General features: G+C 38.2%; 2 protein-coding genes across 2 annotated transcripts; one reads left to right on the forward strand and one right to left on the reverse strand.

Moving 5' to 3' along the window:
* Positions 1-69145: 69145 nt before the first annotated feature.
* On the reverse strand, positions 69146-106459 carry LOC131273514 (constitutive coactivator of peroxisome proliferator-activated receptor gamma-like). The gene is given in 9 exon segments (XM_058276872.1): positions 69146-69250; positions 75118-75290; positions 84484-84561; positions 85717-85720; positions 87140-87159; positions 99400-99580; positions 101139-101821; positions 102132-103278; positions 106445-106459. Coding segments are annotated over 9 exon segments (2406 nt in total).
* A 14690-nt stretch (positions 106460-121149) lies between these two features.
* Positions 121150-122088, forward strand: LOC131273515 (olfactory receptor 14C36-like). Its single transcript, XM_058276873.1, has one exon. The coding sequence runs from the start codon at positions 121150-121152 to the stop codon at positions 122086-122088; it is 939 nt and encodes a 312-aa protein (XP_058132856.1).
* Positions 122089-144179: the final 22091 nt, after the last annotated feature.

A 144179-nucleotide genomic window follows, 5' to 3' on the forward strand; every position in this document is an offset into this window, starting at 1 on the left:
AACATATCATTTGTGGAGAACATGATTCACAATTGATTCATATGATTCACATGATTAAATTCCTAAGTTACCATTTTTCTAGATCCTTGACCAACTTGCTATATTCTGTTTTTAAATTAATAAGCCATCCTAGTATGTGTGAAGCAGTATCTGAAGTGGCTTTGATTTGCATTTCAATTTATGACTAGTAATTTTGAAGAAGTTTTCATATGCCATTTGATTATTGGTCATTTGTATATCTTCTTTGAAGAAATTGTTTTCAAGATCTTTGCCCATTTTGCAAAAGGATTGTTTTTCTTTTCATTGAGTTTTGCTATTTCTTTGTATATTCTGGCTGTTAAACTCTTATCAGATATAGGTTTTGTAAATATTTTGTTCCATTCTGTAGATGCTTTTAACTGTCTTGATAATGTCTTTTGCTCTTGCAAAAGTTTTTAATTTTGAAGAGGTCCACTTTATCCGTGATTTTCTTTTGTTGTTTGTGCTTTTTCTGTCATATCTAAGTAAGTACTTCCACATCCATGGTCATGAAGAGTTCACTTTAAGTTTTGGCATCACTCTTTTTGATCCAGGGAAATAAAAACTTGTAGTGCCCCACACAGCCTAGTATCACCCACAGAATGGGTGCTCAATATATGCTAAATGATGGAAAATAGACTCGTGGTTATAACATTAAAAGATTAAAAAGGTTGATAAGTAATGCTTATTGTACAGATTTAACAAAAAGTAAACCACTTCACAAATGGAAAAACTCTATTCAACCTCCAGAAATGTCAAACATGTTTAAATGAAAATAATTTGAATTTGAAATTAGATATATTCAGATCAATCTTCTTATTTTTCAGAAAGGTATTTTAAAATCTTAACTTTCTAAAAAGTGTTGTATACTCTGTTAAAAATTGTTTTCAAGAAAATCCAGCAAGATGGCGACAGAATAAGGTGCTCCTAGAGTCAGATCCTGCTACAGGGCAGTTAGTAAATACCCAGAGAGCTCTGAAGCTGGCTGAAGAACCTGCTTGGGGGTTCCAGGAGGCCAGAAGAGCATACTGCAACATCCTTAGGGGAATAGAAGGAGGAGACTGCCCGTCTACAAGAAAACTCATAAGTAGAGTGCTCCACACCAAGGAGGCCAGTGCCCATCCTCCACTGGAGGCACAAGCCACCACAGGAGCTGTTCTGCGGCTGGAAATGAAAGCTCCACTTTCCCAAAACAGGAGAGGAAGAGATGGTTGGGCACCAATTTCAGCTATGATGAGGAAACTCAGTGGGCAAGACTATAATCCTGAAAACAGCTAAAGTTTGAGCCTGTCCAGGTCAGAAAGTGGCCAGGAGCTACCATCTTAACTCCACACCTGGCATGAGGGGAAGCAGGGAGGACTGAGGATCCAGTGCTGGGGGGGACTGGCTCCTTCCCATCCAGATCATATTGCAGGTCTAGCCTAGGCCCCAGTGCTACCTCCAGCAGGGAGGAAGATGTGGGGACCTGTGCCAGCCTCTCTGGGAAATTACCTGCCAAGCCACGGAACCTGGTGATCATCCTACTCTGGCGGCATGAGTCGCCACAGGAGCTGCTCTGTGATGGGAACTGGAAGCTCCATTTCCCAGGAACAGGGGAGGAGGAGATGGTTGGCTGCTGCTTTCAGCTATGGATTGGGATGCTTGGCTGGCTAAGAGATAACCCTGGGAACAGCTGAGGTGAGAACCAGTCCAAGTCAGAAAGAAGCCAGTAGCCACCATTCTGACTCTGCCCCCAGCCTGAGAGGAAGCTGGGTGGACTGAAACTCTCAGTGTTGGCAGGAACCATTTTCTTTCATGCAGATCAGCCTGCAGCCCTAGCCTAGGCTTCAGCCCTGCCTCTGGTATGGAGGAGGCTGGGGAGCCCTGCACCAGCCTATACAGGTAACTGCAGGTAACTTTGGCTGGCATATACTGAAAATCAGAAGTCTACCAGGGCAACTGCAGTCATCTTAGGACCCACACTGCATAGATTGCTGCCCACACTTCCAGCTCCATCCCTGCGCCAGGCAGAGGAGAAAGGGATGTGAAGTCTCTCAGGGCAACTACAGTCTAGGTCTGCATGTGGATTATTCCACACAGTTGTGACTCTGTCCCTACCCCTTGCAAAGGAGAAAGTTGGAAGAAGCTTCATTGGTCCCTCATGCAATGAGGGCAGCTTGAGCCTCCACAGCTTACAGCACCAACTACATGCTTGGCTCCTACTGCACAACCAACAAAGGAGAAACTATAGGAAGCCCTAAACTAAAGAGAAAAACTGCACCCAGAATACTCTAGTAAGCCAGATATGAAGGCACCAACAAAAAATTACAATCCACACCAAGAAACAAGAAGCTATGGCCCAGTTAAAGGAACAAGATAAGCCTCCAGATGAAATAAAGGAGTTGAGACAACTAATTATAGATGTTCAAACAAATCTCCTTAATAAATTCAATGAGATGGCTAAAGTGATTAAGGATATTAAGAAGACATTGGATGAGCACAAAGAACAACTTGAACACATACATAGAAAAATAGCAGATCTTATGGGAATGAAATTTTAAAAAAACATTGGAATCATATAATAGCAGATTTGAGGAGGCAGAAGAAAGGATTGGTGAGCTTGAAGAAATGGCCTCTGAAAGGGAACATACAAAAGAACAGATGAAGAAAAGAATAGAAACATTGAACAAGGTCTCAGAGGAATAAATGACAGCAGAAGGCATGCAAACATACGTGTCATGGGTGTCCCAGAAGGAGAAAAGAAGAGAAAAGGGGCAGAAGGAATATTTAAAGAAATAATGGTAGAAAATTTCCCAACCCTATTGAAAGACTTAAATAGCCCTGTACAAGAAGATCAACGTTCTCCCATCCAAAAAAATCCAAATAGACCAACTCCAAGACACATACTCATCAGAATGTCAAATGCCAAAGACAAAAAGAGAATTTTGAGAGCAGTACGAGAAAAGCAATGCATAGCATATAAAGGATACCCAACAAGATTAAGTGCTGACTTCTCACCAGAAACTGTGGAGGCAAGAAGACAGTGATCTGATATATTTAAAATACTACAAGAGAAAAACTTGCAGCCAAGAATCTTATATCCAGCAAGACTGACTTTCAAAAATGAGGGTAATATTAGAATATTCACAGATAAACAGAAACTGAGAGAATTTCTCAGGAAGAGACCAGAATTTCACGAAATACTAAAGGGTGTGTTAGAGCCTGAAAAAAAAAAAAAAAAAAAAAGACAGGAGAGAGAAGCCTGGAAGAGAGTCTAGAAATGAAGATTATACCAATAAAAGTAACTAAAAGTGTCAAAAGAGTGGTGAAAATAAAATATGACAGACAAAACTCAAATAGGAATAAACTTAACCAATGATGTAAAGCACTTTTATTCAGAAAACTGCAACCCAATGTTAAAACAAATTAAAAAAAGCCCTAAATAACTGGAAGAACATTCCATGCCCATGGATTGGAAGACTAAATATCATTAATATGTCAATTTTACTCAAATTGATATACAGATTTAGTGCAATCCTGATAAAAAAAATTCCACCAGCATTAAAGAAAAAATTGAAAACATGATCATTAAATTTATTTGGAAGGGTAAGGAGTCCTGAATAGCCAGAAACATCATAAAAAGGAAAAATGAACCCTCATCTCCAGACTTTAAATCATAATACCTACCTATAGTGGTAAAAACATCATGGTTCTGGCCTAAAGACAGACACAATAGACCAATGTAACCAAATTTATGATTCAGAAACAGACCCTCACAGGTATGGTCAAGTGATTTTTGACTAGCCTGTCAAGGTCACACAGCATGGGCAGAACAATCCATTCAACAAATGGTGCTGAAAGAATTGGATATCCATAGCTGAAAAAAGGAAAGAGGACCCCTATCTCACACCTTATCCAAATACTAACTCAAAATATATCAAAAAACTAAAAATAAAAGCAAGAACCATAAAACTTCTAAAAGAAATTATTGGAAAATATCTTCAAGACTTGGTAGGTGGTGGATTCTTAAAGGAGATAAGAGAAGGAGTGAGTGGACTACTGATGGTTAATGTATGTAGAAGTTTTAATTAGTTTTACTCTAAGAGTGTGGAAACATATAGAGTGGATGGTAACACACAATGAGTAACAGCTAGTTTATAAATGGGGATGTGACTGAAAATGGTAGTCTAGTTATATAAATGCCAATTAACAGAATGGTTGAGAATAATCTAGGAACTGGATAACACAGTAAATCAAGAGGTGGGTGAGAATTGTGGTTGATAGTACAGATGCAAGAGTGTCCTTTGTTAGCTAGAACAACTGTATATCACTAGTGCAGTGTGTTGGGAATGTGGAGAAACATGGAAAAAATACAGCTGGAGTGATCTATGGACTGTGGTTAGTAGTAATAGTATAATATTCTTGCATCAATGCAAAAGATGTACTGTGTTGATACCGAGGCAGTATGGAAAATGTGAGCCAAATGTATGCTATGGACATGGCAATAATGAGATGATATTATTTTATCTGTACCAAATGACACACAACATTGTGGTGTGTTGATAGAGGGGTGTTGTTTGGAAATTCTTAAATGTGCATGATTGTTTTATAAGTTTACAACTTCTGTCACAAAAAAATATATTTAAAAAATAAAAATAGGGTGGGTTGGGGGAAAACCACACCAAATGTAAGATAAGAACTATGATTAGTAGTAAGCTTTTGACAGTGTTCTTTCATAGTTTGTAACAAATGTCTCTGACAATGCAAGGTGTTGGTGGAGGGTTGATGCATGGGACTCCCGTATGTTATGCATGTTTGTTTTATAAGTTCACAGCTTTTACTATACATTTAATTGTTTATGTATGTTCATATATAAATCATATAAAGATAATAATAATAGATTGACCAGGGGGAAATACTTTGTTTAGTAATAATATTTTGACAATGCTCTTTAATTATTAGTTAAAAAGGCTTAACAACAATGCAAGTTATTGGTGGTAGGGTGAGATGTTTTATATGTTTGATGTTATATGTTTGTTTTGTAAGTTCACAACTATTATATATTTATTGTTTATGTACAAAAAGCAATCCATTCAATATCTAGGAAATTTATGTATGCATTTACTCTTTGACCCTCAAATTCTATTTTCAGGAATCTTCCCAAGGACATAACATCAAAAATACAAAAAAGACATATGTAAAATGCCATTCATTGCAGAATTATTTGAAATAGCAAAATATTTGAAAGTATCTAAATGTTAATGAATAGGGGTCTTAGTGAATAAACTACAGTACAGCCACACAATGAAGTATCATGTAGTATGCAGCTGCAAAAAAGAAATGCCATATTTCTATATACTACTATAGAAAATCTCCAAGATATACTCTTAAGTCAAAAAAGCAAGATGAAAAAAATTATATATAGCCTAAAAGAGAATATAGATAGGTAAAGGGATAGATAGATACATATATTCATACATAAATAGGAAATGAATACATCAAAGAAGAGGGAGAAATAATAGTGGAGGGTACTGGGAGAGAAGCAAGACCTCTTTGAATGCATCCTATTCTGTAGATATGATTTAGAACTAAGTAAGTATTTTACAAAACAATGAAATTAAATTAAAATTAAACACACTCCTTTAATTAGAAAGTAAAATTAAACTAAATTTGCATCTAGTAAGTGGTATAACCACATAGAGAGGAACTATTCCATGTGACCATAAAACATTAATTTGACTGCCTTGTATGATATAATTTAAGGACAAAAACAACTGTCAAAACAAAAACAAAACCTTCATATCTTTTTAAAATCATATTGTTGTCACTAGGGTTGATAGTTTGAATTACTATTCTGAAACTGTTGTATGAGAATTATGGAATAAAGTAATGGAGTAATGAAAAACATTGTTTACACAATCAAGTTCTTGGAGATCGAGATGGTGTGATAGGGAAAGGCAAGTTGTGCTCTTCCTCCAGAAACTGTGGGAATGTTGGCAGGCTTGTCAGGCATAAGGGAAGCTGGGATGCCTCAGGGGTAATGGGAGAGGGTGGCTGGAGACAGGGGCAGAGCTGGGCACCAGGGAAGATGAGAACCCCTAGCTGTCCCCAAGGAAGAGGAGAGCAGACTAGCCAGCCCAGGGGGAGAGAAAAACTTCCCCACCTATGTAGGTGAGAGGGGGACCTCCCAGGCAGCTCTGGGGAGACAGCAGCCCTGCACCTGGCTCTGGAGGAGAGAACTGCTGAGGAGCTATCCCACAGGTGGGCCAGTGCCCGGCTGCTTAGGGTAAGGGGGTGTGGGGTAGCCTTGGGGATACAGCAGGAACATAGCCAGAGCTTATTCCTGTTTTTTCTCTATTTCCTTTTCTTTTCTCTTAAACTGGGTACTGGCAGAGAGAGAAGCTGTGAGGTGATTGATTGGTAGGTACAAGCAGCCTGAGAGAGTAGGCTAGTGGATCACTGATGGCTTGTGAGAGAGGCCTGTTTTTTATTTTCTTTTTTCTTTTTCGTTGTCTCATTCTCTTTGCTCAGATACCTGTGAGAGGGGGCCCTGTGGGGTGATAGGCCAATTGATCAGCACACAGTCTGAGAGAAATATTCTAGCAGGTCCTGGTGGTGTAACAGGGATGCACAGTTTTTGTTAAATTGTTTTGTTTTTTTTCTCCTTTTCCTTACTTTGTTACCTTCTTCCCCCATTTTTCTTCAATTCTTTCTTCTCATCCTTTTTTCTTGTCTTTTAATTTTTATTTGTTCTTTCATTTCATTTTCTATTCATTTTTTTTAACTTTTTTCTTTTTCTTTCTTTTAAATTTCTTCCCCCCTCACCCCTTTTTTTCTTTCTTTCTGCTTTTCCACTTTTGTCATTTTTCCCTTCTCATTAATCTGGTCTTTTGTTTTATTTTATTTTTTCCTCTTTTTCCAGCTTTTAAAATTTTTATTCCTTTTATACTATTTTCTCTCTTATTAAATAATTTTTCCACCTTTTTTTGTTCTGTTTCCTTCCTTCTTTTGTTTCTATTCCTTATTTCTCTTATTTGTTGTTTCCTTATTTGTGAACCCATATTTATCCATTTGAACACAGGTGACTATTAAGATATAGAATAAGTGGAACCAAGTGTTAAAGAGGAATCTTAACACAAAAACAAACATAAATAAAACCCAAGACTAGAAAGAGAAACTAATCAACTGAATAAGCCCATTAGGATAAACAGATGCCTAGACACCAGTAAAAAATTACAAGCCATACTAATAGGTAGTCATGGAGAAGGGGGAGATGGACATCATGGAAGAAATAAAGAATGCCCAAACAAATATTCTTTGTCAAATCAAAGAAATGAAGAAAGAGATAAAAGATATCAAGGAAACATTAGGTGAAACTACAGAAGAAATGGCAAACATTCATAAAGAATATAGGAGATCTTACAGTGATAAAGGACACAAAGCAAGACATAAAAAATTCACTGAAAGCATATTACAGCAGATTTGAACAGTCAGAGGAAAAAACAGTTATGTCAAAAATAGGACATTCAAATTGCACAGAAAGTAGCACAGATAGACCAAAAAAAAAAAAAAAAAAGGGGGGGGGGAATCAGCAGAGTTTCAGGGAATTGAATGATAACACAAAATGCACAAACATATACAAAATGGATATTCCAGAAGAAAAGAAGGGTAAAGTGACAGAAGTAGTATTTGAGGAAATGATGGCTTAAAGGTTCCAACTCATATGAGGAACATGGATATATATGTCCAGGAACTGCAGATTACTCCAAGCAAGATAAATCCTAGCAGATCTATCCTGAAAGACATGCTTATCAGATTGTTAAATGCTTAGGACAAAAACAGAATCTTGAAATCAGTAAGAGAATGAGATTCATCACATATAAGGGAAGCTTGATAGGATTAAATGCTGAGACCAGAAGGCAGTGATATGACATAGTTAAAATGTTGAAAAACAAAAACAAAAACAAAACCCAAAGAGCCAGCCAAGAACCCTGTATGCAGCAAAACTGTCATTTAAAAATGAAGAAGAATTAAAAATATTCACAGATAAATGGAAATCGAGAGATTTTTGTCACTAAGACTCCTACCCATCAAGAAAAATTAAAGGAAGTTCTCCAAGTTGAAAAGGGAAAGAAAAGGAGAGTGGGAGTTATATCATTGGATAGAGACCCATATAATGAGAGTGACGGTATACCCACATCCTGGGGAGGACTGATGTTCTCAAATAGAGGAAATTGTATCTCCTGAGAGAAATGGTGGCTCCCAGTGCATTAGGGCAGTTGAGCACGTCAAGCCCTCAACACCATTGCAAGTATCTCTGAACATGGCCCTTCAAGCAATGAAGACTGACTGTCACTGTGGGCCCTAAGGGGAGGGGGAGAGAGGTATTGAATAGATGGAACCAATGTAACTGTGTGGGCAATGGAAGTGTTCCACAAGATTATGCAAGGATGGATATAAGACATGTTAAATTACACCAAAAATATATAGGGGCTGATAGGCTAAAATGTAAATCATAATGTAAAACATAAGATAACTAAAAATTTAGAAAATTGTATGGTTTAAAATATAAACCACAATGTAAACCCAAATGTTTGAAAGCTCTTGTCTCAATATCTGTACATCAGTTTGAGTAAATATAGTATGAATATGTAAAAAGATTATTGTTGTGGAAGGGAAGGGTTTTATGTTGGATATGTGGGAGTACTGTATATTGTATATATGAATTACTGTGATCTAAGACTTTTGTAAAGATAGGCTTAATAATTAGGGAAAAAAAGAAAAAGAACATAAACACTGAGGAAAAGATGGAAGTATTTGCCTTGCCAATTTGCATACAGGGCAACACTTATTGCAGTGCTGGAAGGCAAAACATCAAAAAGAAAGCTTTTCCATTTTTAAATTTTTTGATACCCCAATTTATTCTTACCTTAATTTTTCTAAATTAATATGTATTCTATATCTAACCTTTAAACTCATCACTATATTCCATTTTATTATTAATGGAACCTGGCAATATATTGGGCTTCATTTTTGGGGAAGTTTTGGATCACAGAGAGGTTCAACAATGGCAGGGGAGGAATACTGGCATGGGATGTTATTGACAGGGGACATGTGGTTGGCAGGGAGTTCTCCAGGGCATATATCCAGGGTACATAAAAAAGTTAGAATATTTTCATAGTGGTTACAATTAAAAACAACAACTGAGGGAGTGCTGAGTTCCTATCCAGGGGAGCTCTATCACAGTCCCTAAAGGAACAGCAACAATCCCCCAACTGCAATGGCAAAGACCAAAAAAGAAGGAAAGTCCAACAATGAGCCCCCGATACTAATGACTATGCTTGTGAGCCTGTGTTCCTGAAATAAGAATGAGGCCTAGAGCTGTAGGGTGCCTAAGAGTTACCTCCTGAGAGCCTCCATGTTGCTCAAATGTGGCCAGTCTCAAAGCCAAACTCAACATGTAAATGTGTTTCCTTTCCCCCAGCATGGGACATGACTCCCAGGGATGAGCCTCCCTGGCACTAAGGGATTACTACCAAGTACCAGCTGATGATGTAACTAGAAAATGACCTTGAATGCAAGGGTCAACTCGGACCAGCAGAATATCTCAATCTACATATAATACCAGGAGTTAAAAATGCTTTTTGACCTGAATAAAGGGGGAAATGGAAAGGATAAATGAGTTTATATGACTATGAGTCTCCAAAAAGAGCTGGGAGGTTATCAGAAGGGTTGCCTTATGCACACCTTGGCAGAGTCCCAGAGACAGATAAAGTAGATACAACCCCAGGTACTGGTTCTTCTGAGGGTTACAGAGACCCACAGGTTCTACGGTCATGGCAGATGGAGTTCAGTGCCATGTCAGTTGGCCCTACTTTGGAGTTTGTGTTTCTGTGTGATGAAGCTGGACTTAGATGTGATCTTTGTCCACAAGTCTCTCCTGTTACTTTTACCAGAACTGTATTTGTTGCTGGAGTTTAATGTATACCCAGGGGACCTGAATCTCTGGACTGGCCATGTGATAGCCAGGCCCTGAGCCTCAACAGACTTGCAACTCCTACACTCTGGTTTATTGGACTTACCCCACTCAGCTAATATGGAGGTGAAGAAGGTCAACTACCACACCAGGGAGTCAAGAGTGCCTACAACTGAAAGCAGAACGATTGCATCCAGCATCCATGTGGAATTTAGGGCCCCTCTTGATATAGATGTGGAGTGGACACAACCATTCCAAGGTCCACAGGATGGAGGACTAGAGTATAGATTAGAGTGGACTTACTGATATTCTATTCATGAACTATTGTGATTAGTAATCAAAGAAAATGTGGCATTGGTGTGGAGAAAGTGGCCATGGTGACTGCTGGGGGTAGGGAGTGGGAGGAAGAGATGTGATGTGGGGGTGTTTTCAGGACTTGGAGTTGTCCTTGGTGGTGCTGCAGGAACAGTTACCAGACATTGTATGTCTTCCCATGGCCCACTGGGTGGACTGTGGGAGAGTGTGGGCTATGATGTGGACCACTGACTATGAGGTGCAGCAGTGTTCAGAGATGTATTCACCAAATGCAATGAATGTCTCATGATGATGGAGGAGGTTGTTGTTATGAGAGGAGGAGTGGGGTGAGAGGTGTGTGGGGTATATGGGGACCTCATATTTTTTTAATGTAACATTAAAAAAATAAAGACAAAAAATTTGGAAAAGGAAAAAAAATGAAAGGAAGATTATTGTAAGAGTAACTACAAGGATAAAAAGATAAAAAAATAAAATATGACATATATAAGCTAAAAAATGGCTAATATAAGTGCTACCTTTACAATAGTAATATTGAACTTTAATGGATTAAACTCTCCAATCAAAAGACACAAGTTGTCAGAAAGGATAAGGAAATATGACCCATATATACTGTCAACAAGAAACTCAGGGATAAAAAGTGGTTGCAGGTGAAAGGTTGGAAAATCATTGTACATGCAACATTAACCAAAAATGCAGGATTAGCTATAATAATATGAGGTAAAATACTTTAAATGCAGAAATGTTGTAAGAGACAAAGAAGGACAGTATATATTAATAAAACAGTTCATCTACCAAGGAGAAAGAACAATCATACATATTTATGCTTCTAACTAGGGAGCCCCAAATTACATGAGGCAACTACTAGCAGAACTGAGAGAAGAAAGTGACATCTCTACAGTTATAGTGGGGAAATTCAGTATACCTTTATCACCATTAGAACAAACAGTTCAACATAGGTTAAATAAAGAAACAGAGATGTTGAATAATAAAGAAAGAACTAATGAACTTTTACAGAAAATTACAACAACAACAAAAACAGGTGGATATACATTCTTCTTGAGTGCTTGATGGATCTTTCTCCTGGATAAATCACATGCTAGGTCATAGAACAAGTTTATTGATTTTAGTAAGATTGAAATTATACAAGAATTTTCTCTGACCACAACAGAATAAAGCTGGAGGTAAATACAGTACAGAGAACCAGAATAGGCACAAATATATGGAAATTAAACAACAGACTCTTAAACAATCAATGAGTCAAGGAGGAAATTGCCAAAGAAATCAGTAACTATTAATACATAGAATCCAACAAATCTCTTAAAAGGATTAATCACCATGACCAAGAAGGATTTATCCCAGGAATGCATGCTTGTTTTTATAAAGAAAGTCCATCAATATATACACCCTATTCATAGAATGAAGAAAACAAACAAATGAATATCTCATTTGACAAGGAAAAAGCATTTGAGGAAATCCTCAACTCTTTCAAGATAAAGACTCAAGCAAAACTAGTAAAAGAGGAGAAATTACTCAACTTGATTAAGGGCATTTATGAAAAATCCATTGTTAACATAAAGATGAAGTAGATAATGCTTTCCCTCTAAAACAGGACAGGACAAGGAAGCATGTTTTCACCACTATTCTTCAATATTGTACTAGGAGTTCTAGTATGAGAATTTCAGCAAGAAGAATAAATAAAATACATATAAATTTGAAAACATCAAAATTAACTTAAAAATATATATATGTATATATATCCCATATATAAATCATAAAGGTACCACAAAAAAGCTATTCTTTTTAGAAAATATGAGAATACTCATAACTAAAATGATTGAGAAATGATTAGTTCATAACAAATTCTAAATTAAAAGAGGAAATAGGGCCAAAGCAACAAAAGAGGTGAAACAGGGATATGGGGGCAGAAAATGTGTATGCTATTGCAGCTAATTTGGTATCTATTCAAATTAGTAGGTTACAGAGATAAGTTTTGTAATACAAACCCCGTGGTAACCACAAAGAAAGTATTTTAAAAATATACAGAAACATTCCTGAGGGCTAGAGAGACACCCAGGTCCTACAGTCATGGCAGATGGCTCTGGAGTTCAGTGCCTTGTCAGAGGGCCCTACTTTGGAATTCATGCTCCTGAGTGAGATGGAGTTGGATTCAGATGTGACCTCTCTACACATGTCTCTTCTGTCACTTTTACTGAATTTGGGGTTGGTGCTGGGGGTAGGTGTATGCTCAGGAGACTTGAGTGTCTGGACTGTCCATGTACCAACTGGGCCCTGAGTCTCAGCAGAGTTGCAACACCTACTCTCCGGTTCATTGTACTCAGGTCAACTAACAGGAAGGTGAAGTTGGTCAGCCACCACATCAGGGAACCGAGAGTCTACAACTGCAAGCAGGAGAATCACATCCCTCAGCCATGTCTGATCTAAGCCCCCGATTGATTTAGAGGTGGAGTTGACATCACCATCCCAGGGTCCACAGGATGGAGGAATAAAGTATGAATTAGAACTATTGTGACTCTAGCAATGGAAGGAATTATATGTGGAGGCAGTGGCCATGGTAGTTCCTGAGGGCAAGGAGACAGAAGAAGAGTGTGATACAGGGGCATTTTTGGGACTTGGAGTTGTCCTGAATGATATTGCAAGGACAGGTGCAGGACATTATATATCCTGCCATAACCCACTGAATGGACTGGGGGAGAGTGAAAACTGCAATTTAAACTCTAATCCCTGTGGTGTAGCAATGTTCCAAAATGTATTGATCAAATGCAATGAATGTGCCACACTGATGAAAGAGTTGTTGATGTGGGAGGAGTGGGGGGTGTGGGGAGTGGGGTATATGGTAGGCTTTTATATTTTTAATGTAATATTTTGTGTGATCTATGTATCATTTAAAAAAAGACAATAAAAATTTTCATTTTCAAAAAAATTATAGATGGAAGCAAATCAGAATACGTGTCATTTAGATACATCACAAAAGATCAAGTATACAGAAAAGTAGGGAGAAATACAGAAAAAGAGCGACAAATAAAGAACAAAGGATGAAATGGCTTAAGTACTGCCTTTGGGAGTATATATATAGCTGGATTCTACAGCTAGTATTTTATTAAAGATTCTTGCTTCAATATTCATGTGAGAAATTGGACTGTAATTTTCCTGTGTTATCTTTTTTATTGGTTTTTAAATTTTTTTATTTTTAAAGGAACATTAGATTATATAAATGTTACCTCAAAAACGTATGGATTCTCATATATTCTACCCCCTCCACCTCCCACAGTTTCCCCCATTAACAACATATTTCATTTGTGTAGGCCATTCACTACAATTGGCAAACATATATTGAAGCATTGCTATTAAGCAAGGTCTATAGTTTAGATTATGTTTTACATTTTGCACCATGCAATTTTATTGGTTTTGACAAGATGTATAATGGCTTATATCTGTCATTGCAATCTGGTTTGGTATCAGGTTAATTTTTTCCCCCATTCTAACCACTTCAGGGTAATTTCTGGCATCATAGAATGAAGTGTACCCTCTTATTCAATTTTTAAAATATTTTCATAAGAATTGGAAATTCTTTTCCAAATAGTCAGTACACCACATCAGTGAAACCATCTGGTCCTAGACTTTTCCATTTAGGACAACTTTAATCATTGACTTAATCTCTTTAAATGTTTACATGTGTTTAGATTTTCTATTTCTTCTTAGGTTATTTTTATGCATTTAGAAATGTCAGTTTCATCTTGATCATCTCATTGCTTGGCCTTTAATTATTTATAGTATTATTTTATAATGCTCTTTCTTTATGATCAGTAATGATGTCCCCATTTTTATTTCTGAGATTAGTTATTTGTGTCTTCTCTTTTTTCTTCATAAGTCTAGTTTATTTTGTTAATTTTATTGATCTTTTCAAGGAGCCAATATTTGGTTTGATTTCTTTCTTTTTTAAAGATTTATTATTTATTTCCCCTTCCCCACCCCCCACCCCGGCTGTCTGTTCTCTGTTCTATTTGCTGCATTTTTTTTTTGTCCACTTCTGTTGTTGTCAGTAGCACAGGAATCTGTCTCTTTTTGTTGCGTCATCTTGCTGTGTCAGCTCTCTGTGTGTGTGGCACCATTCCTGGGCAGGCTGCAGTTTCTTTCATGCTGGGCGGCTCTCCTTATGGGGCACACTCCTTGTGCATGGGGCTCCCTTCCGCGGGGACACCCTGCGTGGCAGGGCACTCCTTGTGCACATCACCATTGTGCATGGGCCAGCTCCACATGGGTCAAGGAGGCCCGGGGTTTGAACTACGGACCTCCCATGTGGTAGATGGACACCCTAACCACTGGACCAAGTCCACCACCCATATTTGGTTTTATTAATTCAATTACTTTTTTCTCTTTTTTAATCCATTTATGTCCACTTAAATCCTTAGTATTTCCTGCTTTCCAATCACTTTAGTTATTTTTTGGCTCTTCCTTTTCTTTTTCCTCAAAATACAAAATTAGATCTTTAATATCTTTCTTCTTTCCTAATGTAGACTGTTTTTGCTGTTGACATTTTTATCAAAATCAAAATGTGGAAACAACATAAATATTTATCAATCCATTATTTGATAAGAAAAAATGGTATATATATCCACTGGAATATTTTGTGGCCATATAAATGCAGGAAGTAGTGATAAATCCTACAGCACAGATGAACCTTGTAAACAACATGTTGCATGAAATAAGGCAGATGTAAAATATAAATATAAATATTATTCCATTTATATGATATGGTTTCTGCCTCTGTCCTCACAAGACATTCTCCCTTGTGCCTGTTGTGTCTTCTCAAGTTGGAGAGATTCTCACCCTACCAGATATCAAGTCTTATTACTCAGCCTTGAACCAGGGAAAGACAAAAAAATCCATTGAAATTATCAAAAACCCCTGCATGAATTTAAACTTGATATATGACTTAATTTTTATTATCAACAATTAAAATGATGGGCTAATAAATAAATGGTCTTGAGAATATTAACTATTCTTGAAGGGAAAGTAATAATAGTCTTCCTTTACAATATGCACCAACAAAAACTATATAGAGGATTAAAAGCTTATAAACAAAAAGTGTAACTTCAGAATATTGAAAAAGAAAATAGCTATTACTTGAGATTTTCAAGGGAGGAGTGGGGGGGGTAAGGTGGGGGCTATGTGGGAACCTCATATTTTTTAATGTAACTTTTTTGTGATCTATGTATCTTTAAAAAAAGACAATTTAATAAGAAAATAATTGAAATATTTTTAAAAAAACTATAAAAGTACAAAATCATTTGATTTTTTTTTTAACCAGTTAGGTAGATATGACAAATAAATTAAAAAGATAAGCTACAGATTTGGGCTATTTTTTTAATGTAACAGGTAAAAGTTTAATTTCTGAAATATATAAGGTATTTGTAAAAACCAGTTAGTTAAAGAACCCCGTCACTACCATGGGCAAAAAAAATATGAACAGGCAATTACAGAAGTAGAAACTAAAATAACCAACAAAAATTGAAAATGTTCCTAATTTTCACTTGTTATCAGTTAAAAAATAATGTATACCATTGAACTGGCAGAAAAGTTTCAAAGGCTGACAAAACTTTTGATTAAGTGTTGGTGAGGTTGTAGAAGGGCAATTCTCAAACAGCTCTCCATTTAGTCATAAAGTAATCAAGGTTGATGGAGATTCTAGTGTTTTCTAATATGCCCATTTCAATATATGGCACCAAGAGTTACCACAGAGAGAGAAGAGAGTACAGATAACTCACTTATTTTCTATGATAGAGCCAGGAAGTGAGATGTACCACATCTGCTTTCTCCCAATTAGCAGAACTGACCTCACAGTACCAACTGAAAGTGTTTAATTTTGAGGAGGTCCCATTTAACTATTTATTTTATTTTATTTTATTTTATTTATTTTTAAAAAAATATTACATTAAAAAAATATGAAGTCCCCGTTCACCCCCACCACCCCCACCCCACCACTCCCCCCACAGTAACACTCTCCCCCATCATCATGAAACATACATTGCATCTGGTGAGTACATCTCTGGGCATCGCTGCACCCCATGGCCAGTGGTCCACACCATAGCCCACACTCTCCCACGTTCCATCCAGTGGGCCATGGGAGGACATACAGTGTCCAGCAATTGTCCCTGCAGCACCACCCAGGACAACTCCAAGTCCCGAAAATGTCTCCACATCTCATCTCTTCGTCCCATTCCCCGCACCCAGCAGCCACCATGGCCACTTTTTCCACACCAATGCCAATTTTCTCGATTATTAACCACAATAGTTCATGAATAGAATATCATTAAGTCCACTCTAATCCTTACTGTATTCCTCATTCCTATGGACCTTGGCTTGGTTGTGTCCATTCCACATCTATGTCAAGAGGGGGCTTAGATTCCACATGGATACTGGATGCAATCCTCCTGCTTTCAGTTGTAGGCACTCTAGGCTCCATGGTGTGGTGGTTGACCTTCTTCAACTCCATGTTAGCTGAGTGGGGTAAGTCCAATAAACCAGAGTGTAGGAGCAGAAGTCTGTTGAGGCTCAGGGCCTGGCTATCATATTGTCAGTCCAGAGATTCAGATCCCCTAGATATATCTTAAACCCCAGCACCAACTACAATTCCAGTAAAGTAGCATGAAAGGCTTGTGAAAAGAGATCACATCTGAGTCCAGCTCCATCACGCAGAAACACCAACTCCAAAGAAGGACCAACTGACATGGCAGTGAACTCCATCTGCCATGACCATAGAACCTGAGGGTCTCTTTAACCCTCAAAAGATCCAATACCTGGGGTTGTATCTACTTTATCTTTCTCTGGGACTCTGCTCAGGTGTGCATAAGGGCAATCCTTCTGACAACCTCCAGACTCTTTTTTAGAGACTCATAGCCATATAAACTCATTTGTCCTTTCCATTTCCCCCTTACTTTAGGTCAAACAGCATTTTTAACTCCTGTTATTATATGTAGACAGGGATATTTTGCTGGTCCACGTTGAATCTTTAATTCAAGGTCATTTTCTAGTTACGTCATCAGCTGGTACTTGGTAGTGATCCTTCAGTGCCAGGGAAGCTCATCCCGGGTGTCATGTCCCATGCTGGGGGGAAGGCAGTACATTTACATGCTGAGTTTGGCTTTGAGACTGGCCACATTTGAGTAACATGGAGGCTGTCAGGAGGGAACTCCTAGGCACAGTGCTGCTCTAGGCCTTGTTCTTATTTCAGGTGTACAGGCTCACAAGCATAGTCAGGGGCTCACTGTTGGATCCTCATTCCTTTCTGGTCCTTGCTGTTGCACCCGGGGGACTGCTGCTGCTCCCCTAGGGATCACGACAGAGCCCCCACCTGGGCCAGGAACCCAGTACCCGCCCATCTGTTGTTTTTAATTGTTTTCACTATGAGTATATCCAAACATTTCCATGCACCCTGGACTCATGCCCTGTATAACTCCCTGTCAACCATATGTCCCCTGTCAATAACATTCCATACCCATATTCCTCCACTGCCATTGTTGAACTACTCTGTGATCCAATTAACTATTTTTTTGTTGTTGCTCATGCCTTGGCTGTAAGGTCCAAGAAAGCATCACCTACCACAAGATCTTTAAGAAATTTCCTTTCATTTTCTTCTTGTAATTTTATGGTCCTGGATTTTATATTTAGGTCTTTAATCCATTTTGAGTTTATTTTTATATAGGGAGTGTGATTTAATTTATTCCTTGCTGGGTCATTACTTCTTGTTTCTTAATATGGCTTACTTTTTTGCTTATGTCTAGGCATCTGATTATCTCAATGAGTTTATTCTGAAGGTCAGCTTCTCTCTCTTGTCCAGGGTTTAGTTGCTGGTTGGCTTTGTGTTAGTCTTCTTCTCTGGTACTTGATTCAACTTATTCTAAGCCTTTGGAATTACCCTTGTATAACTGTTGAGGTTTATTCACCTCTTTTACATCTTATTCTTTCTCTGTGTATTCAGTTCAATTTTATTATTGCTCTGTTTCTGCATTTGTTTCAACCTCAGGAGAAATTTTCCTTTACTCTCTTCTTTTTGTGGGTATCTTAATCAGTTCTGTTTTTTTTCTCTTTTGCTACTTTAAAAAAATCTCCTCTTTCATTGTCTCTAGATGGTTTTGTGTGGAGGGCAAATTCTGTGAAAAGTCCCCCAGAGAGGACTTTCCCTATCAGTAATTCTCAGCCAAAATAGGGCCAAGACACCGGAAAGAAAGGTACAGAACAGTTCTAATGGGCCCTTGGACAAGGGCAGGAAAGAAGGCCCAAAACACTTTTTTTGGCACACTGAGAATGGATTTTCCAGCATGCTCAGTTGAATGTGCTCTTTGCCAAGTTCTTCCCACAGCTCTAAGAAGGAGTGCCTCTTTACACCTCCTTTGGCTCTGCCCCTTGTCAGTGGTGGGCTTGAAGGTGATGCCATGCCTGTAGCTCCCTCCCCAGGGCAGGCTAAAACAGAGGTTCACAGCTGGGACCCAGAAGTTTAAATTTGCCCACTGAGAACCAGGATCAGTCCTCAGCTGTACCCCACCCCTTCTTGGGGAGGAGTTCTTCCAGATCCCTCTGTCTGCAGCAGTCATCCGGGGACCAGAGCTGAGGCTGCTTGACTTGAGGATGGGGGGCCAGCCATAGTAGAGTGAGTTACTTACAGTTTTTGTTTTACCACAGCTTCTCAGTCTCTTCACCCAGTTCTTTCCTGGATGCTGTAGGGAACACCCCTGGCCTCCAGAGCTCCAGGATAGTTGTTTCATACAGTGTCTGCCTGTGAACTGGCTGTTTTTGGAGGAGATGTGAGTCCTGTAGCTCCCTACTCTACCATCTTCCCCAGAAGTCTGACTTGAGTCTTCACATTTTATTACATAATTTCTTCTTGTGATAAACAGAGGCATGTAACAGAATTATTGCTCTGGAGCTTTTGAAATTTTTGCCCACTGTGGTAGAGGAATTTATTTGCTTCAGGTTTCTGTAAAGAATTATTTAAGTCAATGTTTGTATTTGTTAGAAAATCATCAAGGCAGATATTTGATTAAAGGGATTTTATTTATCCATTTGTAATTATTCTTTGTAATATCTTATCAGAGAAAAACATGGAAATAATAATTTAGCATAGATTACTTTAATTTTTATCATTTTAATGAGGTTTAGATGTGTCTAAAATCAGCTTATGGTTGCAAAAGGAAGCAACTCATCAATATGTTTGGATTTGGCGCAAGTGTTCCTTCCCTGGTATAAGTGGAAGGAGAGTCAGCACCCCCCAGAGACAGTGGAATGATGTGTGTAAGGCAGTTTCTCTGTGGATGATGGGTAAATACGGTCAGAGGTGATAGGGCAGCAGGGGTCATGCCATAGAGTTTCATTTTACATTTGGGAAAATAAACCAATGAATTTCTAGCTTCCCTCATTTCATTTTTTAAAGTTTTAAATTGACATTTTAATTTATTGATAATCTTAACTCTCATTTCAAATAGTAAGGCTGTATAAAGAGAATGACCAGGACCCAGGTCTCCTTCATCCCATTGCACATCATTCCACAGGGTATACTTTGATTTTTTCAGTTTTATGATCTTAATTTACAATTCATTTGAGTGCAATAATGAGGTGTATGGAGGGTGTGGATTTGGAACTAGGATACTCTTCTGAAGTCAACTGTGTACTTGGGTTGCATAGTGAGAAGGGGGAAAATGCATTCAATTTAGTAGAAAAGGCCCAAAGTCCCATTCTGCCCAGGTCATTTTGCAGGAACACCCTGGCTAAGTTGTTACCTCTTAAAGATTATTGCAATCACAAATGAAATGGGTTCTGGTGGTGTTAGATGAATGACCTAACACCCCTCCAGTCAAGTGAATAGGAATTCTTTTGGCATTGGGCAATCTTAAGAACACAGCAAGGCCAAGCTGGAGTGAGAATGCCCTTTCCCCTCCCTCTGTGCTCCTTCCAGTCCTGCTCAGCATTCTGCCCTGAACTTAACACTTTCCTGTCAAGTCTAGAGTGAGTGACTGAAGAACAATTAACCAAGGAGCTCCCTGGCTACATCAGCTGACCTAGGTTCAGGAAGGGGGAATGATGAAATACCGCTTAATTCAGTAAGTATGACAGGTAAAAGCAATTCATTCAAAATTGCAAGTTATATTGTTGCCAGAAAAGTGAGTTCATAGTCCAGTGAGCATGAGAGGCCCATTCCATGATGCTGTTTTTTTCCAAAAAGAGAAAGAATTTATGCAAGGTGCCAAGTATGGAGGCAGGTCTGTCTCCCAAATCTAAAGAGTTTAGGACTTTCATGGATTTACACAAAAGGAGGGGGGGATAGTGTTGCTGGTCAATATTGTTGGGTTATATTAGAGTGCTGGTCAATAGGGAGTGTGTAAGCAACTGCCCCCAGAGCCCCTGAAGAGTGACAAAAGCCTGCTGGGAGCGAGCATTTGGCCATGCATCACAACAGCTGTAAATTGCTCAGTTAACATAAGGTAACAAGTAAATGAGTGGAAATAAGCTAATATGACATTTACAGTTACAGTAAAACTGCTGTTGTCAGCAGCTACAATCTAATAGGAAGTGGAGGCCCTTTGCAAGGACACGAGGGAGGGATCCTAAGAGGTAATGGGCTAACTAGGGGAGGTTTCTTTATCTAGGCATACATATTTGAGTGGAAGGGAATTGTGCCATTTTTATAAATGTAACTACTAATCATTTGTTGATTAATGAAGCAATCAGTGTTTGATTAACCATTAAGGAATTCCACAATATATATGTGTTATAGATTGGTAGATAGATCAGTATATATAAATAGATAGACATAAATAGAGATGTATATATTGATATTGCATGCATTTCTTTTTATATGTCAATAAATAGATATTATATGCCTTCAGTTCTAAATTACTAGCAATTGAAAGAAAATTTTTGATTTACTAAAAGCTTTTCAGTAAAAATACAAATGATATATCTATATGATATTTTTCCCTTTTAAAAACATAAAAATGTGACAATTCAGTTAGTGGAAGATGGGCATAATTTTATCATTCTCTAGACAATTGATTAGTGTAGTTAGGTAGAATTTTATATCTACTGCAAGCAAGCTAACCTGGGGTACATTTGCCCCATAGCTAATTTGGCCAGGGAAGTGTGTGACCTGCTTATACCTTTAGAGAGGTGTTACAAGTACTGGTTGGTTGGTTGGGATGCTTTGAAATCATATCATGAAAACATGCATTTTACTGCTTATTTTATTATTCCATTAAATAATAAAAAGGCAACATAAAAATTTACTTTGTTTAAACATTTTATAACGATATCAATGATGTGTAGCAAGCAATAGCAGACATTATAAAAACACCGGACTACCTAGGACCTTCTTGTATTAAATCCAAACAATTTAAATGCTTTCTAAGATTCTTAATGGTTTTAATAAGTGATAAGACTTATTGGATACATAAAACCAAAGACTGTTCTTCCTACTGAACATTAAAGGTAATTCAAAAAGTAGGATTCAATTCATAACACACAAACATATTCCAATATTGTCTTTGACATTCAAGATAGGCAATATTGACAATATTAAAACAAATATGAAGTATCTTAAGTCCACAGAAATTTAGATAAAATAATTAATTTTTTATAGCTAGTATTGAATTTTATCTCTTATTTTCCCTTTCCTTATAAGTTTCCTGATAGACATGGTAAGAAATAAATATTTTCTTCTCAGTGCAAAAAAATGCATTTTATGAAATTTACTTTCTGATTCCCATATTTGATTTGGTTCAAGACTTCTGAATGAATTCCAGGAAGTTCTAAAACACAAATTTTCAGAGCAGTTTATAAACTGCTCTTTCTTTATTAATTTATGTTTTAAGTGAATCCCCTTATAATTCTGAAATTTTGATTTACAGTTTAGCCTACATTAGTCCCACTGCAAATGAATTAATATCTAGCAAGTGCCTAAGTGATTTTGTCAGTGACTGGGTCATTCATTGTCTGGCTTATCTATGTCACTCAAATTAACAAGGGGTTGTTTTAAGTGCCATTACATATTTAGTATTTATATTGCCTGCCATTCTCACCATAGTACTTACTGATCAATGTCACTGAACATCTTGAGTAACTACGAGGCTGGAAAGAATATTGTTGGACAAAATTTAGAAATATCACTCAGTTGTCTTACTACTTCTTTAAAATGGCCAAACACGTTTGCTTTACTAGCTAGCTCTTCATATAGGTCTCTTGTGATTGCAAAAGGATAGTACCATGGTCTCAAACCCAATCTCTGCATGATTCTTAGAGTCCTGGTCACCAAGTCAGACAATCTAAAAAGCTGGAGGAAGTGAATCTGCAGAGTGAAAGGACTGTACTCTTCCTCAGGATGAAGGGACTCAGGCCAAGAGGAAGTGGTGAGCAGAGAAGGCAATACTGAGAGGGCGAGGGTATCTAGGGTACCTGCTGGTGGGGGTTTAAAATTACCCCTTAGAAATGGAGATAAAAGAGGTGTCAGCTTGCTGAAACTGAGATTCACCTCAAAGCTCCTTTCATTTTTATCCTATGTTAGGTTCTTGGCTGGTTGTGAAGCTGTCCTGTCAAGGCTGTTGACAGTTCCTCAATTTGGATCCTTTTACTCTCTGTCTACACACTATTTCCTATAGTTATCCAAGAAGAATACAATTTCATTTCTAATGTTATTAAACAAAACTTCACATTACAGTACATCCAACCAACTTCTATCACTCTTAAAACATAGAATTCACTCTGAAATAACAAGATTCATCTTCACTCTGTTAAATTTACTTGTCTTCAAATCAGTTAAGCCCATGTTTAACAATATTCAAAGCCAATGTACCCAATTACAGGCACACTTTGCTCGACACCCTAGATATAGGCTCCCCAGGCAAGTTGCCCAGATAAGTGGCTCTAGTCACAAACACTGACTACAGAGTCAACTTCCTTATTCTCTTTTCTCCACTGAGTCATCCTGGGAAGTGGCTCTCCATCATCTGACTGTTCCTTACCATGTTATTTACTCTTTGTTGTCATTAAGTATCTATCATTTTACTCTTCACTAAAGCAAGCCCTTGAGCTTCTGCATCTTTGTATGTGTCATATTGTCTGTCTAGAACTGCATTGTCCCATCTGGCAGCTAGGAGTCACATGAGGGCATTTGAACTGAAATCTTAATCAAAATGGGATAAAACTTAAAACTCAGCTCCTCAGATGCCCTAGCTCCTCAGATGCACAAGTGTTCAACAGCCACATGTGGCTAGTGGCCACCAGACGAGCACAGACACAGACCATTCCCATCATTTTGGAGAGTTCTATTCAACAGCTCTAGTCAGCTCCAACGTATCCTACTCCACTCAGCCCCAGCCTCAGCCCATGAGGCTTTCTTCCACGCAGAGGCACCCTCTCTGCAGGGCGCCCGCAGCACGCTGTACATAGCTCAACTACAGCACTTCTACAGGCTCCGTGAGGGGTGGCAGTGCCTTGTTTGTATTTGCACCCTAGTCCCCACCTCAGTGCACCATGCAGCAACTGCCCAAAAGATGTCAAAGGGGTTAATGCATAGCTGCTCTGAGCATTGTGGGGCGGGGCAGGGGGCGGCAGATCTCTGACTTGGTAGATTCTTCTGGAATGCAATCAACTTCTGTTCTCCCTTTCTATACTTGTTTAAAATAATTTTTAACTAAACCATCCCAAAATGCATAAATTGAAAGTGTGCACTTGGATTTTCACATGAACCAACATCTACATTAAAAAAAGATTATTAGCATCATAGAAGACTCCCTTGTGCCTTCCCTGTCACTATCCTTTCCCAAAAGTAACCACTACCCTAACTTGTAAAACTATAGTTTTGCTTGTTTTTGAACCTTATTTAAAAACGAATCAGACAGTATAAATACTTTTGTCTCTGGCTTCTCCTGGGAAACACGGTTAGATTTATCCATGTTGTTATGTGAACAAGTTCCTTCACTCTCATTGCTATTATTATGTGCCACTGTATGCTGGAACATTGACAGGGATTGCATTGATTCTATTAATCAATCTAGGGAAAATTGACACCTGTAAAATATTGAGTCTTCATACAATCCATGAATATATTTTTTCTCTTCATTTCCTTAGGGCACCTTTAATTTTTTTTCAGGAAGATCTTGTGGTTGTCAATGTAGAGATTTTGCACATTTTTGTTTTTTCCTAAGTACTTTGTATTTTTTTCTTCAATGTTGGTGTAAATGATACCACTTTTTAAAAATGTTTTTTTTTTGTTACTGCTTTATAGAATACAATCGGTTTTTATATATTGACCTGGTATCTAGCAACCTGTCAAATATGCTTATTAATTGTAATTGCTGTCTGTAAATTCTTTTCTGGATTTTCTACATACACATTCATGTCATCTGCCAATAATGATAGTTTTCTTTCTTTCTTTAAAACCTATCTCTTGATTTCTTTCTGGTGATTATACCAGCTAGGACCTCTAATTTAACAGAAGTGGTAAATGAAGGCATACTTCAATCACTATCATTGCAGAGGAAAAACTTTCAATATTTCACCATTAAGTTTTCTTGCTATAAATTTTTGTAGATACTCTTTTTCAGATTAAAGTTCCCTGCTAACCCTAGTTTGTTGAAGGTTTTTAACTTCAACCTTTTACCTCAATTTGTGCTTTTTCTTCTTGCTTAATCTTGTTAGAAGTTTATCAATTTTATTAATTTTTCAATCTTTAGATTTGAACAAATATCAAATCTAAACAAATACTTTTATGCATCTATTGATATATCATTTTTTTTCTCTTTTATGGTGTTAATGAAGTGAATTACACTGGCCTTCGAAAGTTAAATCAACTTTGTACTCCAAAAATAAATCCACTTGGCATCAAGGATTATCAGTTTTATATATTGTTGGATTCAATTTTTAAAAGTTTTGTTCAGGAGTTTTGAATTCATTTTCATGAAACAGAATGGCTTATAATTTCTTGCATTGTTTGTTAGATTTTAGTATCAAGGTTTTGCTGGACTCAAAAAAATCCAGAAGCATTCTTAATTCCTCTCTGGAAGAATTAGTATAATATTGATGTTATTTCTTCCTTAACTGTTTGGAAAACTCATCAGGGAATCCATTTGGTCTGGAGATTATCTTGTGAGAAGATTTTTTCTTCATTTCAGATTCAATGTCTTTAGTAAATACAGAAAAAACTATTCAGATTTCCTATTTCTTCTTGTTTCAGTTACATTAGATTGTGTTTTTCAAAGAAGATGGTCATTTTACCTAAATTTTCCAATTTATTGGTATAATATTGTCTCATAATATTCTCTTATTATTTGTTAGATGTCCATATTCTCTATAATGATGCCCTTTTTATATTTCTTGGGTTAGTAATTTGTGTTTTCTCTTCTTGCTTAATCTTGTTAGAAGTTTATCAATTTTATTAATTTTTTCAAAGAATTACCTTAAAATATTTTTTCTGTAGTTTATACTTGTTTTCTACTACATTAGTTCTTGCTCTTCCTTTCTTTCCTACCTAGTATACTTTCTGGGTTTGATTTGTTCTTTTTTTAATTTATAGAGATGCATATTTAGATCATTGATTTTCAGGTTTTATTCAAATATATTTGTTTAATGCTACAAATTTCCAAGCAGGTTATAGTTTTATCCCACAAATTTTGATATGTAGCAGTTTCACCATCATTCAAACTATTTTATAATGTCTACTCTGATTTCTCTCTTGATCTATAGGTTATTTAGAAGTACACTACCTAATTTTTAAATAATTGGGAATTTTTAATTTTTCTTGTTGTAATTATTGATTTCTAGTTTATCTCTATTGTGGTCAGAAAAAAAGATGAATCAGATTTCAATACTTCAAAACCAAGTAAATATCTAAAATAACTGCAAATTATGCTTATAAAAGAACACATTTTTGCCCTGCTATTTCAGTTATTTTGTATTTCAACTTCAGAATTTCAAGTTACATTTATTTTTTGTGCCTCCTATCACTTTTTATACTGATTATAGCTTTATCATTCCCTCTTCTTCGCAAAGGGATGCTGGCTAGAAGTACTCAGAGTTACATATCCTACTAAGTAAGATATGTACCTTACTTTGTAAGTGAACAAAGATATTTCTGATGGGCTTTTGGAGGTCAAGTCCAAGGCCTTGAGATCTGTGAGGATTTGAGCATATTGTAGTGACTGAAGTCTGAAGTTCCCCTTAGAAATAGGTCTGGTGTTAAAGAATCTTCAAAATTATACTACAACAATTCTTGATATGGCCCCCCCCCAAAAAAAATCAACTGGGGCAGAACTGTTCTTTAAACATATGGGTCATAGTCCTGAGACTTGCATTTGCTTTCCTTATATTAAAATAATCTTTGCTGGAGGAGTCGTAGATTGTGTTAGCTGAGGATAATTCTACAGACAGACATGGGGCACTTTTCAGAAACTCTTATGAGGGTACTAATCATTGGGCATTAAAAATGAAATCTAAACCCAGAAAAATACATTAAACTAGGAAAAAAGGCACAGTATTGAAGGGCTGGATGTGTTAATAATTTCATTTCTCAACATGTAATCATTTCCTTTTTGATTCTAACTTCCTCACTTAACTGTTCTATGCTAAGGGTTTCTCTGCTATCCAAAGGGGGCATCTGGGGATTAGGAAATGCCAGTGGAAACAAGAGCACAAAGAGAGCGTGTTACATGCTAAAGCAAGACTCTTTTTTCTCTTTTTTAGAGGGTCACCCAAACCTCTTGTTTCAAACATATTTACAATCCTTACCAAACAGCCATATTGCCACACACCTCCTCAGGTTCCCACCTAGTAACTGTCCACTCGTTCATTTAACCTTGTCACTATCTCTGCTTCCTCATTCCCCATTCATGTACCAAACCAGCTTCCATTCATCACGCTCTTGGAACTGTTCTCAACAAGGTCAGCACTGACCAAAGTTTCAATTCCAATAAACATTTTTTCAGTATTTTTCTTAAATATTCTTTTGATCATTCCTTTCATTTTGGAATTATTTCCTATTCTGACTATAATCTGTCTTCAAAACTCTGTGACCTCAGACACCCTGTGCTCTTCATAAGCTCTTCTTTCTCTGTTGGTTCTTAAATGATAGTGTGTTCTTGATGTGGGCTATGGGTGGAAGGCTCTTTGTCTCTTCAGAGATAACCTAAGCTGAAGGCTGTGGGTGTGGAACGGTAAGAGGCTGCAGTCCTGCCCTTAGGGACAATGGCAATGGCTCCAGTCCCAGGAAACAGTTTAACAATGCAAGGGCTATAAACTTTAAGTATTTAGGGGAAATGCAAAAACCAAATATGCTAAAAGCTTATCTAGAATATCTGGAGTCCATGCTAAAAGCTTACCTAAGATGTGGAAGATATATATGCTAATTGAAGCCTATTGAGAACTGAAACAAAGGGACCATTTGGCCTTTCCTCTCTGTATAAAAGACGTTTGAAAATCTTGTTCAGGGCTCGTGATTCAAACAGAAAGCTCCCGAGTCTAGCCGGCCGTCAATAAACCATTTTTCCTTCTCAAAATCATTCCTGAGTCCTGGCCTCTCTATACTCAAATAATTGAACTTCTCTCAAATTCTACAACATTTTTGGCGACTCTGGTGGGACAACAAACAAAGGCCAGAGACCGTAGCATTTTGCTGCCCCTTCCAAATCCCCGAGGAAACCGAGAGGACTTGGGTGAACCCCAAATCTGGGTGCCCCTGGATTAAATTTAATCCAGAAAAGATGTGGGCTCCACCAGAATCTTCCTGACAAAAATTGAGGGCAATGGAAGGTCTGAAGAGAAAGATTCTGGGAATGAAAAAGAACTCCAAACATGGAAGAAGGTAAGACTCCCCAGGTGAGCAGAGTCTGGAAGGCCCTAGCTTTAATTGCTAGGAAGGGGAGGCTGATCACCTCCCGAGAGAACCCTAGTAGCCCCAGAAGGTTGGGGGGAAGCCGTTCTCTCTAGGCTTGGGAAAAGGAGAAAAACCGGGGAAAAGCCCTGGTGTTTTGGGTTTGTCTAACTGCATGTTAGAATCTGGTACTGGTCTTATATCCACTAAAGGAGTGGAGTCTCGATTTTAATAGGAAGGGCTATTTATAGGTTCAAGTCCTAATGTCCTGGAAATTGGTCTAGATTAAGGAAAACAAAACTTGGTTACAGGAAAATGGATCGGCTTTTCTGGTGGAGCTTGGTCTGGGTGTAAAGTTTAAACAGTGGAAAAAGTCTAGCTGAAATCTTTTGTTATGGTGCTAATTTGTGAATGAATTCGCTTTATACCAAATGTTAAGTGTTCTGAAGTTTGTGATGGCTGTGGGGGCAGCCATAGTGAAAATATATAAACTTGTGGGTCAGATTAGTGACCTTTGTGCTTCTGACTGTGTCAGCTCAATGCTAGTGTTGGAGTTGTGTCCTTATGTAAAGTAGAATTACAGCCGAGCTGGAGCCCTCCCTTGCCATTGGCAAGGGGGTGAAATGATTCTGGGGCAAAAGCTGAGGAGTCTTAATGTTTGCAGAGTCTAGATGTTCGTGCATGCTCTGCTGTCTTGTCTCTGGTCTGGCCCTTTGCTGGGGCTTGAAGGCCATCTGTGTCTGTGCCATGCACCCAAGTTTGTTGGGGATGTCCCAGTCAGGGTGGCTGGGTCCCCGGGAGAGTTGCCAAATTTGAGTAGGTTCTGTCTGCCCATTTTGGCTGAAAGCTGGAAAGGGGGGAGCGGCTTGCCCCTTTCCAGTGAGTTCACCCTTCTATTCATAAGCCACATTCCTGTTTGTTGTGCACCTGACTGCCTGGAAGGGGGGGAAGTGAAGGGGGTGAAAAGCAGAATCAGAATAAATGCAGTAAAGTTCCCTCCTTAGGGTGTCAAAGCCAAAATACCTTTGCATTCTGCCCAGGTTCTTAGAAGGTGTTGTAGTAACTTTAAGTAAGAGAATGTGTTCTGTGAATGTAAAATTTGTCTTAAAGGTATAAATAATTATAAAGGTTTTACAAACCATTGTTTAAATTAAGGTATTTAAATGGCAAATTGCAGAAAGTCATTATTAAACAAAAAACTGAATTGATAATAATAATAATAAAAGGCAATTTTATAACAAATTTATTTGGCAGCCAGCCTCCCCTGCCAACTTGCTTCCAAAGAAACTGTTTCTGGTATTACATGCTACTAAGTATTTAAAGTGAAGAAAAGTTCATTATTTTAACAAGCTTGTTTAGTATTAATGGCAATTATATGTTGTAAGAAGTTTGTCTGGTAACTTAGTATGTGGGATATATGGAATGTGTTTTTATTGTTAAGGAAACATAAGATGACTTTGTCGTTAAAATCATTTATAAATGCATTTATATTATAAAACAGTGGAAAGGTAATAACTGAAATTATAGCTGGGTGAATTTAGCTTGAAATTATTAAGTATAAACTCTAAACTTTACCTTTCCTTAGTTTATGGTTACTTCAAGGCTAACCTCACCCCTTGCCTTTGCCTATGGTTATTTCATAACAGCTTCTGCCCCTATAGGCCAGAAAAGAGCTGGGACATCACTGTCTCCTGTCCTGGTATTAGTAACCCTTTCTCTCATGAATTCAAGTGTAAACTAAATAAATTGCTGCCTGATGGAATAAGGTTAAATGACCACTGGAATTTTATTATCTCCAAAATCAAAAGAGGAGTGGAGGGGGAGAAGTCTCCTGCCTGGATGGTCAGTGTCCCTAAGAGTGGCAATTCATGAGAGAAACGTCTGTCTCCCTGAGTCTTCAAATAGCCTCAGTAAATACATAAGATTACCCTTGTTGTTTGTCCAAAATTCTGCTAATTTCAAAGTAAAATATAAAGTTCTAAAACAAAATGGTGCTAAAGCATTGAGAACATTTTGGTTATTACAATCCATTAAGTAAGAAGGAAAATTCTTGTGGTAAACTGCATGGTCATAGTGCAAATTAAGGAAAGTTTCAGGAGTCTTTGAAATGTTTGCAGTCACACTTGTTTTGTAAAGATTAGAAGTTTAAAGTAATTCAAGTTATGTTTTTGTCTCAAACTATTTATATCTGCCTATTTGCTCAAATTGTTGAGGTTAAATATGCAGTTATCTAAGTAATATGTATTTCTGGACCCCTAATTAATTAAGCTAAACAGTATATAAAATAATGCAAATTATAAGTAATATCAATGAGTTGTGTTTGTGTCTAACTCTTTGTGTCTGCCCATTTTAAAAAAATGCTCAGTGTATGTCTTCATACATCAGGATAATATCAAATTAACAAATAAAAATTCTTAAAAGAGCTCTATTCAAATTGTTAAAAATTAAATATGCAGTTATATTTGTAAATATTCTTAAAGCCCAAATTAAACTAAGTAGGATGAAAAAGTCATAGAAATCTGATTATAGAAACAATTGGGAAAGGGCCTCCTCTTTGCAAGAGCTTTAAAGGCAAGACTAGGTGTGGCAGATTAAACCTATCTCCTAGGCTAGGGAATTAAGAATCAGTTTGCCCTGTAATTTCCCAGTTTAAACCTTTTGTCAGCCATAAAATAAAAAAAAAAACAAAACAAAAAAAACAAAGATTAGGTTAATTTTCATGTAAGGAAAAAATTGTTGATTGGTGTAACCTGGCGGCCTGCTGCCTAAGTCTCCCACTCCCGGGTTGGACAGCAGTGGAGGAGGCCAGTTTAGGCCAGTCCTATGGGCAGTGGAAGGATGACCAAGAAGGACTAAGTTGATGCCATTTCAGCACTAAATTCTATTCCTTATTTGACAAAGGGGAGCAGGTAAAAACTAAAATGGTTGGAATGTGATAGAGGAAGCAGTTAAATCACAAACTTTTGCGTGGGAAGGTTAGATCTCAGATAAGCTGTAACTTCTAAAGTATCCAATCTATGGAAAAACAGAGGAAGAGCTTGCATGCTAGGTTTAGGGGTATAAATTGTGTCATTTTTCTCTGTTCGGGGCACCTTCTTGCAAGATTGAGAATAAATTCTTCTCCACAATCTGGTGAGCCTTATTTTCTTTCAGAAGATTTCTTTCCAACAAAATAAAGGTAATTAGTGGCTCTATTAACAAATTTCAGTAAGTAAAGGAAAGTCCATAAAAACTATGGAGAGATCTTTCCTGGGTTATGATTTTTAAAAAAATTAAATAATTGTGTAATGTGTTTTAAAACCTGGTAGTCAGTATGCTTTTAAATTACTAATTTTCATAACTTAAACAAAGAAAAGAAGTTTTTAGCTTCCTGTAAGGGAAAAAGAGAACATTCCTTGCATAAACTATTATGGTTTCAATTTTATTTAACTTGAGTGTAATCTCCCATAGTTAATTTATAAACTAAGTTAACATTACATGTATAAAATCTTTACAGTAATGAAAATTGTAAGTTCACATTGGTGAAATTAGGCTAAAGGAAAAAGATTGTAGATATGCTCTCTTAAATAAAGAGAAAATTTCTTTCATTGATAATTGTAATTTAGTAAGTTTATTTAAACATGAGGTGGCTAGTCAATGTGGTTATAGTCAATTATAAAGAGTTTGTAAAACATCTTCCAAACTGAAAATGTTTAAATAGTTCTAGTTGTAGAAGTCATTGTTAACTAAAAAAACTTAGATTGGTATTGGTAGCAGAAATAACTTCATGATAATAAACCTGTCTGAAGGCCACTGCAAAGTACACATTTAAGTAAAAAGTTGTCTTGATTCTATTGGAAATATTCTGTTTTCATTCTAACAATGAAAAATAATATTTTTCCTCTATTACTAAAGTAAAGTACCTACTGTTATCTTCATTGTAAAATTGTGTAAGTAAACAGTCATTTGATATATGTGTTGCGTTAAGTTGTTAAAATGTATATAAAAACAAGGAATAACCTTTAACATTGTCAAACTCTTGTGCATTCAAACCAGGCCTTGAATACATTACAGGTGGCCTCTCCATGTGAGTTATTGGCTAGGCTGGTCACTGACCCCTCAATTAAAATATGTGCTATATCAGTCTCTGGTTCTGCTCCTGAGGTTGATGGAAACTATATTGCAGTTTCAAGCTCCTGCAGCAGCCAATAATGACTCGGTACAGCCAAGTGTATGATGGATATCGCCTCCAGACTGGCACTGTTCCATAGTGCCAGAGAGCACTATGCACCAGGCTAGTAGAATACTGGAAAATCTCTCTAAGATGAAGAATGCTGCAACTTGCTCACTGCGTTGAAGAACATGCTAAGTGGAGCCATGATACCAGGATACTGGTAAGTGAAACTTAAACACAATTGGCATTATGGCCTGCTTTCATGGAGAGATAACATGTAAGGTATTACAAACCTGAAACTCAAAACTAATAATTGCAACTCTGAATCCTTATGCATTAAGTAATACATTAGTTAATATTAAGCGTTGTACTTTTATCCTGTACTAAATATATGCCTAATAATTGTAATGTTATCTTTTCTATTTTGGATCAAGTGCAGAAGTATATTAGACATGTTAAATTCCTGGTAAAATCATTTTCTAAACAGTTAATAACATGTCTATAGAATAAGGTGGCAGTCTCAGCCAGTCTCAGTCAACTTCTATATTCTACCATACTCTGCTGTAGCAAAGGTGAGGCTTGCTTGCTGATATTGAGTCACCTATTGAACAAGTCAAAATTGCTAGAAATTGTACAATTAAAACCAAGGTGTAAAAAAAAAAAACACCTTTATCTGTAGTTCTAATCACTCCACAGGTGAAAACCAAGAGAATTTCCAACTTAGTGTTCTAATCCTGAGTGAAGTCAGTTGCCCAAGGAGTGCCAGTTGACCAGGAGCATCTGACAGAGCGAATGAGTGCCAATCATTGAACAGCTTGGAATGTGTCTTCAGACAAAGCTAAGTGTCTGTTGCAATTTTTCTCTAAAGATAAATAACTTAAAAAAAAAGAAAAAGAATATATATGCTGTTCCCACCAGCTTTTAAGAAGGAGTGCCATCTTTATAGGCACCTAACCTTGTCTACCTCTATAATCCAATGTCCTCTTTTAAAAACAGGTATTCCAAACTTTTAATTAAGTTTGTTTCTTTCAGAGTGAACATCTTCTTAACCATATGAAAACTTCATCCAACTTCGTACAGAATGCCAGATACATCTTCCTCCAGTTAAAATAAATTAATAAGAGTTTTACACCTTATTAGGCAATGACTACAGCCCATGGCCAGCAGGAAGCAGTTACAGAAAAGAGATCGTCTCCCTTCAGCACCCCTTTTAAATTAAAGGTGTAAACTCTTTAAGAGTAAAATAAAAGTAATAGATGGATCTGGAACCTGACTGGAAATCCACGTGAGTGCCAGTGACAGCAGAATAACTGCAGGAGGCCCCTGCCCAAGATTCTGCTGTCCAGAATGAAAAGTTTTAAACTTCTGAAAACAGAAGTTCTAAACTTCTGAAAACTTCTGGATGCTGTACTAAAGACTGATAAATAATCAATCAAAACAACAAACAGCCATCCACCTCATAGCTCCAACAATAATTATGCTAAAGCTTAGCAAGTTAAACTTTGGCAAAAGAGGGGAATGATATGGGCTATGGGTGGAAGGCTCTTTGTCTCTTCAGAGATAACCTAAGGTGTTTGACTTGTGGGTGTGGAATGGTAAGAGGCTGCAGTCCTGCCCTTAGGGACTATGGCAATGGCTCCAGCTCCGGGAAACAGTTTAACAATACAAGGGCTATAAACTTTAAGTATTTAGGGGAAATGCAAAAACAAAATATGCTAAAAGCTTATCTAGACTATCTGGAGTCAATGCTAAAAGCTTACCTAAGATGTGGAAGATATATATGCTAATTGAAGCCTATTGAGAACTGAAACAAAGGGACCATTTGACCTTTCCTCTCTGTATAAATGACGTTTGGAAATCTTGTTCAGGGCTCGGCATTCAAACAGAAAGCTCCCGAGTCAGGCCAGCCGTCAATAAACCATTTTTCCTTCTCAAAATCATTCCTGAGTCCTGGCCTCTCTATACTCAAATAATTGAACTTCTCTCAAATTCTACAACATTCTCAGGATTCCATCCTTGGCTTACTCTCCTTTCCACCATACAGGTGGTATGTCTTCTTCTTGTTTTGACAGGTATATTTGTGCTTACACTTTCCAAATCTGTCCTTTGTGCCAATCTCTCCTCCAAGTTTCCAACTGGTACATCCAACTCTTTGGATATACCTACCTCAAGTGTGGCATTCCCCAGAAGGAATTTACTGTCATTTCCTCTACTTGCTTGTTCACCTACCTCAGACACCCTGATCAGAAAAAATATCCTTCTGCAATCTCTCTCTACTCCACACCATCTTCTTTCACTAACCTTTGCCAATTTAACCCCCTAATTATTTCTTGCCCTCCATTTCTTCAAATCAACCTTCATTCAGCCCCCCTGCCCTAGTTCCCACTTGCCACAGCAACCCTGCATCGCTGCACCACCTTTAAGCTGACCCACTACCAAGCCCTCTGGCCTAAATACATCCCTCTCCTACAGGCACCAGAGTGGTCTCATGTCACGGTGCTGCCCCCGACCCCTCAGTGGCTCCCCACCAGCTGGGATAATCTAAGCTCCTTTATATAATCTATACTGCCCTGTATGCCCTGGACTCATCTCTTCACACTACTAATTTTACAATTTACTCTTCGGGATCACCCCGTGGAGTTTCTTAGCTCAGCTCCTTTGCAAATAGTGTTCCATCTTCTGAAATGCTTCCGCATCTTTCTCCAGGACTTTCCTCTGACTCATTAAGTCTGCCCACCCTTTGAAAGCTCCCATCTAGGAGGTGCCTCCTCCTTAGATTTTCTAAGACACAGATACCCTTCTTGCTCAGGATAAGTGTCAGACCTCTGCCACGTGATCTCATAATCACCTTTTCTATCTACCACTGTATTATCTTCCAGAGGTGACTACGAGTTCTTTGAAGGCCTTATTGCCTTATCTTCTTTATATCCCCAATACAAGTATGGCACATAGTTGGCATTCAAATTTCTAGTGAATGATTCAGTTTGCTGAATAAGTATCAGAACCTCATATATATTCATATTTATTCTCTATCAATTGAGGCTTCTCAGTAAATATATTAATTCCATCTTATAATGCAGTGTTGATTTACAAGGACACAATTACTATACAAGTCTGTCACCGAGTTCTTGCTTAACACAGGCCAAAACTTTTGACTCAGTATAATACCAGAGACCTCTCTCTGTAAGCAAAAGCAGGTAATGATAGTGTTTGACTTAAGTGGCTTGCTGTAAAAACAAATAATACTGATAGTTCAATGTTTTGCCAACAGTAGCCTTCCAGTCCAGAAGGAATGGAATTCACAAAACCTTGAAACCTTGGCTTCCTGAGCCCATTGGCCTATAGGCTGTCTATGCTGTAAACATTCTGAAGTGAGTTCTGATTTGGTATGAGGCTGAAACTGTAGAATTCTCTGCACTGCAACAGTGATGAAAGTGACAGCCTACTTCACATTAGTGCTTGCTCACTCAGGCAGAGTCAGCACGCTACTGCGGAAGGAGTCCCACCTCTTCCTCCACCTAGCCAGCTGACTGTGAGCAAGTCATTTAACTTCTTTGGGTCTTGTGTATTTAACCCATCTGTAAAATGAGGGACTGGATTTGAGTCAATTCAGTTACCAATACTTAATAAGTTCTAACTATCCATCTGACAAGACTTGTGCCAAGTGCTAAGGGATAATTTTCTATCCTCAAGAAACTAAAATATAATGGTAAATAAAGATAGGCCTGAATCTATAATCTACTGATGTCCTCTAAAGTCCCAGCGAATACAAAGTTCTTGGATTGAAATCCCATGTTGTACGAGGATATGGTAAAATTCTTTAGGAAAGGTAAAATGATAACGATGTATCTAGAGGTCATCTGATAATATCCTGGATTAAAAACTAGACCAACAATATCCTTTTCTACATACTTTTATGTTACTAAGTACTGAGGGGAAAGGGAAAGGAAAGATTACTAATTTTTAAACTGGAAAGCTGGCTCTTGAAAAATAACTAAAATTAAATGATAAAGCATGCATTCTTGGCGATTAGAATGTGCTCTGAACTGAGAGCTACTTAATTTTTTAGTGAAAGAAAATCCTTCACAATCCAACAAACATTACACTAAGTGGTTCTGTTACAAAGCAGAACTTGCCAACCCCTCACGATTTAATCAAAGTAAGAGCAGCAATGAAAAGAAAAGCAATCTTATCTAGGGCAAGTAAATGGCTGGAACTGAAGCAGCGACCACACTCAGTTTACCCCTGCCCTTCCTAAAGAAACGGATTCCTTACAGGTCACTTTGAGCTAAAAGTAAAACTGAACTTATCATGCTCCCCTTCCACAATTTATAAATCATTTTATATGACATTTGATTCTACCTCTTGATCTCTCCACCCCAGAGAATTAAACACGTAACAAATCCAAAATAGGTAACAACAACTAATGCAGGAATCTGAGCCTGTCTTAAGGGCCGACCACTTGCGGGATGGGGGGGCAGCACAACTCAACTATGCTCTCTTCAGGGGTAATAAGACTTAGTGACTAAAAATGGAGCTAACATGGATACTTACATGAAATTGTTAACTTAAGAAATTTTTATAAACACCTACCTACTTTCCTAAACAGGATTTTATTTTCCCCACTACTCTAGACATAAGTGAGGACAAAAGCACAGATTTAGCTGAGAGGGAAACTGGCATGCTAAAGACATACATACATGTTAGTGGTGGCACTAGACTCGGAGACACTTGGCTTTAGCAATTTAGCAATTGCCACAAATAATTCCCAGAGATGTATTTTATATTTAGAAGCAACTAGGGTATCTTTTTCTTGTGTGTCTTGAGGTTGGGGAGATAGAATATATTACTTGTAAAGCATCATGGCTACAAAATTTTTATTTCTCAGAGTATGTTTTAGAAGTGATTCTCAGATATGTTTTCCTCACGATTTAATTTTTCTAATTATAATGTAAAGTTTCAGAATATAAATTATACTTTTCCTCTGTTAAGGAATAAGATCATACTAAATGGGTTGCAGAAATGTTAAAAGTAGTGTTGAGAGAATCAGGGGCTTATGAAAAGTTTGGCAACCAAGACTGATTTCTAAATTACTCATCAAACAGAGAACACTAATTTAAGCTAACTGAAGTTATATGGAAAACAGAACATTTTCATAGGCTACAGGAGGAAAATCTGAAGATTTCAGTTATCTTTTCAGCAAGAGAGAACGTCACAGAGCAACTCCTCTCCTTTCCCCTCTAAACTTCTGAAATTTAAGGGAAAACTTGGGAACCCAAGTCAGCATGACAGAGGGGGTCCCCCCCTCCTCACCCAGATCTAAGGTTCAGGATCACCAGTGAGCATCAGGCAATCTGATGTGGCTAAAAGGTATGGCCTTTTGCTTGTCTGGCTCAACAAATACAATCAATAAATAAGAGCAGTCAATATTTTGGAAACAGGATTTAAGGTGCTTTGGAATAAAAGACAAGGTAAAGCTGTGCTCTTCCTGCAGAGTAATGGAGCAGACAGCAAAGAGGTGGCCTAATGGCAGTCTGCTGGAACATGGAAACTAGAAGAACCAGTTCTTAATGTTCCCAATGCCTCACAGTAAATATTTAACAGTAAACAGCTCAACTGTTTGGTGTTTATATGCTAAGGAAGGTTCATTTTCTGAGGTTTATTGGTAGATATGCAAAATGATACTGGCAAGGAAGAAAATGGCTATTCTCCACAAGCCTAAACATCTAAGCCAACCCAAACAAAGCTTCAAATATTGCTTCCCCAGGATAGTTGTCTAACTAGATGGAAATGCAAGCAGAGGAGAACACTATAAACACAAATCACTAATTATTGGTAAACAAAACAATAAAAGTAAGATTTGAGGTTTTTTGGTCTCAAAAGGACTAGTTTGATTCTAGAGGTTCTTCACTACAATTCTTCCTCTGTATAAGAAGTCTGATTAAAAGTTTGGCATAAACCAAATAGCCATAAAGGAAACTTTTTTAAACATTGGTGGTGGGAGGGGCAGGTGTTCTGATGATAGAGAATACTGGAAATAATTAACATTATGTAGGCTGAGGCAGATGTAAAATGAAATAAGGTGTAACTTTTATTTACATCCAAGCTGTTATTCAACCCTTACTAAGCCAGGACTAAAGGAGTCCAAAGTCTTACATGGAACTTTATTAAAAAATGATTCATGAGGGCAGAGACCATTTTACCTTAGGCTAACCATCTGCTTACTTGCACTAAACGACTGAACCATTTGAAATTTCTCAATTGTATTTAATATCTCGCTTATGATTTTTCTTGATCATCTCCACATCATGGTTTTCATACTTTTCGCTCTAAAAAAACTTGTATTTGGTAAAGAGCTTGGCTAGTAAATGACTACCTACATGAGCTCTCCTTCCGACCCTCCCAGAACTCTCACTGACTTCAACTGGGGGAGCTATGTACCGAGACCTAGAAAAATGCCCTGGATTTGAAACAAAATGCCAACATTATTCCACAGCCTAACAGCACTCGCCAACTTTAAACTTCTAAACTTTCCATTTTACTTACTTTACACATCTAAGAACTTGTCCAATGGTTTATCCTTGGGAGGAAATGTGATGTGACAGTTCAGCATCTAGAAGACAGAATTCTGCTTATCCTAAGGTAGAACTTTGTCATAGAACTGTCCAAAGAGAATGGGCTGCCTGGGGGGGGGTGACAAAAGGTGTCAAACATCAAGTGCATGACCACAGACAAGATATTTTAAGCCAGTTCAAAGACTTGAGAAGGGGGATAGAAAATGACCAAACAGGCAGGAGTGTGAAAATGCAGTATGCGTTGAGGAAAGAGGGAGTAAATCTTAGACTTTTGACACAATGTGTGGAGGGGAGAGAGGGGAGCCTTGGGGCAGAGGGCTTTGCAGACCACAGCATCAGGACTCTGGAAGTTACCTGGTGGGCCCTGGAAAACCATTTAATATTTTTAAGCAGAACTATGACACAACAGATTTGTCTGACACTCATTTAAGCCTCTGAAAACACTGTGGAAGCAGAAATGCAGGAAAAATACAATTAGACTTTAAATATAAGGCAAGTCGCTGAGGGCCAGTGATCCCTAACACCTTGCCCAATGCCTTGAACAGAGTGGGTGCTTTAAAAATGTGTGTCATATTTATAAGTAAGTAAATGACTATACTTGAAGGCTGCATGGGGGAACCTACTATTTTCTGGTCTTCTCTTCAAGGGACAATAATTATATGGGGGGTATGGGTTAACAAGGAACTAGCCACCTTGCATTCTGAAGTCTTGTCTTTCTCCTATAATGCAAAGGGGGCAGGGGTGGGTTCTGGCCAGAGAGTAAAGACACCTGGCTCCTAGGAAAGGCAGCAGATGCTGTAACCACAGAACACCAAGGCCTCCATCGAAGCAACACTCAACCCTTAGATTAGTCCTGTCTTCAGCAAGCTAAACAAAACCTCCATTTCTTTTGTACATGTTCTTATCCAATGCTGTTTCTTTTTACTTCACATCTTTAAAGCAGGAATAAAGTGAATCGTGCTCAAATGCCTTCCTAGGATCTGAGTTGACCCTTCCAAAGAACAGATGGGTAGGAGGTGGAAGGGAATAACTGATAAACGAGTGAGTGTTGCTTGGAGTACAACAGGAACTCCTGTACAACAGACTTAGGGTGGGCTGTGGCACCTTATTATCCATCAGTGAAATATGCGTGATATCAAGTGGAAGCAACAGCAAGTTTTCTAAACCTAATGTGCAAAGAAATAAGCTCTCCACCTGGCTAAAGTCAGTGTGTTGTCTCAGGCATCCTAGAACCCGGCAGGTCTAACAATTAGCTCTACCTGGCATCCCCACAAGGTGTAACCTTCTTTATTTGCAACTCATGGTACTGAAAAAGAGGAGGAAGGGTCCCAAGGAGGCAAATGAGGCAGTCTTTCTACTCTCTGAAAACAATAATTTCCAGTCTTAAATAAGTATCAATAAAATTGATTTGTTAAAATAAGAATTCAAAGGCCTTACTACTGCCTAAAAAAATATTTTTTTTTCGAACTGATCCTTGCTACCTAATGTCCAGTGGTAATGGCTCTAAGAGTCTATGGTTTTATTAAATTTACTGGGAAACTAAAGTTCAGACTTGATGACCACAGACAATAACCAGGAAAAACAAATTCTCTTCTACTTTTTTTTTCAGATGGCTTATAGGAAGGGCCCAAGAATGGAGGAAGGAAAAATGAAGTTTAGTATAAAGACAAGAAAATGTAGAAAGATTTTACGAGAAAAGAGGCAATAACTATGAAAGCAGAACATACAAAGTAGATGCACTGTAGAGTGTAGACAGTTTTACCCCAGACAGAGAATATGTGGGGATTGAGGGAGATAATGGAGATAAAGTTATGAAAACACCAATACAAAGGCTGACACCCTTCCACTCCAGGGCCACCTCTAGCTTCTGACAAAGTCGTCTTTGTTATTCTGAGCCAAGCTTACGGAAAGAACTGCCTCACCTGATGTCTACTTCCTCACTTTTCTATTCTTCACCATATAGCATCAAGCAGACTGCTACCGCCAGGGCTGCAAAACTATTCTGGAAAAAGGTGCCAATGAACTTGAGAGCTCCAGAGGCCAAGTGTCAGCCCTCATTGTCTTGATCCCTTGATGGAAAGAATTTTTTTTTGCTTATGGGACACCAGATTCTCTCAGTTCTCTCCCTTCTCTGAGTAATGCTTTTCAGTCTTCCTTTCTTCCTGCTGCTTTCCCACTCTAAGTCCACTGGGCAACATCACCACCTCTCAGGGCGTCAACTACCACCCATATGCTAATGGCTCCAGATCTGGATCTTTATTTCAGACTTCTCTCTAGACGCATATACCATATATTTCTACCTGGACATCCCATATATTCTACAGCTCCAAAAAAGAGCTCATTCAAGTTTCCACCTGTTTCTTCTTTAGACGCTCTCATGTAATGGCCGTGCTACCCTCCTTCCGGGGCTGTCTTAGTTCAAGACCTTATCTCTTACCTGTTCTACAGCAGTGGCCTCTTAATTGGCATTTCTATGACATAAAGAAAACAGCATCTACTTTGATTTTAGAAAGTCAAGGACTGGAATCCTGGCTCTAGCATTTCTAGCTTCAGGCAAATTACTTCTGAACCGCAGTTTCCTGCTGAGCTGTGTTTTATTAAGAACTGGTTGAGATACCTAACAAAAAAGCTTGACTGGGAACAGATTCTTAATAATATATACTACATACCCACATTGTGTATGTTTGGGTTTTTTTTGCCTAGCACTTTATCCTTTATTATTTTTAACTCTATTATATGCCTGATACAAGTGCATTATTAAAAAACAGAAAATGCAAACAAGTAACAGAAAGAAAACAAAATTCACCCATAATTCTATTTAGACACAGACAAATTAGCTACTATTACTGATCAAATATCTTCTTAGGAAAGCCTAGGTAGATCTCCCAGCACTCCCTAACATCTCATATATGAATTTTTTTCCTATAGTAATGGTAAGGGACATTATTTCTTCCTGCCAGGCATTTCTTTGGGAAATCATTCAGCCCCTAATGGATTGTAATCCTGTTAAACTCACATAGGGGTCTATCTTCCACCCCTTCCACTAGGGCTGGTCAGAGTACTATTCGGTCCAGGAATGGACATGCAACTTAGTCTCGGCAAATAAGCACTTTTCTTGAAAACTTTGCCAGAGCCATCAAAGAGCTCCAAGCTCTTTTTCTCTGGAGTTGCCAAAGAAGGGAGCTGCATAAGACTGACATAGGTCTGGGGCTGTGCTTGAAGAAAGCCTATCCAAGAATGAGGCGAGTAGAATAGAGAGAAGAGAAGGTAGGGAGGAGGAGAGGGAGAGAGACACACACATCCGTCTGCACCCTTGGACTCGGCCCTTGGCCCTCACTTCCACCTACTCCCCCACATGCAGCCAGAGCTTCAGGCCATCTCCCTGTAATCGCCAACCTCTGCCGTTACCTGGGGCTGGGAACATGCTCTTCCTTCTGACTAGAAAGCACTACCTCCACCCCACCTGCCCCATCCTCACTGCCTTTAAAACTACAATTTCCTTTTTAAGATTCAACTAAAGGATACAGGCCTGTAATAATCCTTATCTGACTTCTCTCTGGCATCAATATACTGGTTATAAAAAGCAAGCCAAGTGAGAACAAAAGTTAGACTTGCAAAAAGCAGCACCATGCAGTTGTTAAGGAGGAGTATTTCAGACTGCGTGTGTGCCACAACTAAAAGCGGCCTAATCCATAAAGCTATTGGCTATTTACCTAATGAGAATAACCAGCGGCAGGCAGTCTCACGGTTAGGTCAGCAGCTCACCAGGATCATCTAGACCCAAGCTCTTTCTAGCTTTCTTTAGAGCGTTAGAATTTTCTCCTCATGATAATAAGATGGCTGCTACAGCTTGAGACGTCACGTCTACATTCAAGGCAAGAAGGAAGATCTTTGATCTTTCCCAAATGTTCCCAACCTCTCGTCATGTCTTATTGGCTATGATTGGGCCACACGGTCAACCCAGCTTCTTGAGGGATGGGAAAAGGGAATCTGAGACTCTAGTCTCTACAGAGAAAGGCAACAAGGGAGAAGACGGATTGGGAATGGCATGTCTCTTTCTCCACACACATACACACACACAATTTATATAGATAAGTTGGGAAGAAAGTTAAAAATATTATTCTGAGTTATAATTATCAGTTAATATAATTACATCATTTCCCCTTCTAAGAACTCTTATAATTCAAGGAATCACAGAACTGGGAAGACATTTTGGCAGACACTTCCAGGCAAAGCTGAATTTAAATACCCTGCTCTGCCAATGCTACTTTTGAAAATAAAATAGTCAAATTGCTTTTATTGGGTGACTGTGAGATACTATTCTCACTCTAGTAAAGGTTTCATTATTTTTTTTTAATATTAAAGTAATTAAATAATTTGTAAAAGCAGTATCTGAATTGAGGCTTTCTTAGCATTTCTGACAAATCCGGTACAAAGAAATGCCAATCTTAAAAAAAAAAATCATAGGAGAGCAGATGTGACTCAGTGGTTAAGTGCCTGTTTCCCCTGTAGGAGGTCCTGGGTTCAATCCCCAGCACCTCCTTAAAAAAAAAAAAGTTTAGTTAATCTGAGGACAAAGAATAAATTACAAAGAGCTCATTGCTATATTTTTACCAAGTGGCAGGAATATAAATCCTTGTTAGGTCTAAACAAAAAATAAACTATCGGTATTTCTAATAAAAACCTTATTTCACTTGCTTCAGTAGAGCAAACTCCTAAATAATTATTGAATAAATCTGAGAAATAATTATCTAATTTAATTTTAATTTCCTCTACTTTAAAAAAATTTCTTGGCTCACTTAACATGGGAAAAAGCATGAAAAGCTGAATTTCTTAAAGTGAACACCTGAAAACCAGAAATGTCTTGAAGAAAGATAGCAAGGCTTATACGTAGCTCATCTTGCTTTGGTTTTCCCTCTTCCATGCTTCAACCCCCGCCCCCCCCCAAGTAATCTTTCTCCTTTTTCAAACATTTTGTAGAGTTTCAGCATCCTGTACTGCTCCTACAAAAGTCACAGTAGGCACCAGCTTCAATTTTTATCTTAACCTTTTAAGTAGCTAGCAGCATCTTGTACTCCCCAATATTCCATATTCTTTGGCCACAGTCTTTTGAAGGCCTGATGTGTAAAGAGTTTTGATCTATATAGGGGGTTCAAATCTATAATTTATTCCAGAAAGTTCTTGTCACTGAGATCCCTTTGATGAATGCGATCAAATGATTCTTTTCATTCCTCATTTTTTATTTCTGGAGAATTGTCCCTATTCCCTTATGCATCTTGAGGTGGAGGTTTTTCTTCAAAATATTTTAAGGAATTCTTGAAACTTCTGAGGAGAGATGGTTCTGATTGTGGAAAAGGTACTTTTTAAAAAGGAGAAAGCCTTCAGTTACTCAACACTTGAGGGCTGACTTCTATTACATTCATATATTAAGGAAATTCCTTCAGCATGTCGACACAAAAATATGTACACAAATGTTCATAGAAGTGTTCTTCATATTTGCCAAAAAGTGGAAACAACCCATATGTCCATCAACTAATAAAAAGATGGACAAAAATATGGTATATGCCTACGATGACACACTATTTAGCTGGAAAAAGCAATGAAGAACTGATGCTACAACATGGATGAAGCTCAGAAACATGCTAAGTGAAAGAAGCCAGTCACAAACGACCAGCCATTGTAGAGTTCAATACCATGAAATGTCTAGGCTAGGCAAATCTATATGGACAGAAAGGATACCAATGGGTGCCCAAGGCTGGGGCCCTCTGGTGCATTGGGAGTGACTGCTAATGGGTTTGGAAGTCTTTCTGGGGTCATGAAAATGTTCTAATATTGACTGTGGTGATGGCTGTACAACCCTGTGACTATGCTAAAGCACACTGACTTGTCCACTTCCAGTGGGTGAACTGTATGGTCTATGTAAGTTATTTCTCAGTAACAAATGTAAAAAAATGTATGTAAAAAAAAAAGTATACCACTTTTCCTGCTTGACTACATAACCCAGAATTCTGGAGGCTCTGTGGTAGTTTTCAATGCTCTAATCCCAAGAAGGAAAAACCTCACCATGACATTCTGGTGTGGACTTTTTCACCATTTAGTGGACCATGGTCATTCTGTTATGATATAATTTAATAAGGATAAAGATACAGGAAGAATCCTAGTCAAAAAGTATATTAAGGAAAACAAATCCTTCAAAGAGCTTAAAGGCTAATCATTAAAAGAAATGTAGTGAGATCATAATCTGGATTATTAATCAGAATTGCACTCTTCTTCCCCCTTGTCTCCCTGCCTCTAACCCCTTTACTCATCTAAGATACTTCACAATCAATCTATAGGTGTAGGATAAATGAGCAAACCAGAAGAGGAGAATATTATCAATTTTTGGCTTCTGGGTTTCAAAAGCCAAACCTTAGCTGGAGAACTTTAAAGAACTCAGCATAGATGATTGATCTACAACAACATATCATGACTCAGAGCAAGAATCTTCATTCCCAAGACTAGATGCAGATTCTCTGGCTAGAAAGAGCACGAGGGGAATCCAGGTGTGCAGGAAAATTGCAAGACCTACAGAAAATGGGGTCCTCGGTCTTGTCCCTCCTGGAAGAGATGGAACCCTCAGACATAGGTGGGGGGTGTGAGGGGGTGGGCATGGATCTGAGAATAGAAAGGAGCTGCAACCACCTTCCCAGGTAAAGCCCACAAGGTGGCCAAATCCCCAAGAAGAAATGGTTACAGGGGCTGTCTCGGCAGATGGGGTCTCCCAAAGGCTCACTGGCCCAGCCTGTGTGGGAGCAGCATAATGACTCTGGGCGGCTGAGAGGGGCAGAAGTTGCTGGCACAGCTGGATCTGAAGAGACCTTAGATTAGGATATTTAAAAATCCTCAGTAGTAAAACCATTGAAGCCCTGAAAAAAGGAATATGAACTTTTTCAGTAAAGAGCCAGAAAATAAGTAATCTTAGGCTTTGTGGGCCACATGGTTTATATTGCAGCTATTCAATCTGGTTGTAGTGTAAAAGCAGTTGTAGAAAATAAATGAATGTGGTTGTGTTTCAGTAATACTTTATTTACAAAAACAGGCAGTAGGCGGGCTTTGGTCCAAAGGCTGTTGTTGGCTAATCCCTGCTTTAAATCTCTTATTTTGTGGGTTATTTAAACTGCGCATTAGTTGTTTGATGACAGGAGAGATTGAATATTGCTGTAAATGAGCCTATCAATATATCAATTTTTGGTCTCTCCCTCCAATTAGTATGGATCATTAGAACAGTTCCACTACAAATTAGGCTTTGGATAATTAGGTGTAGTCCCTGAAACTATTTGTTCTGCTTGCCTGTCATCATGGAAAAAACCCTGATTAAGGAAATAGATGATTTATACAGTATCTCTTCAAAGGATTTGCCTCTAGTGATGTCTGGCTTTCTAAGAATAAATTATGATAGAGGGTTTATGTTTGGGATGATGGAAAAGTAGTGGTAATGGATGGTGGTAAGAGTAGCACAACACTATGACTATGATTAGTCTCACTGAATGGTGCGCTTGGGAGTGGTTGAGATGGGAAAGTTTATATTGTATATATGTTTCCACAGTTTTAAAAAAAGAGCAACTAAAGAGGCAATGACAATTAAATGCAATGCATGATCCTAGACCATATCTAATTGTTGAGGATAGAAGTCCCAAAAGGACACTATTGACATGTATGGAAAAACTGTAATATAGACTATAGACTTCATATTAATGTTAAATTTCTTGAACTTGATAAATCTACTTACTATGGTTATATAAGTCAATACCCTTGCCCTTAGGAAATGTACAAGGAAGCACCGTGTTCAAGGAACCTGACATATACAACCTACTTTCAAATATTAGAAAACAGACAGGTAGATGGGCTGGATAGAAAGACAGAAGGATGGATAGACCAATACAGAGAATGTGGCAAAATGTTAAGAGTGGTAGATCTCGGTATCCAGGTAGACTTTTCTGTATGGGTTTTGCGTTATTTTGTAACTGTCCTGTAAGTTTGAAATATTTCAAAATGAAAAGATTAAAGAAGAAATTAAATGATAAAAACATCAATTACAGAAGTTGTATTTTAAAAAGATAAACATTCAAAGTTTAAAAAAAAAGGAACAAATTATGGAATGGGCAAGGTTTTGAGCGTTTGGAAATGGCAGCTAATGGATCTCTCCTCAGGAACTCTTCAATTAAATTTCTCACCTACTTCCCTCCTTCAAAGACTCACTGACAAAGGCAGTGCCAGCCCACTCCTAAGATGATGTGCCAAAACAAATTTCCTTGGTCTCAGCTACGGGCGCCTGCCCCAGCTCTCTTCTGATTACCAAAAACATCTATTTTTCTTAAGGCTCACTGGGCCAAGAGAAAGTTCATATTTAACAACTAGATATGGAAGCAGGAAGTAGAAGAGCACAGTAATTATGTTCGAGCAAAGGTTATTTAAGCAATACCCACACGGCTAAGGTTCTGAGAAGAGAGGCTGGAGCTCAGCCCATTAGCTGTTCAGGTCTCCCTGACACTGCTGTCCTCAAAATCTGACTTCTTATCTTTATCACTATAGCTCTTGACAGTTTACCTCTTTATTCTCTTCGAACTATAATCTAAATTTTCCACTTTTTTATTATGTCTCTTCATGTACTTTCTTGCCTACCCAAAAGATCATATTTTCTGAATCAAATATTAGGATTATGGGGCATCAGGCAAAATCCAAACCCAGGAGGTATGCAGTTGGTTCCAGTGTGGCATGGGGCCTCAAATAAAGTCCTTTTCTAGGATAAAATGTTGCCACAAGTCTGTTCTCATGAAGTCAAATCAATGATACTCTACCTGTGGAGCTTTTTGATAAATATTTGAAAGTCATATGTGCACAGAAGAAAAAAATGAGGAAAATATGAAAGACAGTTTCCTTATTTTTCTTCTTTGCCATAGTGATTATCTAACTTAAGCTGTCTAGAAGTCATTCTGTTTCTACATATCAATTTTTAAAGTCCAGAAAAACTTTTAAAAGCTTCTATTTCTACTGTTCATTCATTTCTCACATATTTATTGAAAGCATTTTTCTAAGATGCAATTGTAAATATTCCCTCGAATACTTATATAATCCTGTATTGCTGTGGTTGTTTTAGGGATTTAAACAAATCAATAAAGCACCAATCTAAGGACTTGATTTTGATATATTACAAAAATGTGATTTCCATATATCCTCAGCATTTTGATGTTTATCTATGGAATTTAAACTTTTGATTTGGAAAGTGAGGATTCAACAGCAAGGGTGATACCTGGATAATGGAAGATCTGCTTTTTACACATGGTACATGGTACACATTTGCTCATAACTTTAAAGGAGCTTAGTTGTTTGTTTGGGAAGATGATACGAAATAATGAGAATGCTTGACTAGAACTTGGCAACCTGGGCTCTCAGTCTGGCTCTGACCCTTGCAAGCACCTTAACCTTGGGCAGATCATTGTACTAAAGACGCTAATAATCTCTAAAAACAAGAAGCTTGACTAACTTGTTGCTCAGGCGCCATTCTGCTCTGGTTCTAAGGAGCAACAGTAGACTTCACTTTGAAAAACCTACTATGTACTTGGTATTTGTAAAGCCTCACATCAGGTGACACAGAGGGCCCAAAGATGAATATGTGACAATCCTTGACCCCTAGAGATGCCCAAACCCTGGGTGCAGGTTTTATGATAGGGCTGGTGGACTTGAGGGTCAAGAAATACACATCCTCCTTTCAGCTCCTTCATGGTGACCTCTGCCAAGAACCTACCCCTTCATGTTTGCATTTTTCTTACAGTAAAACAGATGATATGATTTTTACTTATCTCAAAGAGATATGAAAACTATACAATATTTCTGAAGCCCTCAAGATTTCTATGAAACTGCAATATCTATGTAAGAATTCTTACTGTCGCACTGCCTGTGAGCTCTAGGTCAGGCACAGTGCTAAGGGCAGCATAAAGAACAGTGAAAGGGTCCCTGCTGAGGGGGCGCATCCTCCAGTGATTATCTTGTTGGCCTAGGAGCTGTTGACTTAAGTCAGGGGCTGGCAAACTTTTTCAGTGTGTTTGGTTTTGTAGGCCATACTAGTTTCTATCACAACCACTTGACTGCTGTTGTAGTGCAAAAGTGGCCATAGACAAGAGGTAAATGAGTGCGTATGGCTGTGTTCAAAATACATAGATAAATAAATAACCTTATTTGGAATTGTAATTTCAAATAATTTTCACATGTCGTGAAATATTATTTGACTCCCCCACCAACTATTTAAAAATGTAAAAACCATTCTTAACTTGAAGACCCTAGAAAAATAGGTGCGGGCAGAACCAATTTGGCCTATGGGCTGTCATTTGCCAATGACAATGTGAGACTATCATTTAAAGTTTCACTAACTTTAATTTGCAGCAAGATAAAGATATGATCTGGAAAGATATGTCCTAGAATTATTTCCTTTAAAATTTCTATTGATGAGTTTTACGGCTTTCCTACAACGCGAAAAGAAAAAAAATTGTTTAAAGTCAGAATTGCCAAAATTTATAATAAGTTTAAAAGTAACTCAATTCAGCATTATAGAATTGTTTCTGGATACTGTTCTAAGGAAGTCAAGAAAGATAATGTAGTACAGGCACAACGGGAAGAAATATCTAGTATCTTGTTTGTTTGTCAAAGTCCTGAATATAAATATGGCAACAAGAAGAAGGAAAAACAATTTAAAAACCCAATTACCTCAAGCTTACCCTCATCAAATGGGGAAGCAGGAAAATGATCTGTATGAAACTCCACGTTCTGATATATTAATAGTCACAAAACTAAGAGAAGCATTAAGGGACGGCAATACTATTCACGTATTCATTTCAGCAAAATACCCTATTTGTGGCAACACATTTTTTTCAAAAGCTTGCAACTGGAGGCTATCCCTTGCCAGGTCTTTTATTGGTCAGCTAGATCTACAACTTTGCTAAGTCACTGTGATTGCGAGGGTATGGCGGAACCATCAGTGCTCCCTTCAGTCCCACTCCGGAGGACCACTCCGTGTGGGAGGCTCCTGGAGCACTCCGACTCTCTTTGGGCTTCAGCTCGCCCCACCATCTGCCTCATCTGGTGAAAGCTTAGTCAGATGTGAAACTCACTCTCCTGTCAGGGTAACAACGGGATCACTGACAGGTGCAGGCGGCCAGCAGAGCAGATGACGGGCAGGTGCGCGTGCCACTGTTTATTGCTGTCTCCTCTCCAGGCCCCCCTTGCCCCGCCCTCTGGGCAGCACCTGCCACGTAGGAACACAGGTCAACCCTAAAAACTTGATGAAGTGAAGCCCCACCCCAGCCAAGCAAACTCTATTTCCTAACCTTGCCCATTTTTCATTCCTGTTCACAATCATCCCTTTCAAGTCCATATAAAAAAGCTCTTTTATGTATAGGCAAGTAGAAACTATGGGAAGGCAACTGGGAGGTGACTAATCAATCCATTAGAAATTATGGTCCCTTTTCTGTGAGAATGGAACCAGCTTCTACATATCCATAACCAAGCTTATCTCTTAACTGCTCTTCCACACCTGGTCTTACCCTACTCTACCCCAAGGTCTCATTTCATCAGTTTATTTTAAAGAAATCTTTGCTGACATTTTAGCCCTCAGACAATAAGAATCTAATTCCCAGTAAGTAACCTGTGCAACTTCCTAAGAGTTGCAGAGAAGTTCTTATGTATGCTGAAAATCTGGGCTCTCAACATATGACATATATCACCAAATCTGTTTTGCTTATTTATTTAACTTCCTTAATGGATTTAGGCTCTAAGCATTTTCCTCCAGAGATCAAGAAGCACATCGGTGCTGTCATCATACCAAGCAGCTTACTTTTTTTCCTCTGCTATTTTATGTTTATGTTATTTTATTCAGTAGGCACCCATTTTATTTCTAATCATGTAGTTAATTGCCAACAAAAGTTAGAACCTGTCATGGGATATATTTTCAAGTACCAAACAATCACAGGACTTTGCAGTTCGGGTAGGCTCCAAACGGCCTGCATGATTTCTTTCCACAATTCTAGCTGGAGAGAAAATGGGAAATTCTGGCCAAGAATAAAGCATCCTGTATACAGAGGTTATTTTAGAAGATATTTTAAGGCATGCCCTAGTCTTATACCATTCTGGTACCAGTTTTTTCTCAACAATTCTTTGATTTGAATTCTCTCCTGAAGTGGGATATATTTAATGAATGGAAAATATCTGGGGCCTTTTTCCTTGGCAATTCTTTCCTCCATGGTTTCATGGTCTAGCACTTGTTATCACTTAAAGCATTGTTTGTGACTTACTTTTTTCCAATGGACATATTTGAAAACAATTCACAAAATCAAAGGGTCAAGTCCAAACCCAACCTTAAATCATAAAACTAACCATATGGTAAAATGCCTCATGTCTTTAGCCATATTCTACTGGTATAACATCAGACAGTGCTCTAGCAGGACAATTTAGCCCTATATTAAATAAAGACAGCAATGTTGGTAAAACTAAATGTTGTAGATTCATTCCATAAAAATCTTAAATGACTGTTACTATGCACTTCAACAAGCATTTGTTGAGTATCTATTTTATGCTAGGTATTGAGTACTTACAAAAAAAGATAAGGTATAGTGCCAGCCCTTAGGAGCTTACCATATAGTTGTAGAAACAAGTTTTCACATGATTATAAAACAGCAATTAAAATTTTCTAAATAAAACCAATCTAAATAAACCAATAAAAAATGCATGATATAGACCATAAATACTATCTCTGATAAGGCAAGAAAGGCTGTCTAGAAGACCAAAAAGAAAATGGACACTGACATTTCCTCTGCCTGCTATCCTAAACCATTTAGATATGTTTCCCTTTAGCTTTAGTTTACACTATTTTGGTCTCAGAAAATCCAAATGGCTGCAAAAGTGTGAATAGCTTCACAAAAACAAATCCGTGTTTCCAATTTAACACACATAAGGGCACTGGGCTGGGAGCTGCTGGAAACAGGGTAGGATTCTAGTTTCAGACCTAACCAGCAGAAATATAATACCACAGATGCAGTAGATTCTATACTATTCCCTCCTTCTCCCTGCCACTTCTGCTTCCATCTTCTGCCCTCCCTTATTCTGTACTGCAAACTTTAGAGCCCTAGCTTTGCTTTGCAACCCAGGAGGTCAGTCAAGTGAATCCCCAAATCATTCTTCAGCCATCTGAGTCCACCTTTACAAAGGGGCTTTTGCCTTCACCAGTTTTAGGTTTGAACATCATAACAAAGTCTACAAGCCAGTAGCATTTTTGCAGGGCACAGTGGTAACACAAAATGTTGCCAGTTATCTGGGGAAGAAGGAAGAATGTATCAATGGGTGGTTTCTGTGTTTCTGTTTCTGCAGTACCAGCCAGAAACCCCTGAGCCTTTGGAGGATCCACTGGCATTTCCTAATCCCCAGAATCAACTCCAAGTTGCACAATCAACTCTTCAGGCAGCTGAAGTCCTCACTGATTCTATAGAACTGGTATAGCTGAGAACTCCATGTAGAAGCATCAGAGAGGCAAAGGGAACTTTGCAAAAGTAGAACTTCTTCCAGATGTTTAGCTTTATATTCATATGGTGCATATTTTTTTCTTTTTTTAAAAGACATTTATGTTTTTATTTCTCTCCCCTTCCCCCCCTGCCCAGCTGTCTGTTTTCTGTGTCCATTCACTGTGTGTTCTGTGTCTGCTTGTATTCTTGTCAGTCTCACCTGGAATCTGTGTGTGTCTTTTGTTGCATCATCTTGCTGTGTCAGCTCCCCATGTGTGCGGCACCAGTTCTGGCATGCTGCACTTTTTTTGTGCTGGGTGGCTCTCCTTACAGGGTGCATTCCTTGTGTATGGGGTTCCCTATGCGGGCGACACCCCTGCGTGGCACAGCACTCCTTGCGTGCATCAGCACTGTGCATGGGCCAGCTCATCACACCGGTCAGGAGGCCCTGCGTTTGAACCTTGGACCTCCCATGTGGTAGGCGGATGCCCTATCCATTGGGCCAAATCTGCTTCCCCATATGATGCATATTAATACCATCCATCTCAGAGCATTGTGTTTACAGTTAATTTTAGGCACTAGAAAAAGATACGTGAAAACACTGTCCTTTCTCCTAGTCTAGTAGAGGAAGGAAACCATGGAAACCCATAAATGGAAAACTAAAGGTTTCTTAAACAAAGGTACACATCAAAACAACATGCCCTGGACGCTGCTTCAGACCTACCAACCCAGGATTCTGTAGGGCGAGGCTTCAACATGTGTATTTACAAAAAGGTCTAAAATGTGAAAGGTATCATTTAACAAAGATAAACAAAAGATACACTGCAGGCTCAAAGGAGTGAGAGGTTAGAGAAAGTGATAGAAGACCAGATTTTAACCTTTGCTTCAGCAGTTTATGCTGTGAACTCCCATTGTAATGGGCTGAATGAGAGGAAATGAAGCAGAGAGTAAATGTCCAGTTATGTCCTCAAGCTTGGCTCTGAAAAGGAAAGAAGGGCAAGAGCTTGAATGGAAAACATTGCTACAGGAGAATTATTTTTTCCAGTTGGGAGACTCTTGAGTTTTTCAACAAATGACCAGAGTCAGGAGAAAAGATGAAATTAAAGATAAAGAGAAGGGGATAATTTATACTGCAAACTCCCCATGGAGGTATGGGAAATGGGCCATAGAGTCAAGGTAGAGAGACCAGCTTTGCTCAGAGGCCCTGGCATCGTAAATTGTAGTGAATAGGAAAATTCACCCATTTTAAGTGAACTGCTGAATTATTTCTATGATTTTTAAAACAAATTATTAAAGAGTGAAAGCTTAAAAGGTACATGCTTTACAAGGAGTTCTTGAAGACTTACAAACTATTAAGAATCATGAATTTAAAACTAACTCACCTAAATAGATAACCCAGCAAGAAAATTATTTAAAAAATTCAATTTTAATAAATGCTTTTTTGACATAATCTCATGGTGGGAAGGCAACGTTCAGTTAGTGTGCACAACTGTGACAGTTTTAAACAAAATGAAAAGTAAATTTGTCGCTTGGGCAATTGAGGGCCCAGAATAAACAGGATCATAATAAAGTAAAAACTGGGGCATAAGGCCTTGCCTGAGTTTGCCATAAAATATTTTAACCAAAAGCTGCTGCTAGAATGGACAATAACCATCAACTATAATGACTGTAACAAAAATAGTGCACACACAGTTTGTCCCTTTCTGAAGTCCTACTGTGCTCCTCCTCATGCGATGTTGCTGCCGTGGGTAGAATTCAGTACACAGTCCTATTAACATCGAAGTCCTTTCCAATGTTAAGGCCACGTGCTCCACCAGAAATTCTAAAAAGTCCTCTCAGCAGCTAATTACAACAGATCACTTTCTAATGTGGGATGGCTTGAATTTTATAACAGAATTTTTCCTTTCATTAACTATTTCTTTTCTTTTTTATTCCCAAACCAAAAGAAAAAAAAAAGACAAAGAACTTTCGAATGAGGTTATGAGGGACAAGAAAAAGGTGACTGGAATCTCCTGGAAGCCCAGTGTCTGGAACAGAGGTGGCACATTCTTTAGGACCTTGCTTTGGAAGATATGACCCCCTCTGTGTGCTTTCTGAACCCTGACTCTTAAAACAGTCGAGGACTGTTCACCCGGAAGGAGGCTGGAGACCAAGCCAGCAGAAGGAGGGGTGGACTCTTTTGTTGGTTTCAGGGACCCACAGCAGCAGAGATAAAGTGATGGGCAAAAAAGCAAGAGCAGTTGTTTTGGCTCCCCCCACCAAAAAAAAAAAAAAAAAGAGAGCAAGAGCAAATTTAAAAGTCCCATTGTGCAGTAGGAGAGGAACAAACAGACTTTTAAGAGTATATTACACGCAGCATCCAGGTTCTGGTCCCATATGAATACATAGAGTGTACACTATATTTGGCTCGGTGGTAAGAATAATGACAATCATAGTATGTTTTAAAGAGGACTTTATGGTCGACAAAATACTCTGAGCATGTATATGATTCTTAAGAAATATTTTAAGATAAGTGAGGTGGATATTTCGACCTCTTTTACATACCTGACAGGTAAACCGTCTGCCCTTAGTTAGCAGCTACTAAGCACAGAATTAAACCTTGAACAAGGATGCTCAACTCCAAGTTCAGGGTCTATCATATCACAGCGGGTGCCAGCTGTGAAAGAGCTGGGTAATAATTGGGAAAGGGATAAAGAGTTACGAGTATCTATAGGAGAACACATATCATGGCATAAATAAAAGAGGTACTAGCCAGAGCAGCGGAGTTGGAGGTCAGAGCTCAGAGAGATTATTCTTCTGCCCTAGGCAAACTTGTTTTAAATCATCCAGAGATAAGAATCTGTGCCCGGCCTTTTAAAGTTATCTAAAGGAGAGCTCTCAGTTATTTATTTGCCAACTAATTCAGTGGATTAATTTACTTTACTTCATTTTAACAAATTCTAACTTAAATCCCATATGGGTGTGCATACGAGTGTGTGTGTGTGTGTATATTTTAATATGGGTTCTAGAAGTAGTTATTAAAGAATCATGTATACTGTTAAAAGTATGATAAATAGACCATGATCCCTGAAAGTACCTACTGACAGAGAAGACACATCCATAACTTTAAAAACTATAGCAATTTAATTTTAACATATGTATAAGCAGTTTCTCATATCCTCAGTATCAATAAAAGGTGTAACCTATTATCATCTTCTCTGTGTTAAGCTTTTAGACAATTCAAAGATAGCTGTCTTTCCTTTTGTTTTTTATATAATTATTGCAGACTGAGTTTGTATATTCCCTTATTTCATAGAGATTTTTATGTCTGTTAACAAATGTGCACTATATATATAAATATATAAATACATATCTTTATGTATGTAAGTCAATCATCTGAGTTTTTAATAAAGAAATATATAATTACATGCATAGCTGTAAAGAATGTATTTGAGCTGTTGGGACAAGAAAAATAACACTGAGCAAAGATCTAACAGGGCATTTAAACAATTTTCCAGGGAGCAGCAGGCACTGACAACAGGCCCACTAGACATTAAGTGGCTCAGTTATCTCCTTATCAAGACAGGGGGGTTTGAAACCAATGCCAAGGCTAACTCAGCCTGCAATGTGTTCCTCAGCAACCAGAACCGAGTCAAAACGTGAAATGAGACTCTGCCTGTACCTGATACTCCTTTCCCCTCTCCCGCCTCCATTTTCATCCTTTACTCTATTTCCTCAAAGTCAATCTGGGGAGCCAAAAGGGGAGGGCTAATGGTAAGCATTCATTATATGTCTATAGCAGCAAATCTTAGGCTCAAGAATGAGGAACTAAAAGTCATACTCTGTTGTTAGTACCATGGCTTGGTCAAACCACCATCCTCTTTAAAACATTTTCCTGAATGGCTCTGACGATCACTGGGAGCATTACTTTAAACTCAAAGGACACATTCTACCCATTTATGGTACCAGAATAAACCAATGATGATACGAGTTGGCCTAGGTCCATATTTTGAAGGATAAAAATTAGAACCATGAAAAGAAGCCCTGTTGTTTGTGTATATCAAAAGTCAGCAAATGAAGATCTAAGAGTAATGGAATTCTGCATTATAGGGGGATAAACTTGTAAGAGTCTGTTTCTAAAGTGGATTTTTTCTATTATATCTTTACTCTTATAATCTTTCTCATGGAAAATGGTGAGGTGGCAAGAACACTGGATTGCATGTCAAAAGACCAGGATTTTACCTCAGCTCTACCAATAATGAGCTGGTAAACATAGTCAGGTCACAAACCAGTGTAGGACTGGGAATAACATTTAATAAATGCCTAGGAAGACAAAGAACATTACATATTTTATTGCAGGTAGTCTTGGCAACAAGTACATGAGGTTATTACCTTCATTTTAGAAGAGGAAACTGAGGCTCAGAGCAGTATAGCAGTTTGGTATCATTTATGAATTCCAAAAAAGATATTTGGTTATGTTTGCAAACTGGTCTGTTCCTCTGGGATTCATACCCTTTGATTTTAATAAATTTTAATAAATTTAATGTTTATTTGATTAAATCAAGATGAGGGCTTTGATTCGCCCACATTATTAGGGTGACTCAGGGTTGAGTCCCTGCCCCCTCGGTGGGCAATATAAATTGGCAATCAATCAAGAAGACACACAGAGGACCCAGGGAAGAAAGAGAGAGCTCCACAGACACCCAGAGGAGAGAACCTTGACCCAGGGGCTCCAAAGAGAACTGAGCCATTTGCAGCTGAAGAGAACAGAGCCCTGAGCGGCTGAGAAGAGCCTGGAGAGAAATGAGCTCTCCAGCCTTGAGCCGATGAATCGGAAGAAGCTGGGCCTACGGAACCTTAAGAGGAAGGAGAGACCAGGAGAGACCACCTGCCATCTTGCGTCAACACATGCCAATTGAGTTTGGTGAGGAAGTAACCTTGAGTTGGACTCCTTAGGGCCTTGTAACTTTAAGCTTCTACCGCAAATAAACACCTTCCAACAGATTTCTGGTACTTTGCCTCAGCACCCCCTTTTTTTTTTTTCTGGGGTATGTGATTTTATTTTATTTTATTTTATTTTTTTTATTTTTTATTGACTTTGTAAAAATATTACATTAAAAATATATATGTGAGGTCCCATTCAACCCCCCACCCCACCCCACCTCTCCCCCCCCCAGCAACACTCATTCCCATCATCATGACACATCCATTGGATTTGGTAAGTACATCTTTGGGCACCTCTGCACCTCATAGTCAATGGTCCACATCTTGGCCCATACTCTCCTCCATTCCATCCAGTGGGCCCTGTGAGGATTTACAATGTCCGGTGATTGCCTCTGAAGCACCATCCAGGGCAGCTCCATGTCCCAAAGACGCCTCCACCTCTCATCTCTTCCTGCCTTTCCCCATACCCATCAGCCACCATGTCCACTTTTCCCCATCCAATGCCACCTCTTCTATGTGGACATTGGATTGGTTGTGTCCATTGCACCTCTATGTCAAGAGGAGGCTCAGATTCCACATGGATGCTGGATGCAATCCTCCCACTTTCAGTTGTAATCACTCTAGGCTCCATGGTGTGGTGGTTGTCCTTCTTCAACTCCATCTTAGCTGAGTGTGGTAAGTCCAATAAATCAGATTGTAGGTGCTGGAGTCTGTTGAGGCTCAGGACCTGGCTATCACATTGTCAGTCCAGAGATTCAAATCCCCTAAATATATCTTAAATCCCAACATTAACTGCACCTCCAGCACATTAGCATGAAAGTCTTATGAAGGAAGATCCCATCTGAGTCCAGATTCATCACACATAAACACCATTTCCAAAGAGGGGCCATCTGACCTGGTAGTTAACCCCATCGGCCATGACCATAACTCCCATGGGTCTCTTTAGCCCTCAAAGGAATCAATATCTGGGGGTTGCATCTGCTTTATCTGTCTCTCTGACTCTGCTCAGTTGTGCATGAGGGCAATCCTTCTGCCAGCCTCCAGACTCTCTTTTAGAAACTCGTAGCCATATAAACTCATTTCTCCTTTCCATTTCCCCCTTACTTTAGGTCAAACAGCATTTTAAAGTCATGTTATTTTATGTAGACAGGGATATTCTGCTGATCTGCATTGAACCTTCCATTTAAGGTCATTTTCCAGTTGCATCATCAGTTGGTAGTTGATAGTGGTCCCTCGGTGCCAGGGAGGCTCATCCCCGGGTGTCATGTCCCATGCTGGGGGGAAGGCATTGCATTTACATGCTGAGTTTGGCTTCGAGACTGGCCACATTTGAGTAACATGAAGGCTGACAGGAGGAAATTCCCAGGCACAATGTTGCTCTAGGCCTTGTTCTTATTTTAGGCTTATCAGCTCACAAGCATAGTCATTAGCATCAGGGGCTCACTGTTGAACCCTCACTCACTCCCGGTCCCCGCCGCTGTACCTGGGAGACTGTCGCTGCTCCCCTAGGGACCACGACAGAGCACCACTGGCCCAGAACCCAGTACCCCCCCTGCTGTGGTTTTGAATTATTGCCACTATGAGTATATCCAAACATTACCATGCACCCTGGACATATGTTCTGTACAGCTCCCTGTCAGCCATATATCACCTGTCATTGGCATCCCATACCAGTATCCCTCCATTGCCATTGTTGAAGAAACACTCTGTGATCCAGAACTCCCCGAAATTTGAAGCCCAATATAATGTCATGGTCCCTTACTAGGGAATGGCATATAGCGATGGGTTTAAAGGTTAGATAAAGAACTTGGATAAAGTTAGATAAAGAACTTAGATAAAGAATGTTGACTTGAAAAAATTCTACATCCTATCTTTTCCTTTTTTTTTTTTTCCACTAATTATTCAGCTTCTCTTCACAGGAGTCCTAGACCACAGCAATGCATATATATAATATACAGCACTCCCATACATCCACCACAAAACCTTTTTCCTTCCACAGCGATACTCTTACACCCTATTCACATCATATTTACTTAACGTGATGTACAGATTCTGAGACATTAGCTTTCTAACAAGGTGACATCTGTGCTTACATTATGGTGCATACTTTAGGATACACAGTTCTTTACATTCTTAGTTATCCTATGTTTTACATTATGGTTTACATTATCAGTCTGTCATCTCCTATATGTTATGGTGTAATATTACATGTTTTATATCCATCCTTGTGTACTCTCAAGAAACTCCTCTCTTACCCCCCATTTACCTTGGTTCCACACATTTAACGTCCATTTTCCCTTCCACCTTGGTGCCCACAGTGACAGCCAACCTCCGTTTCCTGAGGAGCCACTTCCAGAGATAGATGGAATAGTGTTCAGGGCCTAACTTGCTCAACTGCCCCAATGCCCTGGGAGCCACCCTTTCTCTCGAGGGATACAGTTCCCTCTATTTGATGGCATTAGTCCTCCCCAGGATGTGGGTCCACCCCCACTCTCACTACTTGGGTTTCTACCCCATGGTGTCACCCACTCTGGCAGAATGAGCATTTAAACATTCCCCAGGAGCCCTTCCTGCATCAGACCCTCCCCTCCGAGCATTCTAAAGAGGTAACCCTCTTTATTATATTTTGATATGATTTTCTCGGCATTTTACTCTCCACCAACACCTGACCCTCTCCTGTGTTCGTGTGCAACCCCTCCCTCCCCCCACTTTTGGGCAATGTTACCTATCCGTCCCTCCCCAGCCACCCTCAAACCCGCAAAGCCCCAACAAAAGGCAACCCCTTGCCCCCCTTTTATCTCTTCTTTGTGTTCATACTTACCACCATCTCGTCTTAAATTCCACCCCTGCAGACATCAGCTCATATCCTTCCTCCACCCTCCGATTTCCTGTAAGCCTATCGTTCAGTCTCTTGCTATCTAGGGCAGCTTGTTTATTTCATATCATTGAGGTCATGTAGTATTTGTCCTTCAATGTCTGGGTTGCTTCACTCAACATAAGGTTCTCAAGATTCATCCATGTTATCACATGTGTTTGTTCTTACAGCCGAGTAGTATTCCATTGTGTGTATATACCACATTTTATTGATCCACTCATCTGTTGATGGGCATTTGGGTTGATTCCAACTTTTGGCAATAGTGAACAATGCTGCTATGAACATTGGTGTACATATATCTGTTTGTGTCCTTGTTTTCAGTTCTGCTGGGTATATACCCAGCAGTGGTATTGCTGGGTCATATGGCAAATCTATGGCTAGTTTTTTGAGAAACTGCCATACTGTCCTCCAGAATGGTTGGATCCTTCTGCATTCCCACCAGCAGTGGATGAGTGTTCCCCTTCCTTCACATCCTCTCCAGCACTTGTATTCTTCTGTTTTTTTCATAGCTGCCAATCTTATGGGTGTAAGATGATATCTCATTGTAGTTTTGATTTGCATTTCCCCGATAGCTAGAGATTTGGAACATTTTTTCATGTGCTTTTTTGCCATTTGTATTTCTTCTTCAGAGAAGTGTCTGTTTAAGTCTTTTTCCCATTTTTTAAATGGGTTGTTTATCTTTTTATTTTCAAGATATAGAAGTTCTTTATATATGCAAGTTATAAGTTTCTTATCAGATATATGATTGCCAAATATTTTCTCCCACTGTGTGGGCTCCCTTTTTACTTTCTTGACAAACTCCTTTGAGGTGCAGAATGCTTTAATTTTGAGGAAGTCCCATTTATCTATTAGTTCTTTTGCTGCTCGTGCTTTTGGTGAGATATTCATAAATCCATTTCCTATTACAAGGTCCTGTAGATGTTTCCCTACACTGCTTTCTAAGGTTTTTATGGTCTTGGCTCTTATATTTAGGTCTTTGATCCATCTTGAGTTGATCTTTGTATAAGGTGTGAGATGGTAATCCTCTTTCATTCTTCTACATATGGCTATCCAGTTCTCCAGACACCATTTGTTGAATAGGCCACTCTCTCCCAGTTGAGAGGGTTTGGTGGCTTTATCGAATATTATGTGGCTGTATATGTGAGGTTCTATATCAGAGCTTTCAATTCGATTCCATTGGTCTATGTGTCTCTCCTTATGCCAATACCATGCTGTTTTCACCACCGTAGCTTTGTAGTATGTTTTGAAGTCAGGTAGTGTGATTCCTCCAATTTCGTTTTTCTTTTTCAGTATGTCTTTAGCTATTCGGGGTCTCTTTCCTTTCCAAATAAATTTCATAGTTAGTTTTTCTAGTTCCTTAAAGAAGGCTGCGTTGATTTTTATTGGGATTGCATTGAATGTGTAGATCAGTTTTGGTAGGATAGACATCTTAATAATGTTCAGTCTTCCTATGCATGAACAAGGAATAGTCTTCCATTTATTCAGGTCTTCTTTGATTTCCTTGAACAATCTTGTATAGTTCTCGGTGTATAAGTTCTTTACCTCTTTAGTTAAATTTATTCCTAAGTATTTGATTTTTTTATTTACTATTGTGAATGGTATTTGTTTCTTGATTTCCTCCTGATCTTGCTCCTTATTGGTGTACAGAAATGCTACTGATTTTTGCGCATTGATCTTATAACCTGCGACTTTACTAAACTCATTGATGAGTTCTAGAATCTTTGTTGTAGATCTCTCAGGGTTTTCTATGTATAGGATCATGTCATCTGCAAATAATGAAATTTTGAGTTCTTCCTTTCCAATTTGAATGCCTTTTATTTCTGGTTCTTGCCTCAGTGCTTGAGCAAGTACTTCTAAGACAATGTTAAATAGGAGTGGAGACAATGGGCATCCTTGTCTTGTTCCTGAGTTTAGAGGGAAGGAGTCTAGGATTTCTCCATTGTAAACAATATTGGCTTTAGGTTTTTCATATATACTCTTTATCATGTTCAAAAAATTTCCTTGTATTCCAATCTTTTGGAGTGTTTTTATCAAGAAAGGGTGCTGTATTTTGTCAAATGCTTTTTCTGCATCAATAGATATAATCATGTGATTTTTTTCCTTCAATCTGTTTATATAGTGTATTACATTGATTGATTTTCTTATGTTGAACCATCCTTGCATACCTGGGATGAATCCCACTTGGTCGTGGTGTATAATACGTTTAATGTGTTGTTGAATACGATTAGCAAGTATTTTGTTAAGTATTTTGCGTCTAGGTTCATTAGAGAAATTGGTCTGTAATTTTCCTTTCTTGTGATGTCTTTGTTTGGCTTTGGTACTAGGGTAATGTTGGCATCATAGAAGGAGTTGGGTAATGTTCTTTCTGTTTTGATATTTTGGAATAGTTTCAGCAGGATTGGTGTCAGTTCTTTCTGGAATGTTTTGTAGAATTCACCTGTGAAGCCATCTGGCCCTGGGCTCTTCTTAGTTGGAAGATTTTTAATAACTGATTCTATCTCTCTGCTTGTGATTGGTTTGTTAAGATCATCAATTTCTTCTTTCGTCAATATGGGCTGCTTATGTGTTTCTAGGAATTTGTCCATTTCCTCTAGATTGTCATTTTTGTTGGAATATAGTTTTTCAAAATATCCTCTTATGATAGTCTTTATTTCTGTGGGGTCAGTGGTGATATCGCCTTTCTCATTTCTTATTTTGTGTATTTGCATCTTCTCTCTTTTTTTCTTTGTTAGTGTTGCTAAAGGTTTGTCAATTTTGTTAATCTTCTCAAAAAACCAGCTCTTGGTCTTGTTCAAGTGCTTTCTTATTTTCTATTTCATTTAGTTCTGCTCTTATCTTTGTTATTTCCTTCCTTCTTCTTCCTGTTGGATTACTTTGTTGTTGTTTTTCTAATTCCTTCAAATGTGCAGTTAGTTCTTCAATTTTTGCTCTTTCTTCTTTTTTGATATATGAATTTATGGCTATAAACTTCCCTCTCAGTACTGCTTTTGCTGCATCCCATAAATTTTGGTATGTTTTGTTATCATTATCATTTGTTTCAAGATAGTCATTGATTTCTTTTGAGATTTCCTCTTTGACCCACTGTTTTTCTAAGAGTGTGCTGTTTAATTTCCAAATCGTGGTGTGAAATCTGGGCTTCTGTCCTTTGCAAATCTCCAGCTTGACTCCACTGTGGTCAGAGATAATGTTTTGCATGATTTCAATCTTTCTGAATTCGTTCAGCCTTTCTTTGTTGCCTAGCATATGATCTATCTTGGAGAATGATCCATGTGCACTTGAGAAAAATGTATATCCTGCTGTGTTTGGGTGTAGCGATCTATATATATCTATTAGATCCAGCTCCTCTAATATACTATTCAGATGTTTTGTTTCTTTGGTGATTCTCTTTTGAGATGTTCTGTCCAGAGTTGATGGTGGTGTATTAAAATCCCCCACTATAATTGTAGATGTATCTATTCTTTCACTTAGTTTTTCCAGCATTTGCCTGACGTATTTAGAGGCACCCTTGTTAGGGGCATAGATATTTATGATTGTTCGATCTTCTTGACAGATTTTCCCTTGGACTAAAATGTAGTATCCTTCTTTGTCTCTCACAACTGTTTCACATTTAAAGTCTATTTTGTCTGATATTAATATAGCTACTCTGCCTTTTTTTGGTTATTGTTAGCTTGTATGATTGTTTTCCAGCCATTCACTTTCAATCTCCATGTGTCTCTGGGTCTAAGATGTGTCTCTTGTAGACAGCATATGGATGGGTCATATTTCCTTATCCAATGTCCCAGTCTGAATCTTTTGATAGGTGAGTTTAATCCATTGACATTCAGTGTTATTACTATCAAGGAATTATTTGTGTTAGCCATATTTTGATTGGATTTGTGTTTGTCATATTTTGTTTGTATATATATTTTTTTGTCTTTTTTGTTGTTGTTGTTGGTCTTATACTCTCCTCCAACTCTGCCTTTCCTGTTTTTTCCTTTCTTCCTGCAGAACTCCCTTTAGAATTTCTTGAAGGGGAGGTTTCTTGTTGGTATACTCTTTCAGTTTCTGTTTGTCTGTGAATATTTTGAACTCTCCATCATGTTTGAATGCTAGTTTAGCTGGATAGAGTATTCTTGGTTGGAAATTTTTTTCCTTTAGTACCTTGACTATATCATACCACTGCCTTCTTGCCTCCATGGTTTCAGAAGAGAAATCAGCACTTAATCTAATTGAGCTTCCCTTGTATGTGATGGTTTTCTTTTCTCTTGCTGCTTTTAGGATTTTCTCTTTGTCTTGAGCATTGGATAACTTGACAAGTATATGTCTTGGGGTGGGCCTGTTGGGGTTTATGACTAGTGGAGTGCGCTGTGCTTCTTGGATATGTACATCTGTCTCTTTCAGTAGATTTCGGAAGTTTTCAGCCATTATTTCCTGCAACACTCCTTCTGACCCCTTTCCCTTCTCTTCACCTTCTGGAATGCCTATAATACGTATGTTTGAGCGTTTTGCATTGTCATTCAGGTCCCTAAATCCTAACTGGATTTTTTCTATCTTCTTATTGACCCCTTCTACTATCTGTTTGATTTCTGATGTACTGTCTTCCACATCACTAATTCTCTGCTCTGTCTCTTCTAGTCTGCTGATATTTGCTGCAAGTGTATTTTTGATTTCTTGAACTGTGGTGTTCATTCGCATCATATCTGTTATGTTTTTGCGTATGTCTGCAATTTCCCCTCCAAGTGATGTCTTCATGTTGTTAACCTCTTTCATTACTTCGTCAAATTTGTTGGTGATAAATGTTCTGAGATCTTTCATTGCTTGTGCTAAGTTTTGGTCCCCTTCGTGATTATTGGTTTGTTGACTGGATTCAGCCATGTTTTCCTGATTACTGGTTTGCTTTGTAGATTTTTGTTGCTTTCTGGTCATCTCTTTATTTTGACGGATTTAATCAGTTCCTTAGCTTCTTTGTCTGCTCTTGGAGGTTAATTAGCTGTTATTTTTGCATAGGTGTTATATCTTCTCTTTGTCACTTTTTTCTTCTAATTCTAGTTACTTGTTGTTGGTTAAGTTCACTTTAAAGGAAAGTATTAGTGTTGGGGAAAGGCAATTGTGTAAGCAAGGGAATAGTATAAAGTAGTATTGGTGATATATGTTAACAAAGCAAGAATATGAGATCTGGGAGGATGGAGGTTAGATTCATGTAAATTGTGTAGAATTATAGCAGTAGGTAGAGTACCTATTATGAGGTAGATGATTGAATATAGGAGGAATATGGTATGAGCTAAAAAGCTATTGATTTCATGAGAGAGGGAAAGAGAAAAGAAAGGTAATAGGTTCAAGAGTGGATAACAGACAGAAAACAAAACATAGGTATTAGAAATTAAGACTTAGACCCTTTGTGGATCGAAGAAAGGGAGGTGGGAGGTGGAATTTAGGAAAGCCAGTAGATGGTGGCGGATATCAAGATGTAGGGGAAAGAGGATAGTGTAGGTAGCCTAAATCAGTTCACACAGAAATGAGGCAGTGAAGGATGAGAAAACCCAGTGAATGTGAGGTGTTTCCTGCCGCACCTATTGTATAATTGAGTTAAAATAAACTAAGTAGAATATGAGGGACAAGAGGGAGAGAGACAACAGAATAAAAAGGGAAAAAAAAAGAAAAAAAAAGGGGGGGGTGGAAGGGATGAGAGGAAGAAAGGAAAAGAGTGTGGCCAGGGGTGGGGAACAGGTAGGGGAAAGAAAAAAAAATAAAAAAAAAAGATATACACGAACCAGAATTAAAACACCCACTACACAGCACCTACCACAAAAAAAAAAACACAAAAAACCCTTAAATAACTGAGTAAAAAAAGACTTTGGGGGATACGCTGTGAGAGAAGACTAGGGGATAATGTGGTGTTAGCAATCAGGAAATTGAAAAAAGTAAAGAATAAGTCAAAATGAAAATAAAAACAAAACAAAATGAAATGATAAAGAAAAAACGCCATCGTTGAAGGCTAGGGCATTTAAGGACCTCAGATGGACCTCAGTGCGTGATGGGTTCAGGGATGGAAAGTCTGAGATATTGAGGACTCAAGAGGTGTGAGTCTCTGTAGTGTGGGCCACCAGAATTTAGGGAATTCAGACCTGGCAGCCTCCAATCTCGTCAACAGGAAGCCTGGGAGCCCCACAGTGTAACACAGCCCTCAGGGATCCCCTCAGCTGGGTGCCAACCCTATGGGGGAAGTCAGATCCGCAAACTCTATATTGTGACTGAACCCTGCAATTCACTTTGCTGGGCTCATTAGTAGTTATCTTTCATTTGAGCTTTTGGACAGCTCCCGTCCTGTGATTCCAAACCACTGCCACTAGAGGGCGCCTCTACACCGCAGCCACTTTACTAGTACAGATCCGAAGCCCGGCCAGTGACACGGAAAACAGATTCCAATACCAGAATTCTCAAACTTCGCAAAATATTCCCTAATCTGCTTCCAGACGTGTCCCCCCGCCTTGCCACAGCCTAGATCAATTTTCCAATTACTTCTCTTTATTGCCTACAGCCTATTTGGGTTGGAGAACGGTTACCGGGCTTTTGGGGGCGGGGCTTCAGGCAGAAGCGCTATTGTTTATATTCGTACTCAAAAGTTTCTCCCGCTTCACAACAAAACACCGTCTATCTTCCGAAATCGAGCCACAAAGGCGATCTGTCAAATCAGCCTGTCAACAGCTCACCCAGAGCTCCCGAACTCCTTAGCCCTTCAGAGTCATCTAAAAGCGGTGCCGCGGGGCTGGACCGCGGTTCCCCCCACCCCCAACAGGGAGGAGCCCGTGCGCGGGTCTCACCTGCGGGCAATAGAACCCAAATTATATCTACGAGACCAATCCTCTCCGTTACCTTTCCACCCAATCGATGTCCCGACACTTCTGGCCTGCAAAAATCCCAAAAAAGCCTCGCCTTGGAGAACCTGCCGCCGCGCCCAGCCGTCTCTTCCCGGGACAGACCACAAAGGCAAGTTTACTCAGCGACCATCTTGTCTCCACCTCCCTCAGCACCCCTTTGGCTGACTAATATAGAGCAGTTGCTAGATTCAAGTTTTTAAGAATTTGCTCAACATCACACAGCTAGTAAGGGACATAATCCAGGATTAACCCTTATCTGTATGGTTCCAAATCTCCAGCTTTTTCTGCTACCTATGTGCCTTAGGAGCTTGCGTCTCCTCATTTATAACACAAAGATTAGGCTAAATGACCTCATAGTTCATTTCTACTTTCATTGAGTTGTTTGATTTTATTGTCAGGGACCAGGACAGGCAGTGAGAGGGCCTCAGGTTATAATGGAAGAGCTTAACAGGTTTCAGGAATTAATGGGCTGGTGGTATGTAGGAAATGGTCTGAAAGGGAGGTCTTGAGCATTAGAACTACAATCTAGTATCAAAAAGACCTCATATGAACTCAGAATTCACATTTTAAAATTTTGTTTTGCCTGAGGAAAAAAAGCACTTTAAAATAGCCTTTTTGAAAGTGATGTGATAAAATGGCTAACACAAAAGAAAAAAAAATCTGGCAATTAAAAAAAAAATTGGACTGCTATGAGAATTAGTTTATGAATTAAACCCTGCATGCAAATCTTGAAGTTAGATTAAAAAGTAATTTATAAATGGTATTAGTTTTTTTCCATTAGAAAGACATGAAAAACTAATTCAGTAAAATAGAAGCTATGGATAAAACTAATAATCAAGTGGCATTTACAAAGCAAAGTTTTAAGATTCCAACTACCCGGCCTTGGAATTTCCCATCAGTAAATATCAGTCAGATCAAAAAGGATGAAGCTCTGGAGAAGAGCTACCAAGTTTATCCTGTGATTGGGCCATTGAAATGAAACTTGAATAAAAACAATGGCGGGTATGAATCCCCGAAATGAAGTGCCTTATTTCCTCTATGTAAACATGATTTACTTAACCCCTAGTGTCTAAGCACAACACTGGGAGAGGATATAAGAGAGATGTGATATGGATCCAAGACTCCTGTATTAAACAGTGCAGTCTGGAGGCAAGACTCACAGACAAAATAGGCAGAACAACTCATTTATGGCCAGAATTACCAAAACTAGAGCAAAGTATCATATTATTCTAAGGTCAGTAAAGCTTATAAAGGATCTAAGTAAACTATTCCCTCCCAATTATTGGAATATCAAGGTAGTATTGAGAACTACAAGCTTCTCAAAAATAGAATTTGGCCAGTACTAGTAAGCATTTGATTTCAGTTGCTCATGAAGAAATCTCAAATGGCCTCATTCTAGAGGGATGCAGAAATTATATATATATATAGTTACTTTGACTAATCTGACAGGAATCTCAGCTTAGTTATTACAAAATTACTGTTTAAGAAATGAAGCTAGTCATTGCACTATGAAAAGACCTTGACCAGGAATCAGATGTGGCTCAACTGTTAAGAGTGTACGCCTACCATATGGGAGGGTCCAGGGTTTGAAACCCAGGGACTCCTGACCTGTGTGGTAAGGTGGCCCACGTGCAGAGCTGCTGCAAGCAAGGAGTGCTCTGCCATGCAGGGGCACCCTGTGTGGGGGTGCCCCACACACAAGGAGTATGCCCTTGCAAGGAGAGTCACCCTGCGTGAAAAAAAGAGCAGCCCACCCAGGAGTGGCGCCACACACACAGAGAGCTGATGCAGCAAGATGACATAACAAAAAAGAGACGCAGTTTCCTGGTGCCTCCAAGGGTGCAAGCAGATAGAGAAGAACACACAGCAAGTGGACACAGAGAGCAGACAAGGGGGTGGGGGGAAGGGGAGAGAAATAAATAAATCTTTAAAAAAAAGAGAGAAAAAAAGACCTTGACTAAAAGATCTTGAGCTTTTCTGTGAAATACCAACTATAATGAAGGAAAAAACTACTTGGAACACTGAATGAACCTTCCATCGTCTGGGGTTATCACTGGAAATGTGGTAATTAATCAGTCATGTCTGTACCTGAATGCCTGCAAGTTGACTAGTTGATTTTCCTTGGAGACAAACAGCCTGAGCAATGAAAGCATGTAAATCCTCCAGGCAAAGAGAGTCCACCTGAAAGGCAGAGAGAGAAAAACAAGACAAGTGAGAAAAATGCAGATAAAAGGGAATACAATCTCTTCTTTCACAGTCCAAAATCAGGGGTTGTAAAATCAAATCTTCTCCACTGTGCCCAAGGCCTTCTACCTAACTCACAGGGGCAGAAGCTCTTGTTCTTGGAATTCTAATATCCTTTCTCTCTAGCAATACAGAAAGCCCAGAATGTCTGGAAGTAATCATGAGGTACTGACCAAATCTAATTCATAGAGTAGTACAGCTGATCACTTTTTTTGGGGGGGAGAGGGATGGGACAAATTGCCAGAGTTGACCCTAAAATGAAAAAAAGTGTTTCTGAGGTTTCCAGACAGAGACCACTGTCTTAGTTTCCATGGTCTGACAAACACCCACAATGGGTTGGTTTGGGAGGCTTGAGGCGTGCTTCCTCCAGGATCAGGAGTGTTCTGGTAGCTGGCAATCCTTGGGTTCCTTGGCTTTCCCATCCCAGAGCAATGTCCTCTCCTTCCTCTTGCGGGTTCCTCCTGACTCTTGGCTTCTCCCTGAGGCCTCCGCCAACTGTGCCGAAATTATTTTTCTGCTAAAAAAGGACTCCAGTCATTCAGTGGAGCCACACCTTAAGCATGGCTCTTCAAGAGGTCCTCTTGACAGTGGGGTCATACCCACAAGAATGCACACTGAGAACATGCGTTTTCTGGGGGAGCACACAATTTAACTTACTACTACCATCCACAGCTAGGCTGAGCTGGGAGGTGAACAGAGCTGGGATAAACACCCACCTTCACCAATCCCTGATGAAACGTATGTCCTGGGATCCCGGTTGAAAATGAACCAGGGACCTAAAACATGAGGGCCCTCAAATCCTCTGTGAAATCAAAAGGCATAACAAAAGTGAGAAACCAGGAGAGACAGAGAAATGCACAGAAAGAAAGAGACCTTGTGGCAATAGCTGGGTCTCAAATAAAGAATGGTCACAACAGAGAGGACCTGAGGAGCAGAGATGACGGGGACAGGTCAGATGTCAGGGGCAGCACAGCATCTGTCTAATGCACTTTCTCCTCTCTCACATGGTGATGAGGCTGCACCTTTTCTAGCAGAGCAATCAGATATTGCAAACCACATAAAAACAATATGGTGGAGCTGGTGTGGCTCAGTGATTGAGGACCTGCTTCCCATATACAAGGTCCCAGTTTGTTCACTGGTACCTCCTAAAAATAAACAAACAAGAAAACCAACTCTCACTGGGGAGTGGATGTCGCTCAGTGGCTGAGCACCTGCTTCCCATGCATGAGGTCTTGGGTTCAATCCCTGGCACCTCCTAAAAAACAAAAAACAAACAAAAGAACCCACCAAAAAACCCAACAAGAAACAAAAAACATTATGGTGCCCTCTCCCTAAATAATTGTTATCCTATATGAACATGAGAATTACTCATGAGAATTTTACAGAGGAGCACACTCTGTAGCAAGTAACAGCTGGAGGAAAAACAAAGATGGAAAACAACAAACTTCTGCTTACAATTTCATTGATTCTTCCTGGATAAGAAAAGTGGCTAATGTGCCTCTCAAGGATCAAAATGATCCCACCATAAATAAGAAATATCAGAAATACTTTCCTTTAGGGGCTCCTGCTGCTCCTCACCATGAGCCTTCTCCTCCCTTTTGAGAGAGGTGCTGGATCTCTCATGAAGAAGGTGGGGGGATGGTGACTAAGAGGAGTGCAAGGCTGGACGGTGTGTTTGCCACTCACCATCTCCACCCGAGCGGAAGGTATTGACTGGCTGCTAAGACCTAAGAATGTTCTTACTGAACGCCCCCCCATCCTATTCCATTTCATTTCAAAGCAGGTGTCACCTTTGTATAAATGACAGCAATTGCAATTATTTTAGGGAAAGCCAGTTATCTGTAAATGTACAGTACATTAGATGGATCCCCATCTAGAGAAGCGAGATCAAACACAGGAGCTATTTTTTTAAATCCATAAACCCCCATTTCTTTCTGCTTAGACTGAGGTTTGCTGGAATTTAATTTTACTTCTTGCCATTAGTAACTTTTGAAGAAGGCTGATTTAAAAATATCAATCTAGAAGAAAAGAACACCTATCTCCTATGTCATGATTTATAGTTAAGCAATTTCACACTCTGCCATCATCTTTACAGCTAACAAATCTAAAACATGTCATAGGTCCAAAGTTTCTTAATAATATATTTTATTAGAACTTCACATAATGGAGATCATTATTTTAAAGTACTTGCTGTACTATAGATTTCATACTTTCTATGATACAAACTTCCCTTTCCAGAAGACTTTCTCAGGCAAGTCATTGAAAAATTACTTCTTTTTTGTTTTTTATAATTTTTTTTTAACATGGAGGTTGGACCAAATGAGCATTTAGCTTCTCTGTAGGTTTTGTACACTGATAAGTAAGCAATTTTATCCCACATTGCAAATCAACCTTCTAATTTAGGCTTAACTACATAAAATTAGAATATGTTAATAAATTTATCATTTTAGCCTCATTTATTGTAAGAGAATAGTTATCCCTGTGTATAATAATATAGTTCCTCTTAATCTATCAGACTACAGCTTTATTGATTTACCAAGTATGGTTTTGATGTTTTCTAATTTTTTAAAGTTATAATTTAAACATGTCCTTTAAAGCCAAATCATCAAGTCTATTTTATGCTGAATTACACATTTTTATTTAAAAGCAAATTGTAGAAAGGAAAAAGGTGCAAGGAAAACTTTTCCTTCTGTTGTTTTTCTTGCTTCAGCCTTATATAAATACAGATATAAAACTATTGTTCTGGGATTTTGGGTCTTTTCTTCTTGAAGTGAACTGTAATATCTGTAGATCAACTGCCTAACTGGACAGAAAACAGAGCTAGGTGGAATTAGTGAGAATGGGTTCAACATAACCCATTTCTACTACTGGAAAAAATCTTTCAAAATGTATGTCTTATAAGTGCTAATACAAAGGCATTCTTATCTATCTCTATATATACCAATCCTGTACAGAGAACAGCATATTTATTTTTATGGGTGAGATAACTCAGCTTATTGGTTTTCCTCCACTTTCCAGTTCCCATTTTGGCTCAATTTCAACCATAGCCACCTATGGATTAATAAACTATGGATATAAAATATTAATCCATATAGTCATGTATATTTAATATAGAATAAAATAGAAATGTGTGCTTACATTTAAATACAAAACAATTCCTGCCATCCTCTATGGTTTTATACTTTGCTAAGTTTTGTACAAATAAACAAAATGTAAAAAAAAATTAAAGTTTCTATTGGTGCATGTGAAACCAATAATAAAGCAATAACATTTCCAAGAGTTGTTTAAGGGAAGCAGATGTGGCTCAGGCAGTTGGGCACTTGCTTACCACATGGGAGGTCCCAGGTTCAGTTCCCAGTGCCTCCTCAAGAAGACAAGCAAGACACCAAGCTGGCGCGGGGAGCTAATACAATGAGCTGACACAATGAAGTGATGCAACGAAGAATAACCATGAGGAAACACGATGAGAGACACCAAAAGAAGAGAGCAGAGGTGGCTCAAGCCATTGGGCGCCTCCCTCCCACATGGGAGGTCCCAGGTTCAGTTCCCAATGCCTCCTGAAAAGAAGATGAGCATATACTGAACAGACACAGAGAGAAGATAGCAAGCACAAAACAAATGAGTAGGAATGGTGGATGAAAAAAAAAAGAGTTGTTTAATCCATACCACATTTGTCTGATATTTAAAATGGAGAGGGAGCAGGTGTAGCTCAGTTGTTGAATGCCTGCTTTGCATGGTTCAATCCCCCACACCTCCATAAACAAACAAATAAAGAGACTAAGTTTGGGGAACAGGTGCAGCTCAGTGGTTAAGCACCTGCTTCACATATATGAGGTCCTGGGTTCAGTCCCCAGTACCTCCTAAAAAATAAAAAAATGAAAATAAAAAATAAAATAAAGAGCTAGCTATAGAATGGCCAAGGACAAGAGGACAATTAGGATGAAAAAACCAGGATAATATTCTCTTGGGATGTAATTCTACAATAAGCTTCTTAATTACAATTAGTAAACCGTAGAGTGAATTCAGGTTTGAAAACACAATTACCTAACTTACTATTCTAGGCAAATGATAATTTAATGGTTCTGCCAGAGTAGACTCATACAGAGATCAGAGGACTTGACAAGATAGCTTGAAGGGGTCAAGAGAATTTATAAGACTATTTAGATGGGCTAAAGAAATGACACTCAATTTTAAAGGGCTTTTTGTTGTTGTTATGACAACAGTGGGACAAAAATCATTTAAAATGACAGCACTGTAGAAAGGAGGTGGAGAAAAGATATGGAAAGAGGGACTAGAAGAAGGATGTTATTTTCAATCCTTCTTTCATTAAGATGTCCAAAAATTATCATGTATGAGGAAAACTATTAAAAGGCAAATCTTTTAACTGACTGTTTATATTGTCATACATAGTGCAGCAATGCTCCAAATTGTACTCATCAAATGCAATGAATGTACAACATTAATGAAAGAAGTTGTCAATGTGGGAGGAGTGGGGGTTGTGGAGAGTGGGGTATATGGGAACCTCATATTTTTTAATGTAACATTTTGTGTGATCTATGTATCTTAAGAAAAAAAAAGGGACGTGGACTTGGCCCAATGGATAGGGCATCCACCTACCACATGGGAGGTCCATGGTTCAAACCCCGGGCCTCCTTGACCCATGTGGAGCTGGCCCATGCTAAGTGCTGATGCGCGTAAGGAGTGCCCTGCCACGCAGGGGTGTCCCCGCGTAGGGGGACCCCACGCACAAGGAGTGCGCCCCATAAGGAGAGCCGCCCAGCACAAAAGAAAGTGCAGACTGCCCAGGAATGGCGCCGCACACACGGAAAGCTGACACAATATGATGCAACAAAAAGAAACAGATTGCCGGTGCCGCTGATAAGGATAGAAGTGGTCACAGGAGAACACGCAGCGAAAGGACACAGAGAGCAGACAACTGGGGGGGGGGTGAGGGGAGAAAAAAATTAATCTTAAAAAAGAAAAAAAGAATAGAAATATTTTTAAAAATTAAGTTAAAAAATACGTGAAATATGAATATGGGTAGAACTGCAAAAAAAAAAAAAAAGAATAAAACTAATGAAAAAGGACTCATCCAAAGTATATAGTTTTTGGCACACTAGTTTAGTAGGACAAAGAGGACATTGATGATGATGATAGTGGGCAATTTATTGGGCATGGTGCCAAAACACTGTGTGTGTCATATAATATGATCCCTTGAAATCTGAGGAAGAACTAGTATCTCATCTTCAGATTAGAAAACTAAGGGTAGTGCTCAATAAGCATCCAATGGATGATGAATGAATGTGACTTAGGTAAACTGAAAATGCTCTGTCCAGAGTCACACAGCTACTGAGTGGAAAAGCCAGGTCTGTCTGACTACGGGGCTGAATCTTCTAACTGTTACACTAAAAGAAACCCAGCAACCATAACCACCACCACTGAAAACACAACTAAGTGGGTGAGTACAGGTAAATCCATGGCCAAGGAAGTTTGGGAATGTTGGTTTAAAGTTGAAACAGATTTCTTTACCGGCAATACTATACTTCATATACATTAAAAATCTCAAGAGTCAGATACAGCAGGCATGTTTCTCAAACTTATTTCACCCAGAAGCTGTTTTTTTATTTTTCTTTTTTCTTTAAGAGCATTTCAAAGGTCTAAAGTTCTGTGGAATGTATAATGGAAAAAGATGACCCAGAGGCACTGCTCCATGGAAATATCTCATAACACTGTATCTCGTGAAAGATGAGGGCCAGAAGTAAACAGCAGAATGCAGCTACTAGAACAAATCACTTCGGCTTTACCTGCACAAAGAGGTAGATCAAGAGGCAGCATAAAGCTTTAAATGGGTTTTCTAAAGTCTGCAGCTCTTCTTTTGCACAGGAAAGATGGAAACAGGCCAGGAGTGTGTCAAAGCACAGACATTGTATTCCTGGCTCTTGGTTCAGCTACAGCCTTTTCAAATTAGGTGTTTCCCCTGATTAAAAAAAAAAAAAAGAAGGAAAAGGTCATTTATCATTATTCTTTGCAGTAGCAAGTTATAACATACTGCTTCTAGAAACACAATAAAAGGAAACAGATCTCTTCCCTTCTTGATATACTTGGGGCTTTAAAGCTTGAAGGAACTAGAAAATAAACATGAACAGAGGTTTCTGGTTAAAAAAACCAACCACCCCTAAAGAGCTAGCTTTTATAATAAATATATTCGAAAGCATTCTTTTTCTAAGTTTTGGGGAAATAAGGGGTTCTGTTCCTACTCAAGTTGCATATTATGTTGTTAAGAATGCTTTTCGGAATATATTCCAAATGCACTACCGTAAGGATATAACAAAGTACTGCTTCAGTGAGATAAAATAACTGTGCTGAGAGTACTTCGCTGAAATACCATCAATTTACCCCTTTAGTTTGCTTTCATTTCCCTAAACCAATGCTACAGACTTTGGTGTGCATAAAAATCAGCTGTAGAGATTGTGTTGGGGGAAAAAGAGCATTTTCCTGGGTTCTCTATCCAGAGATTCTGTTTCATGAGGTTTATGACAGTTTCTGCGAGGGTGTACTTTAAATAACAACCCAGAAGTCTGTGGAGTCCACACTTTGGAAAGCACTTCTCTGAAACTATTAAACAAATTAGAAGTTTTAAAATATCATTTCTATCTATGTCTAAATTACTACAATCAAAAGAAAAGCCCCTTCCTCATTTACTTAAATCACTGATAAAACAAATACTGTGCCGAGACACTTGAGTCTTAATGAAGATATACAGAGCTGCAGCCACAGGAGAGCAATTTTGCTCTTGCTTATTGAATAAACAGAAAGGTGCCAGTTTTAAGATAAGGCAGATTAATCTATAATGGGTAACACATCTCCCTTTATTAATAGCAGCTGTGAGTTTCTATTAGTACACTTGGCTATAACAGACAACTAAAGTGCAAGGGTGGTTGGGGTCTAAATATTCTACAGGTTTATTAAAGAAACAAAACCCACTAACTAAATGGTAATAGAATTTAATGACTCAAAAAAAAAAAAAAAAAAGAAATTCTCCTATTTTTTTTGCCTTTCTCGCAGTGTTATTTATTTAATATTCTCAGCGGTGTATTTCCTACCCACCATCAGAAGTGAAACAACTCAGTAAAAGTCATTTGCATTTCTGAAATGGCTTAAGTGTTCTCTTCACCAAAAACAAACAACAAAACACAACTTTTTCAATATTTATTTCAGGGAGAAAAACAAAAACCAAAACAAAACCTTCATTTTTCTTTTGGGAGAAAGAATATAGTGAAGATAACATGGGGGAAAAAAAACCTATGGTAGCAGTACTTAAGATAGAGATATTTTCCCAAGAAAATGACAAGTTATCAGCTGGACTTCTTAAAAGCATGCTTTTAGGAAAAGCATCATATAAGATAGAAAATAGAAACTACAGCCCATGGGCCAAACCTGGCTCACTCCCTGCTTCTGTACAGTCTGTGAACTAAGAATGGTTTTCACATTTTTAAATGGTTGGGGAAAAAAATCAAAAGAAAACTAATATTTCATCACATGTGAAAATTATATGAAAGTCCAATTTCAATGTCCACCAACAAAGTTTTACTGGAACACTGCCATTCTCATGTATTATTATCTATGGCTACTTCTACGCTGTAAAAGAAGAGTTGAATAATTGCAACAGGCAGTGCACAGCTAGCAAAGCCTGAAGTATTTACTCTCTGACCCTTTACAGAAAAAGTTTGCCAACCTCTGATTTAAGGTAAACAATGAATATGAATCTAAGTTCTTTCAAATATACTAAAGTCTTGGAAAAACATTTATTTTGATGAAAAAACTCTGCTGCATTGTAGAAAGTTTAGAAAAATAGAGAAGCATAAAGAAGAAAAGAAAAAATAATCTATATTCTCACTACCTAGATAAAACCATATTTTCAAATACAATTTCTAGCCCTTTCCTCAATGCATATAAAACATTTACAAACATATCTAAAAGGTCAAGTCTCTATCATAGAGTGCACAGAGATTGACAGATTTTGTGTTTGATTTGCTCATAATAAAACTTTAGTGCAAAAAAAATGGAGATTCACAAAATATATTTAGAACCAAGAGTAGCAGAATGCTAAATGAAGGATTTCCTGAATGAAGAGTTACTGCCAGGACTTCACCAATGAAACCGCCAACAAAATGACGGTGCTAGTGGACACCTGCTATTCATTCCCAACAGGAACAAAACTGGGTGAAATACTCCAGTGAGGTATGTCCTAGTATCTTGTCTAATAAAGGATATGAGAGAGAAAAGCAAAACCAGTGAGGTCCATAAGTTGTTTTTACCACCTTTTTTTTTTCTTTCCATGAACTTGATACAAAGTTTCTCTGAAGGTTGAGAATGGAAAAAGTTAATGGGTTGCCCCATATGATATATGAGCAGTCCCTGCCTTGGAAGAACTTGCAGAAAAAAGTCCTGCAAACAAATTATAATACAAGAGGCCCAGAAGTTTTATTAGAGGAATACTGAAGTTCAAAGAGAGTAACCAATTGGGGCGGGAAGGAGGGAGTTTCCACGGAAGAGACGGGTAGAACATTTGGGCTGGGCTTGGTTGGATACAGGATATTTCTTCTAGGATTGTGAGGAGGCAGCAATGGGTATATTATAAAACCTGTGCTGTTTTGTGTGATCTATGTATCTTTTTTAAAAAAAGGACATTAAAAAAAATTTGCTACAAAAAATAAAACGTTTGCTGTTTTCTCTCCTCCTACCATGTATATAAACATCAAGCAACTATGCATTCAACACATATTTCTTAGTAACTACCATCTGCCAGGCATCCTGGTAGGTGCTGGAGATACATGAGGGGATGGAATGAAACAGACACAGTGCCTGCCCATAGGGCCTTTACAACCTAGGAGAGAAGGGAGATGTTAACCAAACAATCACATGCCTATATAATTGCTAACTATACAATACAGGAGAAATACAGAGTACTTTGAGAGCATATTCTGGAAGACCTGAACTATCTGGGGAGTAACATGGTAGAAAAACACATCTGAACTGAGATCTGAAGGAAGAATAGCAATTAAATCAGATGAAAGGAGAGAGAGGTTCCAGGAAAAGGTCTTTATCCTATGAGCAATGGGAAGAAAATGAAGGGTTAAACCAAAGGAATGCCATAACTGAGTCTGCATTTTGGAAAGGTCACTTTGGCTGCAGTGGAAAATGGATTGGAGGTACATAAAATGGGACATGAGCAAAAGGTACAAGAAGGTATGACAGGCTGGAAGGAAGACAAAGGAGCTGGAGCTGGAAAGAAGTAGATGGAGCTAAGAGACGATTAGGAGGAAAATAGGTAGGACATGGTGAAAAACCAGATATATTAAGTAAGACTCCCAGATTTATGCTTTCTGTACTAGATGGATGGTGGAGAGATTCATAGAAAATAACACTATTTCAAAGTGTGGCCTCTTTGTAATGGGGCTACTTAGTAATGAGCACAGCACTTAGAATTGAAGGCACTCAATAAATATGAATTAAATGGTTTCTCTAACCCTCAACCTTCAGGGAACTCTGTATATATTTGAAACAACATAAATGAAAAAGAAAAATCTGGTAACACATAATTGATGGATTTTAGTTTTCTTTTCAGCATATCTTTTATCTGACTAGGATCATTTGGAATATCTGTGAACTTGTTAGAAATGTGAATTCCTAGGGCACTCCCTGACTCCAAACTTACCGAATCAGAAATTCTAGGGATGGGGCTCAGCAATCTGTGTTTTCCTGTTTATTTTAAAGATTTATTTTTAATTTAATACCTCCCGCCCACCCCCATCTACTCTGTGTCCATTCACTGTGTGTTCTGCATCCACTTACATTATCCAGCAGCACTGGGAAACTGCATCTTTTTTGTTGCGTCATCTTGCTGCATCAGCTCTCCGTGTGTGCGGTACCACTCCTGGGTGGATTGTGCTTTTTTCACGCAGGGCAGCTCTCCCTGGAGGGTACACACTCCTTGCACGTGGGGCACCTTTACACGGAGGCGCCCCTGCATGGCACAGCACTCCTTGCGCTTGGCAGCACTGCATGTGGGCCTACTCCACATGGGTCAGGAGGCCCTGGGGATCGAACCCTGGACCCTCCATATGGTAGAAGGACTTACTATCAGTTGAGCCACATCCACTTACTGAGCAATCTGTGTTTTAACAAACCTCATAGGCAGAGTTTAAATAACACTTCTTTTCTTAAAGAATATTCTCTAACAAAAAGGCTAAGAAATCATTTACACCCAGATAAAAACGAAGAATAATTTTTTTAAAGATTTACTTTTTATTTATTTCTCTCCCCTTCCCCCTCCCCCCCCCCGAGTTGTCTGCTCTCTGTGTCCATTTACTGTGTGTTCTTCTGTGTCTGCTAGCATTCTTGTGAGGCAGCACTAGGAATCTGTGTCTCTTTTATGTCGCATCATCTTATTTCGTCAGCTCTCCATGTGTGCAGTGCCACTCCTGGGCAGGCTGCACTTTTTTCACGTGGGGCAACTCTCCTTGCATGTGGGGCTCCCCTATGCAGCAGACACCCCTGCGTGGCACGGCACTCCTTGCGCACATCAGCACTGTGCGTGGGCCAGCTCACCACATGGGCAGGAGGCCCTGGGTTTGAACCCTGGACCTCCCATGTGGTAGGCAGATGCTCTCTCCATTGAGCCAAATACACTTCCCAAGATGTGCATCTTAGTTGATAGATTTCCAATCATCTTAATCAGGAAAGGATATGAATTACTTTGAAGGACTATTTAGGTTCTCTTTAATTGATAAACTTACTCTAAGAAAAATGTTTTTTTTTTTTTTTAAAGATTTATTTTTATTTATTTAATTCCCCTCCCCTCCCCCGGTTGTCTGTTTTCTGTGTCTTTTTGCTGCGTCTTGTTTCTTGTTTCTTTGTCCGCTTCTGTTGTCGTCAGCGGCACGGGAAGTGTGGGAGGCGCCATTCTTAACCCTAAGAGGCCTGAAGCTATCAGAGGAAGAGAAGCTCAAACTTCCAAGCTATCTGGCGAGTCCCCCCTGCCCCAACATATACCTCTCCGGATCATGAGAAAAGCAGGTTCTTCCAATAAAGATCAAGGTGCCCTCACATTTCACCCAGGTTCCATGGGCATATGAAATAGTTCAGAGAATAATCTAGAGGGCTGAATCTAGAGGCACTCTGGTCTCTAGGTCACTCGCCAGCATTGCATCGAAAATGCATCAACTTCAAAACCTAATTATATAAATTGGTCAAAGTTTTTGTGAGAATAGATGGACAGGGCAGCCAAGGGATTTTTCAGGGTGGACAGACCCCAGAGGCTCAAGCAGAGGGCAGGAGGAAGGTCATTTCTATGACTGACAACTTTGAGGACTGTCGTGAGAGCTGCAGGAGAGGACTCAACCCCGGGGGGATGGTTGCTGGACTTGCCTCATTAGTAACAAAGCAAGTGTCCCATTTGTATTTTTACAGCCATGAACACAAGTGAATAAGTACAGACTCCTAGACCCTAAGCTTTGGTATTTCTATGTGCTTTTCATAGGGAAACAAGTATTCTAATAACTGGATTTTAGAGTTATCATATGGTTATTTTTCTTGCATATTCTTAGGGTGAGAAAAACCATAAAACTGTCTGGCTTGAGTCCACTGTCAGAATGTGAGAAGTGAAACTTCTGGAATTACCCTGCAGAGATTCTTACATCTCAAGTTCATCAGTGATGATTATAATTCATAAGTTCAATTCAAATAGTTATTTATTTAACAATCTCTGTTGGTAGCACATTCTTGGCCAAAATGAAACAACAACCAAAAAAACCCTGACTACTCACATGCAAACTAAATCTTTCCTTTTTAATGAAATGATAAATTTCAACAGCCTATTTACAATAAACAAACAATTGAGATATAAATGGAGAACATATTAACATCTCAAGACATTGAACTCTACATTTACATGGGTAAGCTGTATAATTTCATGTCTGCAAAATGATATTGTTACACTGCTACTATCTAATGCATTCAAAATGTAATTAATGTGGCTATAAAAGTATTCAATGCAAAACTGAATTCTTGATTTGTCACTCTAATGTGTATTTGTATTACATTTATTTGACAAATTTTCAAACTATATTTTACAAGTAGAAGAAAGGTCACTATTGAGCTTTTAAATTCATTTAGCTTGATTCATGATGGTCAGGCTAGGTAATTTTTGAGACTGGCAGCAATGTTAGCATCTGTTGGAATACACATCCTGCAGTGCCAATTGCATACACATGTGTACATCTAACAGGTGGTGACTTTAAGTCTTCTATTCACCAGCCATAGAAACCTCTAAGATTTGACAAGACTTTCTTGACTTGTATACAAGTGTCAGGATGAAAACCTTCAACAGTATATGTAAAAGCGAACCAAGAAAACTTCACTAAAATTGTGTAATAGCAAATGACAGAATGAATGTACCAAATGCAGAAACTTTTTTTCTCATGAAATATAACACTTCACCCCATTCTGTTTTCTGAAAGTCTTCTAAGATGCTCTGCAAGCTTCTGGTGATTCAAATATTAAGGTTACTTATTGTTTCTTGAACCAAACAACACTTCAAAAATCATTCAGGATGGATAATTATCAATTAGATGTGTGAAATGAACTTTTCTAGATTTCTAAAATGAAGATGTCTTATGACAACAAAAATGACACTGAGAAGAGAAAAAAATCCCTGTACTTTGTTTAAAGAAGCAGTTCTAATTTCTGTAGAAAAAGTGATTTCAAATATTTGCCTTTTGTTTGGCCTAAGATTCATTCCCACACAATGCATACTACTAGTAAATTGGGGAAGAAGAATGAGAGTAGGGATAACGTGTGTTGAGAGTGAATAAAAAAGCACATATGCAACACAAGGAGTTTTTAAGAGTTGTGTTTGGATAAAGGAAGCTAAAGTTCAAAGTGTATACCCTTCTTGTGTTATCAGAAACATCTTTCATGATATATTGCAGATAAGTGAAATGTAATATACATATGATGTGTGTATATATCATACGTACACATACTTTATGAAAAGATGGGGAACAGAGATGGAAATATATGCATATAAATAAGCTATCTAAAATTTAAAGGGAAAATTTTCATTTCTACCATTTAAGAAAGCAAGCACTAAATCATATGTGCTGCTAAAGGAAAGGGTCTTTAAAAAAAAAAAAAAGAAAAAGAAAAAAAGAGAACATTTCCAGCCACAATGTTAGGAAACTCATTGAAAAATATAGCATTTATGAGATGAACTTAACTGAAATGCTCTCAGAAGAACAAGTAAAATCTGAAATGAGTACTCTGATGGCTATGCTCAACTCTTTGATGACCTTGTTGCTTCTTTTACTTGGAAACGACTAACTAGTCATGTAACAGTATTTAGCACCTATGGGAAAGGTGGAATGCAAATTTCAGATTTTCCTGACAGAGGTAGAAGCAGAGGATCAATCAGTAGAATTCTGTTGTTCTTAATAATAATTGCTTTTGTAAGTAATGGAGAATACCTGTAACAGAAAAGCTTCTATTTTAGTTTTAAAACCATTTGGCATTTTTCCTCATGGATACAGGAAAGTTTTAAATTTTAAAATGTTACTTTATCATTATTAACATAAGCATACACAATGAGATTCATTCAGTTAAGTTATCTGCAATAAAAATTCAAAATCACATCACTAGTTTATTAGATATGAAATATGAATAGGCTTTCAAAGTTCCTTCCAGAAGCAAAATTCTGTGATGTAGTACTATATGCATAAGCTTTGCAGTTCTTTTAGGACCAAAGAGAATGTTTTAATAAACTCTAGGAGTAGTATCTCTGATTATTACACTATTTCTAGAGTTTATTAAAATATTATATAGAGTAACTTTTAAAATTAATTGAAAATATAATGATGGATAGTCAAATATTCCCTTTAACTCAAACCATGAAGAGAACTATAATAATTCTTTTATTCTTTTTGGAAAGAGATTATAGGGAGTAATTATATACATTAGTTTTAAAAAATTATGTTTGCTATTATTTAAAAATACTTCTTGCAGTAAAAATAAATTTCAGTGTATCTTACTTTCAAGACAAGTACTTTTTTAGCTTGAGTCTATCACTGATTGATAGAATAGGGAACTTTTCCCTAGAATAACGTTTTTCAACTTCTCTCCCAATTTAATTCCATTTTATAAAAACATTTTGCAGTATTCAAATCCTTATTTGGTAACTTACAGGCTCATGTGATGGAAAATAATAGTGGCATGAGAGAACTTAATGCACACAAAAATGGAATATCAAAGTTCTAGAAAAATATTTGTTTCTCTGAAACAATGAAAAGGGCCACTAAAAATAAACTCTAAAATCCACCCTCTCTTTTTTTAACTATCTAATGTAGAATATCATCCCTTATAGTCATAAATTCTTGGCCTTTTTCAGATGCTAAGAACTCTTAGGAAGAAAAGCTGCCAAGTTTTAAGTGAACTTTGTTTTTCTTCCTTTCTCTTGACATGTTTTAATGAAAGTAAAACTTGTTTCTTCAGTTTAAGTTGTTCTTTTTATCTCTCCCTTCAGTTCTAGAACTCATTAAAATACACTTTCTTTTTTTAGGAGGTACTGGGTAGCTCATATGTGGGAAGCAGGAGCTTAACCACTGAGCCACATTCACCCCCCAAAATAAACTTTCAGTAGTGGGAGAAGACCAGAGTTGACTGAAACAGAACACCAAGAATCCAATTTTGTTTATTTGGTGGCTCTTTTCTGGGTGCTCACTATGCTTCAGACACTGGGTGGACAGGAGCAAAGAGCTCTAAACCACAACAACACTGACCTTTGGGGCGTGGGGTTTTCTCAAGGGCTCTCTTCTCTTCCCATTGGTGTGGACCTTGAGCAGGGGTGGAGGCAGAAGATAGGAGCAAAGCAATATGGCAGATTGCCCAGGAGAGGCAGAATTGCAGCAGGTCTAGGATGAGTCTGCTACAATGTCCTTGCCTCTGTCTTTTCAAAACAATACTAGATAAATACATTCATCTTGGGCTAAGGTTTGAAACGAAAATGAGTGTGTATGTAGATCTGGAAAAAGTACATGTCCGTGCCTGATCCTTTCGGGGACTTGGAAGATCTGATACACAGATCTGTGTTTTAATGTAGTCCAGTTTGCCTGTACCTGGGATGTTGATCTGTAGAGGCTTCACCAGATCCGGGCACTTCAGCGGGTTCCCAGAGTACACACACCACTCCTTCACTGTGGAGGAGCTGCCACCACCTAAACAAAGACAGCTGGGACAAGAAATGCACACCAATGCCAACTTCCGCTACCAGGTTAAGAGTGTAACAAACCCAAATTTGCCTGCGTTTAACCAACTCAAAATCCATCAGCGCAAGTGTGTTCTCATGGCCAAGGGTGATTAAGGTGATTTTAGTGATCCAGCAGTTGGTTTTCTACCCTCATCAGCTCTGGGGCTCATTCATTCATTCCAGAAAGAACAATAATCTCTGGCTCTGACTAAAATGTAGGGGCCTGAAGGAACAAGGGACTCTTGGAAGCAAAAGTCTAAAAAGCAAAGGGGGTATAATCTAGGTCAGTAAACAGCTGAAGGAGAGCAGAGAGCTGATCAACGATTACCAAGATGGCCTTCCTGCCTTCCCTCCCACGTGCTCCATAAAACACTGAGGACAACTTTCTGAAATAGGACAAGGCCGTTCTGTCTTACACTATGTCGCTGGGCTGGAGGGTTGCGACCTCGCTCAGACCCAAGAATCGGGGGGGGCTTGCTCCTGCGAAACCGCCGGTGGGGGCACTCCAAGAAGGAGCGCCGGAGTTCTCCAGGCATGGGGGACGCGCGGTTAGGAAAGAACCACGGAGACCGCCTGAGCGCAGGAACAGGTCTGCTTTATTGCGGAAGTACACTTGGTTATATAGGGTTGGGTGGAGGGAGGGGTTGGAGCTAGGGCAGGCTAGCTACGGAGTGGTAGAGGATAGGTGGAAGTGGGCGGATGGCTATGAGGTAAGCAGTGGCTAAGGAAGGAGGCAGATTATATGTTGGCAATGTGGGCGGGACTGGCGGGAAGGACAGCAACGGCTGGAGGGGGAAGATAACAAGGGCTGGGAGGAGGGGTGGAGGGAGGCAGTAACAACACTATTTTAAACAACTGTCAAAACTAGTATTTCGTACGACTATTCCAAAAGTGGGAGAAATAATCTAAAACAAATGTGCTTCTATATGATCTCCATTTCAATTCTCTTTGCTTACGCGATACAATTAAAGTGAAATCAAAGCTCTCCGACTCCGTGTTCTCAACTAGCCTATCTTAAAGTTAGAACACAGGGGCCATCGGGTAAGAGCAGCCTTGGAGCTCTATTACAGCTTCCACGCCACCCCCCTCGTGCCCCTAACACCCGCCTCGCTCCATCTGGGCTCTGGATCCCACCCTCTTGGCGCTTCTCTACTCACTAGGCCCTCCTTTCCTCTTGGAAGCCTCTTCTTCCGTGGGTTCCCTCATCTGAACACGCTCAAGCCTTTATTTAAAAAAAAAAAAAAAAAAAAAAAAAGGCCCTGCCTGGACGGCAAGGCCCCCCTCGGCTGCTGCCTCCCTTCACAGCCAACCTGGCTGGAGAGCGGCCTTCCTGCCCCTCACTCCCAGCGCGCTCGTCGCGCTTCCCGCTTCCGTCCACACTACGCCACGGACCCGGCCTTGCCAAGGCCAGCCGGCAAGGGCCTCTCGTCGCCGACTCCAGTGGCTGTGCTGAGTCCCTGTCATAGTTAGATCTCACTTCTGTCTTACACCGCTAGCCACACGGCCTTCTTATCAGCATTTCCACTTCCTTCGGATTCTGTGGCATCCCCTTGCCCTGGTTTCTTTCCCACCCTCAGGTCTCCTCCTGAATTCCTTTGTAAGGCTGCAGTTTTCTGCCCGTCCCTTCCCTGCTCAGGGCTCTCCTCTCCTGCTCTGCTCCAGCTACTCCTCTCCTCCCAAGGCTTCCACACTTAGACTGACACTTTCACCTGCGTGTCCGCCCGGCTCTCTCCCAAGCCCCAGGCACCTGTGCTAGGGATGACAGCAGCAGCTAACGCTTTTGTTTACTATGTGCTAGACATTTACCATGCGTTTTCTCATTTCGTCCTTGTAACAACTCTAGAGATACAGAAAAGGAAACCAAGGCTCTGGGGGGCCTGAGCCCAGGACCTCTGTTGCCAGCGTCACGCTACACCCTCCCATGGGTACCTCCAGCTCAACACGCCCGCGCTAAAGTGACCACCTTCCAGCCCAAGCTTCTTTTTCCTGTCATATTCCCTATCTTAGTGAATGACACTTTGAACTTCCTGGGCACCCAAACTAAAATGCTTTCGACTACCCTTGCCCGTGCCCTTCACAGCCAATGAAATCAAGTCCTATAAACGGAACTGTCTCGGCAGTGGACCCAGTCCCTTTCTCCCCACCATCCCACCCTAGTTCTGGCCATGACTGTCTTTCGCCTGGATTAGTTATAACAGCCTCCTGGTTATAACCCTTTCAGACTTCAGTCTCATCCCTCCCCAATGCTTGGAATGAAAATTTCATCAGGTTGCTCCCTAACTAAAATCTCCCCGATGCCCCCAGGGTGAAAGTCCGAACACAGGATGGCGGACGGCCTAAGGCCCTCCGGATCTGGCGGCTGCTTCCTCCCTAGCCCACTGCTCACTGTCCTCCTCCCCGGCAGTTCTCATGCTCCACCGAGCATCAGACCCCCCGGAGGTCATGTTGAAGCGGATTCCTGGCCCCCCTCCCTTAGCAGATGCGGGTGGGACTCACGAAGCCGCATTTCTAACGAGTGCTCAGACAGCGCAGGTGCTGCTGGCCTCTGGGAACCAAGCCTGTGGCTCACGCTTCGGGGTCCAGCCGTGCTGACCTACCTCAGGCTCCTCCAACTCACGCCTCCTCATACATCAGGGTTTGGATGTGGAGTTTCTTTGGTGTGGGGCCCCCTGGTCCCCCAACACTTCTCCTCTGTGGCTCACCTCCCTTGCTTTTCACTCAGTCATTTCTACTTTTCTGTTAAGCTTCGATGTCAGCTCCTCAACGATGGGGTCTAATGCCCTTCCCGTGAATTCCGAAGCATCCTAACCTCTCAGGGTACTTTGGCTAATGGCAGGCAAATGCCAACCAACCCCTCCTAACTGTGAGCTCCATGAGGGCAAGAACTATGTCTTCTTCATGTGGTATCTCCAGTTTCCAGCACAGAGCAGAGGCTCGTTAAAGTAAGTTGAATGAACAAATCCAACTCAGACTAAATTCACACGTACGGAGAAAGTGTGAGAAAGTATTCTTATAGTGGAAAAACAAAACAATCCAAACCATTTCCTACGTAATCCTCCTGGCCTAGGTTTTCACTACGTTAAAAAATAGTCAACTCGGGGAAATTTTAGGTTGTATATAAATTACCTCACACACACACACACAAACCACAGAACTGTACAACACAAAGAGTTAACGCTAGTGTAGACAGTGGGCTTAAATTAATAGCATGGTCATAATATTGTTTTATCCATTGTAACAAAAGTAGCACACTAATGCAAAATGTTAATAGGGAAAACTGCATGTGAGTGGGAGGTGTAAGGGAATGTTCTGAACAATTTTTCTGTAAACTTGAAACTGCTCTAATAAACAGTTTATTAGTGAACTGTACCCTAAATTGCTATTTCAGAAAGAAGTTAGTCTCTCATGCCAAAAGATGAATATTATTAGGCTTTAGTAACTCACTGGGTAAGAATGTTCCACAACTGTCAATGCTCAGTTTGCCAAATGTCCTCCTTAGGAATTTACTAAAATATATACAAAGCCATAATTATACCATCAATGCAGAAAGTGATGTTTCATCCTAAACTGTTCACAACACAGAAATTTAGAGTTGACTTCCCAAATAGTTTTAAGTCTAAATAACTTATACAAAGAGAGTAAAGAGTTTCATGTTAGGCACTGGTATTCTTTATTTAAATAAAAAAAAAAAAGCAGATTTTCTATTACTTCCTTTCTTGTTAAAACATAAGTAAGTCAGTTTTATGAACAAAAATTCCAAGAGAAATGCCACACAATTGAGTCAGTAATTCAGCTACAGTCCAGAATGAAACAGCTGGTCATCTAGAACAGTTGAATCATAAATCCATAAAACCATGATTCTGTACAAGACTCAGCAAGCAAAACAAGACTGGAGGGAAGCACAAAGACCAGATTCCCTCTTTCCTCCATAATCGATATTAGCCAACTAGGGTTAATATCCATATTTAATTGTAAAGTATACTCACTCCCCACTGTACAGGATTCCATATTTGCGAATTTGTCTACTCACTAAAACTTATTTGTAACCCCAGAATCAATCCTTGTGGTACTTTTATAGTCATTCAAGACATGAGCAAGCAGTGAAAATTTTGAATCATCTGATGTGCACATTCCCAGCTGTGGTTGAACAAGGTGATGCTCTGCCCTTTATTTATTTATTTATTTTTTCATTTTAAAAAGAATTTATTGAAGTATATCACTCATACATGAACCTAATAAACAATAAGTATATAGTAAAAGTTGTGAACTTACGAAACAAACATACATAGCATCACACTGGGCTCCTATGCATCACCCCACCACAAACACTTTGCATTGCTGTGAAACATTTGTAACAAATTATGAAAGAGCATTGTCAAATTATTACTAGTAACTATGGTGCCCTGACTCTTTTGTTTCAGTTTTCACACAGTAAACAAGTGTCTTTTTAGTGGTATATTTAGTGCCACATTTTTCACAATTTTGTACTTTTTGTGTGTGTGTGATTTCACTGTTTAAAATAATCCCCAAGTGTAGTGCTGAAGGGCTGTCCAGTGGTCCTAAATGCAAGAAGGCTGCGATGTGTCTCATAGGGTAAATATAGATGTTTACATAAGCTTCACTGAGGCACAATTACAGTGCTATTGGCCATGAGTTAAATGCTAATGAATCAAACACATACATTAAATAAGGTGTTGTTACAGAAAAGCACATAAAACAAGATAATTTATTAACTGGTTGATGAAATTTTGTGACCAGAGGTTCAAAGGAACCTAACACTATGTATCTCCTTTGGTTCAGTATTTGTTAATTCAGCATTTGCAGCAACTCTAGAGACTATAACTACAGCAAAAAGCAAGAATACACTGCATTCTTAAATGAAGAGATTAACTAAAGCTTTTATTTTTTTTAACTGATTTACTTCTATCTGATGACTTTTACTGACCAAGCAAGATGGTCACAGAACAAAAGTAAACTATGCTTCTTAACTCAGTACTCATAGCTATTTACTAGACAGATAATTGAATGTGAAAAACTATTCATCTTCACATATAAAATTAATTTACCTAAGAATAAAAGTTAAACTCAACTCTGTTGATGCCTTGTTTCATTGTCTAAATGAAATTTCATCTGAAATTGTGGTAAATTATGGGGTAGAATACCAGAAAGGAATTGGGTAGCCAAAAGAAAGGGAGATCAAAATCCAGTATTTTCTCTGAGGTAGCAGTAGACTAATTAAATCACAATAGTGAAACAATAGAGTAGTGTCTTCAGGTTCTACATTCTAGCCTTAATTTTGTGACTAATTCTTCAACAGTGAACATGTAAATTATGAGACCTATATGCTTTAGTTTCATTCTTTTATCAAAAAAGGATAAAATGCTAGCATGTAGTGGCTAGAAAATATAACTGATGTTAATAAAGGATAATGTTGGAAGTCTGGATAATGTCTATTCAAATCTAAATCTTCAGATGAGAATTGTTTTTCATTTTTAATTCAGATTATCATTCTTATAATTAGACTTACAATTCCTGGTGTTACTTTAAAAAACTTGAAGTGGATGCAAAGCAATATCAGAGACTACATCTTGAAATAAAAAATAAACATGATGTATAGGAAAATCCTAAAGTTTAGCAAATACTCTTGTATGTCTTATCATTTCAGATTTTAATCTTACACTCATTTTTAAAACCATAGTAGCAACATTTTCAACAATTTGATTTGTCTGAATTAAAAATGAAATACTCATTTTAAATGTCTGATATATCAAGAAAAAAGAAGAGGAAATTAAGTCTGGGAAATCCTAAAAGGAAATACTGTTTTTTCTCATTGGAGCTTTCACTTTGCTGGGCTCTGAGTTCAAGAGAACAAATAAAGTTATACCAATGTAGCAAGCACTGCAGATTCAAAGAAACAAAATAAGATATTGCCTAGGTGAAGTTTAATTTAAGGGCTCTAAAAAAGTAGAGAAGAATCAACTTCTGACAGCACTATTCAAAAAACTGAAATTAAGTAGCAGTTTGAAAACTATATTAAGCATAGTTTATACTTTTTGATTTATTTATTTCAATACTAGAAGAAATAGAAAGGTGTTTATTTCAACTGAAACTAAGTCCTTAACTAAATAAAAATCCTTTGTTAGTTTTACTCTACTTCTTGCCTATGACATTTCAAAAGGAAAATGGAAAAATAATCAAATTGCTCTATTGGTATCCCCAAAGGACATGTTATTCAACTTTGTAAAAGCTTCTATATATAACTAAGACATTTCCCCCTGGGAGCAAAACTGTGGAACTGTCTATACTTCTGAACTCTCTCCCCAAAAAACTCTGACTAGATTAGGCAAATACACAAGTTCTCGAAAGGGTTGAACAGATTCATACCAGCTTGAGAGGAGGCCGATTTTGCTCAAGTATGAGGGGTATATGAGGATGTACGGGGGTGGGAGGGTTGGCACTGGGCAGGGAGAAAGAGGATGAGGAGAAGCAACGTTGAGTTTAACCTTTTAATTATTGGGATTTAAAAATTTGATAACAGTTCTCCAGACTTATAAAAAATATATACCTTGTTCTTACGGTTCTGTGGTATTTTTATACTGTTGGTTTATTCTAAATTGTGTATGGCCTTAGTCCTTAAAAAAAAGAAACAAACAGAAAAGCACCCCAGAATTCTTTTTTGTATACACATGTGGGGGGAAAAAAAAAGTCAACCTTTAAGTAAATATTTAGGATTTTAATGGATTGATAGCCTTGTGGCAGCTCTGTAAAGTGTTAAGCCAACCGGGCAGTGACTGTTTACTCAGAAGGCTAATGTGTATCTCCATAACAATGCTACCTGATTTCTCCAAATTATTAATGGATTTTTTAGAAGTTCAGCTAGGTGAGAAGGAGAGAATGACAAGGACCCTTGCGTTAAAGGAACTGGAGCCATTGTTAAAGGTTGCCCACAACTATGTGAGTGGTAAGAGAGAATAGATTCTGCTTCTTACACCTTCCTGAATCTCTTCTATTTCCTCAAATTTGTAAAGTTTTATGAAGTGCTTTAAGCTAAGAATATCATTCAGAGAGACTAAAAAAAATAGTTAAAAGCCAGATTCAGGGCTGTGGATGTGTATGCGATTTCAAGCTTTCTTTTCCCCTTTTTGACCACCTAGCCATCTAGTAAAGCTAAACATTGTGTACTCAACTATATAAAAAGATATAGGAAGTGATACTCTGATATTAGATGAACTGGTGTGTCCAATCGGTCAGTTATCCAAATTGCACCCATAATTAGGAATTTTGATGTATTAATGTATCAGTTCAATGTCTGTGACTTAAAACCTTTTGGTTCAGACTCGTTGTGCATATTTAAAAGACTGGCTCTAGTGCTTAGAGCCCATACGGTATAGTTTAAAGGGACTTTTGATTTTAAATCTCACTTTCTAGTAGTGAGCTCCCACCTGCTAGCTTCACTTGGAGACAGCTGCTTACCTAATGGGATATGAGAGACACGAATCTCCCCACATGTGTCTGAAATTCAGTTGTTAGTCATTCTTTTCTAAGGAATGGCTCCTTAAATGCAAATATTCCTGAAAAGGTCATATTTTAAACCTACATTCTACAAACATATATTGATTACCTAATTCACACCAAGAAATCTTCCAAGTGCAGCAAATAACACTATAAACACTCCCTGAACCTGGGACCTTGTACGTGGGAAGCAGGTGCTCAACCACTGAGCTACAAACGCTCCTGGAACTACTCTCTTTTGAAGGCCCACAGTACACCTAGAGGCAGGTTCATCATTAAGGCTAAAGGATGTAAAACCATATTCCAAAAACAAACAAACAAAAAACATCCCCTAGCAATTCAGCTTGCAGCCCAGAGGGGAAGGGATATATTAGACCAGCAGCTGCACAAATAAATATGTAATCACAAACTTTTATAAGTCTGAGAATGAAAAGCATAAGGTGCTTTGAGAGAGGAACTTACTTTTGACTCGGGAATATGGAAAGAACTGGGGAAAGTTAACTTTAAGGTGGGACTTGGGGGGTTGAAGAGCATTAATCAGGTACATGCCTGGAGTTCAGAAGAATGGCCTGAGCCAGAAATATCAATGTGGCATCTGCCAACATGGATAAAGTTTAAGCAACGTGAGTGAATGGGCATAAGAGGACCCCAAAGACCCAGCTCCTAGGAACTACACCATGTAGAAGTCAATCAAGGAAATGCAAGCACCAGACAAAGACGCAGAAGTCAAGGAAGGAGAGGAAGATAACCAGGAGAAGGTGGTGTCACACAGAAGCCAAAAAATTTCAGCAGAGCTGCTTTAACAAAGAAAAGCAAAGAGCAGTACATTCAGTTGAGGGCACTGGGAAAAGCAGGTCTAGCTGGAAAGAGGGGAATTTTTCCTCAGTTGAAAAGTGAGGTTGACAAATTGTCCCATAATGTAGAACAAAAAGGCAAAAATTGGAATTAAAATATGAAGAATCATAGACTGTCAATCTAGGAAGTCCAACATCCATCTAACTGCAAGTCTAGTAACAGAAAACAGAGGTAGTATAGAAGAGGAAAATTTCTAAACATAAAGGATAAAGAGAATAGCTCAAAATTTTCCAAGAGAAAAATGTCACCAAAAAAGGAACATTAATCAATTTAGCACTAGACTTCATTAGCCACACTTGATGCCAAACGACAATGGAACAATGACTAAAAATCCTGTAGATAGACTCTGCTTTTGGCCATGAGGGAGTAGTGCTACCAGATTGGTCTTCCTACCATAACTATAAAGCTGGACAAACTTTTGAAGTAACTGCATTAAAAGTTGGACAATGGGCAAGGATTATGATCCTGGGAGAAGAAAAACAATGTAAAATCCACAATCACACCAGTTTTCCAACCAAAGGCACTTTCCAGACTGCAGCTTAAAGAAAGTGATCTCTAGCAGACCAAGACAGTCTCTCCAGGATGAAGGAACAGAGATGGAGATCAAGGCTATTGAGATAGCTGGGACTTGCAGGGTAGAGCATGGGGGGAGGGGGGGAAGGGGAGAGGAAGGATGGGGAAGAGAGGGGACGGCGAGCTAGAGAGAGAGCGAGCAAGCTAGGCAGAAACAGTATTCCAGAAATCTTCCTAGAAGTGCCCTTGAGATGTTGGATGAATAGTAAGTTATATATGCATAGGGCAAGACTCAGTGAGGTCAGACAAAGAATAACTTCTGGAAGCCATGAGCTGAACAACTAATGGTGTTTGCACAGGGCTTGAAGACATTGGATTTCCCACCAGCCAAAGTAAGAAACCTTGCCAAACACCCTGGGCACTCCGTTGATAGCTCATGTATTAAAAGTAGGGTCTCTTGGGAAGCAGATGTGACTCAACTGACTGGGCTCTTGTCTACCCTATGGGAAACCCTGGGTTCGCTTCCCAGGACCTCCTTGTGAAGGCAAGCTAGCCTGTGCCTGTGGAGTGCTGATGGTCTGCACCTGAGGAGAGCTAGTGCAGCAAGATGATGCAACAAAGGGAGACAGGCAAACACAGAAGAATGCACAGTGAAAGGATACAGAGCGCAGACAACAAGCAAATGGCAAGGGGTGGTGGTGGGATAAATAAATAAAATAAATCTTAAAAAAAAAAAAGTAGGGCCTCTCTAGGTCTAAGGTAATGGTTACTATAGACTGGCCCTACTAATGCTGTAAAACAAACCCCAAAAGGATAAGGTAAATTAACTGCTTTACAGAACAAATCCCAATGCTCTTTATTGCATCCAAAATGTTTTAGTATATAACACAAAAATATTACACATAAGAATAACCAAAAATGTCTGGACACATTAGAGGAGAGAGGTCAATAAACAGACATAGACCCAAAAATGACAGAGATGATAGAATTAGGAGATAAGGACTTTACAGAGCTATTATGTTTTGAATATACTTAAGGATTTAAAGGAAAACATGAAGACAGGAAAGAGACATGAAAGAAAAAAAAACTGGTGAAAAATACAATATCTGAAATGACAACTTCACTGGACAGGGTTAATAGCAGATTAGACATTGTGGAAGAAAAAATTGGTAAACTTGAAATCAAGGTGATAAAACCTATTCATATCAAAGCACAGAGAAAAAAAGAGTCTTAACAGGAAAGCCTCTATGACCTGAGGGACATTAAGAAGTCACATACCATGTCTTTGATTGCCAGGCTACTATGACAAATACCACACAATGGGTTTGCTTAAACCATGGGAATTTATTGTCTCACAGTTTCAGAGGCTAGAAGGCTTGCTTCCTCCCAGGGTTGGTAGTGTTCTGGCTGGCGAGCAATTCTTGGGTTCCTTGGCTTTCCTGTCACGTGGCGATGTCCTCTCTTTCCTCTTAAGGGTTCCTGCTGACTGGCTTCTCCCTGGGGCCTTCTCTTAGACCACCATTAATGTGGTTGAAGACCCACCCTGGTTTAGCTGGACACAGCTTACCTAAAAATAATATCTTCAAAAGGTCCTATTTACAATGGGTTCACAACAATGGGTTCACAGGGATGTGGATTAATATTAAGGACATGTCTAAATTAGGGTATATAATTCAATCTAAAACATAACATATATAAGTAACTAGAGGCCCAGACAGAGATATGAAAGAGGTTGAAGCAGAAGTAAATATTTGATGAAATAATGCCTCCTTTTTTTTTCATATTTGACAGGAAATACAAACCACAGATCCAAGACTCTCAAGAACCCCAAGCAAGATAAATACAACATACACCACTCCAAAGTACATCTTAATCAAATTGCTAAAAAAAAACATGATTAAGAAAATAAAATCTTGAAAACAGAAAAAAAGAAACATTACATAAAGGCAACAACAATAAGAATGACTGCTGTCATCTTATAATTAACAATACAAGCCAGTAGACAATATAATGACATCTTTAAAGCACTGGGAAGAAAAAAACCCCACAAAACTATCATATCCATACATCCAATGAAACTTCTGAAATAAATGTGAAATAAGACTTTCATTAGGAAAAAACTCAAAATTAATACCCACACCACATTTCTTAAAAAGATAATTGTTTAAAGCAGGGGTTGGCAAACCATAGTCCATAGGCCAAATCCACTTGCTTCTTGTTTTAGTAGAGCTTGTAAGCTAAAAATGGTTTTCACATTTTTAAATGGTTGAAAAAAAATCAAAATCATAATATTTTGTGACGCAGGAAGATTATATAAAACTCCAATTTCATGATATGAGAAAATTACATAAAGTTTTATTGGAATACGGCCACACTGATTTATCTTTGTATTGTCTATGGCCACTTTTGTACTAAAGGAGCAGATTGAGTAGTAGCAACAGAGACTATCATCTGGCCCTTCACAGAAAGTTTATGTAAAGTAACATTAAAAATAGTGTATTATGGAGCTTAAAACATGTGTTACAAATGATATGCTTCCATTTATGTAACAACCTTGAAATTGCAAAAGTATAAATATGGAAAACAGGTTAGTGGTTGCCAGGGAAAAGGGATAGCAGGGAGAGGGAGGCAAGTACAAAAGGGTAGTATGAGGAATTTCCTCTGTGATAACCAAAGAGTTCTGTATTGTGATTGCAGTGGTGGTACGTGAATCCATACATACAATAAAATTGCAGAGAACTACACACACACACATGCACACGTACACACACAAATGCATATAAAAATGGTGAAAAGTGAATAAGGTCTGTAGTCTACTTAATAGTATTGTACCAATATCAATTTCCTGATTTTGATATGATATTGCAGTTACATAAGATGCCACCTTTGGGGCAAGCTAGATAAAGGGTACATAGGACACCATGCTCTATGTTTGCAACCCCCAGGAGTCTAATTGTTTCACAATAAATAGTTTTTAAAAATACAGGAAACATAGACAACAGCAAAAGTGAGGAGAGAATCAAAGTACACCATTGTAAGGTTTTTTTATATTACCATTATATGTGGCAATATTATTTGAAAGCAAATTTTGGTAAGTTAAAAATGCACATTGTAAATGCTGCAACCATTAAAAATAAATAGCTAATTGAAATCACCCAGTAAGGGAGATAAAACAAAATATTTTTTAAAAATATTCAACTAATTCAAAATAAAGTCAGAAAAAGGGAAAATAAGAAAAAATATAAGAGAGAGAAAAAAAAGACCAAAACCCAACCATGTCAATAATTATATTAAATGTAAATGATATAGACACTCCAATCAAAAGAAGGATTGACAATCAAAAGGGTTGATTGTCCAATCAAAAGAAGAGATATGCTGTTTAAAAGAGATGAACTTATAAAGAAACAGTTTAAAGTAAAAGGATAGGAAATAGATACACCATGCAAACATTAATCTTGAGAAAATTAGAATGCATACATTAATATCAGACATAACCAACTTTGGAACACAGAGTATTACCAGATAAAAAGAGGGAAATTGTATAAGGTTACAAGGGTCAATTCATTCAGAAACATAACAATCCTCAATGTATATGCACCTAATAACAGAGCTTCAAAATACCTGAAGCAAAAACTGATAGAATTGAAGGAAGAAATAGACAAATCCACAATAATATCTGGAGATTTCAACACTCTTCTCTCAGGAACTAAGGAAAGTAGACAGAAAATCAGTAAGGACATAAGACTTGAATAACTCTATTAACACTTGATATTTATTGAACACTACAATTAACAACTGCTTAATGCACATGGAATAAACTAGGCCAAGCAAGTAACACAGAATAAGTTTCATCACTAACATTGTAAATAAAACAGCAAAAGCAGCATTTTATTTTCATAATAAAATTTACATACTAATATTGTAAAACTTCAAAATGTTAAGAATGAAGGAAAACAAAGATCAACTGTGAAGGTGAGCTCAATTTGAATAGTTTTTACTGTTTATGTAGTGATGTAATAAAGGTATCTATATGGCTAGAAATGAATGAACAAAGTATGAAATTGAAAAATATACTATAAAAATTTATATATCTTAATCTCTTTTAATGACATACTCTAAAACAATTCAAGGTCAATACGATTGTACAATGTGAAAAAATTTTCATGTTGAAGATATATATTTTTAATTCATTAGTGTAAATTTGCCATCATTCAAGTTAACAAATAAGGAATATGGGCACAGAGCCACAAAAGAAAAAGAAAAAAAAATTTACACAATATTTGGCCTCAAAGTTTATTGCATAGGTTCTTTTGCTTCTGTTTTTGTTGGCTTTTAAAAATCATCTTAAACATCTTTCTTATGTTGTTCATTGATCACATAAGTGTTTGACCTCTTGCAGTACATATGGGAGAAAGTACTACATGATAGTTAGTGCTAGAATCTAATGAAAACTGGAATTCAGTGAACACTCTACACCCCACCCCCCAAAAAAGAAATAATTACAACATTTTATTCTGATGATTTTATTATCACTTCTAGATTATTTAAATATTTACTTTCTAGAATAATATTAATATTGATATGTTTGGAAATAATGGTGTTTACACAAACAGGTCACAGATGTTCTTTCACCAGGATTTGAATGTTTCTCCCTCTGGTACTGATAATGGTTTGTTAGACCACATTTCTTATCAAAGCACTCTCCAATCAGACTATACAGTACCAGTCAGTCTGTGACATGAGCTGGTGAGTAAATGCATTAAGCACCCGAGAGGTGAGTAAATGCATTAAGCATCCCTGCTTTCTAATTATGAAGTGTTCTTCTGTGGGAGGCCGCTTTTGGCGCCAGTATCAGTTGCAGCCATCTCGTGAAATACGCCTAACCCAGTTAAGTTTCTAGTTCCCCACCCTCACTAAAGTAATTAAGTTTCTACCCTCACGCCACTCCCTGGGCCTCCTATTGGGCACTCCCTAAAGAGCACAAAAGTCTTTCCGGGGACGTTACCAAACAACCATCTGCGCATGCGTATGGCGCGAAATGTGAAAGCTAGTCACCCAATCATTTACCGACACTGCGCTGTCATATGTACCACCTCCTTCATTCCTGGCTATAAGAACCCCTGATTGACCCTCAATAAACGAGACTTGATCAGAATCCTGTCTTGTCTCCATTCTTTGTGTCTCTTGTCCCTTTCATTCCCGCTCCCTCCCTCAGGTCTTGGTTCGACTGATCCGCGGGTCAGGTCATTCTTCTATATTCCTTATGCCCCTAAACTATTCTAATAGAAGGTAGTAGAGTGGTGATTAACTTTATACTTGGTGTTGAAGGTCCTCTCCTTTTTCACTGCTCTGGCCATGGAGGATTCTTCCTCTACTCTTACTGCTAGCGCACGATGGAAATACAGATGGGTGAAAAAACAAGCTTAATTTCAAAGACATAAAGCAGTATTTTCTTTTCCACAAAACATTTTTTGTGTATGTTTAAAAATATGATATACTAGATTCTGCAAAATTATTTTATGAGAATCACATTTTGAGGGGAGACTAAGTACGCCTTGTCTTCTAATAATAAACATACCCTACACTCCTATAGCAGGAAAGAAACCTTACTTTTTTTTAAAAACACAAATTCTTTTAAAGCCTAAAAATATGACTTTTTTATAGAAACAATGCACTCTCCATTTAATGAATACTGATCAACTGCTTGCTAATTATATATAAACGTCCCATGGCATTTATCCTTAATTTTTTACAGGTTTGAATGGTATTCTCAATTATAGATTTGACGGAGAACCAAATCCCCTTTAATTGTCTTGGGGTCCTGGAAGAATGCACTGTTTCATCTGGCCAGCTTCTCTGGCTTCGACTCCATGTAGAACCATTACTGAGAGAGACTAATTCGTACCTCTGTATTCTCCCAAAATGAGTGAGTAAACACGCTGTCGAACAGGACGGTAAATGAAGGCCTGGCTCAGTAGAGCTTGATCGAGCTCATCTTTCAAGGTGTTGCCGCACTCAATCTCTCCATTGCACATAATATTGTACACCAGATAGCTTTCAGCTTGGACATGATGTGCTTTAGCAATCTGTTCAAAATTTAAATGCAGTTCAACTGAGGTTTCCTTGAAAACAAACTAGTAACCTTCAAATAAAAAATACCCACACCCATATCCTATGCGTTTTTTTTAAGGCACTCAGAAATGGAATAATTGCCATTCGAACTCATGATGGCAAGCTGGTATTTTTTTCCTTTCCTCTGGGCTTCCAGTCTCAAAACTTCATCTCTATGACTCTCGCTCCTCCTTGCTCCAATCATCTATCAGTCTTAACAGATTTACCTCTGCAGTAGCTCATCAGTTTGTCTACTTCAGGGGTTCGTACAAGGGGTAAAGGAGCTTGAATAAAAAAAAAAAAATTCTTGTGGGGACATGTTGGTGCTGGTATGGCATATTTATTAAATAATACTCAGCATAGTGTGGACTTAGTAAGGGGTCCGTGGTTTTCACCTGACTGGCAAAGGAGTCCGTGCAACAAGAAAAGGTTAAGAACCCCTGGTCTACCTGATACTCTCATACTAACCAAGTGTTCATTGCTTTTCTCCTATAAAACTATTAAACGCTCTTAACTGAACCCTCTGCCTCCTTTTCTCCCTGACTCCAACCTATCCTTTGCACTAGTGTCATATTATTTTCTTGGAAAGAGAGGGCCAGTCACCATCCTCCTTGAAACATTTGAATGGCTACCTCAAATTCTTCACCATAACTTTCAAGACCTCCCGTTCTAAGGCTTCCATTTACTTTTCTAGCCTTATACATCATTTTATCCTTATAAAACCACTGTGATTCAGCCAGAATCCAAAGGGTCCAGAATGATTGCCTTACACGCCGGTAGGGAATTATGGCTCATGTGTAACTAAGCATGCACTGGGTTTGCTCACGGATACCAAGACAAGGCAGGTACTACCTCTATGCCTCAGGCATACTCTCTTATCTCCAGATTTTTGCTGTTAGCTCTATCTGGCATCCTTTCCCCACCCTGTCCTTTTGGCAAACTGCTACCTAGTTTGCAAGTTCAATATCTAATGTTACTTCTGAAGCTCCACTGAGAGTCTGTATTACTTGCAGATAAATTTGAATTCCTAATCTGTAATTAAAGATAAGCTGCAAAATTTACCTTTCCAAATTTTTCTCCCCTTAAACCCCATGCCCCAGCCTGACTATTGTTATGTTCCTCAAAGAGACAAAAAGATTCCCAACTTTACATACTTAGTGCTCTCCCATGCCCTAAGACTCTGCCTTTTCAAAGCAACTTTTGAAGGTCTGGCTCCAGTTCTACCTCTTTCGATAACTTCCCTAAATATCTTAACCCACAATGATCTCTCTCCTAATTCCTAGAACTCTTATCTGTAATATCATGTTAACAATATCAAATAGAGTTTCTATTTTGAATTTTCACATCCATTATGCCATACCTCCTAATTAGTCTCATAGATTCCCATTCTTGTGGTCCGTAGCCACTGCAGAGATATTCACTGAATATATTCAATATTCACTAAATATATTCAATAAATATTCACTGACAAACCCATCATTTGACACATTCTCAATCATGACATATTAGATTTGGGTGAGCATATCTAAATACCTTTAAGATTTCAGGGTCTGAAATCATGGTTACTTCTTGCTTGATTTCAGGGGCTAAATAAATAACTACTTGTTGCTGGATTTCAGGGTCTGAACTCTTGGTTACTCTTTGGTTAGTTTCAGGCTCCACATTCATGGATTCTACTTGTTTAATTTCAGGGTTTATATGCATGAGTGCTTCTAGCTTAGATTCAGGGTCTGTATCTATGGGTAATTTTTGTTTAACTTCAGGGCCTGATCTCATGGTTACTTCTTGCTTGGATTCAGGGTCTGTGCACATGGGAACTTCTTGTTTGGATTCTGGGTCTGTGCACATGAGAACTTCTTGTTTGGAGTCAGGATCTGTACACATGGATACTTCTTGCTTGGATTCAGGCTCTGTGCAAATGGGAACTTCTTGCTTGGATTCAGGGTCTATACACATGGGAACTTCTTGCTCAGATTCAGGGTCTACACACCTGGAATCTTCTTGCTTGGTTTCAGGATCTGTATGCATGGGAACTTCTAGCTTGGATTCAGGGCCTATATGCATGGGAACATCTTGTTTACATGCAATGTCTGTACATGTGGAAACTAGTTGCTTATATTCAGGGTCTGTACATGTGAGAACTTCGTGCTTGGATTCTGGGTGTATACATGTAGGAACTTCATGCTTGTATTCAGGGTCTGTACACGTGGGAAAAACTTGCTTGCTTGTATTCAGGGTCTATACACACGTGAACTTCATGCTTGGATGCAGGGTCTGCATATGTGGGAACTTCTTGCTTAGATTCAGGTTCTGTATGCATGGGCACATCTTGCTTGGATTCAGGGTCTGTATGCACGGGAACTTCGTGCTTGGACGCGGGGTCCATATGCATGGGAACTTCATGCTTGGATTTAGGGTCCATACGTATGGGAACTATCTTGGATTTAATGTTAGGATGCATCTGAAGTCCTAGTCTGGATTTAGGGTCAGTACGCATGAAAACTATCTTGGATTTAATGTTAGGACACACAGGAAGTTCTAGCTTAGATTTAGGGAAAGGGTGTGTGGGAATTTCATGCTTGGATTTAGGATCAGTATACATGGGAACTTCTTGCTTGGAATTAGGGTCTGTACACATGGGAACTTGCTTGGATTCAGGGTCTGAACTCATGGATGCTACTTGCTTGTCCAAAGTTATTGTACCTCTGAGTTTCTGGAAAAACCATGGAGATTTCTGTCCTGGCAAAAGATATGATGCCACTCCTTTATAAAAAAGAGCTTTGTTTGGTCCCAAAGGTAAAATCTCCTCTAATTTTTTCTCACCTTGATGCAAGTGAAGAACTTTAGATATATGATCTAGGATAATGTTACCTTTTTTGTTAAGGTTGTCTCTTATAGAGGTGTAGGAATACAAGCATTTGTACCGAAAACTTTCAAACATGCCTTCTGGGATTATATCATTGCCAAGTAGGCAGGCCAAAAGAGGAAGATCTGTTATATTGAGATTCAGACTCTCGCAAAGTTTCTCTCTATGGCTCATAACAGTGTCTAGACTTTCCAAGCAGAGCTCACTAATTGAAAAATAGGGACAAGTGTCATAAATTAAATAATCAGTATCTTCTCCAAGAATTCCAAGACAGTTATTTTGGAGCCCATAAGAAGCTACCTCATAGTCTGCTTCCTGTAATGTACACAAAGTTTTCTGACCCAGTGTCTTTAAAGCAAATCGTGTAAATATGGCCAGCCCTGAGGGAATGAAAAACATATTTCTGCCTGGCTGCTCCCTGTGTGACTTGATATAATGAAAAATTCTGGATATCTCCCTGTTGTTCTTGAGTCTTCGTTTCACCCATTCATCTCTCTTATCCTGCTCCACCATGCCATCAAAAAAGAATATCAACTTGATGCCAACTGCTGTGAAAGTTTTAACAAAATCTCTCAAAGCAGAATAGTATTCTTGCCATTGGCCACCACAGATCCAAGATTGTGGAGTATACCAGTATCTGAGACAACACATGGCATCAACCACTACGGTCAGAGTACATCCAGGATACTTGCTTCAGTGTTGTTCTGCCAGTTCTTTGAAATTTACTACTGTGCATATATGCGGACAGATACTTTCCACAAATCCCTGCAAGCCTCTAACACCCATAACTGAACTCCTGGAAAGGATCTGAAAAGAAAAATAAATCTGGAATTTGTAATGATGGTATTAGCACTAGACATATGGCACTTTTTCAAAGTAAACATATGACAATATTTAAATGCACGCTCTATTTCCCAAGAAACTCTTGCCAACAAGGTAACATGATATGCCAGTTAAATGCCTAAAAAGTTTCCAATTAAAATACATGAGGAAGTTAATCTAAATATAAGGTGAGTGAGACTTGTACAAGGACAATATAGAGTAGCAATCTTAAGATTTTCACTAAGATTAATATTCAAATGATTCCTGAACCAAATAAAAAATCTAGGTAACAGTTTTCAAAGAATTAATATTTCCCATCTAGGAACTCAAATAGAAGTGAAATTTAAAATCCTAAGACATAAATTGATACATGCAACATGGACGAGCCTCAAAATAATTTGCCGAAAGAAGCCAGATCAAATCTAATAGTCTATATTATATAATTTCATTTTTATAAAACTCTAGTTAATCTAAAATTAAGCTAATCTGTAGCAGAAGAATAGTTGTCTGGGGAGAGAGGGGTGAATGGAAGGGGGGACTTATAAAAGGGAAACTTTTGAGGGTCATGGATATGTGCACTACCTTGATCATGGTGATAGTTTCACAGGTGTAGATGTATGTTATGTTTATCAAACTGCACACTTCAAATCTGTATAGTTTACTTTATGTCGTGTATACCTCAAAGATATCCCAAAAAGCATACATAAAAATTCACTATGCCAGATATTTCTAACATTGGAGACAGTGGCTGACTGGAAAACAGCTCATTCTCCAATTTAAACAGATCAAAGTAGTTCAAAGAGCTAGATTTTGAAATTTGGGGAAAACCTAAGCCAAGTATTTATTACATGGCCATTCTTCAAGTAGATAACAACATCCATCAATGATCAGAAAAAATCCCACTCCCTTACAGTGATGACACCCTTTATGTTAGCGGTCTGTTAATTTCACTCTTATCTTCAGGGTTTTAAAAAAGGATGTCTTTTTGAGAAAATAAAACAAACAAAAAAATCCTTACTATCCAAGAGGAACACAAGAACAAATGATACCTCTCCCAGAATTAGCACTGATAACAGTTAGCAAAACCATAAAATTAAAAACAGCTATTACATTAAGAGTGAACTGACTACCTACCAGGCAGAACTAGACACTTTAAAGAATCATCTATTCATCTTAAAAACAAGGCTGACAGTGTGGAGCTGGTGTAGCTCGGGAGCTGAGTGCCTGCTCTGCAGGAACGAGGTCCTGGATTCAAGCCCTGGTACTGCCAAAAAACCCTACAACCCTGACAAGTAAGTATCATCCGCTCTATTTTGACAAATGAAAAAAACTGTAAATAAGTTACCAGATTGAGAAAAGGCACCCTCACAGGATTAGCTTTAAGAATTCACTGAATTGTTGATGAGCACCTAATGGATACAATCTGTTTAATAGCCATTGCTAAGGAAAAGATAGGAAAGTTGTATGGATATAAATAGCACACATTTTATGTTGAAATTTGGAGAAGCCTTGTTATTAAGTACAATTAAATACATGAATACACACCCCCCAAATTACTACAGAGTTATTGTTACATAACATTTAACTTGGAAACATAGCCAAGGTGTTTCAGTTTTTGAAACAGAAACCAGACCTCATAACACGGTTATTTCAACAATGTTCTTCTTGGTTCTACAGTTTGGTTCCCTGGGCAGGGATCCCCCAGGAAGCACACTCTCTTTGTATCTACCCCTTTCCTTTGCAGGAAGCACTTTTTCCTAGTGCTGCAAATCTTCACATAACTTCAAGTGTTTGGATAAGCAACTTCACATTTATGATGCTGTGCCAGAGATTCATTCATAGAGATTTCCTGTTTTACTTTGTGTGTTTTATTTTAAACCAGGCCGCGTGGGCCAGAGAGCAGCTGCGGGCAGCTCGTCCCGGGTTTAAGCGCAGTGCGGAGCCCCGCCGGGGGCGGCGGTAGTGAGCGCCGCGCTGCGCTCCGGCCCCTTTTCCCGCCGAGGTTTCTCTGGGCTCCGGGGAGTTCTTGGATCCCTGGCTCTGCCCGCCGGCCCGCCGCTCAGGTCCCCGCGCCAGCAGCCTTGGCAGTCTGCGGCAGTGACCCCCCAGCAATATCCAAAGTATCTGGCCATTTTATTATGACCCGAATTTGAACTTTGTTCCAATGATCTCAATGGAAAGTTGAACAAAACACTTCCATCAACTCGTTGATTTCTTGTTTTATCAGTTGATTAGGCCTCGTCAGTTACTTGATCCTTTTTTTTTTTTCTTTCTTATTTTTCAGGGGGGACTGATGAGGGTTCCTTTCTTGATTAAAGTGAGATTCTGTAGGTGGCTGTTATATCTCATTTAAGACTCTTGGAGTGAGGATGCAAGAGAATAAAGGAGAAAATTTATGTAACATTCACACTAACTGTAGATAAAACAATAAATGTCAAAGCTTATTCAGGCTAAAAACTTTCATCCAATTAAAAGTGAATGGATGGGGGAAATGGACTTTGGCCCAGTGGTTAGGGTGTCTGTCTACCAAATGGGAGGTCCGCAGTTCAAACCCTGGGCCTCCTTGACCCGTGTGGAGCTGGCCCATGCGCAGTGCTGATGCGTGCAAGGAGTGCCCTGCCACACAGGGGTGTCCCCCGCGTAGGGGAGCCCCACACGCAAGGAGTGCGCCCCGTAAGGAGAGCTGCCCAGCGTGAAAGAAAGTGCAGCCCACCCAGGAATGGCGCCGCACACACGGAGAGCTGATACAACAAGATGACGCAACAAAAAGAAACACAGATTCCCGTGCTGCTGACAACAACAGAAGGGGACAAAGAAACAAGATGCAGCAAATAGACACAGAGAACAGACAACTGGGGGAGGGGAGGGGAATTAAATAAATAAAAAAATAAATCTTAAAAAAAAAAAAAGTGAATGGATGGAGTGGATGTGGCTCAAGCGGTTGGGGCTGACCTCCCACATGGAAGGGCCCCGTTCTGTTCCTGGTGCTTCCTAAGAAAGAAGACGAGGGGACACGGGGAGCAGACAGACAAGGGAGCCACCTTGGGGGGAAATAAGTGAATGGGATTTCTTCAATATCATAGGAAGCATCTACTAAAACACACAAACAAAACCATTCTATTTCTGGATGCTGAGTATATTACCAAAGGACCAACTCTCTAATCATTATAAACTCTAGAAAATATGAATGCCTAACTGAAGGCACTATAGAGCAACGATCAAATAAATATATTATTGAAGATGTTGATGTTTGGAGGGATGAGATGTCAATGACTGATTTTCCCAATTTTAAATCTTGCATCCTGATGACAACATTGAACCTACACCATGTGAAGAAACTTAGAGTAACTGCACTTAGGGTATAAATATCACCTTCATGTTATTATTTACCTATATAAGACTTGAAGTATATACAAGACCTTTCTGTGGATAAGAAAGATTATTTGAAATATATGTAAATTATATACATTGATAGTAAATTTAAAACAATATAGATATAGATAAAGATCTATAGATAGATGATATAGATATAACACAAACCCAAAGCTGCTGTGGCTCTACTGCTGCATTTTAGTTTGCTAAGCTGCTCAGGCAGACACTATAAAATGGGGTTGGCCGTTAACAATAGAACATTATTAGTTCACAAGCTTGCAGTTCTGAGGCTGAGAAAAATGTTCAAATCAAGGCATCACGGGGAGATGTTTCTCTGGGAAGCCTGGCTGCCAGCCATCCTGGACTAGGCCGTGGGACACGGCACATGTCATTATCTGCTGGTGTCTCCCTTCTTTTCCAGGTGTAATTCCTTCCAGTTTCTTGATTCTGTGTTTTTTCTCCTTTGACTTCATATTCATCCTGAATCACATTCGTACTTTATGAAGGACTCCATTAAAAGGATTAAGACTTGCATTGGACTAAGCCTGAACTGAAGCAACCTAATCAAAATACGCTATTTACAACAGGTTTACATGCAGAGGAATGGGTTAGCTTTTAGAACATGATTTTCTAGGGTGCATATAAGTTGAAAACATCAAAGGCTACCTTCTTATCAAACAGTGTACACCTGAAGGCAAGATGTATGGCTCAAGATTAAGATTATTTTGCATCATGGTAGACGAACAATGCTAAATTTATATTCACCTATTATCATGGCTTCCAAATACATAATGCCCAACACATTGTATCACAAAGGACAACTTAAAATATCCCATATTATACCTGGATATGTAAAAACAATTCAGACAGTGTGATCATCATGAGACAGCCATCAGGAAAGGTATACTCCTAATGGTGTAGAAAGTGCATTGAAGTGTATGTTAAGTAGTTTGAAATTAAAAAGTGTATATTTGAGGCAGGGCAAGATGGCGTCTGAGTGAGTGCACCTCATAATCTCTCCTGCAAAGAAGTGGCTGAGTAGGGTTGGAGTCCTGTTGGACCAGGCTGTTTCGGGTGCTTGCAGTGCAGGAGGTGATTGGACGTCGATTTAGTGGGACGGTGACAGAGGAGATTTTTACAAGAGGTTGAATTTTGGGTCTCTTTCATGGAGGTTGGGGTTGTGAGCGGGATCCTTCCCCCTGGGGCTGACAGCCCGGCGGCGGCGATTCCTGAAGGCTTTGCGCACTAGGGAGTTCCCAAGCCCTGAGTGGGCTGTTTTGGGGCTTGCAGGGCTGGAGGTATCTGGATGTCGATTTGGTGAGACAGTGACAGAAGAGACACTCGTGAAAGGTGGTATTTTGGGTTTCTGACATGGAGGTCAGAGGGTGTGGGCGGGACCACTCCCCCTAGGGCTGGTGCCCAGCTGCGGGGATCCCTGAAGGCTGTGTTGTGCTGCAGTGCTCCCAGGCCCCCTGTTAACCGAACACATGGTTCCCAGGTCTGAGTTCCCTAAACTCTGGTGGCCCACGCTCCAGAGACTCACTACCTTGAGTGTTCAGTGTCACAGACATCCCATCCCTGAATCCACCGCACCCTGAGGTCCATTTGAGGTCCTTGATTATACTAGCCCTTGGCATTTGTTTTTTTTTTTTTCTTTTTTCTTGTCTTGGTTGCTAATATTGCATTGTCTCCTGGTCTTTTCTCCTGTTTTATCCCCCAAGGTCCTTCTTCATTTATTTAGTTTTTTTCCTCCTTTTCTTTTTCTTGCTTGTTTCCTCCCCTTTTCTTTGCCCACCCCCTTTATCTCTCCTCTTTTTTTTCTTTATTTTCTTTTTCTTCTTATTTTGTTTTATTTTCTTTATATAATAGCTGCTGCAAGGAGTGCTTCACACTTGCTGTGTTTCCTAATCCTCCATTTCCTCTTTTCTGGGTGAAATGATTTTGGCCACCTATACTATTCTCTTTCCCCCACATCTTTCTATCCTCCATCATCTACTGTTTCTCTTATATTCCACGTCCCTTTCTTTGGCCCCCAAATTGTCTGACTTTTAATTTCTAATACCTTTGTTTTGTTTTCTGTCTTTTATCCACTCTTGATATTATTTTCTTTCTTTTCTCTTTCCCTCTCTCATGAAAACACTGGCTTTTTAATTCATACTATATTCCTCCCCATATTCAGTTGAATGTCTCATTAGACATACTCTACTTACTGCTATAACCCTACACAACTTACATGAGTCTAATACCCGTTCTCCCAGATCTCACATTGTTGCTCTGTTAACATTTATTACCAACACTACTTTATACATTTTCTTTTCTTACTCATTTTGCTTTCCCGGGCCCTAATATTTTCCTTTAAAGTGAACTTACCCAGCAACAAGAAAATAAAGTAAGAAGAACAAAGTGACAAAGAGAAGACATAACACTTATGCACCAATAACAACTAATTAATCCCCAAGAATAGACAAAGAAGCTAAGGAACTGATTAAACCCATCAAGATAAAATGATGACCAGACTTCAACAAAAAACCACAAACCAAACCAATAATCAGGAAAACATGGCAGAATCCAGTGAACAAACTAAAAACCAGGAAGGGGAGCAGAACATTGGACAAGTAATTAAAGATCTCAAAACATATATTAGAGACCAACTTAATGAAGTAAAGGAAGAGATTAATAATATGAAGAAAACAATTGGAGAGGAAATTGCAGACATATGCAAAAAGATAACAGATATGTTGGGAATGAACACCACAGTTCAAGAAATCAAAAATACACTCTCAGCAATTTGCAGAAGATTAGAAGAGGCAGAGGAGAGAATTAGTGACATGGAAGACAGTACATCTGAAATCAAACAGATAGTAGAACTGATCGATAAAAAGAAAAAAATCCAACTAGGACTTAGGGACCTGAATAACAATGCAAAATGCACAAACTTATGTATTATAGGCATCTCAGAAGGAGAAGAGAAGGGAAAGGGAACAGAAGGTGTGTTGGAGAAAATAATGGCTGAAAACTTCCCAAATCTACTGAGAGAGATGAATGTACATGTCCAGGAAGCACAACACACCCCAAACACAATAAATCCCAACAGGCCCACCCCAAGATATATACTTGTCAAATTATCCAATGCTCATGGGAAACAGACTTGGCCCAGTGGTTAGGGCGTCCATCTACCACATGGGAGGTCCGCAGTTCAAACCCCGGGCCTCCTTGACCCCTGTGGAGCTGGCCCATGTGCAGTGCTGATGCGTGCAAGGAGTGCCATGCCGTACGGAGGTGTCCCCTGCATAGGGGAGCCCCACGCGCAAGGAGTGTGCCCCGTAAGGAGAGCCGCCCAGCCTGAAAGAAAGTGCAGCCTGCCCAGGAATAGCACCACCCACAATTCCCATGCCGCTGATGACAACAGAAGCGGACAAAGAAACAAGCCGCAGCAAATAGACACAGAGAACAGACAACCAGGGAGGGGGTAGAAATAAATAAATAAATAAAATCTTAAAACACACACACACACACACACACAAATTATCCAATGCTCAAGACAAAGAATTCTAAAATCAACAAGAGAAAAGAAAACTATTACATACAAGGGAGGCTCCATAAGATTAAGTGCTGATTTCTCATCTGAAACCATGGAGTAAGAAGGCAGTGGTATGATATGGTCAAGGTACTAAAAGAAAAAAATTTCCAACCAAGAATACTCTACCCGGCTAAACTAGCATTCAAAAATGATGGAGAGTTCAAAATATTCACAGATAAGCAGAAATTGAAAGAGTATACCAACAAGAAACCTCCCCTTCAAGAAATATTAAAGGGAGTTCTGCAGGAAGAAAAGAAAAAATAGGAGAGGCAGAGTTAGAGGAGAGTGTAAGAGCAACAAAAAAGACAAAAAGAGAAGGAAAAAAAACAAATAAAATATGACAAACAAAAGTCCAAACAAAATATGGCTAACATAAATAATTCCTTGAAAGTAATAACACTGTATGTTGATGGATTAAACTCACCTGTCAAAAGATTCAGACTGGGAGGTTGGATAAGGAAATATGACCCATCTATATGCTGTCTACAAGAAACACATCTTAGACCCAGGTATTCATGGAATTTGAAAGTGAATGGCTGGGAAACAATCTTACAAGCAAATAATAATCCAAAAAAGGCAGGAGTAGCTATATTAATATCAGACAAAATAGACTTTAGATGTGAAACAATTGTGAGAGACAAAGAAAGATACTACATATTAGTGAAAAGGACAATCTTTCAAGAAGATAAAACAATCATAAATATGTATGCTCCTAACAAGGGTGCCTCCAAATATGTGAGGCAAACACTGGAAAAACTATAGTGGGAGACTTATATACCCCACTATCAACTTTGGACAGAAGATCTCAAAAGAGAATCAATAAAGAAACAAAAACTTTGAACAGTATATTAGAGGAGCTTGATCTAATAGACATATACAGATAGATCATTACACCCCAATACAGCAGGATATATTTCTCTCAGTGCACATGGATCATTCTCCAAGATAGACCTTATGTTAGGTCACAAAGAAAGGTTCAATGAATTCAGAAAGATCAAAATCATACAAAGTAATATCTGACCACAGTGGAATGAAGCTGGAAATCTGCAAGGGCCAGAAGCACAGATCTCACACCAAGATATGGAAATTAAACAGCACACTCTTAGAAAAACAATGGGTCAAAGAAGAAATCTCTAAAGAAATTAATAACTACCTTGAAACTAATGAAAATGATAACACAACATAACAAAACTTATGGGATGCAGCAAAAGCAGTATCAAGAGGGAAATTTATAGCCATAAATTCATACATCAAAAAAGAAGAAAGTGCAAAAATTGAAGAACTAACTGCACTTTTGGAGGAATTAGTAAAAAAACAACAAAGTAAACCCACAGGAAGAAGAAAGAAATAACACAGATAAGAGCAGAACTAAATGAAATAGAAAATAAGAAAGCACTTGAAAAGATAAACAAAACCAGGAGCTGGTTCTTTGAGAAGATCAATAAAATTGACAAACCCTTAGCGAGACTAACAAAGAAAAAAAGAGAGAAGATGCAAATACACAAAATAAGAAATGAGAAAGGAGATATCACCACTGACCCCACAGAAATAAAGACTATCATAAGAGGATACTTTGAAAAACTATATTCCAAAAAAAATGACAATTCAGAGGAAATGGACAAATTCCTAGAAATGCATAAGCAGCCTATATTGATGAAAGAAGAAATTGATGATCTCAACAAACCAATCACAAGTAAAGAGATGGAATCAGTCATTAAAAACCTACCAACTAAAAGAGCCATGGCCAGATGGTTTCACAGGTGAATTCTACATAACATTCCAGAAAGAACTAACACCAATCCTGGTGAAACTCTTCCAAAAAATTGAAACAGAAGGAACATTACCTAACTCATTCTATGATGACAGCATTACCCTAGTACCAAAGCCAAACAAAGACACCACAAGAAAGGAAAATTACAGACCAATTTCTCTAATGAACCTAGACACAAAAATCCTCAACTAAATACTTACTAACCATATTCAACAACACATTAAGCAAATTATACACCATGACCAAGTGGAATTCATTCCAGGTATGCAAGGATGGTTCAACATAAGAAAATCAATCAATGTAATGCACCATATAAACAGATTGAAGGAAAAAAATCACATGATTATATCTATAGATACAGAAAAAGCATTTGACAAAATACAGCACCCTTTCTTGATAAAACACTGCAAAAGATCAGAATACAAGGAAATTTTATGAACATGGTAAAGAGTATATATGAAAACCCCACAGCCAACATTGTTTAAATGGTGAAATCCTAAAATCCTTCCCAGTAAGATCAGGAAAAAGAAAAGGATGCCCACTCTCACCTCTTCTATTTAACACTGTCTTAGAAGTACTTGCTCAAGCACTAGGCAAGAACCAGATATAAAAGGCATTCAAATTGGAAAGGAAGAAGTCAAAATTTCATTATTTGCAGATGATATGATCTTATACATAGAAAACCCTGAGGGTCTACAACAAGCTTCTAGAACTCATAAATCAGTTTAGTAAAGTTGCAGGTTATAAGATCAATGCATAAAAATCAGTAGCATTTCTGTACACCATTAATGAGCAAGCTCAGGAGGATATCAAGAAACAAATACCATTTACAATAGTCAATAAAAAATCAAATATCTAGGAATAAATTTAACTAAAGATGTAAAAAACTTATACACAGAGAACTACACAAGACTGTTCAAGGAAATCAAAGGCGACCAAAATAAATGCAAGAATATTCCCTGTTCATGGATAGGAAGACTAAATATTATTAAGATATCTATCCTACCAAAACTGATCTACACATTCAATGCAATCCCAATAAAAACCAACACAGCATTCTTTAAGGAACTAGAAAAACTAACTATGAAATTTATTTGGAAAGGAAAGAGACCCCAAATAGTCAAAGACATATTGAAAAAGAAAAATGAAACTGGAGGAATCACACTACCTGACTTCAAAACATACTGCAAAGCTACACTAGCTAAAACAGCCTGGTATTGGCACAAGGAGAGACACACAGACCAATGGAACCGAATTGAGAGTTCTGATATAGATCCTCATATATATAGTCATATAATATTCGATAAAGTCACCAAACCCTCTCAACTGGGAGAGAATGACCTATTCAATAAATGGTGCCTGGAGAACTGGATATCCATATGTAAAAGAATGAAAGAGGATTACCATCTCACACCTTATATAAAAATCAACTCAAGATGGATCAAGACCTAAATATAAGAGCCACGATCATAAAGACTTTGGAAAGCAGTGTAGGGAAGCATATACAAGACCTTGTAATAGGAAATGGTTTCATGAACTTCATACCAAAAGCCCGAGCAGCAAAGGAACAAATAGATAAATGGGACTTCCTCAAAATTAAAGCCTTCTGCAACTCAAAGGAGTTTGTCAAGAAAGTGAAAAGAGAACCTACACAATGGGAGAAAATATTTGGTAACCATATATCTGATAGGAGACTTATAACCTGCATATATAAAGAACTCCTATATCTTGAAAATAAAAAGATAAACAACCCATTTAAAAAATGGGAAAAAGATTTAAACAGACACTTCTCCAAAGAAGAAATACAAATGGCTAAAAAACACATGAAAAAATGCTCCAAATCTCTAGCTATCAGGGAAAAGCAAACCAAAACTACAGTGAGATACCATCTTACTCCCATAAGATTGGCAGCTATGAAAAAAACAGAAGACTACAAATGCTGGAGAGGATGTGGAGGAATGGGAACACTCATCCATTGCTGGTGGGAATGCAGAAGGATCCAGCCATTCTAGAGGACAGTTTGGTGGTTTCTCAAAAAAACTTGCCATAGATTTGCCATATGACCCAGCAATTCCACTGCTGGGTATATACCCAGTAGAACTGGAAACAAGGACACAAACCGATATACGCACACCAATGTGCATAGCAGCATTGTTCACTATTGCCAAAAGTTGGAATCAACCCAAATACCCAACAACAGATGAATGGATAAATAAAATGTGTTATATACATACAGTGGAATAATACTTGGCTTTAAGAACGAATACACTACAAACACACGTGATAACATTGATGAATCTTGAGAACCTTATGTTGAGTGAAGCAACATAAGGCATTGAAGGACAAATAGTACATGACCTCAATGATATGAAATAAGTAAACCAAGCTCCCTTAGAAAGCTAGAGACTGGATGATAGGCTTACAGGAAAATGGGGGGGTAGAGGAAGGATGTAAGCTGACACCTACATGGGTGAAATCTATGATAAGCTGTAGATAAGTATGTGTACAAGGAAGGGATAAAATGGGGGCATAGGGTTACCTTTGGGTGTGGCTTTGTGGGCTTGAGGGGGGCTAGGGAAGGGAGGATGAGTAATATTGTCCAAGAAATTGGGGGGAGGGTGGGGCATCATACGAACATAGGAGATTGTCATGTATTTGGTTGAGAGTATAATGCTGAGAAAACTTCTTCAAAAATATAATAAGGATGGTTACCTGTTTAAGATGTTTAAAGGGTATAATCTGACACAGGACAGGCTCCTAGGGAATATGTGAATGCTCATTTTGCCAAAGTGGATTATATCATTGGATAGAGACCCATATAATGAGAGTGAAGTTATACCCACATCCTGGGGAGGACTGATGCCCTCAAATAGAGGGAACTGTATCTCTCAAGAGAAAGGGTGGCTCCCAGGGCATTAGGGCAGTTGAGCATGTCAAGCCCTCAACACCGTTGCAAGTATCTCTGAACATGGCCCTTCAAGCAATGAAGATTGACTGTTACTGTGGGCCCTGAGGGGAGGGGGAAAGAGGTATTGAATAGATGGAACCAATGTAACTGTGTGGGCAATAGAAGTGTTCCACAAGAATATGCATGGATGGATATAAGACATGTAAAATTACACCAAAAATATATAGGGGCTGATAGGCTAAAATGTAAATCATAATGTAAAACATAAGATAACTAAACATTTAGAAATCATATAGTCTAAAATATAAACCACAGTGTAAACCCAAATGTTACCTTGTTTGAAAGCTCTTGTCTCAATAACTGTACATCAGTTTGAGTAAATATAACATGAATATGTAAAAAGATTATTGCTGTTGAAGGGAAAAGGTTTTATGTTGGATATGTGGGAGTACTGTATATTGTATATATGAACTACTGTGATCTAAAACTTGTGAAGATAAGCTTAATAATTAGAAAAATAAAAGGAAAAGATAGGACGTAGACACTGAGGAAAAGACGTAAGTAGTTGCCTTGCCAATTTGCATATAGGGCAACATTTATTGCAGTGATGGAAGGCAAAACATCAAATACAAAGCTTTTGCATTTTTAAATTTTTTGATGCCCCAATTTATTTTTACCTTAATTTTTCTAAATTAATATGCATTCTATATATCTAACCTTTAAACTTATTGCTATATTCCATTTTACTATTAAAGGAACCTGGAAATATATTGGACTTCACTTTTCAGGAAGTTTTGGATCACAGAGAGGTTCAACAATGGTAGGGGAGGAATACTGGTGTGGAATGTTATTGAGAGGGGACACAAGGTTGGCAGGGAGTTCTATAGGGCATATATCCAGGGAACATAAAAATGTTTGGATATTTTCATAGTGGATACAATTAAGAACAACAACTGAGGGAGTGTGAAGTTCCTAGCCAGGGAGCTCTTTCACAGTCCCTAAAGGAACAGCAACAATCCCCCAAGTGCAACAGCAAAGACCAAAAAAGAAGGAAGGCCCAACAATGAACCCTTTATACTAATAACTGTGCTTTTTAACCTGTGCACCTGAAATAAGAACAATGCCTAGAGCTGTAGGGTGCCTAAGAGTTCCCTCCTGAGAGCCTCTGTGTTGCTCAAATGTGGCCAGTCTTGAAGCCAAACTCAGCATGTAAATGCGTTGCCTTTCCCCCAGCATGGGACATGACTCCCGGGGATGAGCCTCCCTGGCACCAAGGGATTACTGCCAAGTACCAGCTGATGATGTAACTAGAAAATGATCTTGAGTAAAAGGGTCAACTCGGACCAGCAGAATATCTCAATCTACATATAATACCAGGAGTTAAAAATGCTTTTTGACCTGAATCAAGGGGGAAATGGAAAGGACAAATGAGTTTAGATGGCTACAAGTCTCCAAAAAGAGCCAGAAGTTTATCAGAGGGGTTGCCCTTATGCACACCTCAGCAGAGTCCCAGAGATAGATAAAGTAGATACAACCCTGGTATTGGTTCTTCTGAGGGCTACAGAGACAAACAGGTTCTATGGTCATGGCAGATGGAGTTCAGTGCCATGTCAGTTGGCCCTACTTTGGAGTTTGTGTTTCTGTGTGATGGAGCTGGACTCAGATGTAATCTTTGTTCACAAGCCTCTCTTGTTACTTTTACCAGAACTTTAGTTGGTGCTGGTGTTTAATATATATCCAGGGGACCTGAATCTCTGGATTGACCATGTGATAGCCAGGCCCTGAGCCTCAACAGATTTCAGCTCTCCTACACTCTGGTTTATTGGACTTACCCCACTCAGCTAACATGGAGGTGAAAAAGGTCAACCACCACACCAGGGAGTCAAGACTGCCTACAACTGAATGCAAGAGGATTGCATCCAGCATCCATGTGGAATCTAAGCCCCCTCTTGTTACAGATGTGGAGTGGAGACAACCATTCCAAGGTTCACAGGATGGAAGAATACAGTATGGATTAGAGTGGACTTATCTATTCATGAACTATTGTGATTAATAATTGAAGAAAATGTGGCATTGGTGTGGAGAAAGTGGCCATGGTGGCTGCTGGGGGTAGGGAGTGGGAGGAAGAGATGAAATGTGGAGGCTTTTTTGGGACTTGGAGTTGTCCTGGATGATGCTGTAGGGACCGTTACCAGACATTGTATGTCTCCCATGGCCCACTGGGTGGAACGTGGTAGGGTATGGACTATGATGTGGACCATTGGCCATGAGGTGCAGTGGTGGTCTGAGATGTATTCAACAAATGCAATGAATGTCTCATGATGATGGAGGAGATTGTTGTTATCAGGGGAGAAGTAGGGTGAGGGGGATGGGGGGTATATGGGGACCTCATATTTTTTTAATGTAATAGTATAAAAATAAAGACAAAAAAGTGTATATTGTTTACTTACATTTGAATTATACTGGAAATCAATGACAGAAAGGTCCATAGCACTTCTAAGAAACATATTGAGACTTTCTACTTCCCTAACATGATAAAAATGACCCACTTATTTCATGATTGTGAAGACTGAACAGTTATTGTAGTGCTTCCTAATATGTTTGCACTTTGTGCCGGGTACTAGTCTAAGTGGTTACATTCTCCATTTAGTCCTACCCTCCGATGGCACATGAGGGTGGACACCGTTGTTAATATGCTAACCTGTTGAGCTACTGAGTTAACAGAGATAAAGCAACGTGATGAAGATCATCCAGCTCACAGGCCGCTGTGCTGGGCTTTGGCACCAGGCTCATATGTGCTTTGGACAATTTCAGAAACACTGTTTTGTCATCCTTAAAAATACCGTGAGTTTGTTTGGACTAGAGAAAATCACTCTGTTCCTAAGAGGAAAACCCTCAGGATGAGCAGGAAACCTCGGTGTCCTGGGACTGGGCCGAGGCCAGGCTCTGGGTCTTCCCTGCTCCTTGGTCCCTCAGATCCGCAGGCATTTCACCCTAAGAGCACTGAGAATATTAGGAGAACTGTGGTTTTCTTTATGATTAGCCATTTAATCTACACCATTTTCTACATTCAAATACACTATTGTCTTCTCCACAAGTGCTGTTCATGGACAGATTTTACTTGGGTCCTATTCCCTAACCTTTACAACCAATTATCTCTTTGAAATTACCCGTGGGCACTGGCTATTATTGGTGCCAAAGCCTGGGCTCCTGGGGTTTTCTACGATGCCATTGGAGACCCTTGTTTGGATATAAAACTTTACACAAAAGCTCTTATTACAAAAGAAAGTTTCCAGACAGGATGTCAGTGACCTCTACCAAATATGCCCATTCAGTCTTGTCCCCAGGTAGACCCTTATCAGAAATCTTGATGTGGCTATCCAGTGTAAGTAATAAATGAAATCAACTTTTGAGACTTTGATGTTAGCTCTTTTCTTTCTCTCTTCTTTCTGTTCCCTCCAAAAATCACCTGCATTTCTTTCCTGCACTGCTTAGTTGCTTTTTTAAGAGAAACTGTCAAGGGGTCTATGAAAGGTACTCACACAGTGAAATAAACCACTTCTTTTTTATTCAATGAAATAAACTCACAGTTCAAGCAGTGTTAGCAGAATTGATAGCTGTTCATGGAAGCAAAGAGTGAGCTGGTTGCAACACCAGACAGAGCAGGGGCAGGAGCTGCTCAGCACACTGACCAGAGCTCCAGTATGCAGAATGCTAATTTAAGTTTATACTTAAACAGATCTAATTCTGATTGACGTGTTTTATCTTAAAAGAATATAAACTTTGATTTATGTGTATTATTGCAAATCAATTAATTTCAATGATTATTTTCACATTTTTTTTCCCCCAGCACTCTGTTATATTCATTCCGTAGTACATAATGAGTAAGTCAGTCCTTGTCATAAAAATGAATAGTGCACATGGCTCCTTATACTTCACGTGTAATTCTGGGAGTTTCTAATAACATATTGTGAAACCCATGTAAGCATTGTTTATAATTGAGTTCCACAGCTTCCAGACAAATGCCTGCACATAATTCACCCCAAAATATGTTTAAAGGTACATATTGTAAATGAACATTACAAGGATTGTCTAAATCAATAAATACACAAATTAATATATTAATTACCAAAATATGTCATCTAAATTTTTTAGGTCTTTGCAGAAAAGGCAAGCAGTCATTTGCTTTTACAATTTTATGTATAGGAACATCTCTGCAATAACTTAGTTATCCCAGGAGACATTACTTTGTGAGTTATCTTCCTGTAATCTGTATACTATTTAAGAATAGTCATGGTTAACAATCTGTATTTACATGTGCATAACCTTTATGATGTACTTCTTTTAAAAGAAAATTGCTTTATCAAATTCAGAGTACTAGCATTCCTTTGCTTCTTTGTTTGCTTCTGAAAAAATAAGAGTAATATGAATTTGAGATGGAAGAAATGTAGTGCTTAAACCCCCTTTTAGAAATTTTAGTACATATTCATTTATTTTTCATTAACATTGCTACCATTATGAGAATCTCTAATTACTTTTAAAAATATTAAATTCATGAACTTGGCATTTTTACACATTTTATCAAAAAAGAAACTGAAAGTCAAAGATAAATATGAAGATCTACATACATAGAAATAAATGGCAGAGTCAAGATATAAAATATATCTTCTTCTGTAGTCTGCAAAAATTCACCTCTGTCCTGCTGACATGTTATAAATTTAAGCTAGAAATGTATAATTGGTGATTGTGAAATAATAAAATATGTTCACTTTATGTTTCAACTGTGAGATCCCGTTGTGTTTTTGTAATAAAGTAGAAGTCTGATACGGAATTCAGTGAGGAAAAAATTAAGCAATTATTTTTAATGATCTCAATTCTGCATGAGGCTAGTTTAAATAGGTTAGAACTACTTATGAATAGTTGAAGTTAGCAATTTTCAATCAGATTCATCATAAAATACTATCATACGTTTTCAGTAAACTTGTTGGTATAAAACAAGAACAACTACTTATTGAAGTAGCTTTTTGAAGATTTCTGAAATAAAGAGGAGCAGAGATAGAAAGCTTTTACTCTTGAGCTCAGAAGGTCAGTCTGAAAGTGACAGGTGTCCTGTCTTCTAAAAGTGAGCAGAGTTTCTCTAGAAGTAGTTACATTTGTCAGGAGAAAAAGGGACACAGAGCAGGAAGGTGAAGTGCATTAGCACTGAGGGTTAGAGAGGCTGGATAAAGCAAGTCTGAAAGGTACATTCTGCGGTTTCAAGGCAACAAGGAAAGCCATTCCCATTTCAGTGGCATGAGTTAAAATATGACTCAAAGCTGAAGGAACTTCAGAAGAAATCATTCTGCACTTGAGGGTTGAGTAAGTGTCGCTGAGTGCTGAGAGTGAATATGAAAAAGAACTTTATGAAGGAATCATGTGTGAGTACAACAACAAGTAATGACTCACACTCAAGCAATGTCTTTCCATATTAGCTTCTTCAAGTTCTGAAGTATGTTCAAGTTGTATTGAAAAAAACATAACAGTATTTGACAAAAACAGAAGAATAAACATTTTAAATTTAGAGACCCTGATAGTATCAATATATAAATAGTTTCACCACAGGTAATACCTACATATCAAGAGTTGTAAGTGATTCTTTTCAACAGAGAAAGCTAAGCACCTATGTACATTCAAGGAGTACATGGAGAAGCATGAGAAATGTATGGTGGCATTTAATGGGAATGATTTAGTGGTCATGGAATGGATTATAATTGATTATAATATATTGATAAGCTCTGAATAAATAGTACCCTCCAATCTCTATTCAGATTCAACAAGGTTATCACATTATCATAAATATTAACACACACGAAACCTGACTAATGAGATGGGGATGAATAGAAATTACTTATATTAAATCTTTTTTTAATCTTCTGGGCAAATACTTAACTTCCAGTAGATACATTTTATAAGTAGTAAATGATAGAAATAGATGCAAACATATGCACAAGCTAGTAAATATTACATTTTACTGCTACCCCAATTCTGAAGACAAGTGTAAAAAGCAGGGAGCCCAAAGGAGAATGGGAAGTATGTTATAACCTGACCAAAACATTGTAATAGAATATAAGTGTATTAATGTGAGGCAATATATGAGCTTAGATTAATTCCTTCCACATGTGAATCTTCCATGTTTCTTAGGGATTATTTGCCTGACTCTTCATGGCCAAGGGAAATTTTCCTAAGATGCCCAACTCCACCACAGTGACTGAATTCCTGCTTACAAGGTTTTCTGATGTGTGGGAGCTCAGAGTCTTACATGCCTTGCTGTTATTACTGATGTACTTGGCAACCCTGGTGGGGAATCTTCTCATTGTCATACTAATCACCTTCGATTGGAAACTTCACACCCCCATGTATTTCTTCATTAGGAATCTGTCTGTTTTAGACATGTGCTACATTTCCGTCACAGTCCCCAAGGCATGTGTCATCTTCCTGCTTGACAGCACGGCAATCTCCATGGCTGGATGTGCAGCTCAGCTCTTCCTCGTGGTCGCATTTGTGACAGTAGAGCTGCTGTTCGTCACAATCATGGCTCATGACCGCTATGTGGCCATCTGCCAGCCCCTGCACTACTCTGTGATCATGAACCCTCGGGTCTGTGTTCAGATGACTCTGGCCTCTGTACTCAGTGGTCTGGTCCACTCTGGATTCCAAACTGGCAACACATTCAGGCTGTCCTTCTGTCAGTCCAACGTGGTCCATCAGTTCTTCTGTGACCTGTCCTCTCTTCTGAAGCTCTCCTGCACTGACACTTTAAACAATGAAATTTTAATTTTCATCTCTTCAGTTGTGATTGCTGGTGGCAGCTTTGCCTTCATCATCATGTCTTATATTCACATATTTTCTACTGTGCTCAAGTTTCCAACCAGGGGTGAGCGAGGAAAGGCTTTTTCCACCTGTGTCCCTCACATCATTGTGTTAACAATTTTTGTCAGCTCAGGTGCTGCTGTGTATGTGAAGCCAGTCTCCAGCTCTCCCACATTTCAGGATACACTCTCTTCTGTGTTCTATTCTATAGTCCCTCCTTTCTTGAATCCAATCATCTACAGTCTTAGAAACAAGCAGATAAAGGAAGCTGTAAAGAGAGTTATGAGGAGAAAGCTTTACTCAGGAAAAAGATAGCATAATTGTTTGAAGCTGAATTTTTCAATCATAAAAAAAAATCAATTCTCAGACTAGCATTTCAGGGAATTTCTGTTTACCTGGGATTCATTAGTGCTCCCCTTGATCACAAAGTAGGTCTTTCCCTCCCAGTGTTTATGTCTGCTTATCTTTGATCTTTCTTTTTTTAAGATTTATTTATTTATTTCTCTTCCCTTCCCCCCCACCCTGGTTGTCTGTTCTCTGTGTCTATTTGCTGCGTCTTTGTCCACTTCTGTTGTTGTCAGTCGCACAGGAATCTGTGTTTCTTTTTGTTGCATCATCTTGCTGTGTCAGCTCTCCATGTGGGCAGTGCCATTCCTGGGCAGGCAGCACTTTCTTTTGTGCTGAGCGGCTCTCCTTATGGGGTGCACTCCTTGTGCATGGGGTTCCTCTACGTGGGGGACACCCCTGCGTGGCAGGGCACTCCTTGCGCACATCAGCACTGTTCATGGGCCAGCTCCACATGGGTCAAGGAGGCCCGGGGTTTGAACCGCAGACCTCCCATGTGGTAGGTGGATGCCCTAACCACTGGGCCAAGTCTGCCACCTCTTTGATCTTTTTAAAAACACTTTTTGTAAAGCAATCTGAACTCTAACCTAATCAGGGTATGTACCACTGTTGATGATTTATCACAAAGGGACTTAATAGATAATCAGTCAGTAGCCAAGTAAAGAAAATTGTGTCATTTTTAAAAGTCTTTTCTTTTGTGTGATGTTTTGAAATGGAATCAGTCACTAAAGAACTGTGTGAGCTGTGTGACAACCAGAAGAACAAAACACATATAGTAGGTGACCTAGGAGACACTTATCTCCAGATGTTGCTTTGCATATACATTTTCACATTTGTTGTCTGGGTTGGCTGTATATTGGGCTTCAGTGTGAAGCTTTTAATATGTATCATAAATCAAAAATATTGTCAATGAGGTTGAATCATGTGAGACTTGGCAAGTGTGTGAAAATCAAGTCTGCTTGAATTTCATCCTCTTCTTTCAATGCAACTTTTATATGAAATAAAATAATGGTTCTCAATAAAAACCTTCTTCTTAAGTTTCAAGAATAATTTCAATATTATTGTATCTGAATTTTTGTTCACACATGAAAATGTTTCTGCAATAAATAATTTGGTAAAAACTGAAAATAATTACATATTTGTAAATATCACCAATTAGCTTTATCAAAATGATGGCAAATTTATACTTCTGCCAACAAAATTCTATTCACATACCTACTTTCCTGTATATGATATGGTTATTTACTAATTCTTATTAAAATTATGGGCAAACCATCTCATTGTTGATGCAATTTGTAGGTCCATTATTTCTAGAGATGTAGAGAATTAGTTCACCACATATGGAATTGAAATATATTTGACAATATCAGGATGTAGGAGCTAAACTGCATTAGAATAAAAAAATGGCAGTAAATGGAAACAAAAATTCACAGGAACAAATGCAGGTAATCAGAAATGTTAAATAAGAAGGTTAATAAAATAAACACCACAAATATATATATCTCTCTTTTTGGAGTAATGGAAACATTGAAAGGATGATAGCACAAGTCTGATGAAACTGAGAGCCACTGAGTATATATATATATAGTTTGTTTGATTGTTTGTTTGTTTGTTTGAATCATACATTTTTCTTTACAAAGAAGAATGAAAAGATCTGGTTAATATCAGAGTAGGCAGGACTATGCGCTTTTCTACAGAAACTTTATGTCTGCCCTAAGGAGCTTGATAAATTACACTTACAAATTATTCTACTCATGCTACAAATTTCCCTTGATTATACATTTATTTCTTTTTTTCTTCTTTATTTTCTTTGAAATGTTACATTCAAAAAATATGAGGACAAATGTATCCTCCACCCCCCCACCCCACTCCTCCCATATCAACAACCTCTTCCATCATCATGGCACATTCACTGCACCTGGTGAATACATTTTGGAGCACTGCTGCACCACATGGACAGTGGTCTATGTTGTAGTCTACACTCTCCCCCAATCCACCCAGTGGGCCATGGCAGGACACACAATGTCCAGCATCTGTCTCTGCAGCTCCATCCAGGACAACTCCAAATCCTGGAAATGCACCCATATCATATCTCTTCTTCCCTCTTCCTACTCTCAGCAGCTACCGTGGCCACTTCTTCCACATGATATTACAATTTCTTCTCTTATGAATCACAATAGTTCCCCAGCAGAACACCAGTAAGTCCACTCTAATCTATATTCTATTCCTTCATCCCGTGGACCCTGGGATGGTTAAGTCCAGTCCCCCTCTACATCAAGAGGGGGCTTAGATTCCACATGGATGATGGATGCAATTCTCCTGCTTGCGGTTGTAGGCACTCTTGGCTCCCTGGTGTGGTGGCTGATCTTCTTCACCTCCTTGTTATCTGGCCAGAGTAAGTCCAATAAAACAGAGGGTAGGAGTTGCAAGTCTGCTGAGGCTCAGAGCCTGGCTGTCAAATGGATAATCCAGAAATTCAGGTCTCCTGAGTATACACCAAACCAAACACCAACAACAGGTCTGGTAAAAGTAACAGAAGAGGCATGTGTAGAAATGTCATATCTGAGTCCAACTCCATCACACTCAGGAACACAAGTTCCACTGAGTATATATTTTTGATGAATTGTACAAGGCATGGAACTGTATCACAGAGTGAACCATGTGGTCAGTGAGAGACTATGGTTACTAGCACAAATATGAGAGAGTTCTCTCCTGAAATACAACAAATGTATAATACTAATAACATGGTGTTAATAATAGGGAAGTTTATGGAAAAAATAGACCAAATGTAACCCGTGGATCATAGTTGGAAGTAATATTTTGATGATGTTCTTTCAAAATCTGCAACAAATTTTCCAAAACATTGCAAGGTGAAGGTGAAGGGGTGATGTATGGCAGTGCTGCACACTATGCATGATTGTTTTGTGAGCTCACAACTTCTTTAATAAAAAAAATTAAAAAATTCCTACAATTCCACACAATAGAACAAAGTACCAAATTAAAATGTGGGCAAAGGACTTTAACAGACATTTCTCCAGAGAACATATACAAATGGTCAGTAAAGACATGAAAATATGCTCAATATAATTAGCCATTTAAGAACTGCAAATCAAAATCACAGTGAGATACACCTTTCCAATGACTCAGATGGCTATGACTTTCAAAATGCAAAATGACAAGTTTTGACGATGCTGCTGAGAAGCTGAAATACATTACATTGTTGGTTGAAAGGTGAAATTATATTAAAACTGAGGAAAATGGTTCAGCGTTTTCTCAATAATCTAAACAAAGAATTACCACATGACCTGGCACTTCCACTCCTAGATATATATCCCCAAATTTGAAAACAAGAATCATATATTTGGGTATCAAAGTTTATAGAAGCATTACTTGCAATAACCAAAAGTTAAAAATAATTCATATCCATCAACAAATAAATGGATAAACAATGGAATATTATTCCTCAGTAAAAGGAGTGAAATTTGATAAATGGTCAGCATGAATGGATCTTGAAAACTGTTCACTAAGCAAAATAATGCAGACAAAAAGCACAATTATTGTATTATTTATTTATATTAAATATATAGAGTAAAATCATTCATAGGGACAGAAAGTAGATTTGAGATAACCTGGGCATGGCAGGAGGGGGGCAATGGATATTTTTGCTTAAAGGGGACAGGTATCTATTTAAAATGATGAAAACCTTTTGTTAATATATGCTGGTGATGACAGCACAGAATGATGATGTAATGTCCTTAACCGTAATGCAAAAATGTAGAAATAACAAATAAAAAATAAGTTAAAATAATGAGTTCCCTTTATAATAGCATTAAAAACAATTGATAGTTCAGAAATAGTTCCATAAATTAACACAGTTATTCTCCACAAGGGACCCAAGACAAATCAATTGGTAAAATAATAGTCTTTTCAACAAATGGTGCTGGAAAAAATGAATACCTAAAGGCAAGCAAAATAATTTGGTCTCTGTTATCACATCCAACACAAAAATTAACTGAAAATGGATCATAACACTCTGTATATGGGATACAACTAGAAATACTAGAAATGTTGTAAGAGAGATATCTAATGACCACATATTAACCATGGGATTCTTAGATATAACACCATAAGCAGAAAAAACAAAAACAAAAATAGAACTTTTAGAATCAAACCAAAATAAAACTTACATGGTCAAATGACATTACCAAGAATGTGACAAAGCACTTTGTTAAAAGGTAGAACATATTGCAGGTCATATCTAGAATACAGTTCAATCTAAAATACACAAATACACTGGCATTGACTTACTGATATAATATATAAAAGTCTCTTACAACTCAATGATCATCTTTTAACATAGCTGATATTGTTTTCTTCTCTCTAGTTTATACACATAATTGTAAAAAGACATACATGCAATATCACCAACATTCATATTTTACATGAGTTTTCACAGTGTTATACAATCCCTAGTTACATTTTTTAGCTTTCCTTCTAGTAATATATATGTACTTAAGCTTTCCCTTTCAACCACTCTAATAGCCATACAATATCTCTGCTAGTCACAAACAGGATGATACGCTCTCGCCATTTCCATGCATTTTCAAAGATTTGCAAACTACCTTTTAACCAGTTCTGCACAGATTAATCATTAGCTTCCATTCTCTAACCTCATTCAGTTTGCTGGTAACCTATATTCTAATTATTAACTCCATGAGTTTACATAATATATTTATTCCATAATAGTGCAATCATACAGTATCTGCCCGTTCGTGTCTGGCTTTCTTCATTCAACATATTGACCTTCAAGTTAGTCCATGTTGTCAAATGCTTCATGATGCCATTTCTTCTGACAGCTAAATAATATTCCATCATGTGTATACACCACAATTTATTTACCCATTCATCAGTTGATGGACAGTCTGGATTGTTTCCAACTTTTGGCTATCGTAAATAACACCACTATGAACATTGTGCAGATGTCTATTCATGTCACTGCTCTCAGTTCTCTGAATATATACCTAGTTATGGTATTTCTGGGTCATATGACAAGTCTGTATTTAACTTCTTTAGGAACTGTCAAACAGTTTTCCACAGTGGTTGTACCATCTTACATTCCCAACAGCAATGAATAAACATTTCCATCTTTCCTGTCCTCTCCAACATTTACAGTTTTCCAACTTTTTAATAGTGGCCAGCTTAATAGGTGTGAAATGATATCTTATTGTAGTTTTGATTTGCATTTCCTTAATTGCTAGTGATGTTGAACATTTTTTTCATGTGTTTCTTTGCCATTTGTTCTTCTTCCTTGGACAACTGTCTTTTCAAGTCTTTGGCCCATTTTTTAATTTAAGTAGTTTGTCTTTTTATAATAGTATGATCTCCTTACATGTCATCAATACTAATCCCATATGGGATATGTAATTCCCAAATATTTTCTACCATTGAGTCAGCAGCCTTTTAATCCTCTTGACAAAGTCCTTTGAGGTACAAAAGAGTTTTAATTTTCAGAAGGTCCAATTTACCTTTTTTTTTTTTTTCACTTTGTTGTTCAAGCTTTTAGTGCAAGGTTTTAGAACACCTTGAAGATGTTTTCCAACATTTTCTTCCAAGAGTTTTATGGCTCTCACTTGTATATTTAGGTCCTTTATCCATTTTGAGTTATTTTTAAAATAATGTGTGAGATATCGGTCCTCTTTCTTGTAGATATGGCTACCCATTACTCCCAGCACCATTTGTTGAATAGACTCTTCTGGCCCTCTTGGGAGGGCTTGACAGCCTTGTCAAAAATCCCTTGACTTTGATGTTAGGGTCTATTTCTGAGTTCTCAATTTGGTTCCATTGGTCAATGTGTCTGTCTTTATGCCAGGACCAAGCTGCTTTTAACACTGTAGGTAAGTAATATGCTTTAAAGTCTGGAAATGAGAATCTTCCACCTTTGTTCTTTTTAAAGGGCTTTTTGGCTATTCAGGGCCCTTACTCTTCAAAATAAGTTTGATAATTGGTTTTTCCATTTCTGCAAAAATGCTGTTAGGATTTTTATTGGGATTGTGTTTAATCTGTAAATCAGTTTGGATAGAATTGATGTCTTAAATATATTTAACTTTCCAATCCATGAACACGGAATATCCCTTCCTTTATTTATGTTTTCTTTTGTTTCTTTTAGCCATGGTTTGTAGTTTTCTAATAACAGGGCCTTTATGCCTTGGGTAAGTTTATTCCTAAATATTTAATCTTTTTAGTTGCTATTATAAATGGAATTATTTTTCTTATCCATTCTCAGAAAGCACACTAGTGCTACCAAATGTTATCAAATTTTTGGTATTAATCTTGTGTCCTGCCACATTGCTGAATTCATCTGTTAGTTCCAGTGGTCTTTTTGTGGACTTTTCAGGATTTCCTAGATATACGATCATATCATCAGCAAATAGTGCAAGTTTTTTTTCTTCCTTTCCTACTTGGGTGCCTTTTTGATTTTTATCTAATTACTCTAGCTAGAATTTCTAGCACAATATTAATTAACAATGTGGACAGTGGGCATTCTGGTCTTGTTCCTGATCTCAGCAGGAAAGTTTTCATTCTTTCACCATTGAGTACAATGCTAGCTGTAGTTTTTTCATATATGTACTTTACCATGTTGAGAAAACCTCCTTTATACCTATCTTTTGAAATTGTTTTATTTAAGGCAGGGTGCTATATTTTATCAAATGCTTTTTCTGCATCAGTCAAGAGGATAATGTGATTTTTCTTCTTCAATTTATCTTTGTGGTTTATTACACTAATTGATTTCCTTGTGTTGACCTGTCATTGCATACCTGGGTAAAATTCAACTTGAACATAACGTTTAATTATTTTAATGTTCTTTTGGATTCAATTTGCAAGTATTTCATTGAGGATTTTTGCATCTATATTCATTAGGGATATTGTCTGTAATTTTCTTCTTTCATCATATTCATATCTGGTTTTGATATTGGGGTGATGTTGGCTACATAGAATGAGTTTCGTACCATAGTTTCCTGTTCATTGTTTTGGAAGAGCTTGAGCAATGATCTCTGAATGATGAGTAGAATTCACTTGTGAAGCCATCTGGTTCCAGATTTTTTAACTGTAGGAGGTTTTTGATGACTATTTCAATCTCTTCCTTTGTGATTGTTTTGTTGAGGTCTTCTAGGGTCAGTGGTTCTTGTGTTTCCAGGAATTTGTCTATCTCATCTACAAAGTCTGTTTTTTTGGCTTAGAGTTATTCATAGTGTCTTTCTTATTTCTGCTGCATCTGTGGTAATGTCCCCCTATCATTTCTGATTTTATTTATTTATATCTTCTCTCTTTGTCAGTATAGCTAAGTGCTTGTAGAATTTGATGATGTTCTCAAAGAGCCAATTTTTGGTTTGTTGATTCACTCTGTTTCTTGTTTGTCCTACTTTTCATTTATTTCTATTCTAATCTTTACTATTTCTTTCCTTCATCTTCATTTGTAATTAGTTTGCTATTCTTTTTCTAGTACCTCCAGGTGTTCAATTAGATCTTCAAATTTAGCTCTTTCTCCTTTTATAGTGTAAAAATAGAGGTCTATAATTTTCCATCTCAGCAATGCCTTTGTGGTGTCCCAAAGGATTTAATATGTGGTGTTGTCATTTTCATTCATCTCAAAATATTTCCTGAATTCGCTTGGAATTTCTTCTTTGACCTACTGATTAAGAGTGTGTGGTTTATAATTATCAATTCATCAATTTTCTCTTTTTCCATTCATTATTGATCAGGGAAAGATTTTTGTATAATTTTAATCTTTTTATATTTATTGAAATTTGCCTTGTGACCCAAATATGTTATATCTCAGAGCAGTATCCATAAGAAGTTGAAAAGAATATATATCCTGCTGTTTTGGGAGGTAATGCTCTATAGATAACATTTAGGTCTAATTCACTTATATTATTTAAGTTTTCAGTGTCTTTATTTATCTTCTGTCCAGAAGCTCCATCCAATAGAAGGCATGGTGTATTGAAGACTCCAACTATTATTGTACAGGCATCTATTTCTCCTTTCAGCTTTACCAGTGTGTGCCTCATATATTTTGAGGCACACAGGTTGGGTGCATAAATATTTAGTTTAATTATTCTTTCTTGGTGAATTGCCTCTTTTATTAATATATAATGGCCTTCTTCATCCCTTATAACAGTTTTGTATTTAAAAACTATTTTGTCTGATAGTAGTATCATTACTCCAGCTCTTTTTTGGTTATTATTTCATGGAATATCTTTTTCTAGTCTTTCACTTTTAGTCTGGTTATTTCTGTACATCTGAGGCGAGTCTCTTATAGACAACATAGAGATGGTGCATATTTTCTCATCCATTCTATTAGTCTATGTCTTTTGACTGGAGAGTTTAAGCCATTAACATTCAGTGTTTTTTATTTAGGTTGGTGCAAAAGGAATTGTGGTTTTGCATTTTGAATTTGCCATTTGATTTTGGAATATATTTTTAGATAAATGTGGTTATGTTAAACATAATTTTAATGTGCATTTCTTGCTTTATGTTTTTTTTTTTTGGTCAATGATTTATTTACTTGCTGTTTATTTTATATTTATTTTAGACTATGGAAATGATGATAGACAAAAAGCAAATTTAAGTGATTTTCTTATTTTAGTTCAAATTGGGTCATAAAGCAGCAGAGACAACTCATAACATCATTTGCCCCAGGAACTGCTAATGAATGTACAGTGCAGGGGTTGTTCAATAAGTTTTCCAAAGGAGATGAGAGCCTTGAAGATGAGGAGCATAGTGGCTGGCCATTGGAAGTTGACAATAACTAATTGACAGCAATCACTGAAGCTGATACTCCTGTAAATACATGAGAAGTTGCTGAAAAGCTCAACATTGACCATTCTATGGTCATTCTACATTTGAAACAAATTGGGAAGGTGAAAAAACTAGAGAAGTAGGTGTCTTATGTGCTGACTTAAAATTAAAAATCATTTGGAAGTGTTGTCTTCTCTTCTTCTACACAGCAACAATGAACCATTTCTTGATCAGATTGTGATGGGCCATGAAAAGTGGATTTTGTACAACTGGTGACAACCAGCTCAGTGGTTGGACAGAGAGGGAGCTCTAAAGCACTTTCCAAAGCCAAACTTGCACACACAAAAAGTTCATGGACACTGTTTGGTGGTCTGCTGCCACTCTGATCCACTATAACTTTCTGAATCCTGGTGAAACCATTACATCTGAGAATTATGCTCAGCAAACCAATGAGATACACTGAAAACTGCAACACTGGCAGCCAGCATTGGTCAAAAGAAAGGGCCCAATTCTTCTCCGTGACAATGCCTGACTGCACATCACATGTCCAATGCTTCAAAAGTTGAATGAATTGGGCTTAAAAGTTTTGCCTGACCCACCATATTCACCTGCCCTCTTGTCAACTGACTACCACTTCTTCAAGCATCTCAACAACTATTTTTTCTGTTTTTACTATTCATTTTTATTGTCTTTTTTGTTTAAAGATACATAGATTACAAAAAATGTTACATTAAAAAATGTAAGATGTTCCCATATACCCACACCCCACCTTCCCACTCCTCCCACATCAACAACTTCTTTCATCATTGTGGCATATTCATTGCATTTCATGAATACATTTGGAGTATTGCTGTACCATATGGATTATAGTTTACATTGAGGTTTACACTCTCCCCCAGTCCTTTCAGTGTGTTATGGCAGGATATATAATGCCCAAGACCTGTCCCTGCAATATCATTTAAGGTAATTCTAAGTCCTGAAAATGTTCCCACATCACATCTTTTCTTCCCTCTCCCTGCCCTCAGCAACTACTGTGGCCAATCAATGATACAATTTCTTCCATTGTTAGAGTCACTATATTTCTATAGTAGAACACTGGTGAGTTCACTCTAATTCATATTTTATTCCTCCATTCTGTGGACCCTGGGATGGTTATGTCCAATGCACCTCTAAATCAGAAGGGGCTTAGATCCCACATGGCTGATGGATGTGATTTTCCTGCTTGAAGTTGTAAGCACTCTTGGTAATTTGGTGTGGTGGTTGGCCATCTTCCCCTCCATATTACCTGACTTGGGTAAGTCTAATGAACCAGAGAGTAGGAGCTGGAATTCTGCTGAGGCTCAGAGCCCAGTTGGCACATGGCTAGTCCAGAGATTCAAGTCTCCTGAGCATACACCAATCCCAGCACCAATCACAGGTTTAATAAAAGTGACAGAAGAGGCATGTTCAGAAAGGTTACATCTGAGTCCAACCCAATCACACTCAGAAACACAAATTCCAAATTAGGGCCCACTAACAAGGCAGTGAACTCCAGAGCCAACTGCCATGACCATAGAACCTGTGTGTCTCCTTAGCCCTCAGGAATACCAGTACCTGGGGTTGGATCTACTTCGGCTGTCTCTGGGATCCTGCTGAGATGTGTGTAAGCATGCCACCTCCAGTTACCTCCTGACTAATTTTGAAGTCTCTTAGCCATATATACTCATTTGTATTTACCACTTCCCCCTTTTATTCAAGGTCTTTTTCTAAGTTGATTATCAGCTGGTGATTGGTAGTAATCCCTCGGCATCAGGGAAACTCATCCCGGGAATCATGTTCCATGCTGGGGGGAAGGTAATGTATTTACATGCTGAGTTTGTCTTAGAAATTGGCTACATTTGAGCAACATGGAGGCTCTCAGGAGGTAACTCTTAGGCACCTGCAGCTCTAGGCCTAGCTGAAATTTCAGGCACATAGGCTCATAAGCATAATCATCAGTATGAAAGGCTCATCATTGGACCATCCTTCTTCATTGGTCTTTGCCCTTGCACTTGGGGGATTGCTGCTATTCCTTTGGAGAGCATGTCAGAACTCCCCTGGCTAGGAACTCAGCACCTGAGTTGTCATTTATAACTCTAACTGCTATGAAAATACCCAACATGTGTTCAAACATTTTATGTATCCAAACATTTTATGCATACCCTAGAGAACTCCCTCCCAACCATGTGTCCCCCATCAATAACACCCCACACAAACATTCCTCCCCTACCATAGATGAACCCCTATGTGGTCCAAAACTTCTTAAAAAATGAAGCCTAATATATTGCTAAATTCAATTATTAGGAAAATGAAATATTAATGATAGCTTTAAAGATTAGAAATAGAATGCATACTAATTTAGAAAAACTAAAATAAATAAAAAATAAATTGGGGTATTAAAAATGAAAAAATATCACAAAACTTTGATTTTGATGTTTTGCCTTTTAATTACTCTAATAGGTGTTGCCTTGTATGTACAGTGGCAAGCCAATTTCTTTCATTCCTTCCTCAGTGTCTACATCCTTTTTTTTTTATTTTTAATTTTGCCTTCAAAAAAGTTTTAGATCACATTAAAGTCAGCTATACAATAGAGGGACTCCCATATATCCAACATCAAACCCTTTTCCCCCTTCTCCAGCAATGATTTTTACATGTTCATGTTATATTTGCTGCAGCTGATGAACAGATATTGAAACATAGCTACTAATAATGGTTTCATTTTGGTTTGCATTATGGTTTCTATTTTAGACAGTTCACTTTTCTAAATTTTAGTTGCATTATGGTTTACATTATCATTTACATTTTAGACTCTGAACTTTTATAAATTTTTGGTGAAATTTAACATGTTCTGTATCTATCATTGCATGATCTTGTGCAACACTTCCATTGCCCCCCCCCCCCATTTACCCCTGCTTCCATCTGTTCTATTCCTCTCTCCCTCCCCTCTGGGCCCACAGTGATAACCAAGCTTCACTTCTTGAAGGACTAGATTCACAGATATTTGCAACAATGCTGAGGGCTTGACATACTAGACTGTCCTCCTCCATTGAGAGCCACCAATTCTCTCTCGAGACACCCTTCCCTATGTTTGAGAATATCAGGCCTCTCCAGGAAGGGGGTGCACTTTTCCACTCATTGTATGGGTCTCCACCCAATGATATAACACACTATGACAAGATGAGCACTCACACACTCTATAGAAGCCTGCCCCTGTGCCAGATGCCCCACATTAAGCACCTTAAAAAAGTCATTCTTCCTTATAATATTTTCTAAAGCATTTTCTCAATATTATAGTTTCAACCACATACTGACATTCTCCCATGTTCATCTGCTTCCTCCCACTCTCCCCCCAATTCCTTGGCCAATCTGACCCATCCTCCCAACCCTAGCTCCCATCAAGCAAAGCCTCACCCAATAGTATCCCTTTGCCAATGTCTTACCCTTCCCTGTACAACTGCTTATCTCCACTTTATCATAGATTTCACCCAATTAGGCATCAGCTTACAACCTTCCTCCGCCCCCTCCCCCCCAATTTCCTATAAGCCTAGATCTGGTCTCTAGCTCTCTGAGACAGCTTGGTTTGCTTATTTCATATCAAAGAAGTCATGGTATAGTTGTCCTTCAATGCCTGGCTTGCTTCACTCAGCATAACGTTCTCAAGATTCATCCATGTTATCCTACGTGTTTGTACTATATATATTCCTTCTCTCAGCTGAGCAGCAGTCCATTGTATGCTTCCACAACCAACAGGATGCAGAAAATGCTTTTCAAGTGTTTGTCAAACCCCAAAGCATGGATTTTGACCTATAGGAATAAAAAAACTTATCTCTTGTTGGCAAAAATGTGTTGATTGTAATGGTTCCTATTTTGGTTAATAAAGATGTGTTTGAGCCTATTTAAAATGATTTAAAATTCATTGCCTGAAACTGCAGTTCCTTTTACACCAACCTAATACTATAAAGGCATTACATACTTCATCCATTTTGTCCTTTGGCTTTCTCTTTACATATCATACTATTGTCTGTTGTGTTGTTTTTGGTTTTTTTTTTTACCATTTAATTTACCCTTCTTAATAATCTTCATTTCTACAAACTTCTCCAACTCCCTCACCCTTGTTTTTCCTTTCAGACTGTAGCACTCCCTTTTATATTCTTGTAAATCTGTATTTTGACAACCTACTCTCAATTTTTGTTTGTTGGTGAAGACTTTGAACTCACCTCATTTTTGAAGTACAGATTTACTGGATACAGAATTCTTGGCTGGCAGTTTTTCTCTTTCATTACCTTAAATACATCATACAATTTTCTTCTCTTCTCCACGGTTTCTGATGAGAGGCTGGCACTTCATCTTGTTGAGTTTTCCCTTTATGTGATTCTTTGCTTTTCTTTTGCTCCTTTCAGCATCCTATCTTTATCTATGATATTTGTAATACTTAATAGAAGGTGTCTTGGGGTAGTTCTGTTTGGATTTATTCTGTTTGAGGTGAGATGCCCTTCTTGGATTTGATATTTATGTTCTTCGTAGGGACTGGGAAGTTCTCAGTCATTATTTCCAAAAATAGTCTTTCTACCCCTTCTGGAACATCAATAATGCATATGGTTGTGCATTTTGCTTTGTCATTCAAATCTCTTCCATTGTTTCCTTTCTCTTCTTTTTCTGTTCTCCTGTATTTTCCAGTTCAGATGTTCTGCCTTCAAAATCACTAATTCTGTCTTTGCACACTTCCAATCTGCACTTATGTGCCTCTAATATGTTATTAATCTCATCCAACTTGACTTTCATTCCCTTAACATCTGTTACTTTTCTTCTCAGGCTTTCAAATTGTTCTTTATGACTACCTGTGTCTTGTTAATACCCTTCATCTCTTTAAAGATATTTTCTTTTAATTCTTTGAACTGATTTAGGAGATCTGTGTTATTAACATTGATTAATTGTCTTCAATTCTGATTGTCTTCAGGAAATTTCTTTTTTCTTTGTTTGGATGGCCTATCTCTTCCTGTGTCCTAGTATGTCCTAAAATTCTGTTGATGTCTAGGCATTTGAGTATGTTGGTGACTTTCCACTGATTCTTCCCTCTTGCCAACTTTTTTTTTTACAGCTTTTCTTTGATATTTGGTTTGAATTATTCTAACTTTTTAAAATTGCCCAGCTTATGTTATCAAAACCAAACCAGGGACTCACTAATGGGGTGCAGATTTTCTCCCAGAGGTTAGAGTACAGAGTACCAACAGCCGTTTTTGTCCATGCTATTTCTGTAATGGCCAGTAGATGATACTTGTTGGTGAACCTTTACACAACAGTATATCTCTCTCTCTTTTCCTTTCTTTTGGTATGACAAGAACTGTGATTCAAAATGGGCTATGCTGGCAATATTCACAGAATTAAAACTTGTCAACTCCCCCACCCCTTTCCCTGGTAATAGTTAACAGGAGTAATATATCTGTTCCTCTTTTTGTCAGCTGCAGTGAGCCAGGGGTTTTACCCAAGCTTAATATCTTAGGAGTGGAGGAGGGGATCCCTTCCTGGCTGCTAAGGAGGCTTCATAACTCACATTTGTTCTTTTGGGTTTTTTGACTCTCAGTCCCTCACCCTTCTGGGAGTTGTGAAACACTATCCTGGTCTGCTGACCCCCAAACCAGGTCCCACTACTCTATCTCTGTTCTTTTTGTGAGAGTTGAGCACTGCATATCTAATCTGCTGATATGTTCCCACTCTATCTCTGTTCTTTTTGTGAGAGTTGAGCACTGCATATCTAATCTGTTGATATCTTCCCACAATTTCTGATAAAATTTTAATTACCAAAATTAAATTGGGCCAACAATTGAATATCAAAAGCATAACCAACAAGAATGTAAAAAAATTCTCAACATCATTATTCATTAGGGAAATACAAATCAAATGCACAAGACAGTATCACATCACATCTGCTATAATGGCTTTAATAAAAAGAATATCAAGTGTCAGTGAGAATATGGAGAAATTAGATCCTCATTCACAGCTAAGAGGGATGTAACATGATCAGCAACTTTTTAAAATAGTTTTGCATTAACTCAGTATGTTAAACATAGAGTTACAGTATGATCCAGCAATTCATTTCTGGGTACATGCCAAAAATGATAAAGACGTAAGTCTAATCAGTAAAGGATAAATTATATTCAAAGTAATTTTCTTAATAAACAAAAAATGGGGAAAACTACTGTGTCCATTGACTTATGAATAGTGAATACAATTTGAAATATCTATACAATGGAATATTATTTGGCAATAAAAATAAATAAAATCCTAGTACATGCTACAACACATTGAACATTGAAAACATTATGCTAAGTGAAAGAAACCAGTCTACAAATATTGCAACACTCAATTTTCTTGAAATATCCAGAATAGGCAAGTGATAGAAATTAGAGTACTGGAGGTTCAGGACTCAGGTAGTGGGTTTCAGTTGGAGGAGTTGGGAATGACTGCCAACAATCATGGAGTTTCCTTTTGGAGTGAGGAGGAAGTTCTAAACTTATATACTGACAATGGTTGCAGAAAACTGTGAATAAATAAAACATTGTCAAGCAGTACATTTTAAATTGATGAATTATATTATATGAGAATTATATCTTAACAAAATGATAAGAAATTGGTAGGGAAAAAACAGAGGAAAAATTAAAGGATATAGAAAACATATACAGAATAAAATAAGGAAGAATGTTTGAAATGGCTGCAATTCTCTTTTCTGCAAATGGCCATTTGTCCATGTTCTTTATAATACTTTCTTCAACTCTTCCTTTTGTCCTCACACAAACAGGCATCAGTCATTGGGGGAAACTTTATTAGTAGAACAACACAAGCCATCATTATGAAGGTGTCTTAAACTTTAATAATATTTTCTGTGTAGGGGTTTTATAGCTTTCTGTTAATTATTTCATATTTTGTGCCACATGAGGATAATGGGAGGTGCTTCAGAAGATCTCCCTAAGATATACATATACCTGACTTCATGCACCACCAATACTTCTATTTTCACTTGATATTTGGAAGCAATCATTAAAAATAGCATAAGTTAAAACTTTATTTTGGTTCAGAAGTATGGCACTCAGACCGAGAAAATGGCAATCTTAATTAATACTTCAATTGTACTATACATATTCTCTTTGTGGAAGAATTCTTATAAGTATGAAAGCTCTATTAAAGCAATGTGAAAGGTTACAAATTTGAGAGGCATGAACTAATTTCTGAATTTGCTAAATGAAAAGCATAATCAACTACCTACATAAACTTGAATTGATATAATTATACATCATGGCTAGATAAAAAATAAACAGATATATACATTAAGTTCCATACATTGACTTTTCCTTGTTTAGTGTGGCAATAAACATTGGAAAATACATAAAATAAGACAGACATACTCCAAGTCCCGAAAACGCCCCCATGTTGTGATCATTGACCATGAGGTGCAGCGGTGCTCAGAGATGTATTCACCAAATGCAATGAATGTCTCATGATGATGGAGGAGATTGTGGTTATGGGGGGACAAGTGGGGTGAGGGGGGTGGGGGGTATATGGGGACCTCATATTTTTTTAATGTAATATTAAAAAATAAATAAAGACAAAAAAAGACAGACATAACTTAAAGATACACAATATGAGTGAAGATATTGAGGAAATATTAAGAAAAAAAAGACTAACAAAAACGTTGAGGAAAACTATAATTGCATTTAAATATGATGTAAAAGCAACAATTTCACATTTATAAAATCACCAGTTTCTTATATACTTCAACTTAACATCAATTTCATTTGTGCTTATATTTCATTTGAGCTTAAATTTCATTTGAGAAATAAAAATATATATATGACTTACATAAACTTAAAGAAAATATGGCTAGTATAACTAATTCCTCAACAGGAATGTTAATGGATTAAACTCTCCAATCAAGAGACACAGATTGGAAGAATGGGTAAGGAAATATGACCCATCTATATGTGTTCTACAAGAAGCTCACCTTAGATCCAGGTATGCAAGGAGCTAAAGTGAATGGTTGAAAACAACAAAAAACAAAAAAGGGAATGAGTAGCTATACTAATATCAGAAAAAATAGACTTTAAATGCAAAACTATTATAAGAGAGACAGATAAGGTCACTATGTATTAATAAAAGGGAAATACATTAAGAAGAAAGAAAAATCATAAACATTTATGCACCTAAACAGGGCAACTCAACAATACATAAGGCAATACTGCAAAAACTAAGTGGAGAAATAGATGTCTCCACTAGAATAATGGGAAATTTAAAACAACATTATCACCATGAGACAGAATATATCAACAGAGAATAAATGAAGAAGCAAAGACCTTAAAGAACACATTAGAGGATCTGGACCTAATAGATATATACAGAACATTATACCCAAATGCAGTGGGATATACATTTTTTTCTCGAGGGCACACAGATCACTTTCTAGGATAGACCACATACTAGGCCACAGAACAACTCTTAATGAATTTAGAAATATTGAAATTATACAAAGCAATTTCACTGGCCACAATTGAATGAAAGCTGGAAAGTAGTAAGGGGCAGCAAAGAAGATGAGCAACAAAGATATGGAAGTTAAACAACACACACTTAAACAATCAGTAGGCCAAGGAGGAAATCATAAAAGAAATCAATAACTGCCTTGAAACAAATGAAAAAGACAAGACAATGTATCAAATCCAATAGTATGTCAAAATATTACTACTAAACAAAGTATTTCCCCCCAGCCCACCCTATTATTATTATCTTTATATCATTTATATATGAACACAAACAATTAGTGTCTAGTAAAATTGTGAACTTACAAAGCAAACATGCATAACATCATACAGGGGTCCCATACATCAACCCTCCACCAACACCTTGCATTGGACAATGCTTTTTAATCATTAGTTAAAAATGTTTAAAAACAATGCAAGGTATAGGTGGTAAGGAGACTTATGAGAGTCCCATATGATGTTATGTATGATTGTTTTGTAAGTTCACAGCTATTACTATACACTTATTGTTTATGTATGTATAAGTCATATATTTCAATAAATTTTTTTAAAAACCTGCACACAAAAAAACCCTGTGAGATGCAGCAAAAGCTGTACTAATAATATAGCCTGTGCATGAATTTGAAATTATCTAATTCTGTATCCAAGTGTGCCTAGTCTCTAGAAATCCGGTTAAGTGATATAGGCCTATAGGCTTTGAATGTTCAGAAAGGATTAAGTCTGAAGGTGTATTCAAAGTTTCATCCAAACAGAATGTGGGTGAGATGTTAATTCAAACTTACCTGGAATGTGGGGGATATGTTAATTCAAGACCTATCTGGTACTCAGACAATCACTTGACTAACAAAGAAAAGTCATTTTCCTTCATAAAAGCACCATTTGACTCCCCACCTTTATATTGTCTGTACAAAAAGGATCCAAAACTCTATTCCAGTCTTGGTTTTTATCACAACAGGAGTTGGGGGAGTCTGGCTGGTTGAAATAAATCATCTTCCTTCTCAGAGTTCTTGTGTCCTGGCCTTCAACACCACGTACACCTGACTTCTCTGCTACTACACTAACAGGGAAATTTATAGCCATAAATGCCTTTATTAAAAAAGAAGAAAGAGCTAAAATCAAAGACCTAACTGCACACCTGGAGAAACTGGAAAATGACAGCAAATTAACCCCCAAGGAAGTAGAAAGAGAGAAATGACAAAGGTTAGAGCAGAGCTAAATGAAATTGAAATTCAGAAAGTGCTAGAAAAAATAAACAAAACCAAAAGCTGGATCTTTGAGAAGATTAATAAAAGTGAGAAGCCATTAGCTGGAATAACAAAGGAAAAAAGAGAGAAGGTGCAAATACATAAAGTAAAAAATGAGGAAGGGGATATCAACCCTGGCCCAACTGAAATAAGAGCATCATAAGAGGATTTTTTGAAAACCTGTATGCCAACAAGAAGGATAATTTAGATATGGACAAATTCCTAGAAACACACAAGCAGTCTATGTTGACAAAAGAAGTATTTGATGACTTAAACAGACCAATCACAAGTAATGAGACTGAATTAGTCATCAAAAATCTTCCAACTAAGAAGGGCCCAAGACCAGATGGCTGCACAGATGAATTCTACCAAACATTCCAGAAGGAACTAACACCAATCCTGCTTAAACTCTTCCAAAAAATAGAAATGGAGGTGACATTGCCTAACTCATTCTATGGTGCCAACATCACCCTAATAGCAAAGACAAATAAAGATGCTACAAGAAAGGAAAACTATAAAACAATCTCTCTAATAAACCTAGATGCTAAAATCCTCAACAAAATACTTGCAAATTGTATTCAACAACACATAAAATGATATCATACACCATGACCAAGTAGGCTTCATCCCTCATATGTAAGGAAGGTTCAACATAAGAAAATCGATCAATGTAATACCCCATATAAACATAAGAAAAGAAAAAAAAATCACATAATATCCATGGTTACTGAAAAAGCATTTGACAAAATTTCCCACTAAAAACACTTCAAAAGTTAGGAATAGAAGGAAACTTTCTCAACATGATAAAGGATATACATGAAAAACCTACAACTAACATAATATTCAATGGTGAAATCCTAAAAGCTTTCCCTTTAAGATCTGGAATGAGACAAGGATGCCCACTGTTACCACTCTTATTTAACATTGTGTTAGAAGTACTTGCTTGAGCACTTAGGCAGGAAAAAGATATAAGAGGCATTCAAATTGGAAAGGAAGAAGTCAAAATTTCACTATTTGAAGATGACACAATCCTATACCTTGAAATCCCTAAGAAATCTACAACAAAGCTTCTACAGCTTATAAACAAGTCCAATAAAGTGGCAGGTTATAAGATTATTGTGCAAAAATCAGTAGCATTTCTGTACACCAATAATAAGCAATCTGAGGAGGAAATACAGAAAAATCATATTTACAATAGCAACTAAAAAATCAAATACATAGGAATAAATTTAACTAAAGATGTGAAAGACTTATAAACAGGAAATTACACAACAGTGTTAAAGGAAATCAAAGAAGACCTAAATAAATGGAATAATATTTCCTGTTCATGGATAGGAAAACTAAACATCATTAAAATGTCTATCCTACTCAAATTGACTTATAGATTTAATGCAATTCCAGTAAAAATTACTCCAGCATTTTTTCACAGAATTGGAAAAGCTAACTATGAAATTTCTTGGAAGGGCAAAACATATTGAAAAAGAAAAATGAAATGGAAGGCATCACACTATGTGACTTTAAAACACACTACAAAGCTACAGTGGTCAAAACTGCATGATAATGGCACAAGGACCGATGTATTGACCAATAGAACTGAATTGAGTGTTCTGAAATAGATCATCACATATATAGTCAACTGATATTTGACAAGGTCACTAAGCCCATTCAATCGAGAGAGAATAGCCTCTTCACCAAATGGTGTTTGGAGAACTGGATACACATATCCAAAAGAATGAGAGAAAAATATCATCTCACACCTTATAAAAAAATTAACTCAAGATGGATTGAAGATCTAAATGTAAGAGCCAAAACCATTATCTTGGAAGAGAATAAAGGGAAGCATCTACAGAATCTTGTATTAGGAAATGTTTTCTTGAAATTTACACCCAAAGCACAAGCAACAAAAGTTAAAATAGATAAATGGGACTTCCTCAAAATGAAAACCTTTTACACTTGAAAGGAGTTCATCAAGAAAGTGAAAGGGCAGCCTACTCAATGGATGAAAATATTTGGTAAACATTTATCTGATAGGGGCCTAATATCCAGCATATATACAGAAATCCTACACCTTGAAAATAAAAAGACAAAGAACTAATTTTTAAAATGTACAAATGATTTGAATAGACACTTCTCCAAAAAATAAATACAAATGACTAAAAAAGCTCATGAAAAGTAGATCAACATCACTAGCTATTAGGTAAGTGCAAAACTATAATGACATATCTTCTTGCACCCCTTAGAATGGCAGCTATTTAAAAAAAAGAGGAGTATAAATGTTGGGGAGGATGTGGAGGAATGGGAAGACTTACCCACTGCTGGTGGAAATGTAGACTATTGCAGCCATTGTGGAGGACAGTTTGGCAATTCCTCAGGAAGCTAACTATAGAACTGCCATTTGATCCAGCAATCCTACTGCTGGGTAAATACCAAGAAGAATTGAAAGCAAGGACAAGAACATATGCACACTAATGTTCATAGCAGCATTATTCTCTGTTGCCAAAAGTTGGAAACAACTCAAATGTCCATCAACAGATGAATGGATAAACTAACTGTGGTATATACAAACAATGTTATAGTACTCAGCTGTAAGAAGGAATGCAGGATTAACACACAGGATAACATGAATGAATCTTGACCTTATGTTGAGTGAAGTAAGTTAGACACTGAAGGACATATATTACATGATCTCTCTGATATGAATTAAGCAAATTTAGCAGACTCACAGAATTAGAGTCTGGAAGATAAGTTTATAGGAGATAGAAAGGGAGAAGGTTGTGCCCCAGTGCCCATAAGGGTAAAATCTAGGATAATGCTGAAGTGTGTACTTGTGCAATGGTTGGGCATGAAAGTAGTGCAATGATACTATTGGGTTGGGCAGTGCTGGTTTTTGAGGGGGGTAGCCTGGGGCAGTTGGGTTGGACTGTCCATCAACCTGAGATTAGGGTTGGGGGAGGGGCCAGTTGAACACTCAGGATTTATGGGTATGTGGTTGGAAACTACAATGTTGGGAATGGTCTTTTGGCAATATGGCAGGGGAAGGTTACTGGTTTAGGGTGTTGGATATGGGATCATTTGGGACAGGGTGCATTGGGTTTGTAGGGAGTGTGTGTATTCATCTTTTCATATAAGGTGTTATCAGTGCATGGAGACCCACATAATGAGTGGGAAGGTGTTGGACTCCCATCCTGGGGAGTCCCGCTATGGTCTCAAAATAGAGGGGCAGGAGTCTTTCAAGAGCATAGGTACTGCCTAATAGAGGAGGATAGATCAGTTTGACAAGCCCTCAATGTTTTTTTAAGTAACTATGAATTTGTTCTCAAGGGGTAAAGCTTGGTGGTTGACATAGGTCCTGAGGGAAGTGGAGGGAGGAATAGAATAGATGGAACATAGGGCATTTTGGGGGTGATGCAAGTTTTCTACATGATCTTGCAATGGTGGTCCAGGCCATGTTAAATTTCATCAAAACTTATAAAAGTCC

Source organism: Dasypus novemcinctus, chromosome 15, assembly GCF_030445035.2.
Source record: "Dasypus novemcinctus isolate mDasNov1 chromosome 15, mDasNov1.1.hap2, whole genome shotgun sequence".
NCBI lineage: Eukaryota > Metazoa > Chordata > Mammalia > Cingulata > Dasypodidae > Dasypus > Dasypus novemcinctus.

What these genes read in the sequence shown, in the direction of transcription:
- LOC131273515 (XM_058276873.1), top strand. Translation starts at nt 121,150, where the DNA reads ATGCCCAACTCCACCACAGTGACTGAATTCCTGCTTACAAGGTTTTCT.